This window comes from Ruditapes philippinarum, unplaced genomic scaffold (genome assembly GCF_026571515.1).
Source record: "Ruditapes philippinarum isolate M1 unplaced genomic scaffold, ASM2657151v2 ctg2635_1_1_1_1, whole genome shotgun sequence".
Lineage (NCBI taxonomy): Eukaryota > Metazoa > Mollusca > Bivalvia > Venerida > Veneridae > Ruditapes > Ruditapes philippinarum.
This window is the reverse complement of record NW_026864628.1, coordinates 31,568-175,746: the sequence shown is the minus strand read 5'-3', so window position 1 is coordinate 175,746 and position 144,179 is coordinate 31,568. Positions and strand designations below refer to the sequence as shown.

General features: G+C 33.6%; 6 protein-coding genes across 10 annotated transcripts; 1 reads left to right on the top strand and 5 right to left on the bottom strand.

Annotated features, from left to right (window-relative positions):
- Positions 1–22,727: 22,727 nt before the first annotated feature.
- LOC132726323 (uncharacterized) lies at positions 22,728–41,003 on the bottom strand. Of its 2 annotated transcripts, XM_060711634.1 has the most exons (7): positions 40,874–41,003; positions 38,232–38,278; positions 28,322–28,456; positions 25,445–25,542; positions 24,812–24,868; positions 23,048–23,180; positions 22,728–22,938 (listed from the first exon to the last, which is right to left on the bottom strand). In XM_060711634.1, the coding sequence occupies exons 4-7, from the start codon at positions 25,495–25,497 to the stop codon at positions 22,786–22,788; spliced, it is 396 nt and encodes a 131-aa protein (XP_060567617.1). In that variant the 5' UTR covers positions 25,498–25,542; positions 28,322–28,456; positions 38,232–38,278; positions 40,874–41,003; the 3' UTR covers positions 22,728–22,785. The 2 variants fall into 2 exon arrangements, with proteins under 2 accessions (XP_060567617.1, XP_060567615.1); XM_060711632.1 differs by lacking the exons at positions 22,728–22,938; positions 23,048–23,180; positions 24,812–24,868; positions 25,445–25,542; positions 28,322–28,456 and adding exons at positions 33,114–35,889; positions 36,830–37,317.
- Positions 41,004–45,285: 4,282 nt separating this feature from the next.
- On the bottom strand, positions 45,286–51,748 carry LOC132726325 (uncharacterized). Of its 2 annotated transcripts, XM_060711637.1 has the most exons (6): positions 51,042–51,748; positions 50,515–50,577; positions 49,786–50,219; positions 49,304–49,464; positions 46,576–46,794; positions 45,286–46,220 (listed from the first exon to the last, which is right to left on the bottom strand). In XM_060711637.1, the coding sequence occupies exons 3-6, from the start codon at positions 50,043–50,045 to the stop codon at positions 46,216–46,218; spliced, it is 645 nt and encodes a 214-aa protein (XP_060567620.1). In that variant the 5' UTR covers positions 50,046–50,219; positions 50,515–50,577; positions 51,042–51,748; the 3' UTR covers positions 45,286–46,215. The 2 variants fall into 2 exon arrangements, with proteins under 2 accessions (XP_060567620.1, XP_060567619.1); XM_060711636.1 differs by having other exon boundaries at positions 45,286–46,794.
- Positions 51,749–62,614: 10,866 nt separating this feature from the next.
- On the bottom strand, positions 62,615–63,401 carry LOC132726328 (zinc finger protein 22-like). The gene is made up of 2 exons (XM_060711640.1): positions 63,146–63,401; positions 62,615–62,898 (listed from the first exon to the last, which is right to left on the bottom strand). The coding sequence occupies exons 1-2, from the start codon at positions 63,399–63,401 to the stop codon at positions 62,615–62,617; spliced, it is 540 nt and encodes a 179-aa protein (XP_060567623.1).
- A 6,125-nt stretch (positions 63,402–69,526) lies between these two features.
- Positions 69,527–88,470, bottom strand: LOC132726322 (uncharacterized). 2 transcript variants are annotated; one of them, XM_060711631.1, is made up of 5 exons: positions 88,081–88,470; positions 84,466–84,835; positions 84,023–84,183; positions 82,009–82,227; positions 69,527–70,326 (listed from the first exon to the last, which is right to left on the bottom strand). In XM_060711631.1, the coding sequence occupies exons 2-5, from the start codon at positions 84,597–84,599 to the stop codon at positions 69,851–69,853; spliced, it is 990 nt and encodes a 329-aa protein (XP_060567614.1). In that variant the 5' UTR covers positions 84,600–84,835; positions 88,081–88,470; the 3' UTR covers positions 69,527–69,850. The 2 variants fall into 2 exon arrangements, with proteins under 2 accessions (XP_060567614.1, XP_060567613.1); XM_060711630.1 differs by having other exon boundaries at positions 69,528–70,326; positions 84,466–84,679; positions 88,081–88,469.
- Positions 88,471–96,816: 8,346 nt separating this feature from the next.
- Positions 96,817–118,087, bottom strand: LOC132726320 (uncharacterized). Of its 2 annotated transcripts, XM_060711629.1 has the most exons (6): positions 117,527–118,087; positions 117,136–117,291; positions 113,212–113,394; positions 110,767–110,949; positions 110,141–110,244; positions 96,817–104,102 (listed from the first exon to the last, which is right to left on the bottom strand). In XM_060711629.1, exons 1-6 carry the CDS (start codon positions 118,052–118,054, stop codon positions 104,099–104,101), a joined length of 1,158 nt encoding a protein of 385 aa, XP_060567612.1. In that variant the 5' UTR covers positions 118,055–118,087; the 3' UTR covers positions 96,817–104,098. The 2 variants fall into 2 exon arrangements, with proteins under 2 accessions (XP_060567612.1, XP_060567611.1); XM_060711628.1 differs by lacking the exon at positions 96,817–104,102 and having other exon boundaries at positions 110,083–110,244.
- Positions 118,088–133,918: 15,831 nt separating this feature from the next.
- LOC132726319 (uncharacterized) lies at positions 133,919–140,820 on the top strand. The gene is made up of 5 exons (XM_060711627.1): positions 133,919–134,166; positions 136,962–137,235; positions 138,385–138,545; positions 139,516–139,737; positions 140,079–140,820. The coding sequence occupies exons 1-5, from the start codon at positions 134,148–134,150 to the stop codon at positions 140,516–140,518; spliced, it is 1,116 nt and encodes a 371-aa protein (XP_060567610.1). The 5' UTR covers positions 133,919–134,147; the 3' UTR covers positions 140,519–140,820.
- The last annotated feature ends 3,359 nt before the right edge of the window (positions 140,821–144,179 follow it).

Here is a 144,179-nt window from a genome sequence, read left to right as displayed (position 1 = left end):
GCAATTAAAGATCTTAAGCGAAATAAGGCACCATGTCCTGCCGATAATTTATTAAATGAGTTTTTAATTGAGACGTCCGACATACTAATCGGTCATATTGTTACGCTCCTGCGCTTGGTAGTGTGAGCCTTAAACTGTTCTAGATGTCAGCTGCTCCCTGCTGGCAAGATCTATTTGTAGTCTATCTGTCTATTCCCTGTCTGTCTGACACCTCCTCTGTAGACTGCAACTCTATGCTGCCCTTTACTGCTTGTTAGTCTGCTCACCGTGAGGTCAGGCACCTAATTCTGCTGTAGTTATCCGCAGCTATCCCTTTTGACTGCTCTCCGTGACTAACTTTAGTCTTGATGTAGACAGCAACTATCTTTTCTGGCTGCTCTCCGTGATTTCACGTCGTCTGCTACTGATAGTTGACCGGCCACTGCATGAGCACGCACAAAGTTTGAACTTCAACGTTAAAATAATTAAGGAGGGAAAAATTACAAATACTTTTAAAGTTTCTAAAGTTTTATTAAACACAAAAGGTTTCTAAATTTAAACAAGCAGATGTAAGTTATTATTCACAAAAATCGTCTACATAAAAATATTGTTTTAAGTTACAATCTTAAGTTCCCTCACTAAAGTTTCTAATCAAAACAAAACTTGAACTTCACAAAAAATAAATGCCAGAGTCTTTAATAAAATTGTAAAACCTCAAAGAAAATTAATAAAAACGTTGTGCACCAGCATAATTTCGAATAGATGCCAAAGTATAAAGAATTTTGAAGAAATAGCCAAAACGGTGCACAAAGTGAATTTTGGATGTTGAAGCTCCCGACTGAAGGAAAGCTGGCTATTTATATGCCACATTCCCCACACATTCCACAACTTTGTGGAAAGGACGCTCCACAGCCATTTTTGTGGGCTCCACAGTTTTTCTCGTGGAAAGACGTCCCACAGATTTTCTTGTGGGAGGAACGCTCCACAGCTTTTTCTGTGGGCTCCACAATAATTTTGTGGGATATCTTCTGCACCAAAAATAGGCACCTTATCAACAAAATATATACATCAAAACTTACAATAAGAATAATCACATTAAAATATTACATTTTCTAAGTAACAATATAAGTTAACAAATTATGGGATAAAGAACTATCCCTTGCATTCACTAGTGCCTACGTAATAGCAGTAGACGTAATAGTCCAACATGGCCGAAAGGAAAAGTGCATTTCAAATTATCATAAATAAACAGTGTTAACAATTATATTTTAGATGGATTTATAACGCAGATTTACATATTAAATGAGGCTGCATCATAAACAATCAAACTTTAACATCTTGAGTGTGAAATAAAGGAATTAACTTTTATGACAGAAGTCACGAAAACAGATTATAAACACAGGATTCTACCATGGATAACATTTAGGGAAAATCTTCCAGAATCAGGAAGGATTAAATGCTGGCACAATACGTAGATTTACGTTGATGTCCTGTATGTTTCATTAGGACACCACAGAATTTTACTGTGTTGTCGCCAGTAAAAGCTTCTCAAAATGAAAGTGAAAGTAGAAATAAACAAGACTGAAATCCAGTGAAATCACAAAAGGTAAAATTTCCAGGGCATTACATTACCCCCCGGTTTTCCATGGCAAAACTCCTGTTGCCATATATACATTTTTCACATATGACAATAAATATTTTTAAATTTAATTAATTACATTAATGCAAACATTGATGAGTACCTTAAATGTAAATTCAACAGACGCCTAATGCATAGAAATTTTACAGACTTCTCAAACATTAACAAATTAGTTTTGACTTAAGGTCTTAACAATTAAACATGCATTTAATATTTTAATAATAAATTTTGTAACCACATATGTTCGTCAACTTTCATTCTGTTCATCGATAGTTTGCTCATCCTGCTCATAGTCTGCTCATTGATTGTCAATGATTGTCTGCTCACCCTGCTCGTCAATGATTGTCTGCTCATCCTGCTCGTCAATGATTGTCTGCTCATCCTGCTCGTCAATGATTGTCTGCTCATCCTGCTCGTAGATGTTAGAAACTGCTTGCCCCCTGGATCAAAGGTGATATTTTCTAATTTCACACTGCAAAGTTTTTTCTTACTAGCCATGCAATGTTGCTGATTTTGGTGGACCACTTTAAAGAAGCCAAATGCTTGCTTCCTATGTAGGCAGCTACGTAACCTCATGTAATAAATCCTGTGTATCAAAGAGGATTTCCTCCAAAACCATATCACTTTAGAAGTTGGTTTTATCTTAATGCATGCACTAGGTTTATTGACTTTGTCATCAGCAAGCATGCTATGCCTTGAAGTCCACTTGGTGGCATTCACCAAAGCTGATGCCTCCTTCTTACCCCAGTGCTCAAAGCCAGCCACATCTACAGTTTGCATTGCCCTTACAATGCTCACCTCTGAACTCTTTCTAAGTTCAAGTTCCCCAACTGATTGGACATCGCAAACCAACCTTACATTCAAGGTGGGTGCCTCAATGGGACTTGAACTTGAACACACAGCATTTCTCGTATCCACTTTTTGAATGGCTTCGGGTTGACTACCAGGTTCATCACATGAGTCTGCTAACCATATGTCACCAGGATGCATATCTATTTCATGTTTGCTAACATCTCCTAGAGTTGCTAAATTAGGATATATACTAACAGTACCAGAAACTGATAGTTTAAGTTTTCCACATGACCCTGTGGTTTCATAACATGGTATCTCAGTACCACCTAGTACTATTATACTTCTACTAAACAGCAGTTCAGCAGGACCCAACTCATCAGCAACTAGGATATCTAGGCCCAGGATACCGTCCTCTTCAATATCTGCAATAGCTATGTCCCTAACCATTTTCAGTTTTCCCAACTGAATACTAAGTCTCTGTATGTTTTTGTTTCCAACCTGAGAGTCCCTGACTCCACTTGGACAACAAATACTTTCCGATTGTAAACACTCATCATGACTTAATCTCCCATACACCCTTGATGAAAGTATAGTCTGTGATGCCCCAGTGCTCACCGTAAATACCAATGGTTCTTCGTTGACATAGCTATTCGTGCCGCCCTTAGATCCTAATGCTGATGATTTCCTGCCAATTGTTCTGCACCCCTTTACATCTTGTATATCCTTAGATAACTTTATATTGGCCTGTTTACATTGATTTATCTGGACCTCTCTTTGGCCCCAAGAGCTGGTCCCATTAAGTTTAAAGGCTCCTGTTTGTCATTGTCTGTAATATCGACATGCCTTATGTCATTAGGTCGCCTTTTCTGACAGCCCCTTGCAAAATGTCCCATTTCGTGACAGTTAAAGCATTCAACTTCTCTTTTACCTGACATTTTGCTTGATTTTGTCTTCTCAGATTCTTCGGCCTTCTCTAGCTTAGATAGCCTCTTGAGGATTTGGTGTAGAGCTTTCATCTCTTTGCTTTCCTCTTCACTTTTAACGCTTACGGCCCCTTCAGGTACCCTAAATATACCTTCACAATCTAATAGATCAGCATGTACCTCCTCTTGGTACTCTTGTCTCAAATGTCTGTTTTGTCTGTCATCTCTTGAGGCATTTCTTGTTTGCATATAGTTAACAGCTTGAAATACTGCCTCGTCTATATTTGACGGTTCTTTATGATATTCAATTAAGAACTTCATCTCCTCATCTTCAAGCCCGTCAAGGAATCTTCTTACCAGATCCTCGTCCCTTGTCCGCCTATCCCTGTAGCCATGCGACTTGTCATACAGCCTCTTAAGGTCCGCCGCATACTCCTCAACAGTCTCTCCTCTTCCTTGTACCCTGTTGCTGAATTTTACAGCAAATGACCGTGCTGTTTCTATCTTCCGATAGCGTCTGTTGAGTTCTGCAGTCAGGTCACCATAGCTCTGTACGACAGCTGGAGACAGTTGAGTAAATACAAACTCACTTGCTTGACCCTCTATTCTAGGCAGAAGCTGGTCTAGTTTCTCCTCACATCCCCATCCATATCTGAAGGCAATCGCTTCAAAGCGGGCTATCCATGTTGCCCAGTTTTCTTTGCCTGTAAAAGAAGGTATATTAACATTAATGGCATTACTAACAAAATAGGGCCTTCTGAAGTATGCCTGATCATAGTGATTACCATACCCACCATCTACCGGTACTCTCCTTGGGACATCATACCTGCTTTCTACCCCATAAGACACCCTTGCTTCTTGTTCCGCACGGGATCCTCGTGCATCTTGTCGCTGCGAACAGTTGTCAACACTTGCTTGCCTGCTAGAGGCCTGCTTCAACTCTTGCAGTTCCTTGACCACGTCTCGCAATACTCTTGTAACTCCACTCATCACAGCTGATATTTCTGTTGCCGCATTCACATTGGTGTTCTCTTGTTCACTTTTTTTCATCTGTATCGAAACATCACTCAACACTGAAGCCACATCAGACATTTCATCGGCCGTCTCGAAGTCAAGCATCCTGGCCTGCGCTCCTACTGTCTGCTGACCATCCTTGAAGCTTATAACTCCCTCGCTGTCGACAGGTCTAGGGCTTTCCATGTTGTCGCTGTCGGATAGTGATCAATGAAGCTCTCTGGTATCACCAAGTACAGGTTCGAATCTCTGGATCTACTCTTGGAAATTAGTAGATCCCACCGCTGCCACCATAAAATGTTACGCTCCTGCGCTTGGTAGTGTGAGCCTTAAACTGTTCTAGATGTCAGCTGCTCCCTGCTGGCAAGATCTATTTGTAGTCTATCTGTCTATTCCCTGTCTGTCTGACACCTCCTCTGTAGACTGCAACTCTATGCTGCCCTTTACTGCTTGTTAGTCTGCTCACCGTGAGGTCAGGCACCTAATTCTGCTGTAGTTATCCGCAGCTATCCCTTTTGACTGCTCTCCGTGACTAACTTTAGTCTTGATGTAGACAGCAACTATCTTTTCTGGCTGCTCTCCGTGATTTCACGTCGTCTGCTACTGATAGTTGACCGGCCACTGCATGAGTACGCACAAAGTTTGAACTTCAACGTTAAAATAATTAAGGAGGGAAAAATTACAAATACTTTTAAAGTTTCTAAAGTTTTATTAAACACAAAAGGTTTCTAAATTTAAACAAGCAGATGTAAGTTATTATTCACAAAAATCGTTTACATAAAAATATTGTTTTAAGTTACAATCTTAAGTTCCCTCACTAAAGTTTCTAATCAAAACAAAACTTGAACTTCACAAAAAATAAATGCCAGAGTCTTTAATAAAATTGTAAAACCTCAAAGAAAATTAATAAAAACGTTGTGCACCAGCATAATTTCGAATAGATGCCAAAGTATAAAGAATTTTGAAGAAATAGCCAAAACGGTGCACAAAGTGAATTTTGGATGTTGAAGCTCCCGACTGAAGGAAAGCTGGCTATTTATATGCCACATTCCCCACACATTCCACAACTTTGTGGAAAGGACGCTCCACAGCCATTTTTGTGGGCTCCACAGTTTTTCTCGTGGAAAGACGTCCCACAGATTTTCTTGTGGGAGGAACGCTCCACAGCTTTTTCTGTGGGCTCCACAATAATTTTGTGGGATATCTTATGCACCAAAAATAGGCACCTTATCAACAAAATATATACATCAAAACTTACAATAAGAATAATCACATTAAAATATTACATTTTCTAAGTAACAATATAAGTTAACAAATTATGGGATAAAGAACTATCCCTTGCATTCACTAGTGCCTACGTAATAGCAGTAGACGTAATAGTCCAACATGGCCGAAAGGAAAAGTGCATTTCAAATTATCATAAATAAACAGTGTTAACAATTATATTTTAGATGGATTTATAACGCAGATTTACATATTAAATGAGGCTGCATCATAAACAATCAAACTTTAACATCTTGAGTGTGAAATAAAGGAATTAACTTTTATGACAGAAGTCACGAAAACAGATTATAAACACAGGATTCTACCATGGATAACATTTAGGGAAAATCTTCCAGAATCAGGAAGGATTAAATGCTGGCACAATACGTAGATTTACGTTGATGTCCTGTATGTTTCATTAGGACACCACAGAATTTTACTGTGTTGTCGCCAGTAAAAGCTTCTCAAAATGAAAGTGAAAGTAGAAATAAACAAGACTGAAATCCAGTGAAATCACAAAAGGTAAAATTTCCAGGGCATTACAATATCACGAACTGTTTTAACACTATTTTTGATTCCGGTCATTTCCCAAAAGTATGGTCTTATGGTTATATCGTACCATTATATAAAAAGGGAAATAAGAGGGTACCGAATAATTATAGAGGTAACACATAAATTAGCAATTTTGGTAAATTATTTACAAAGATATTAACAAAGTGGGTTGAAAATTGGGGGCGTAATAACAATATAGAGTCTGACGCACAGTTCAGTTTTCGTTCAGGTGTAAGCACCGTTGATGCAAGTTTTGTCTTGCACTCTTTAGTGGAACGAATACTATCCCAAAATTCACGTCTTTATTGTTGTTTGATAGACATTAAAAAGCTTTCGATTCAATCTATCGTAATGCTCTTTGGTATAAACTTTTATATCTTTGATTAGATGGTAAATTGATCAGGATTTTTAGAGATATGTACTCTTCGGTGTCTTCCTGTATTAAGCACTGTAATACTTTGTCAGATTTTTTGATATATCGATTGGTCTAAGGCAGGGCCAAAATAATTCACCGATTTTGTTTGCTTTATTTCTGGAAGATCTAGAACAATACTTAAGAAATGATGATAATAATAACGAAAAGGGGATTCACTTTTTTTTGTTTAAAATGTAAAATTTTTTTATGTTTCCCCAAACCGATATTTCTTTTTTTGGGAAAATCAATTAAAGAATTCCCAACCCAAAATCAAAAAACAGTTTTAAACCTTTATTTTTGATGACGGGGGGCCCAAAAGGTCCCCCATAAAATAAAACTAAAAAGGGTTTTGGGAAGGGGGGGAAAGCTTTCAGGGGGAAAAAATAAAAAAGGGTCAAAACGAAAATACGTTAAATTAGAGATTTTTGAATAATTAAAACTATTTGGTTTAGTTTTTAGTTATAGGGGATTTTTTTTAACTTAAATAATCAGTTGCTATAGGAAAAAAGCTTTTGAACCCCCATAATTTTTTTTACTTCTTAATTTTAAGAATATTTGTGCCCCTTCCCTTTTTAAAATCAAAAGCCTTTGATGAAATTTGTTGCCTCAACTTTTAAATTTTTCCCTTTGTGCAATAGGGGGTTTTACAAAATCAAGGAAAATAGAAAGGATTCACTTAAAACCTTGAAAGGGTTCTTTCGTTGGGGTTGAAAAAACACAGTAATCTCCCCAGCATTTTAAATTGGGAAAGAAAGGGCCCAATTTATCCTTTATTTAAAAGGGTATTTTTAAAATAATAAGATCGGGTTTTTACATATTCTTCTTTCAAAATAAAAATATTTAAAAGTCGCTTTTTTTTCATCTTTTAAGGGTTTTTAAATGAAAATGGTTTCTAATTTCCTGGGCAGTAAGCCCTTCTTTTTAAAAAAATAGGGATTTACAGATGTAGGGCCCAAACCCCTTTGCAAAACCCCAAAAGAGTTTGTTAAAATTTTCAAACGTAGAAATTTTGGGATTTTTTTATAAAAAAGGGTAAATGCAGTATTCAGTCTAGTCCCCCTTATTTTAAATTTCTGAAATTACATTTAAATTGAAAAAATTTTGAACCTTCTTTTAAAAATCTTGATAATTTTTTTATTTTAACCCCTACGGGAAAAAAAATTTTTATCTCGTATAAGGTTATTTTCTCTTTAAATTTTAAAGTTTGGGGGCAGGGAGGTTTTGGCCCCAAAATTGAACCCACTTTTCCAAAAAAGGAAAAGGGTAAATTTAAATATAATTTTCCCAAAAAATTGAGGATGAATTTCTTTTTAATTTCTTTTTGCAATTTTTTACTGAAATTAAAGTAGGGATTTTCTTTAAGCCATTTTTCCCGGGGCCCAATTATTTTTAAAATTTTTGAAAGGTTTTGGGAAGAAAAAAAAAAAAATTTCCAAATTTAATTGGACTTGTAAATCCCACCCACCCTTGGGCTACTAACGTCGTTTGGGCCCTCATTAATATTACCATTAAAAATTATTTTTTTACCAATATTTGCATGATAATTTTGCTCATTAAAAGAGGCCGTATGGTATTTATCATGTATTTTGAATCGTTGATTCACTACATTAAATATATGAAAGTCATTTTTGCAACGTATTAATTAGAGCAATGCCAACTTTTTATTGTTTAAATATGGATTTAAGAACATTCTCCATATATACTTTTGTTTAACAATGTTTGTTTTCAATATGATCGTACCATGACTTATGATTTATGTATTACGTTTTTTTGCATTATGACTATGTACAAATATGTATACGTCAATAAGTTATATCGATCTAAATGTAACTGTTTCGTATAGACTGACTATATCCACAGATACAAAAAAGAACATAAATGTTTTTTTTTTTTTGGCTGTTTTTTCCTTTTTTCTTTTCTTTTTTTTAAATTTTCAACCATTAGTTTTATGTTTCCTTTAACTTTAAGATCGTGTGAATTTAAAAGTTTTATGTACCTAATCAATGCAAGATGATTTTCTTTATTTTCAAGACAACTACATACTCGATCTTACTTTTGCCTAAAGGTATTTTAAAAGGCTTTAACCATTCACCAGTTCCTATTTTAACTATGAGAGAACACCCAAACGTGTTCGAGACTGAACAAATTTATTTACATGAAACTATTCTAAATACAGCTCTGGACCAAATCTTTCCTGAAAAGGACAAAAATATTTAATAGCTAACATATGGCTGGAGATTCATCTTAAGATCTAATAATTCCTCTTCTATTCTTTGTAATACATACTACATAGATAAATCTATATACATATTTATTGCGCTTTGCAAATGCGATAAGTGAACAACTGCTGTAAATACAAAATCGTAATTATAACAAAAAATGATAATCTGGAAAAGGTTGTTTGTCTTATAAGAAATTAATGTTTCTTAATGTTTCTTAAAAAGGTTTCACAACTTTTGTTTAAACAAATACATGTAAATGTATAATAATCAATTTTATTTTATGCTTTTCAGTAGATTACTGATTTATCCGTGAAAATATATATTTGATAATTTCACATTGAAAATTATCAAAATATAATTTCACACTTTTCAATGACGAAACTACATTTTATGATTTCCCCCATGTGGTACCTTAATTTTATTTTTGCTGACATTTCAGGCTGTTTAGAGTAAAGCAAAGCTGAAATTGATAAATAACTTAAATGTCCAAAGTAATAAAAAGAAGAAAACTAAATTCTATTCATCCAAATTACCAATCACCAAATATCGTCTCTTATTTTGTTTTGTTTCATTTTTACAGTCTGAAAAATACATTCCTTCCACATGCATCCTTTGAACAAATCCAATTTTCCAAATTCTTAGCCGTTTTTTTTAATGTTTACACATCTGTCAACACTTATATATTGTTTGTTACAATCCTCAAATAAGTTTTCTTTCTTTTAAAAAGGTGTATGACTAACAAATCCAAATGATATCCCTCTGAATCAAACACAATTATTTTTCTACCGTGAAATACACAAGTTTTAAAAATAGCGGTCGTTTACATTTAACAGAGCCAGGTCTAATATAAATTTACAGGAAGTAACAGAAATATGGATTGATGGTTTGACTTTTTTTCCTACTAGAAATGTTTGTTTTCATTATTAAAACAAGCGATCATTCATAATTTTTTAATAAAATGAATAATATCACGCCATTTAGCGTTGATTATCGATGTTACTTTTCAGCCCAAGACTTCTTGTATTTTATGAGAAATTCGACTAATTATGTACATAATAGAGGCTACCAGTCGGGAAAACAGATTTTAATATAAAGTTAATATCAAGGAAATTTCGTTTTAACTTGTTTTTAAGCATACAATAAAAATAAAATTTGTTTGCTTGTTGTGTAAGATGTAATTGTAATTCATCTCGTGAACTTTTAAAACAATATTCTTACTCAATACTGTTTTTCAAAGCTAACTCGATGAAATAAAATTTCATATTACACACAAACAAACAAATATCCTATATGTAAGTAAATATTTTGATCTCTAATTAATTAGCTGAATTTGCTGTTTATAACAATAACAGTGCATATAATGAATAATTTTAAATTATTCACATCTAAGACTAAAACACATGTAGACTTGTATGTTTATGTATAAAACATCTTCAAGACGATATAAGAACACTAAAATAGGAAAGATGAGAAGATGCTATTTTGATTTAGATCTAATGACAAATATACATACATGTTATGATGTACATTTTTATCAAAATGGATCTCATCAAATTTTAGCCCCTTACACTCACATAAAGCTGCAACTAAATACAAATGAATTTGATTTTGTATTTAATTTATTTAAATCATGAGTGCCAAAAATTTCCTTAGTACAGTCAACTGTACAGACTGCTTATCATTCTCTTCAATTTGAATTTTTACCACATGGTTTGAAGAAATGATTCTTTTCCAACATAATTAAACTATTATGCTTATTCCTTAATAGGGAAAGAGAAAGTTATCATTATAAAAATAAACTAAATGATTAATTTATATTCGTTAAATTACTTACGTTGCTTAGAATTTCCATTGCACATTCACGTACATCATGTTGTTTACTACGATGCATTCGAAACATGGTGGTCTTAATCTTAAAACCGTTTGCCGAGATGATATTGTTGATTGATGTGTAAACAAGTAGCCAAATAATATTGATATCCATGATTCTTGTGATCGGATCGTTTGTCAGAACAAATACCCTGTTGCAGCAATCTTCTTTTACAGATTCTGAGAAACATAATATTGTTATGACGTCATAAACTACTTGTAAACACGTGGCATGCTTCTAGATAATGTAGAGTAGACACATTATAGAGTAGATAAACGTATATAAACGTATTTATATATAAATGTAATGGTTCGAAAATATACAAAACTTATAAAGTGACCGTTACAATTTTTATTGATAATGATGATGACTAGATGCTATAACTGATGTAACTGATATTACATATTACCGTTAGTGTTGTTTAAATTGCGTAGTGTTAGATTTGCATTCACGAGGATGATATTGTCAACATTATACTGATTTTTGTCGACAAGGCCATGTATAACAAAAGTTGCTGTCCAATAAAATTATACAGATAAATAAACTGATGGTAAGATATATTTTCCCTTATAGAGATAATATTAGAATAATATGTTGTTGGTGTTAGTGGTGGTGGTGGTGATGATGACGATAATGATTGTGATAAGCACACGTTTACAATGATCGTGCTGCTGCTGATGATGATAATAAAAATAATGATAACCATGCTGCTGTTTAACATGATGACATGTATACTCTTTAAACTTGGAATATGTAATTTTTTCATAGGTACAGTGAAACAGTATATCATGTACTTGTTACACTTTTTCAAAACCATTAGATCTAATTATTACAGATGGAAATAGTAGATCAATATAACAATCGATAATTATAATTGTGATTATATCTACAGACAGCTATTGCTATTATTTGGACCCAAAAATGCCAGTTGTATTTTCTGTACCTTTGAGATACAGCAGCTTTTAAAATTCTTCTTAAAAACGACCATTGTCAGTCTTTGTAAGATCTACCATTAAAGAAATTACTTAAAAATATGATATTGTAACAAAGGGTTTTGAGTGATAAATAATTGATATTCCAAGGCTTAGATCTTGTATAAAGTATCGCTGCTAGAAAGGAATGTTAAATTTGTTTGTCATGTACTGTATGCGAGCCAGAAATTGTAACTGCTACCTGTATATGTCTTCTAAATATTTGGAATGTTGTCTCACCTTGGCTTTGCTCATCATTGTTTATCATGTTCAGTCTTGTTTTCTTATTTTAGAACATTTGAAGCATATGATTTTAGAGGACTGAATTCTAAATTTGCTATTTGTGTATGGAAAATATCTTTCTTCTTCGACGTAGAAGCGATAATCCGATCGAAACAGAAAGTACCCCGTAATCTAGCTTTACATGTTAAAATATTTTGACTTTCAGAAAGTTCTGAGTCACTCAAGTCAATAACTCTTCGACCGAAAATTCCAGAAGTCGAATCAGGTTTTTTTTCATGTTTGATGTATTTCAAAAGTCTGTTTTGCTATATTTTAACATATAACGTATCGTTTTACTATTGACTATGATATCAAATTGTTAAGAATGATAGTTACCAAAATACGATCAATTGTGTTTTCACCGTTATTGACGTACTAAAAATTACTCCATTTAATTTGAGAGCATTCTGTAACGAAACTGTCTGTCTGCAAATGTCTGTTTGCACAATTAGTTAAGTTTAACAGACTGTAAATGATAATTCTAACACGACCCGCATTTTCCCTATTAAACATAGAAGGATGCAATTATGGACGTTTTCGGGAGTTTTCATATAGACATATCCCCGTACTGCGAATATCATCATTTTAGCTAATAAATGCACCAACTTGTTAAAATTTTACCAGAATTAGTATTATAAATCGAGGACAAATCATTACTGACCTCTTTTCCTGTTCTTCAAAATTTCATAACCACTTTTCAATCAGTTAACAAAATATAAACTGTACCACATAAAAAAATGTCATACAATGTTAAAATATAATCAGTTATGTATTATGGATAAATTTTGACAAACTCAACTTCAGATAAATGGTAATAAACAATTGTAACCTAATTATAATGCCATTTTTCAATCTTGATATCTATTTGCAGTGGTAAAGCTGTCACAATTGGGGTATGGATGTACATTTCAATTTGCATAAAAGAAAAAGCATGTTCTTGAGAAATGTTTAGGATCTTAGGGTCTATATGACCTCATTCTAGTGACTGCTTACTGAAAAGTTATCAGAGAGAATGTTTTTCCTTGGTTAAGTGACTGTTACGTTACTGATGTATTACCTTCCAATTAAGAATTGTATGGTAAAATATGTACATATTAAAATTATAGCTTTTGAAGTGCAGTATACATTATGACTTCTTAATATTGAAAGAGTTGTCCAACTTAATATCCATATCTGCAGACTTACAAAAAACTGAGTCTGTAAATCAATTATTTTTAGAAAATTATTGCGATTTTTAACTGGGTAAATAAAGGATTAGTGAAAAACACATGTTTTACATATTTTGAACTAAAATGCTAGCTTTTTCTTTTTTATCGCCAAAATTGACATTGCTGCTGATAAATGTAGGCAAGGTGAATACAAGATGTGCTTGCAGTTTGGTTACATGACAAATAAGGTCAAAAATAAAAAAAATATTGGGATGATTGAAAAGTGGTTGTGATTGAAAACTGGCAGTATGTGGATACAGGTATAGGCAAAATTAAAACTGTTCTAAAGAATTTCTTTAAACTTGGTTTGTTGCTAGAATATGATAACAGAAACATTTTAAGCGAAAATAAATTTTGGTCACCGTTTCATTTTTGAGTTATCTGTCTCTGAATCAGAATTTTCTACTTATTTGAGGTCATTTAAAGGGCAGATAACTCGTACATAAGTAAATGAATTCTTGTTTTTACTTCTGGATAATGTTTTTCTTTTTATTGTTGAATAAAATTTTCAATGAAACTAAGGTACTTTAAATTTATAAGAAATAGGCTAATTTTTAAGAACAAATGCACATGTTAAAAGAAGAAGTGGAAAAAAACATTTTCACTCTAAATTTGTTCTTGAAATTTTGCATATTGACTAAGACGAAGATAAGCTTCATGAAAATAAGAAGAAAAAGTATATTGTTTCGCTTCATTGTAAATTATCTGCCCTTGATTTTAACCAAAAAGTCCAATTCAAGAGCAGATACCTCGAAAACGAGAACGGTGACCCCAATTCTTTTAGCTTTAAAATGTGCTATTACCATATTCTAATAACATGCAAAGTTTAAAGAAATTCTATTGAACAGTTTTAATTTTGCCTATATGTCTATATCAAAACTCCGGAAAACGTCTTTAAATCGTTGTTGACGTTATATATTTAGACATTTGACGTAACCTTTAGACATGTGACGTAACCATTAAAAAATGCGACGCGCTACGAATAAGTACGGACACAAATCAGCCGCTATTAAACTTGATGTCAGGTGCCGCAGCATTTATTTTTGATGTCGTGTTAGAATTAAATAATATATCCACGTCAGTGATTTTATTCTTGATATTACCACTGTTTGTCGTTCTGATGCACATCAATATGATTGGGATTTTACATTTTATTGCCATTTTGTGCGGTGAAGAAGAAAGTGCAAGCGATATGCGCACCGAGATATGGAACTTCAGTAAAGAGGTGAAGAGATCCTGCCAGCAGTTTGACCATTGAAAGCCTGATAAGTTTTTTTTTCTATTTATAGCAACGGTGGCCATTTTGTGCAGCAAAGCGGAGCATGCCAGCGATATGCATCACTAAAGATGGAACTGATCACTCCAGTAAAGCTTTGTTGAAATCCAACCAGCCGTTTGACCTGGAAAAGCAAGACAAGAGTTTTCTTTCCATAGATTTGGCGGCCTTATTGTGCAGCAAAGCTGAACGTGCAAGCGATATGTACAATTAGAGATAGTACTGATCACTCATGTGCAGCTTCTTTTGAATCCCACTAGCAGTTAGATCTGGAAAAGCCGGATATTTACGGACAACCAGACGGATGTGTCCACATTTGGTGTTTATGTGCTTTTTAATTGATTTTTATGTGGTACTTTTCTACATTAACCAGTCGGTTAATTGGATTTTCTTCTTTTTAACTAAGATTGTGGACGGAATGAAGCTAAAAATCCAGTGGATGTTTGCCCTGAAAAACGAAAGCAACCAGTTTCTATAACAAAAACTAAAACATCACTTCTTAGTCAATAATCATTATGACAATTAATATTTTGAAAGGTATTTGTTATTTCAGCTCACCTTGACAATGAACAAAAGAAGCATAATGTTACTTTAATGGCAGCGTTAATGTCTTAGATGTCCAGGCTTTAAACGCTTATCTACTTGGTTTGATGTGTTTAAAATTCATTCATTGTATTACACAATTCATATCTCTAATATATTGCTCCACTTTTGCTCAGCACTACATTTTCTAGTGAAGATTTCCAGCAATTATTTGATTACTCTCCTACAAATGAATTAATGTCAATTTTATGTTTAATCAAATTGAAGAACAATTTTACTTTTTTACTAATTTTGCAGTAGTAATGTGTTCGACAAGAGATAAGACCCCTAATTCCAACATTTTAAAAAACGCAGCCGTTTCAATATCATTTATGTTCACAATTTTAATGCATGTGTGTTACCAATGGCTAAAGGAAACTGCTGTGTTATGCTTTCTCATGCTCCCTACGGTGGCTTATTCTTGCACCAATATGCTCAATTGTACTTAGGTCCGGTAATCGCGGTAGCCAGTCAATGTGCTCAAAACACGCACTCATGAACCCTTCCCCTCCCTGGGAACTATGAAGACGCTCATTATCGTCATTTAAAATGAAATTATCGCCAATACCTTAACCTGGGTGTCTTACATCTCATCGATGCTTTGATGATAGTCGATATGCCAATATTGATCACAGCGAGGTTGGTCCATCCACGCTGATGCCTCCCAACACCTATCACTGATCCACCTACTAGCATCTCTAACACGCTCTATTGCCCATTCAAAACGAACCTAGCGTTGACGACAGGTTAATGGAATTCTTATACAGGGCCTTCTTTGTCGCATATTATCCGCTTGTAACCTTCTACGCACCGTCTGAGTACACACAATGACACGAGAAGCATTAAAAAGTCATTGTAAAGTCATTGTAAAAATGCGTTGCGATTGAAACCCGTCCTCGAACGGCCAAGATAATCAAGATAAGGCCGGTTTGACCCGCCGTAATTTTTTTTATCTCCCTCCACAATGCTCAAGCATCACTTAAGCCCTCCACATCTCTGCGTCACTCAAACGTTGTCTTATAACAGCCTTTGCCATGTCAAAGTGACCAACGTAAAGAGCTTTTGTCCATTCAAAAACCATAGATATATAATACTTGTGTAATATTGAAAATAATATGGCTCTGCTCCCACGAAAAAAAGTAGCTGCATGTATTACGTAACCACATGGCGAGACAAACTCCCTAAACATCTTGCGTTTACGTTGGGGCAGTCTCAAGACATTACTCAATCTAACTATGCAATATAAATAAACAAGTCTTTAAATTATTTTCAGAATAATGCTATAAACATTTGTTTTGTACGTTTGGTTGTATGCTGAGGTTCATCATGCTGATAAGCCTCGTACAGATGGCTTGAAATAAAGTTTACTTTGAGGCAAGGGAGATAATCCCGACTTTCTTCAATGTCGATCGGATCGGAAAGCCCTGATAATCGTATGTCGTGTTTTGAATACTTTTGAACATTTATAAACAGTTACATTTATGTGCTAGACTGGATTTCTTTTTAATATTTAAAATGTCTCTGACACTAGACACTGCCAAATTAATGTATTCATTTCTATTCCAAAGCAATAATTATCATAGACCTGTTGTGGCTCTTATGTAAAAAAAAATACATGTAAGTCTATTTTGTCTTGGTAGTGATCCTATGGCCTCAACAGACGGTAGGATTTTGAAGTACAACACCAATAAAAACTAAGATGTACAAGCAATTCCTAATGTGTTAAGGCTACTTTTTCTTGAATTCGTAACCTTAAGTCTATATGTGAGGGATAGGACATGTTCTATTTTGAAAATTTTGTCGTACAGATTTCTACAGACCTCCTATAATGACAAGTAACATATTACCAAATTATCTCCTGATAATGGGTGTAATGAATAATTTTCCAAAACAATAAGGGCTAAATGGTAAACATAGTAGAAAGATGGGGTAAAAATGATGTTGAAAAACTTTTCAGGAGACCCAAAGTTGTGGTATGTTCGAATCCCAAATTGTTCCCGAAAATGATCATTTCACGGTATTGAACTGTTCTCTAATCGGGGGAAGTAGTTTGTAGGCCACCGGATAGCTCAGTCAGTAGAACCGCATAACGTTATTCCGAGGGTTCAAGGTTTGAGTTTCGGTCAGGCTGCACATTAAGAAAATAGAATTTAAAAAAAATAAAAATAAAATGGAGTTCTTTCAATCATTACTCATGGAGAAAAAAATTAGTGAGTAAAATATGTAAGGGATCAATTGGGAAGGAATTGTTTTAGGAAACCTGAGATGATTCCTACTATATAGAATTACGACCTTAATTAATGCAAGTGTTGTATTGCTTTGAAAAGTGTACACTTTATCTCTAATTAGTGTTGTACAACTAAATCCTACTGTCTGTTGAGGCCTTAATACATGACAAGTTATTTGATCCGCAATTTTAACAGAACCATTGAGATCAAACTTTTCATTTAATGATAAACCAAAGGAATTGTGTATTGCTAAGTTAATAAATTATCGGCATATCATTTCTACCACAAACACCATTTAAGTCATAGACAAACATTTACTGGAAGAAACATTTTCTATCTTAATGACATTGTTTTAGTTTACATTTCTCAATCAGCAGTCAAACAAGCAATTCGGACATTTTGTCAATAATTTCCTTTAACTTATTTTTTATATCATCTAGTGCTTCTTTTGTCATAGGTTTCAAAAATATTACAAAGGCTTTCATACTTTATATATTTGGAACGAATAAAGGTTAAAATTGCTTTATTATGGTCCTTAAATAATTATTGAGAGGTGCTATTAGTGATAATCATGTTTGATAGCATTAATGGTAATGTCGTGGTATTGATATAGTCTTAATCGGGTGTTAATGTTAATGAATATAATAGAGAGAAATAAAGAACTCCTAAAGAAAGCCCAACAAGACGACATTGAAAATGTTGCAGGCTCGGTTTGATTGAGCCTGTTCATGGACGGTAATACTTCTAATTTTGGTCATGAACGTCAACCTTTCTGTGTTGATCATTTATTAATCACTTACAGTAAACATACGGTATTTATTCGTAATGAAGATGACATTTACAATAACAAAGCTTGAGTCAATATAACAATATATTTATTGTACGATATTTCAAATGGCTAAAGAATTAAGAATACTAGTAATCAAAATTAGCAATACCACAATATTGAGATGAACATTTGTCTTTATTATAAGCAATCTGAGAATAGTTGAAAAATATCTGACATTTACATGTTTTATGTTGCTACATAAAATTGACCATTTGGAAGGTTTGTTCTTGACAAGATGACTAACAAAAGGCAATACTCAAATCAGTTAATTGTATATTGTTGCTTTTTTATATGTACTTTCAATATCACATATCTATAGACATAATAATTTTAAAATAACAGCTTTATGTAGTAAACTGATCTGCCAATATCAATGATAACATATTGAATATTATTGTTTCGGTCATATGTCACATAAAAAATAATGAATACAACTCCCGGCGTTTAATGGAAATGATAAATTAAGAAAAAAACTAAAAAACATAAATGCATAATAATTATAGTACAAGTTAATTAAAAATACACAAAATATAACAATACAACAATCGAGCGTCGAAATAAAAATAATTTCAAGTAAATGAATGACATGACAAGACTCTTACCACATCGTAACAGTTAAGAATGAAATTAACTTAATGATAAGATATAGCAAAAACTTTATTAAATAAACATAGAAGTTATATACTAATAGAATCCATGAGAATAAAGAAGAAGTGATCTGGCATGTCTGAAGAAGGATAGTTAGGTCGTGAGAATTTAGAAGAAAGGAAATGTTAAGAATCAATGTTAAACTTTCACTCAAATACCTTTTATTAACTACAACACGATTGGACATACATGAACTGTTTACAAAATTGCACGAAATACGAACATAGTTTAATTAATTGTCTCGGACGTTTCCGTGAATTTCCGCTAATAAACCTACGTTACGGAACAATCCGATACATTACAAGAGCAGACCATAACAGACGGCATGGAAACAAGGGACAATAACCGCATGCGCGACTGCACCTATTGTAATTTTCCAGCGTCTAATTGACCTACATTCGAGGTAAAATGTACACTAACGACCTGTGAGAATGTTCGAAAATTTGAAACTTCAAAATTTATAAATGTGTTGTTTTTTATACGTGTTATATTATCAATAAGGAAATCATACAATCATGTAAACACAAAATGACATTCATTTAAACCAATTATGTAAAATTAACTATAAATTCAACAACAGGAAAGATAAAATATCTTAATCCATAACAACAATCACTAGTATTCTCACAGCTATTATTCTGTGTCACTTGTTAAGTGCTAGGCAAGTCAAAGTTCCATATCAAGATTGATTAAACCTTTGAACATGTCAACACAAAGTAGTGTGATTTCATAATTCAGCAAGTTAAGGGCTAAGCATAGGACGTACTTCCACAATTTATTTCTTTGTAACAGTGGCATATTTTCATACTGATGTATAGTTAATGAGGGTGGAGAAACAAAGATGTTTATAATATCAGTTTAAAACAACATGTAACCCCTTTTACACAGTGACATTGTGGTCTTGACTTTTGACCTAATGACTCTAATGAGCTCAAAATAATAGCGGTCAACTATTTACCATTGGACAATTTTCTAACCAAATAACATAATCTTAGGCTATTTACTTCTAAAGTGAACAGGACCTACGTACGGACTGGCGGACGTTCATACTTTTGAACGCAAGACGGTCACCTTATCACGGTATTATCCCCTTTTTTAAGTAAGAGCATCAAAAAGTTGATAGATAAAACACATTATTCACATAAACACAACGCATGAAAATGAAAGAGTTACGTATAAAGTTTTAATAAAATCCATATTACACACGTTTAATAAACATCCGGCGCGACGTCAATTGCGTTATAAAAACAAAGCGTGGTAGGGCGCTTAAATTTTTTGACACATTAACAATATCAGATAAGACCGTATTTAAATAAACCATTACTTTTGAGACATGTGACAAATTGAATATTATTTTGTGTAGAATCAATATTAGTTTTATTGAATGAGTTGATATTACAAGCAATATTACAAGACTTGTATGTTTGCGAGATGACCGCGCTATATGACTTCATAAAATTTATTGAATCTGAACTGTTTCAATCCTCTATATACGGTAAAATATAAAAAAAATCGAAACTATTCATAACAATAATAGAACTACTTATAGGGGCACTCATTTATTATTTTTTCTTCTAAATGCATTATATTTTCTTTATTTCTAAGATTTCAGAACTAATATCAAACTTCGAGTATTTCTTATGAACTCACATTGAGGCAATGACTCATAATATAAAAGTTATCTTTTTCTTATCCATTCAAATCCAGTTTCCAACAAACATAATAACAACGACATTGTAGCATAAATTAAAGATAAACAAATATTGCTTTTTGATTCATTTAACAAACAGAAAATACCTATGTATCGACTTTTCTGTAAAACTGTCAAAATATATTGTTTAAAATATAACCAACTTTACATAATAACGTTGCTTTAAATAGTAATGAAACAGCGAAACTATCATCAAAGTTGTATATTGTTTTAAGGGAACTACAAAATAATTATTTAGTTAAGTCACTCTGGATAGAAAATGTTAAACAATATTTATGTGAGACAGGTTTTTCTGGAATATGGTATGCTCAATGTTTTAGCAGTAGTAAATGGCTTATTAAAGCAAACTTTCAAAAGTTAAAAGATATCTATATTCAAAGCTGGAGAGCTGGAATTAACAATACGTCAGACTCAAATTTGTATAAATATATAAAAGAAAACTTTTGTAGAAGCGCTTACATAGACACATTACCTCTGTATTTTGCTAGGAAATTTTTTATGTTTTTAACAAGGAACCATCGACTTCCAATTGAAACGGGACGTTGGCAAAACATACCCATAAACGATCGTAAATGCACTCTTTGTAGAGATATAGGAGATGAATTTCATTACATTTTTAAATGTCCAATATTTGAAAACGAAAGAAGAAAATATATAGATAATTTTTACCGACAAAGACCAAGTATGTTTAAATTCATAGAACTATTAAACTGTAGAAATATGAAGAAATTAGAAAATTTAAGTATCTGTTGTAATAAAATTATGCAATATTTTGCTTTTTCTTGATTATTCTCTATGATACATATATTGTCTATGTTATGTACACTGTAGATTAAGGTATTGGTAGATGAAATATGTCAACATACTAATATACCATGTTTATGTATTAGATATTAATGATTTCTGTTTAAAACAGTATATTCTGTAATTTTTATTCACATAGTTCACATAGGATGTTTATGAAAGGTTCACTAAAACTTATATGTCACATTGTGAAACATTAAAATACTACATTTTTTAGAAAATTTAGAATATTTACTATTCTTCTGAAATGACATTACTGAAAAAAATGCTCTTTATGCTGCAAATATATTGCATTATTTTCATTTTCTTGTGTATCATGAAAGAGTTAAGTTTATATTGTTAAATATACAAAATTAAGAATTATATATTGACTAAAGCATATAAATATATTTATTTATTTGGCATTTGAATTATTTAAAAGAAAATTTGTTTCTTTGTTATACGTACTTAATATAAGTCTCTCTCTATCTTTCATAAAAAGGTTGAAATTATGCAACATGTAATCAATCATCTTTGTTGAAATTTGAAAAGTATAATATCTTAAGATATTTGAAATACTATGTCATCTCGGCTATATGTATAATATATATAATTTCACACTTTTACATTAAGTATTAAATTACAATCTTTATGCTATAAGTACGTTTCGCACATTTTATTTTTCTCTCAAGCAAATCTAAGATTCAAATATGAAACTTTCTGTTTCATTACAAACAATTGATACTGAAATGAATGTTAAATTGTTAGAACCTATTTATAACCTGGATATCTTTCGTGTTTGTTTTTTTCGATAGGCTTTCGTTTCGTTTTGTTCAGGTTATTATGAAAGGTGTAAACATTCTATTTGATCCATTAGTCATACTAAATATTTTACTATAATATATATTTTTTCTCACCAAATTGTAAATATATATTACTATTATCCTAAAAAATTTTAATGTAATATAGCCGTTTTCCATTATGTATTTGTATATGTTTATGTATGTATACTGCTGATGTTTCCCGCTATTGTGGGACTTGTGCATTTTGTAAATAAATTGAAAATTGAAAAAAAAAGTTCCTGTATGTTGTAATTAAGGTTGTTACCACACTTAGGTGAAATTGTATAAAATTATACTTCTTAAACAATTTTCAAACATTGATGAATATGTAAAATATGTAATGAAAATATTTGTCCAGGTTATATTTAATCATAAAAATATATGCATTCATTTCTTATTGAAAAATAAATGACTTAGAGTACATAGAAAATAAATTTCTAATTAGCTCCCTTTATAAACATGAATTGACAATTCAGTAATGTGTTTACAATTACTGCTTTTTGGATCTTACAATATTGACAAATGTTCATTTAAGAGTTATATTTATGATATAAAACCATACCAAATTGTGTTACAGGGTCTTTAATACATAAAACGGCATTTCTATGTTTTCCATGTATATTCCAGCAAGAATTGTATACTAGTGAAAATAAAACTTGACGAATAACACAGGTTTTCATGTATTCATTATAAAATGATGCTTTAATAAATGTAAACCTAAGATGAAAAATAAAAAGTTTGAAACACTATTAACTTTCAATATTTTGTAAATCCAAAATTTTTGAATGTTGCACCAAAGGCCGGAAATGCCGTGACTTGAACACGTCCCAGTTGTCTTAAAAATGTTTCCGCCATTTCCCCCGCCATTTCCATATTGCTGCCTGGAACAATTTTGTCGTTTGCTAGGAGCTAAAGAAAGAAACATATTTGAATGATTAGGCACAATTTGGTTTAACCTCTAAAATTTTGATTACATTTAAAATATGACTACAATTTTGTGATATCATAAAAGGCTTACCTGTATATGTTTCTCTTGTATAACAAGTGAAATCTTGCATTCCTCAGATGGACACATATTACTCCAATAGAAATCAATTGTATGAGCTCTTTTCATATCGAATATATTCAATTCCGACCTGTCTTCAATTACACTGAAATTCAAATATAACAATAATTGAAAATCAACAACAAAACAATTCAAAAAGAGAAAACACTTTTCTGTTTAATCTTTAATTATAAGTATGGAAGTCGAATGTAATAAGTCTTCGTCAAATCAAATCCATAACGGAGACAAATATTTCTATAATTCGTAATTTCATATGAATATTTACGTGTAGTACTACGAGTATCTATGAAGCATAAATACACTTTATATCTTTCGTTTAAAAGGTCAACTTTCATTAGCTGTAAAAAAGGGGCTGTAAATAAAATTGGAGGGTTTATTTTTTATTTATTTAATTATTAATTTATTTATTTTTGGGGGGAGGGTTGCACTTTTTGTGTATAACCATATAGACTTTCTTAGCTTTCTCACATGAAAAATCCAAAGACGCTGGCGAAGCTCAAACCTAAAGCGAAAGGCAAGTAATTTGAAGTCTACGAATTTAACGACTCAATCATGCGGTAAAGTTGAAGATTGTGACGTTCTGTTGGAACATATACATATATACAATATGTTAAATTGTTGGTGAAATGTTTGAAGTGAATGTTTACCTTATAAGTTTTTTTTGCAAGAGCAGTTTGTTTTATTCTGTGTTTTTAATGATTTTATGTGTGCTATATAAAAGTAATGCTAACAGGAAGGTTCAAATGATATGAAAAAGATGCAGTTGAGAAATTGTCAAGCAAAGTTTTATATATCTATTGGTTGACGATGGAATACGAGGACGTCTAACACACTGGTATAAATTATCTCAAAGGTGTTCGATGGGATTCAGGTCTTTATTTTAGGGGTTTTAGATTTTAACGAAAACAAAACTATTCGTCCTGAAAAACCAACAGCATCTCTTTCTGTATGATTTGTGGCATTATCATGTTTAACCAGAGTGATATTGGCATCACTTTGACATAGTGTAATGGCACGTCTCGCAAGAATCTCGACTCCGTTGCGTTGGGCATTCATTCAAATTCCCATTGATCAAGACGAGAGGTTTGCCATACGTAATACCTGCCCGGATTAAGATGGAACTCCGCCACCAAAGCGAAATCTTGTTCAAGTACAGAACAGTCGGTATCACGTTCATTTCTTCTAAAGTATGCATGATTCCTGCTATCATGTCAATGAACATAACAACTCGCTACTTCGGAGAAAAGAACGCTATTCCATTGTTGACTTTACCAGCGATGACATTACTTGTCCAGTGCAGTGACGGAGCGTCAATACACAGCCAACTTAAGGACAACGGTCACTACCCTCCCGAGGACGATTGCGTACAGTTTGGGCACATAGTCGGTTGTTATGTGTATCAGGGGTCTTAACAGCTGTTGTGTGGCATTTTGACAACTATTGCGTATATGCATGTTCATGATATACCGACTTTGACCAGGCGTTGGAACCGTTGCCTTAGGTCTCCAATAGAATTGCCAGAACTGTAAAAACCTTGCAACCTCATAGCAGCATGAAATATTTTGAATCTTTGTTTTTATTTCTTTGAATTTTAAGCAAATAATAAAGGAAGAAAAAAACTGCATAGAAATCGGACATTTTGTATATAATTTTATGCAAATTTAAACAATTTTACATTGCATGTGTTTTGCGGTACAAAAACATGAAAAATGTTACCTTGCATAGTAAAGTTGTGAACTATTGCTGTGAGGGCCAATGTCTGCTGAGATCCCGCTTAAAACATAAATAAAATTTTGTAAACCTTCTTGTCTTACAACTTGTATTTGTAAAAATAATGAGCGATAAATTCAAATTAAATGTACTCGTGGTGAAACAGAAACTTATACTGATCTTGCATTGAACAAGTAAATTGCTAGCTTATTTTGACTTGAAATTATAATAAAATCTTTTCAGCAGAACAAAACCATGAAAACGTTGACGTCTCAAAAATAAACATGATGATATATATATACATGTATAAGCACATTATAAACTTATAACATCAAGTGAAGCGGTCATTTCAGTGTAAATCTTGTTTAATTAAGTAGCTGCATTGTGCGTGTATAAAGAAAAGTATACACCAGAAAGAAAGAAAAATGTTTTAACCTTTGGTGCAGAGAATGGATGGATAAATGAATGAATGAACGAGATAAGCCTAGTCATTCGCAAAGTTTTGTTTTGTTTTAAAACGTTATATCACATTGTTTAATAGTTTTATACATAACTATGCAACTATTTTGTTAAATAAAACCTCTTTCCAATTTGCTTGTGCTAGATGTAGCTTTGTTTCTTAATCAATAAAACTCTTACTAAGTAGCAGGCTGCTTTCGAACGAAAACGAAGTCCAGTAAAGACCTTATCATTGGAGGTCCAGGAAAGATGATGCCGATTTTTTCGTCACTTGAAACCTTAATAAACAAAATGACAAAATGCATGTTTGAAAACAGTAATAATGATTTCATCTTTCCCCTATTTAGCAAACAATTGTTTAAACTTTTAAAATAGAGAAAAACAGAATCCCTAAAGAAAGTCAAACACAACAAAATTGAAAATGTTGCAGGCTCGATTTGATTGAGCCTGTTCATTGACGGTACTTTAAGTAATGTATAATAGCCGTATCCGTATTCTACAAAAATGTTAATATCTTAAATATTTTTTTATAATTCTTGTCCATGAATGGCAAAAATATAGTTTTAGTTAAAAGTGACTTAAAAACTGAATCGTGCAGTTTTCGGTTAGTCGACTGGTCATCATGCACATAACTGCTCCTTCCTTCAGCCCCCAGCTCCCGAAAATGATACAGTTTGTGTTTTTCTTTGTTAGTTAAGACTGTTTTGTTGTTTGGAGTTATAATAATCAAGTAGACTTCACAAAATAGTGATATAAGACAAACACGTGTACACTCTACAAGATGTAAATTTATTCTCCTAAAATCCCTAACATCGAGGTACTTGCTAGACATGTTATTGAGCATGCGCAATGTACATATGTTATAAACTAGCTAATCAGCTGACATTACTACACAGACCATCTAGAGTAAGTCGGGGTAAATGATGTTAAGAGAAAGTATTAATTATAATGCTAATGGTCAAATCAATTTAAAAAGCGGTAATTTACACTATTTGTAAAGATTAAAAACAAAATAAAAGCGCACTTTTTCTCCCAGTGTAAATATTTAGTTTTTTAAAGCTAAACTATTTAAATTAATTATAGTTGACTCTGCTCCTTCCCGTGCCTTTCTTCAAATCGAAAATTACCGAGAATTTTTTTTTAATTTCGCTCCACTTATCTGTATAATTCAACAATGTGCACAATATCTAATAAGTAAAATCATTAAGTGAAACTATCCAGTGGTCAATATGGCAGGTTCTAAATATAGAGAATTAAGCTCCGGTTACTGGAATGGTATGGTTCGAAAATTTAAGATAATCATCAATTTTAAAAATTTCCCAGCTAACTTGAGTTGGGGCGGCATGCAGTATCTCTATATATTAAAAAAATCCTTTGCACACAATTAGATAACAAGGGCTAGCAACAGTTAAAGAACATTTTAAGTACATTTTTAATGCTTAAAATGTGTCCTGTTCATGTCTATAGCAATGCTTATTAAACAATCAGCTGAATGACGAATGTTGCTTTCCAGCGACATATCTCAAGTTCTACAAAGTGGCTTGTCTCAATAGTTTGACTTCAAGACCAACCAAGTTTTACAACACTGATATTACAAAGATGTCTGTCATTACGGCTGTCGAATATAGCAAAATTCCCTGAAACACAATATGTTTGGCTACAAAATGACCAGCACAGCTGAGTCAGAACAAAATGTCTGTACCTTTTTCATCAGAAGCTGAACATTGCATATTAATTTACTGCGTCAATGAATATTATTTTCTTTCTCTGAGAGTAAATCCCAAAAGAATTCATCATCATCACCCCCTCCTATATTATATTGAAATTTACTAGTAATTCGTTCGCCATGACCATTACTTGTTCTAACACCCGCAAATTTTTCATGTTAAGCTATTTTATATGTTCAGTAAAATGTAATGGCCTATTTGAGTATAAGCAGGTATTGGCCAATAGTCACACGTTTACGTCGTTGCTTTAAATTTGAACGGTTGCCAATATCTTATTATGGGCGTAGTGTAAGTTTTCATGAAATGGATCGACAAAAAATGGGCGGAGTGAACTATAAGCCGGTTATAGTTCGCATATTAGAATTATATATAAATTAGGTAAAGCGGCCACTAATGCTCCCTTGCACTTAATGTGTATATAAATCTAATTTTATGAAATATAACATATACTTAATGTGTTTATCTCATTTTTTTTTCCTTTTCATTTTTTTATTTATTGTTTTTTATTTTCTATAACTTCTACTCATCGAGTTTGAAACTATATTTCCATCATTATATACAAAACATTTTAACAGTTCTTACATCATATAGAATGGAATTAATAGTTTTTAAAATATATTTATTTAAGCTCGATTGCGAAACAAGTTCTTGCAACTTATATTAATCACTTTCGAGTCCGCTTCCTGGAAACAACCAGTACTGGTGTCATATGAAGAAACATGGTCGTGACCTGAGTAGGACTCGAACCCATGATCTCTGGGTTGAGAGGCAGACACCTTAACCACTAAGCCACCGCTCCCCTTAAATTATAAGGGGAGCGTCCCCGGTCAAATTAATGAATAAATCAATTAAATAGTTGAAGAAACGTCACGCCCATTTAAAGGTATAAAATGAGTGAACAGGTGAAAGACAAAACATTGTTTACATTTTGCCATACTTTCTTTCAATTTTATAATTTATTTTGAATGAACTATGCATGGCTATCATAGCCCAAGAAAACTTCTATAAATATCCATCAAAATTTATAGAACGTTTTATTTATTAAAAGAGTGAAATAGTCTTTTAAAACTTTATATATAGACAGATTATTAGTTTATCCTAAACATTTTCCGATATAAACTGTAAGTCAAATACTATTGTTATAGTCAACATTTTGATATATAACAATATTAGTGCAGCTAAAATTGACGATAAAAATATCATATTGTAACTGAGAATATTTGTAAAGATTATTAATATTGTTGTTTTCGTCTTAATAAGATCTGTTAATAATTACTTTTTAAACAAATATTTTTTCTCATCGTTTAAAATAAAACTTAATAAAACATACCGATGGCTGATATGCTTGCTTAAAGTTCACTTTTTCTACGTATTCTGATTCTGACGTTTCTAGGTCATTCAATGGTCCCCTCAGTTTTTCGCATGTGCCTGTCTGATCAGAGATTCTCCCACCAGAAATGGCGTCCTGAAATGAAATAAAGATAAGCATCTCAGGTATGTTTTGTCAGTCTTGATAGGTGTCATTTGATGCCATCCTTTAACAGCGTATAAAATGTAACATCATTCATGCATTACGATCAGTAAAAGAACGAGAACGCTTTTAAAGTCCGAGCAAGCTAGGCAGAGCGATTTGGTAAAGTCCGAGGAATACTGTAGATGCGTAAATGCAAGAAAACGGTGCATTATTAGACTTTCATGTCAAAGGAGGGAAAACGAGCAAACAAGAATGCAATAACGTCAAAGACGAAAACAATTGGATGGAACAAATTATAATGGAACCTTGAAGGGGTCAGAGGTTATGAAGCTTAATGTTATCTATGAAAAGCAAGTAACATAGTATTAGGGTGTCTTTATGTTTTTCAGTTACGAACAATGGAATCTAAAAGAAAGAAAGATCACTAACAAGGAAACAAAATTATCACACACAAAAAAACTTTCTAATGATCGGGAATATAACATTTCTGATTGAACGTGGCGACTTTTTACAGCCTCCACCCGGTGAAATTTCAATCCATATTCAAAAGACATACCATGCTTAAATGTTTCACTAGAAAATATTCATAATTGCTACACAGTCTCGTTTTAAATGTCAAATAAACAAACAAGTAAATATGTTATATTTTAAACTCTACACACTGTTGGTGGACACAGTATGAGTATGAGTTTATAGTGCAATAAAAACTAGTACATGTATACAAATGTGCATATAACAATCTAACAATATATCATGTTTTAATGCCGTTTTTCCTTTTTCTCTCCTCCTGTGCTGAAAACTAGTAATATGGCGAGTTTGTTAAGATCTTTTATTTAATTCTAACAAATGGCCCAAGCGACTGACAAAATATCTATTAGCCATTAACGATTTAAGTATATAAACGGGGATACGTTATGTGTCGGTTCGCACATATATGTAGGCACGATTACGTGAAGCTTTGGTGCGGGTCAGTGCCGGTCTTGCTCTGGTATGGGTTCTATGGTGACAGTGCGACACGGAAATTCTTTTGCGCATGTCAGCATAATACATGCCGTTTCAATGTTAAATTTAAAATAACCAAATATGAGTTTATATGTACTGATATTTTTTAAGATGTGGAATAAAGGAATGGCTTTGGTTTTGTAAAATGTTTAAAATGCAGATGTGTGTGAACATGTTACCAAGATGAGACTTTTATTAATAAAATCTGTGCCGAGAGCCAGTAGGCAAGTAAATGATTTATTATAGTACTCGTATATCTTTTTAAAAGCGTGTTAAATTGCTTGCATAATATATCACTTTCAAAGTAGTTTTAAATATAGTTATAAAACTAATACAAGTTGCATTTAAATAACATTATGAACACCGAGAATATGTTGCAAATTTTGAAATTTTAGCTGAAGCTAACAATCATGTAAACTTATTTGATTGTTTTCTCTGGCGTCGGTTTACAGACAACTTGTACAATAAAAAAAATGATATTCATCTTCAACAGATATTCATCTTTGTCTGGTGTGTAATTACACACCAGACAAAAACATTTATTTTCGCCGAACGGTATTTTAGTAGGTTCAATTCATTCAGCGGTCCCTATTTGTAACTATGTGAGGACAATGTTAGAAACCGGACAAATGCATTGCCATGACACTATCAAAATTGTGGCTGGGTTTAACAGGAAGCAATACTTCCATAAGATAAACTGAATGTTGATAATTCTAAGTTAAATCTTTGTAAAAAAATATAATAGTAACTAAACCAAAACAAAATCATGTTATCTTCATCTTAAAAAAAATCATGAAATAAAGAAGCCTTGCAAACAGAAAATTTTGGCTATCAACAAATGAACCAATAATATTTATAAATATTTATTGTGTTTAAGCACTCTGTTTTGAGTGTGACCATTAATTGTGGTTTCGACTCTATGCTTGCCTGTATACTCGTATATATATGTTTATTTAACAAAATTTAAATGTCAATATATAATCACAAATATAAAAATGTGCATACATGTTTGTTTCTTTGATTAATAACCACTTACAACATTTCAAATTTGTTTGTATTTTGAATGAATCAATCGCTAACTGGTGCAAAACATTCTATTAAGACGAACTTATCTTAGATGTTTAGATGTACACATGTACTTAGATTACCTAAACTTATGTGCCAAAGACAAACTCATTAATTAAGAACAACTGGCTGTTGATCATTTTATAAAAATTGAATTATAATGATTTTTTTCCAACAAATTTCCAAAAATGATTAAAAATATTTTAAGACTAGTATGCATACTCCTCTACGGGGAAATAAACTTTGTATAGAAATACATTCTATTAAAGATGTCTTATTAATACTTGATTAATTACTCACGTTGCTGAGAATTTCCATCGCACATTTACGAACACCCTTACGCACACCTTGCTGTTTACCATGTACTCGGAACATGACCGACTTAATTTTAAAACCATTTGATAAGAAAATGTTATAGAATGATGTATATAATAACAGCCAAAGAAGTTTAACATCCATGATTATTATGATTGTTACTCTGAATGAATGCCCTAGAGGAAATCTGCCGGGAACCTTTTTACAGAACATTCAAAGAAACATAATATTGCTCTGACTGCATAAGATATTAACTAGTGACACGTTTCTAGGAGTTGGCAGTGAATCAAATTTTGTTATTTTATTTGGAATATTTGTTTTAAAGTGTATTGGCTAATTATGGAAGGAATGCAATATTACAAATATTTATGTTTATGGTGTATATTAATGTACCGGTACCGACAACTATGATGTTGATGACGATGATGATATATAATTATCACGTTGATTTTTATTAATCTATTTTTTATTGTTGGGTTTACGTTGCACCAACACGGTATATGTCATATGACGACTTCACAGCTTACTAGAGAAAGAAGGGTTACGTGAAGAAGAAAAAACTGGCACGAACGGGCACCTGAGTTGAAGCACCGACGTTTAGTAAGCTAGCTGGATAGCTTTCTCACATGAAAGAATCCAAAGTACCTGTTGTGAATCGAATCTACAGCATTGATGTTTAATTTGATGATGACGATGATGATGATGACCGACTTAACGTGTGTGTAATACATGAAAACCATAATCATATGCCAATATATCTATTGCATTCTTTTACTAAGGGAGCTTTATTAGTCAATGTATAGCATCTCCGGGTGTATAGTTCCACTTTATTGGGATCCATGTTTGCTGAAACGGTAGTTATATATGTTCGGAGCTATATGCGGCTTAACAGCGACCATTGTAGACCAATAATACTTTTAATGTTTTGTATATATGTTTTTTGCTGCCCTTTCTATTTAATAAGGGTAGTATGCTATTCTTGTGAAGAAATGTATACAAATGTACATGTTTTTGACATCAGTTTTCAAAACCTAAGGTATGTTAAGTAGATTTGTAAATTCCATAATAAAACGCCCATTTCAAGTCTTTGTAAAATTTCACATAAAAGGAATATTTTGAAACATGATATTGTTGATGAAATATTAATATTCAAAAGCCGCAAGTCTCAAACGTTACAATCAAGCAAATGTATCATCAAGGGAAAATGGCAGTTCAATTATCTTTGTAATGTATTACCTATTTGTAAAGAACTCAAACTTCTACGAATGACAGACATGTCAGTTTTAAAATTTCTCTGATTGCTGCCAAGAAAACAGTATAAAAACTTTTTTTTTTCAAATTATGTAAAGCAACGTTATCTTTAAATGCCTTTCAATATTAAATGTTATGAATTACAACTTGGTGGAATCAGAGCTATTTCAACATTTGATGTGGAAATATCTCAACTTTATCTGATAATTCTAAGTAAAATTGTTCGTTGTAAATAGACTTCACAAATATCGCGCTCGCTTTTTTCAAATTTCAAAGACAAAAACAAAAAATAATGTTAAAATTTCACAATTTCAAGAAAATCACGCTACGTCTTCACAAGTCAAAGCGGACGTGACTCCGAAAAGACTTGACCTTCAAGCATACTTTTAACAAGTGTAATAAAAAAAGAAAAAAGGGTCGACCAATCCTCATTTACTGTACACAGAATGTTTTTCTTTGATAGTACCACAAGGTGAAGCAAATGATAAGGAAGCGGTTTCCTTTAAGGAATACAAGGGCGTTTTCTCACATGGAGATGCAGCATCCTTCTGTGATTCAGAAAAAAAAGATTTATGATTTAATGATACTTAAATAATGTTAAATGATTAAAAAGGAATAATTTCATTCTATTACAGGCAATTTTCCTGCAAATTTCAAATGATTACTCACCCCCCCCCCCCCCCCCAACCAATCACCACCCACAAATGTACGGACTTGTGAATGCGTAATAAGCTCTACACGACTTATAGATAGCATTGTCAATACATTTTAATTATACACGATTGTTTTTTGTTTAGCAAAAATAATTGTTTTTATCATATCATAAACACCATTGCAAGTCTGTCAGACATCTAGAATTTGTATATTTTTCATAATTTCTGATGTTTAGATAAGAAAAATGAACAGTTCTTAATGTATGATATTTTTATTTAGTTTTGACGTTTAGTGCCTGTTGATATCATTGTAAGATATCATTGTAAGATATTATTGTAAGCATGTGGTGTAGTTGGACACGTTCGGTAAGAATGTGGGAGGTTTGGGGTTCGAATTCCGGTCAAAATGGCTAAAAGGTTTTGGATATTTTAAGTGATATGAACATTTTGTCAAATACAAACTGTATGTATGTGTTTGAAAAGCAAAACAAAAGAACAGAACCAAATACATACTATTTTATAGCAAGTTAAAAACTCTGACAAAACCAAATTCCATGTTCAGATGCCAAAAATCTAAATTGTGCTTTTATTTGGCCCAGTTATTACTAAGATATAACCAATTGCAAAAGTTTATATTGTTACAACTTGTTAATGTTCGATTGTCTCTGATGATTGTTTTGATTAGAGTATTATCAGATTTCCTACATACTAGTTTTAGTTCCAGGTACAGACTAACCAATTTTTGATTCTGTCTATTTGTTTAATCATATTTTATTGCTTTTACATTTTATACAAAAACAGATACATTGTCACATGTAAACATACTACAAAACAGTAATGAATACATTTACAGTTAATACATGGATGATATAGTTATTATAAAAAAGCAAAAGGGTCGGGCCACAAGTTTTAACAACATTAGAGAATTGACCCTTCCCACACATCGTCTCACTTGTAGTAAAAGATGTGCATAAATTCTGTTGTAATTGGAATTCCATAAATGTATATATCAGCGATCAATATGATATCATTTTCGAAAATAGAATCTGATTATAAAAATTGTTCAAAGACTAACAAAACTTGAATTAAAAAAAAGTAATAAAGAAAATGAAAAAAAAGAAAGGAAGGAAGAAAGAAAGAAAGATTGATTGATTGAATGAACTAAAGAATAAGCACCATGTAGGAGATCCCTGCCCAGTTCCTGTCCTCAGCATTTATATATAAGTTATGGACAACAATTTAAAAGCGTTGTTTGAAAATTAGTCATTTTCAAAACTCCTTGAAAATTTGATGAAATTTTGAACGTGAAGGAATAACATATTATTGTATTCATCACTAAGGTTAGTGATACCGAAAATCAATTTCTGGGCACTAAGAGGGTGATAATCACGAGTATATTTGATTCTGTCAAACATGACTATACTTTTAAAAGTTGTATGTGTCATATTTTAACTATATAAAACATTACGACTTTGCGACAAACATTTGTTGTGTGTTTGTTCGGTACGTTTATAAAATTGCAATTACACCCAGAGTCTATAACGACCACACAGTGGTCATGGACGTATTATAACTCCGATAGCTATCAGGGGACTTTTAAATGAGCAATTTTAATTTGAAGTTCAGTTTGGCCTAAAACACAATTCCAAATATTTCAAAATCTTTTACACAAGAAGATAATCAGTTGCACAGCATTATTCAAGTACATATATTTTCTACATTGAAGAAAATCATAGTTTACATGCATTGCTCCTAAAATCTTTGATTTTCAAGTTTCTAATCTCCAGTCGGATTCCTTAACGCGAACATGAGGGTATTGCAATGGCAGAGAAATGTCAAGGTTTTTAGTACCTTCGAGCACCATGCACGTGTTATTATAAATTTCAAACAGGACACAGTTGAAAATACTACATGCCCCTTTACAGACATTTTACATAAAGGGCAATACGGAAACTTATAGCTGTTTAAACACACATACGGTGCTTTAGAATCGTATATAAATAACACGGACGCATGTACGAAACAAATGGATGAAATCAAAGATTTACGGCTTTAATTCTGTAAAAGTGTAATATGAAAATCAAAAAGTATTGTGAGAAAATCAAAAGTCCAAACAAATTTGAAAATTTGAAAGAAACTCCACTGAGGTTCTAAAGGCCAAAACCATTTTTTTAAATTTTCTATATAGACCAACTTGGGCATTTAAAACTGAAAGATGTGCAAAAGATAAGTAAGAAATATACTCAGAAATAACTTAAAATAGTATTTTGAAAAGTGTTGCAATGCTTTTTAACTTTGGGTCATTTTTTCATTCTTGAAAAACGGAGCGAAATTTTTTCACAAGTTATTTGTCTAGACATACATAACTTGGACCATTAATCTCGAAAAGAAACATGTTTTCAGCGTCGTCATATAAGATACCTCTGTGGAATCGCTTAATATAATATAAAATAAAATATATAACAGCTTTTAATATTGAAGAAATATTAAATAAAAGAAAAGTGTTTAAGAAATTATCATGCCAATAAAAAGACTAGTATTTCCTCCACAAAGTGGCGAATGGCATTTTATTTATCCGTTTCTGAAACTATTATACCTTGACAGATTTAGATAAAAAAACTATTATGCTGAGCAAAATTGTTTAAACATATACAAAACATAAATGTAAAAACAAGTAATTAAGAAAAATATTAGTGAAGATAGAGAAACGTTAAGGACATTATATACATATATTATTGATAAATTAGTTCTATTACAAATGCTTCTAAAATATGTTTGTGATAAAATCCACGAACTAATATTAGAATTATTTAAAGTTTAATATATTACTCTAAAGTGTCTTTTCTCATTGCCCAAGCTTGCCAACATAAATTAGTACTTATTTTATTAACAATGTCAAAACACAAGCGTTTCAAATTGATTTTCGCCCAGATACTTCGTTACTTTCTCCATCGTTCGTTGTAAGTTGCTTCAAGGTCTCCAATTCTTTTCTCAAAGCATCAAGTTCCGAATTAAATTTGCTCATTTGACTTGTCTGTGCATGCTCAAGTTTTTGCAATTCCGTAATTTTGCAGTGAGTATAACATACCCAATACAAAATGAAAGGGAATACAGCAAGGCATATAAGAGCTGCATGATCTGAAACGCAATGATTAAATATAGTGCAATATATGTATACTTCAAAACTTATTGGTCATTTATCATAATAACCGTTTGAATTTGTGTAAAATATTTGTCAAAACATCCATTCAAAGCTTAAGGGGTTTAAATCTTGAATAAGATTGTGTTAGCGATCTGATAGCTTAGTCGGTTGAGTCGCGAAAAGGTGATCCGAGAATTCCTGGTTTGAGTCCTGGTCAGGCTGCACATTTTTCTCACCATTTGCCATTTGGCACCCAACGTGGGACCGTGATTATATATGACTAAGGCTTATCACTTTTTGTTTTGACAGATTAATAGTAAAATGAAGAAAGTTATTCTATTCTAATATTCATTTCCAGTCGAAAGATGTTTTGAACGTTTAAGACATTTTCAGTAGGTATTTTTCAGCCCATCGTTGTGCGCTTCCAAGGAAGATAATCACGGATAGTAAAACTTCACAAAGAAGATAGTTGAATAATTGTTTTTAATGTTGTTTTTAAAGAAACAATGAGTAAACAATATAAAACAATTTTTTCTCTATATAAGAAGAATTGAGAGTTGTTAAGGCAACAAAAGACACGGGATCCCTTCAAGCATTAGTATGACAACATAAGGGCATCACCAAACCCACTAGTGGTAGAGGCAAAAGTGCCTCGCCACTTGATTGTTAAGGTAGACAAGCGAATTAAGAAGTTTTAAATAATGTGTTTTTTTTTAAGTTTTAAAGAAAAAAATCTGTAATAGAAATGTATCATTCTTCATTTGCTTCCGGCATACTTATTCATTATTGTCATGAAAATATCGAGTGAAGGAAAAAAATTGGTTGGGGGACATTTTCTTAAAATAATGCTGTTTTTTTTTACTTTGTGTGCAAATTTATGTGACAAGATAAATCTTTAAACGATGTAAAATATAAAAGTAAGTTGGTTTTACATACTTTTATCAATAGTGTTGGGGTAAGTTCTGTCCCCAAGCGTCAATAGTTCGTCTATTCGCACATTTATGTTTTCCAGGCGATTATAGACATCCTTTCGAAGTGCTTCAACCACGTCTTCAAGTTCATTTTGTTCAGATGTGTTACATATCTGTACATTTTGCTTCAACTGAAGTTGTTTTACTTGTGTCTTTAACATCTCTATCTCACTGAGAACATTTTCCTGAGTCTTAGATAGATCTTCCAAACGAACTTGTTTGCTCATTTCAAGTGAAGAAATAGCTTTGAAAACTTTGACCGGCCTGTCATTTTCAAAATAGCTGTTTTCATTGATATTGGTTCGCTCAGTATCACGACTTTCAACTCTGCCAGGCAGATTAACAGCTTCAATTTCGTCGTTTGAGTTGTATTTATCTATTTTGTATCGGTAGATGAAGTAGTTTACAAAAATGGAAATTATTAGCACCAATATTGTAAAAGACACACGGAATCTGGAAAACAGATAATTTTCCTAAACATACTGTATAATTATATTTAACACATAAGCCAAGATGCGGGACTCTTATAAAGCCATTTAATAAAAACCATATACAATGCAAACACATGTAGTTTATTCTATGCAAAGCTGAAATTGATAAATAACTTTCAATTTCAAATTTCAAACGTAATCAAAAGATAAAGCTGACTTCAATTCTTTAAATTAACTGATCACAAAGTACCGTCTCTAATTTTTTATTTCATTCAATAAATGTGTAAGTATCAAACCCAAATGAATCCCTCTATAACAAATACATTGTATTCTTTCCTTGCTTTTACAATTGGCGGTCGCTTACATAGATTAGGAGAGCCTAATATGGCGGATCTAAGTCGACATGGTGAAACCTTTTTCATCTTCTAAAATTGTTTGTTTTAATTAATAAAACAAGCGATCATTGAAATAAATTATTGAATTGCCATTTTACGTTCACTTCTTGATTGTTTTACCTTATTTTTTAGCTCTAGATTTCTAGATTTATTTAGAAATTTAACCCTAATAAAGGCTGCAAGTTAGAAAAACAAACAGACTTTGATATTTAAAAAAGTTAATATTGAGGATTTTTCATTTAAACTTGTATTCAAGCATAAGATAATAAGAAAATGTGTTTGTTTGTTTTGTAAGATGAAATTACATAATCATTTCATCGAGTGAAATTTAAAAACAGTTCTCAGCTAAGAAAATACTTCATCCGGTTGATTTTGCCTAGCATCGGGCCGCGTCATAAAATGGACCATATAACTTTACTGATATAATTTTGTCTTAATTGGGATAAAAAAACATGTTTGCATATTTGCCTGACAGTCCTAGTAGACATGTTAAAATGAAGTTGGTCTATTGTAAGGTATGACATAGTTGGAAGAAACTTACGTCATCTCATCCATGTTTGTATCTTGTAGGGAGTCTCTGTACGTATTCTGAAATACATATACAATCAATACAATATTATTTCCATTTCTTCATGATACTCCCGAATAATCACCGGGGGGGGGGGGAAGGGGGGTCTGGAAAAAATAAAGTCAAAACTTTATTTTATAACAAATTATTTCATATTTAAAGCTATAATGGTGACATTTCAAATTAAATTAAAATTAATTAAAATCTTAATTAAGACATAAAAATATGTTGGTTACATTTAAGGTGTCAGGAATCAATTTAATAAAGTTTAATTACCCTCTTCTCGAATAAGAGTACCGTAGAATTGTATTGCCAAGTGGTAAAACGTGTTTGCATTGAAAGATAATTTGGTAGTGTCACCGTCTTAAACGTCGCATGCAAAAATTATATGATATTTACCTTTCTCATTCTTATTCTCATCAATTTTCATAGAATACTTAGGCGTGCGGAATAACAATACACTGTAAAACTGCCATTCTCAATGCAAACAAGTTTAGAAAATTACAGTTTAAATCTAATCAATACTTATAAGGGGTTTTAAGTTTAGCAAAAATGCTAACGCGGCTGTTTTAACGTGTTATATGTTTAACTGACCAAACAAAATACTCTTGTGTTCTAAACAATTACTACAACATTGTAATTTTCGGACTTGGATGTTGCATACCTTGTCTATAACAATATAACAAAAATATAAAAAAAAAATGTCTTAATTTTATTTAGTGGAGTTTTTGTTTATGTCTGAAAGGTCGCAGCTGACAATTGCTGTTACTCGCTGTGATATTTTATGAGACTGTTGTTTTGGAACAAGAAGACGCGACCCTATACGGCCCTCTAGTCAAACCATGGACGCTACCGGACACTTGAGTTAAAATGATCCTTGCTGCTTCCAACAACAGTTTTACTGTTACAACATATCGAGATTTATACTATCCCCGCGACTTTTTGTATGCTTTCAGCAAAAAATCTCGCGTTTTTTAAAGGTCTCAACAGACGGTAGGTTTTAGTTGTACGGCATTAATTAAAGATATGATGTACTCGTACAATTGAGAAAGTAATACAACACTTGCATTTAGATTGATATGAATCATCATGTTTCTCGAAAATAAAACATGTCTCACTATACAGATCATTTCCAATAGTTAATCAGTATAATTAGTACTATGAATGCTATCATTGTTGGAACTGCTTTATATTAGACAGATAAAAGATTCAACTGTAGATAGCTAGCATAGGAGGGAGCAACTTCTTGAAAAATGGAATAACTGAGCACACTTAGCCTGTTTTGTGTGTAGGATTTAAAGTGAGCAATTATCTTCATTAGTTATTGAGAAATGATTCAAGCCAGGAAAATCCTCCATAGTTTTAAACTTCTTACTCTATTTATACTCTTTGTAATATATTTGGGATCAGATCATCCAACAAACATCCCACAAATCCGGCTGCCTAATGTTTTCAACAACCTATTTACTCCACCTTACTACTATACATTTTAACCCTTAATTCACAACACACATTATAAGGTGATAATTTGAAAATCTGACACTTGTCATCGTGTGAGGTCTGTACCAGAAGAATTAAACAGAACACTCATATTGTATCCTGTAAATCTAGTATTAAGTTGTACGAAATCAAGAAATAGTATGCATCACATATTATGATTTATTTGTACATCTCAGTTTTAATTGATGTTGTACTTCTAAATCCCGCCTTCTGTTTATGCCATAAGCTGCTGATAAAGTGATAAGATTTCTCGTGGGTTTGAAATGGCTGCAACCAGCCACCATAGTTCGGGATCCCAATCGGAACGTCTTCGGCTATTAGAGTAATTTTCGATAACGTAAAATGTATCTATGAATTCACTAATTTTAGACGGACTTTTACTTGATATACTGGTGGGGGGGGGGGGTCTTGCAAACAAATCCCAGCATTAAATTACTTTTTGTTTACATGTCTAGTTTCTTAGCGTAGATTAGACCGAAATACCGCATCCGTTCTGTGTATTCGTACTATTGTGTTCGAGGTCCTTATCCGAAGACTGACGGAATGAACTGAAAAGTTGCGATTGTCCTTATCTGAAGTTTGACGGGTTGTGTTTTGTGATAAGACGTAGATTCAAGTAGAAACATGTATATGTAGCATATTCAAAGTAGTGCATGTTGCACTCAACACCTGAAAAAAATAAATTTTTTTACTCGACGTAAGACATTGGAAAGTAGGAAAATTTTCAATGACCAAACTATTCCAATTGTTTAAAAACTTAAGCAAGTTCGATCATAAGTTAAAAATCACGGACACGAATAATTCTGTATCAACATAAAAGTCATCTTCAAACCCGAAAAAAGGAGAACGAAGTTTAAACGACCACGTGTCTGCCACACCAACCGATTGTGCAAAATTGATGTTGGTCTGTACGTCAAATAGTGCGTCAGAACATTTCTGTTACATAAACGATGGTAGCCCTTCGTGCACTTATGATTAAAAACAATGCGGAAAGTTTCCCTTCAATCATTATATGTGTTTGTCATTCTATGTGTAAATGCTAGTGATCATAATCTGGTCGCTAACTTTAACGGTTTTTATTTTAATTTAAAGCTTTTTGATATAAATATACATACCTGCAAAACTAATTCAAAATAGAATCTATAAAAGAAAGTTTTACACTGTTTAAGCATAACGCTACACACGATGTGTTTTTTTTTCTTGTTTTACACCGTTCAGTAGTTTATCGATAGATAACAATTTTTATCTTAAAAGCTTGTGTAATGAATTATGTACTGCAGATAATGCCTTGTTAACTCATAAAAAAGATAATGGTCGGGATTTTCAATATTTCACCTTATGCTAATGATTTATTTGACCGTTAAAGCTGCACGCCTCCAGATGAGCCAAAATATTTCAAGAAAACCAATATTGAGAACAGTGCACTAAACTTTTAAGAAAGGTTAAAACATTCAAGATCCAAGCTATATTTTACATGTTATGTAGGTTTAAGACTGATTTTGCAGTATTTTATCACCATATTTCTACTGCGTTATTAACGCAGTAAGGGCTGTTTTTGCATATGCTGATAACTTTTTGGTAATTTTCGTTGATTGTAAGTGCCGATTGCAATATGCACATTACTTTATTTGTTTACCTCACATTATTTTACTTTTAAATACATTTCCAAAATATTTTATGAAAATTAACATGAATCTGGAGGCGTGCTGTATTAATATATGCTTAGAATTAGGGAAAGTAAACACAAAACCCGCCATTTTCGTCTAAGGCATATAAATGGGAACCATAATTGAAATTACGGAAAAAAATGCAACTTTTCAACTTTGATTTTTGTAAGAATTTCCCAAAACCAACAACTATCACGCTTTATTTCATTATTTTTTTACATTTCTAATAAAGCTTTTTTCTGATGTTTGACGTGTTCCTCTTCAAATGAATATCTACCCGTAATAACGGTATACAAAAATGTTCTATCTCATGCATTTATAACTATTTGCAACAAAATCGGTCAAATAAAGAAAAAAGAACTGAAACATTTGAATGTAATAGTACCTTAATCATGATTTTAACATGTGGATTCATGAATACAACACTAATACTTATGGTCTTCTTTCTAATGCGCTATCAGGGAAATGAGACGTTTTCGTTGAGTATTATTTGTAAGGTTATAGTCCGCCATACCTATTTTTTGCCTTGCTAAATTACTGTGTAGTGTATTGTCCAACAATATTGGCCTGGTACTCTTGCATTTGACCCTATAGTCGTTACGATCTATTTGCAACTCGATATAAGTATACATTTAGTTGTACGTTTTATTAAATGATAGTGTAACTAAATAAAACATAAAATTGTATAAAAAGACTAGTTACCATGTATCCTAAAACCAGATGTAATAAACCGATTTCAAACTAATTCTTGAAAGTTAACTAAAAAAACAAAATGTGTATCTTCATAACGTGGTGTTGGGTAAGAATCGAACCAGAGAACTTCAGATCGGTAGAGCGGGATCTATACCATTACATACGTGTGAAGTTAACAAATCTATCGATATATTCGTTATACGAAAAGTAATGAAGTGCTAGGTCAGTATTGTTGGACAATATTCAAAGGCTAAAGTTATTGTTTGGATATTGACCTGAGACATTTAAATATTCATTCAAGGTAATAATCGAATTCTAAAGTAAACCATACGGATTTAAATTACGGTGTAAGTGTAACATTATCATTATGACTGTCACGTGCTTTACTAGCCTCGATGATAATGTGTAACTCTTTCAGTTACTTTTAAATTGTAGACTGTATGTACGAGTCAAGTGAAATTTTATGTTTGCTTGTATGAATTTTATAATTTTTTGCAAAACTTGACCATTCTGTGTATGCATACCAAGCAATATTTAAAGTGGTAAAAATTGAAATCAAGGAAATGAAAAATATGTATTTATCACAATTTTATGAAATTGACAAAAACGCTAGAAATGAAACATACTCATGTTTCAAATATAAGAATAATAAAATATCAGTTTATGAAAACATTAAAAAAGGTTTGTCAAATATTCGAACTTGCAACTACGTGATCACAAAGTGAATGTGCTATTTAATTCTAAATTTCCAGAAGAAGAAAGACTACCCTAAAACTAAAAGGTCTCAGGCAAAATGACACATTATCTTTTTTCATGAATAAAATTTGATAGAAAGATTGGAAACAATTAATAAATAACTATTTATTTCATCTTTTTCACAAAGTTTATTAACTCCAATGTTTTAAGGAGTTAAACCCCTCTTTATCAAAGAGTTTGCTGTTCATTTTCTAAATCACATATGTATCGTTTTTTTTTTCTTGTATCATAGTTTGTGGACCTTTGTCAGAATTAAATCTTATACATATACATGCGCAGTGTGTTAACTGGAGTGCATGTCCAATTACTGGCTCATCTTTGCTTGGGTTTACTTATTGTGATGACAGAGAAAGGGAAAACCATACAAATATCGCATTCAGATGCTCGTTCATTGGTTACTTTTTCTGGAGTTTGATACTTGACAACAGGGAACACGTTTTCATGTTTCATGACTATGATACAAAAGAGAAAGAACACCAAAACACTCGGCAATCTGATTAATACTCGGGAGCTACGTCAGCCCCCTTCCCCTCGTACAAATACAAAGATAGCCTCGTGTTTTGATGCTCTTTCTATTACAGTACTTCTATTACTTACATTATGTTATCTTCATATAAATACAGGAAATTAAAGATGAAGATAACAATACACATGTTAAAACTAAACTAGAAAATCACGTTTCATACTTTTATTTACAATCAGGTCACAAAAACGCAAACTTTTGATAAAAAAGATTGTTCTTAGTGTTGATGTTTCAATTATATTTTCAAACTATATCTACAATGTTTACTATAAATGTCCTTTGTGTACGGGAATCGCTATTTTTCTTAACTAGATAATATCTTAGGTAAGTGTCGCCAAAACAGAAGATCTCTCGGTGTGACCAAGCAACGGTGGGTACAAAACAAAAGTGCTACTAAACTAGGATATTTTAATAACTTGTGCATTTGTTTACATAACAAAGACCAATAACAATGCGAACAATAGTTTAGGCAGATCAAAGCCTCATTTACATAAAAAAATGAAAAGAATACACGTTACTGTATGTCTTGTTAGCGCAGTAGGTAGAGCATCCGTTCCAGTAATGTGTTATACAACACAAAGAGAAGTTTGACTCCTGTGGTAAGACTTTTTTTATCAGAGCAGTGTATTGTTCAGGAAACAAGTTTGACTGTTTTGGTTTTTTTATTATTATTTTTTTTGTTTTTATTATTTTGTTGTTTCTTTTTTGTTTTGTTTTTTGGGGGGTTTTTTGCATATACATACAAGAATATAAGATACAACATTTTATTACACGGGTTGATTTATTGATTAACACTTGTGTAAAGTTTTGGAAAATAAATGTGAGAAATTTCTAGAGAAAGCAAAACGAAAACTGACGATATTATTAGAAATGGGATAAAGTTTTAATGAAATAAGGAATATTGCATATTGAACCATAAATCTGTTTTGATCTTTTGTTTATTTTCTTTTTTTTCAATTTTTTGTCTTGCTTTTCTTTAAAAAAAGTTTGACTCATCTGGAGTCAAATAGCTTTAAACATGGTTGTAATATCATATCACAATTAAACTGTTTGAATTTCATTAGCTATACCTTGATAAAGTACATGAATTAATTTTCAGCCTGGTTTTTTATTAATTTTCTTTCAAATAAGAAACAGATATACCATGCAGACAGCTGGCTTAACAACCTTACAGAAATGTTATATTTAAAAATTCTTTATATATGTATTTAATGTCCTATCTAAAGAGCCACTAGTATATAAAATATCACTATAGCAACGGTTATGATAATAATTTGATATATAATACATGCTTAAATATACATAACTTGATTATTTTCAACAGAAATATACATAGATATAAACGTACGAAAGCATCCTTTATTAATATATTAAATATGTAAATATAAAGAATCAAATGAAATTACAAAAATATCTTAAATGTATTAAGTTCAATACATTATGTATTACAATAACAGCAGTATTGTTTACAATATGTTCAATTTTAATCAAGATTACAGGCTAACCTGTTGCCTATACGGACCAGTCTGGGACAATGAACAAAACCGCAAGAAATCTTCATTAACAGATAATTTATGAATAACACATGTTCCATATTACTAATGCTATTATTAATCAAAGAGGAAACAAATTAAAGGATGGTATTAAGTGAATCAGGTGCATCATGTCTGATCACTATATGAAGTCTTTGTTTTTACAAACTACAGCCAAAAGAAGGTTATGAGTAATTTACATAATACAATGTGACAATTTTGCCTTTGAAGTCATATACATGTACACTTTATAATTATGTAATACGAAACATGACAAACAATTGTAACTTTTTGTTACAAATGACCAACAATTTGGCCAAGAGCACATCATAATGCATAAATTACTTTTCACTTGTAAGATACAAAAAAAAATGACAAAGTCAGACGAAGTAAGCAGAAGGTATCTTGACTTATCCGCTTAAACACTGGCCATCAGTAGTCTGTATAGAACTGCACTTACCACCACGAACACAACAGCGGTGACAAACAAAGCTGGAGTTATATTTAACTGCATATTTTGTAAGAAAAACCGCTTGATATGTTCGTTAATCTAAACATGCACAGTTCAAAAATCTTCATGGGACCGACGATTCGTTTAAGAAACTCAAGGGCTTTATTCTCTATGTCTCTATCTTGAATCATATCCGTATAACTTGTCCAACGAATGCGGTTAGCTTCAGATGCTCCGATAATATTAAGCTCGCCAGCGAGTTCGATTTCCTTTTTTACAGTCTTCGTCACTTCCGATTAAGATATGTATAGAGGGTCACTTCCGGTTGAAATATTAACAGAGGGGTCACGAACCAAGTCAAACTTTGATATCAGTAGAAACACTTCTGCAGTGTCTGAAGTAAATCATACTTCATGTAATTAATTTAATGTGTCTATGAATTGATAATATAACATTGCTTGCAATTAAATTTCTTTTATAAGCTTCATAACATTGTTCGAGTAAAATTCTGAAAAACTATAGTTTTTATATAAAAATATGATTATAGCAAATGGTAAGGCTTGTGTTGTAAAGTAGAACATTTACAACAGATTGATTATGAACACAAAAGTTATTTACGTATCTTTAATCAACATATTGCCCGTACGAGCTGAAGTAAGCTTTCTAGTTCACGCTTTCTTCAATCAGTATTATTGAAATCGCACTGCTGTCATTACCAATGAAATCTTCTTAATGTTGTATCATGTCTTTCCCAAGTGTCTACACTGGTCAGATTTCCAGACCCATTCCCAATGCCAAACGTGTTTATTTTTACCAATCTTTGAAACAATCCCAATTAAACTGAAATGCTCGATATAAAAACTGGCACATTTGCTGGATTTATTTCGAATATGCTATCACAAAGATGTTTCCTAACATTTCATTGTCAAATTTTAATGTATGCTATGAATGGTATTTGCATTGGCTTGAATAAACTATTTTGCACAGTTTCAAAATACTATGCCAAAGGTGCAGAAAAGAGGTTTCAAAAGGTACAAACTATTTTTCCCATCACAGCAATGTTACGATGCAAAATTTCAAAAGCTGGACAAGGTACTTTCTCCCAATATGGTTCAGAAAAGTATAATATGGTATAATGTGAATTAATGTTTGATAGTCAGTGGGAGTAAAAATAGTATCAGTTAAGTTAACTCACATTTTCTTTTCAAGGTTGCAGGGTCTGTTATTGAGAGGACTTCGTTCAAACATTTTATCAAGTTTCTTGGTATTGCATCTCTACCGCTTTGTATAAATGCAACCTTTGTCACCCTGGCAGCAGGGTTCGACTTCTGAAATACCCTCTTCAGAAATCCCACACCGAATTGTTCCTGTTTAGACTGCAATGCCGCAATGTTTGTACCTTTTGGTATGAAACCTATTAAATAGTCGTGAAAAATACATCAGTAAAAACCTAATTGTAAATCATGTATCATTTGTAATGATGTACTTTGAGTACTGTGAATTTGTTTTGAGAACAATTGATACACCTATGGTATACTGAATAGATACACCCGGACTGCGTTACGAGAACATTGGAGTCTCACATGTATACTGTATAAATACGAGTTCAATAGCCAGGAAAGAAATACGGTACTTGTGCAAGAAATACATGACTTGTGCCGCTGATACGGAAAAGGCGCCTTCAGTACAGTAAAAATACATAAAATACATAAATAAACGCCTAGAATATAAAACAATTGCATACAGTAGAAGCGCCTAGTATAGTACAGAGGAAACTCGTTGAGTACAGTCGAAATGGCTGAAGTAAAAGGCCAATCAAAGGTCAAGGTCATATAGACATTATTCCACCTATATGTTTGTTCAAAAGTTGGGTTTTTTCCACACATAAATCAATTCCGTACATAAATGATATAATAACCTAAATTCAATATTTTAACTTATGGACAAGTTTATTTAAAGCTCAATGTCAAGGTGAGTTGACCCTATTATAATGCATTGTCCCTAAAAGGTTGTTTTGTCTAAATATGGGGGAAAAATCCATTGATTAATGGATTAGGTTACAGTCAATAATAGCGATAATCTGTGAAAGTAAAATAATTTAAATGCAATGTCAAAGTCATACATGAGTCAATGTCAATTTAAGTTTGTTTTACATGAAGGTAAAACATGTTGTGTCTTAATATATAGTAAATACAATAAAAAACAAGTTATATCAAGTCAAGAAAAAACAAGAGAAGTCCATTAATTTTACCTAGTCAGTCAGTCAATTTAAGGTCAAGGTCACATCAAATTTATTCAATATGTTGTTTTGTTAGCAAGTATTGTGTTTGTTTTTTCAAGTGTAATTCGAATCCGTACATAATTACAAAATCATGACATTTAAATAAAAAAAAATCAATAATTAGACCTTGACAGAAAAGGTTATTCTAAGCTCAAGATCAACGTCTGTTAAACCTTTTAAGAGCCTTGTTCAAAATGTTGTTTTGTAAAGATATGAATATGATAAATTTATTAATTACCCAGGTAAGTCCATGATATGCCTAGAGCATAGTGTTTTTCCTATAGTAAAGTAGAAACGCATTGAGTACAGTAGAAACGTCTAGAGCACAGTGTATGCTTTTATAGAAAAAAAAGAAGCGCCTTGAGTGCAGAAAAAACGCCTAGGGCACAGTGCATGCTCATATAGTAAAGTAGAAACGACTTGAGTACAGTAGAAACGTCTAGAGTACAGTGATGCTCATAAAGTAAAGAAGAACGACTTAACTACAGTAGAAACGTCTTAAGCACAGTGCACGGTCTTAATGTAAAGTTAAAACGTCCTGACTACAGTAGAAACGCCTAGAGCACAGTGCATGCTCATTTAGTAAAGTAGAACGACTTAAGTATAGTAGAAACGTCTAGAGCACAGTGCATGCTCATATAGTAAATTAAAAACGCCTTAAGTACAGTAGAAACGCCTAGAGCACAGTGCACGGTCTTAAAGTAAAGTAAAACGTATTGAGTACAGTAGAAACGCCTAGAGTACAGTAGAAACTTCTAGAGCACATTGCATGCTCATATAGTAAAGTAGAACGACTTGAGTACAGTCAAACGCCAAGAACACCGTGCATGCTCATATAGTAAAGTAGAAACGCCTTGAGTACAGAAAAAACACCTACAGCACAGTGCATGCATATAGGTAAGAAAAAACGCCTTGAGTACAGTAGAAACGCCTAGAGCACAGTGCATGTTCATATAGTAAAGTAGAAACGCCTTGAGTACAGTAGAAACGCCTAGAGCACAGTGCATGTTCATATAGTAAAGTAGAAAAGACTTGAGTATAGTAGAAACGCCTAGAGCACAGTGCATGTTCATATAGTAAAGTAGAAACGCCTTGAGTACAGTAGAAACGCCTAGAGCACAGTGCATGCTCATATAGTAAATTAGAAACGCCTTAAGTACAGCAGAAATGTCTAGAGTAAAGTTAAAACGGCTTAAGTACAGTAGAAGCGCCTTGGATACAGTAGAAGTGGTTTGCGTACAGTTAAAACGCAAAGAGTATAGTAGAGTACAGTACAAACGTCTAAAATTCAGTAAGTAAAAGCGTCTATAGTTCAGTAGAATTGCATTAAGTACAGAAGAAACACCTTGAGTAGAAACGGCTAAAGTAAGTCCAATCGCCAATAGTAAAATAAATAGAAAACCCTACAGTACAGTAAAAGCGCCCAGAGGACTGTTTTATGCGCCCTGGGTACATAGCATGCCTTTGATGCGTTAATTAGTACTAAAAAGACAATAAAACAAACATATTGTTACGTGTTTAATGGGAACAAAGAAAGTTAAAAAAAGCAGTAAAAAGGTGGTCTTTATTAGGCGTTTTGTTAGCCAAAATAGACCAAAAAACAAAAACAAAGCATTTTTCATATAAATAAATGTATATGTACTTCCTACAAGAAGTTCTAATATTTCACGTAATTCCGGTGAGTCATCATCTCCCAGGCCAGCACAATCAACTATATGTGGCAGTTTGTGTAAAATTGCATCAATCTTTCCTCTCCTTGAATCATCTCGGAAAGTCTTCAGGTAAACACCACAGTTGTAATATCTATATACATTGAATATTTTAAATTAAAACTCTTTAAGTGATTTTTAATAATTAGAAATTATGAAGTTTAATGTTCACCGCAAATGTTTTATCTCACACATGAGAGGATCGAAAGATCCTGACGGGTTTTGAACCCACAGCGGTAAGGGGCAAGTGGTTTGACGTCAACATCAATTACTATTCAATTACTACTCAGCCACGGCCGCCCCCTTTTTTGTCTATCCAAGTATTAAGTCTTTTAATGTAAATCAAATTAAATTAATCTTCTTTGAATATAAATATCTTAAAATCAATTATCTTCAATAGGTATTTTTCACAAACCTTTCAAAGTCAAGGGTAACAGACTGCAAATAACCGGTTCCTTGTCTTGCCAAGGTGAAATTTTCTCCAGTTAACACCCTGTGGACGGTATTGAGCATCACACTTTTATCTGCCCCGCTCTGTCCAATCAGCATAATCACCTCAGCATCTCGACCCATATCTAACAGCTCAACAATCTCGCCCAACAATGAAGCATTTTCAATGTCGAGTGAGTGTGATAATAATAAATACATGTTGTAAATATTACTTGCGTCAAGCATATGACTTTATATTTGGCTTCTGTAAGTCGTTCTCTATGGTAGCGTAAAGTTGTGTCTCGTCTTCAGGTACCGGTGTTCTTTTGCTTGCTTTTCTAAACACCCTAACCAGAATTTCATCTGCTAATTCCGTCAGCTGGGTATTATCTCCCCTGATAGACAGCCTAGCCTCGAGCACTTAAAAGAGGGTGTATATTTTTATTTGAATAGTCAATTAAGTATTGTCCGGTTTTTAAGAAAAATAAAATGAAACAAAAATAAGTAAAATATTATTTCAGAAACTATAATTCTGTTTTGTTTGATATGCAGTATTTCATGTGTTATATGCGTGATTATACTCGATCCATTGCATTTTCCCTCACAAAGGAACTGAATAAGATTTCTCTCAGTCTATAGATGTTTTTTTATAAATTTAGTATAATTTCGTTTGGAAACTTGTGTAAATAATTAACTTAAACTACTATATACTTACCTGTTATTGTTCGACATGTAGCATGCCTTTCACTTATGCATTGTTCCACCACTTGTCGAAGATCTAAAAAAACAGGTAAGTAGTGAGTATTGGTTGATTCTATTGACCTTTTAATTATACATTATAAATACATTATTGCATTCGAGAACTACTGTTTTCGCCGTATGTTTAACAGAATCGATCACGCCTATGCAAACACGAAAGTGCGGTTGTGGAGCAACTCAAAAACATTGTTTATAGCTGAAATTACACATTCATTTGAATTAGGTTAAAAGTTCGATGTTTATTCTAAAATGAACTCCTTTTAAAAATGGATAGATCTGACAATGTACATTTTAAAAAGCAATAACAATAGTATGCAAACAATCAAAACTCTCATATGTTAAAAACCTGAATAAGAAAGAAAACGGACCTACGTGGCCTGGATTTTCTTACACGTGGGCCAATGTGGTGTAGAAAAAACGGAGATTACCCTATAACGCTATTACGTTACGTAAAATAATACTTAGACTCGAAGATTAAAATACCTTTTATTTCTTTCATAATGATGATGCCCTTTTCTTTCTTGACTCCCTGCTCTGTTAACTGTTCAACTCTTCTTGTCAGAATTGCCAGCTGTTCTGAAATTTTGTTATGTATTGACTTATGCTTCCCAACATGTGCAGTGTTTCTTGTCCATTAATCAGACCAAATTTACAATTTTCAATAAGGTTTTGACACTCGTCGCGGATAGATCTGTTAAGGTTTTTACACAGTTCCGTCAAAATACTTCCAATACGTTTCCACTGTTTGACATATTCATCACTTATCGTTAAAGATCCAGAATGAGCCAGTTCATTTCTTAATGACTTTAGAATTCTTATGTTATCCAATTCGTCCGCGAGTGTTTTACCTCTACATAGCTGTAAAATGATTTTGCTTAAAATTCCTATGTCCCATGTGTTTATGTCTGTTCTGCCATTTTTAGAATTAAAAATTCGACCCATTTCCTTTTTCTTCATGTTTATACTATAAGAATATTACAGCGGTAATGGCAGTCAGTGGAAGATTCTTATATCAAACACTGGCGCCCGTTACTAACAAGAATCTGTAGCTCTCGGGTAACTGTTTAGTTATCCTCGAGCTAGAGATTCCGGTCTGTACCGGCAGCCAGTGTAAGATTCTCATATTCTAGCACCTTTGTAAACGGTAGATAATTCTGTCTGATATGCAATAATCTTTCTGTAATCCTTGCCGTATGGACTTGGAAGTTGCCTCCCTTTGACTGTCTCTTGTTAAACAGAATAGAATGTAAAATTATGTCAGTGAACTTTTTTTATGCTGTTAAGTATGGATGAGACTCATATAAAGATTACTACTATCATTTTTGTTGTAACTATAATTACTATAATTATCATATACTTTAACAAAACTGCTGACAAAATTTAACTGATACCTGATACTAGCTGGTTTAATGTATTTCATCTTTCCTTTAGTCATGTTGCACGCTATGTTGCACAAACAAATCTGAATGTTTTACAAAGGTCAAAGATATCAGTTTCATATAATCTTGACTAATATCGTGTACGTTTATTTTGTATGGATTTACCGAAATAACGAGTGAAAAGTAACAAGAGAATAAAGGACTTGTAGTTTAAAAATATTCTATTGTATATATAGATATACATCAATTTATTTACATCAACAAAATTACACGATATACAAAAGGGTTGGGCCAAAAGTTTTTACAACATTATTGTGGGCCCTTCCTTGTAAATGTTTAACATCAGTTTCATCAGAAGAAAGGACTGAGGTTTAAAAGCCTAAAACCATAACATTTTAATTTCTTCCATAAATGAGCTGGGCACTTTAAACAGAAATATATGCAAAGAAAGTTAAGAAATATACTTTGAAATAAATTAAAAATCGTATTTTTATACTTTTCATAGACCGATTTGGGTGTAAAGAGTTCAAACGCTTTCTATTTTGGGTCATATTTTACAATTTGAACATTATTCTGGAAACACGAAGTGCGCGAATGATCTGAAATTTTGCACAAAAATAAGTGGTCTAAACCTACATCAAATGGTGCATTTATCTGAAAAATAAATTAACAGTCCCATCATGTCAAAAAACCTCAGTGGACTCCAGCATTACATACCCGATGAAACTATGTGTTATCCTAGCACACTTTTAAAATGTGATAGGGCTTAATTTTGGAAAAAAAGAAAGCGAAAACAATGTACTGATCGCTCCATGATTTAATACACGTATCACTGTAACTTTGCCCTGAATACCTCAAAGTCAATAGGGGTACATGTCCCTACCAATTTAAGTTATACAAATCTAGGCATATTTTTTCTCAAGTTATTGTTTTGGAGGAATATACTGTGACCTTGAGCTTTGATTTAAAACTATATAGGGACTGGTACTGACGAATGTAAGACATAGTCTCCTTCGGACAAAATCCCCTTCGCCTACTCGGACAAAATCCCCAATGCCTACTCGGACAAAATCCTTTTCATGGGAGGACATAATCCCCTTCATTTCTTTGCAAGGCTGGACAAAATCCCCTTCACTATCCCGACAAAATCATCGCATTGTTTCATAGTTTTCTAATGTATAATTATGCTCCATAAAAATTGATGAATAATGTATTATTATACTCCCTAAAAGTTGATGAATTATGACCTTTTGTTTTTTTATTATTTATAATTATGGTTCAATAGTTAACCTTTATTTAGTTTAGAAGTTTTCATTAAAATAATGGTAAATTATCAACTGCATAACACATATTTGATTAGACAATTTCTTTAATTATTTTTAATTGATTAGTATGAAAAACATTTTTATTAGCCAATAATTGTTTCATTGATTGTATAAGTTAATAATTCTAATTGATATATACTGTCCAATGTTACAATTTCTATTGATGAAAGAATTTAATCAAACCAAGATCACTACACTACTTGATTGATTGATATGAATACTTAAACAAAGCAATTTTTATGTGATTATAATGTGTTAATTGAGTGTGCTTTTCCTGCTGAAATATTTCCTACTTATTTATTATACATTAAGATATTAACCACACAGCATAATGCAGTATGTCGCTCTTATACCCACTTGATCAACCGAAAAATCCTCCGAGGGTTTTTATCCTAGGTAGCAATATTATGAAGGGGATTTTGTCCACTTCAAATTTTCACACATTAAGGATTATGTACACCCATGGAGCGGATTATGTGCAGATATAGAAAAATACAGGAAGGGGATTTTGTCCGAAGGGGATTATGTCCGTACACCGGTACTGACCAATGACAGTGTCAATGTTTCACAAAATCAGGCTTATTCCTGCTGGAGTTAATGAGAGGTAAAGGTGCTGAGTGTCAATGTGTTCACACAAGCTACTTTTTTAATCATAGAATAACAATTTGTGCCATCTTTAGATGACCCCCAGGCGCGGCTCCTGGAATTTTTTTACCAAAGGATGTTACAAAGCTATGTTCAAATATGCCAAAAGGGGTAACATTTTACTAGTTTTACAGCGGGCGTGTTGGGGTGATGTCATGAGTCTTAAATTTCCTGATATTCTCATGCTTTTGCTTAATAACTTAAAGCTTCATGCCTCCAGAGAGTTCAAAATATTTCAATAAAATCAGACTTAAGAAAAATATACTAAAATTTTAGAAAATATAAAAAAAAGTAAGAATCAAATGAAATTGATCATGTTCTGTGTGATTAATGACAGTTTATTTTTCAGTATATACAACTATATTTCTAATGCGTTACTAAGGCAATAAAGGCTATTTATGAATATTTTGACCACTTTTTGTACTGTACGTAGGTTGATAGTGGCATTGAAATTGTCTTATTTGCTTCCTTTTGTTACTTCACAATATTAAACATTCAGATACATATTTCCAAATTTTCATTAGAATTAGTATTGATCTGGAGGCGTGCTGCTTTAGGTAACTATCCAAATATCAGAGGGGCTTATATATGAATACTAGCCAAATCCCAACGGGTGGGGGCGATGACCCAATACAACCCCTTCCTGGATACGCTCATGTATTATATGTATTAATTTGGTTAATTTATTATCATTAATAGTTATAAAAAAGCATAAAAGTGCAATTCATAGATGTTTACAAATGAATTTACGAAATATAACATGACTATTGTCAATCAAAAACAGGTTTTAAACATGCATAGTTACAAATATTACCATTCAACAGTTATAAATAGTCGTCCTTGAATTCTTGCTTGATCAATTTATATATACAATATTTGTAACTTAATTTCATGAATGCATTTGTTAGATACCTATATCACTTAACAATAACCACGGATTTATATTACACGGACCGGACACTCTCGATATATAAATCCGTGCAATATTTAATACGTACCGTTTTACACATTTAAGCATTAAGCAATTATAACAATATAATAACACGTACTTTGTGTCAATATGAAAAGCGAAAACGAAATAATGGAACTACTTTTTTTACGAAAGTTTATGTCAGAATTTGTGTCAGGGTCACTATACAAGCAAGACATGCATGAGTTATTTTACAAAATAATTGAAATAATTGTCAGTGATACTATACGTCTTGATAATGTGAGAGTGACGTTTAATTTAATGTGTACACGAAAATTCTAAACATAAAGAATCGTATGGTGGCTGATTTGTGCAAAACCGCCAAGCGAAAAGACGAGAATTAACATGATAAGATGGAGGGGGGCGCTAATTTGATAGACGCGGGGCAAACAATTCAGATTTGATAGTAATACGGCGGGGGTGCGAAGCGAAATATATATATATATTTTTTTTTGTCTTTCCTACAATATTGACCTTGCACTTCAGTCACTGATATCGTACAAATAAATCGAACAGACTTTGAGTGTATTGTTGTGGAATAAAATGCGTAGGAATTCTTTTGTAATTAATCACGAAGGCCGATAATTACAAAGCATTTGAATGAAAAACCGTGCATTTTTGTACTATAATGCACGAAGAATTTATATCTTTTTCCATTCTAACACATCAAGAAAAAAATTAAGTTGGCGGTTTAGATGTGTTTTTGCTTCAGAGTTTCCAATAGAAGCGTTCTTTAAGGACTGTTCCATTCATATACAAAAAAGAACTGTCGTTAAGTCTATCGTTTGCAGAAACATTTAAAGAATGGTGAATTTTGAAAACGTTGATGAAATTGTTGTGTGTTTATTTCACTTTTTATAGTGAAATAAATGTGAAATTTAACTGGTTTGCTATATTGATTGACTATTTTTTGCACGCGCTGTTTAAACGTCTGTAGTGCGTTAATGACTGAATTAAAGATATTGATATTCGGATTTATTTTCTTAGACCATTTTCTATCATTCTAGATAGTTTTCAGAACAAAATTCAACAAAAAAGTTTTTTTTTATTTATCAGATTTTTCAAACAATATGGCGCTTTGAAAATTCAGAGGGAGGAAATAAGAACGGCGAGTGAATACGCTTCTGGCCTTCTTTGTTTATATAAGAGAAATCTCTGATAGAATTGTTAACATTACACGCCAGTGAGGTGTAGATGACGGGATGCCGATCTTGAAGTCTCGATTCCTGACCAACGCCACATTATGAAGATAAACATTTTGTTTTTAAATTACTTGCAAGAACTAATTTGAAATCGTTTTACTTCGTCTACTTTTAAGATACCGTTTAATAGACTTTTTAAAGAATCATTTTTTTATTTCATATTATTTTGAATACCACGAGCAGTGACAGTCGTATGGCCCATACAGGCGGTTGAAGACAATGGCAATTTTAGAATGGATGAAAGTGGTTAAAAATGGAACCTACAAGTTTACGCCTATATTCCTGGATTGAAAGACATTTACAAACTGCGTTAATAGCGATTGTTAATTTAGACCATTTAACTACTGGATATATACATTTTTTGCGACGCCGGTGAGCGGCGTCGTCTCTTATGGAATGCTTTTTATTTTGGCCTATGAAAGAAGCTGTTGTTATAAGAGTTAATGTCATGTTGTGTTAATTAGTTTTATTTTGATTCGTAAAAATTAAGTAAACAACTATGTTGTTATATTTGTATTTAATAACTTCATGTAAAAAGCATGTGCATTGTGATATTATTTTCACGAAATTGAAGGCTCAGTTTAACAGCATGTCCCATAGCCTTATTGGCAATACATTTGCACTAAAAACCAGATTTTGAATATCGTTGTGGTCTACATTAATGCTGTATTCTTTTTCGTTCATTTATATATTTTCAAAATTTTCATACAGCGGCGTCGTCTCTTATGGTATGCTTTTTATTTTGGCCTATGGAAGAAGCTGTTGTTATAAGAGTTAATGTCATGTTGTGTTAATTAGTGTTAATTTTGATTCGTAAAAAGCAAGTAAACAAATATGTTGTTATATTTTTATTAAATAAGTTTATGAAAAAAGCATGTGAATTGTGATAGTATTTTGCACAAAATTGCAGGCTCAGGTTAACAGCTTGTTCCTTAGCTTTATTGGCAATACTAAGACCCGAATTTCGAATATGTTATTGGCAATACATTTGCACTAAAAACCAGATTTTGAATATCGTTGAGGTCTACATTGATGCCGTATTCTTTTTCATTCATTTATATATTTTCAAAATTTTCCTACAAGAAGACGTTTACCTGCAAATGAGTGCAATGATTGGAAATGGAACTGTTGTAAACGATTATCCTATTGATTTTATCCATATTAAATTTATCCATTGCATAGAATGATTGTTTATACAAAGTGTACCAGTATCCGGATGTTGAAATCTGCCATTACTGCTATCACATGGCAATCTAACTTTTTATAAATATTTTACCATTACGTTGCACGGCTTGATAAAACTGAGCCTGCAACATTTCAAAATTTTGCTGTTTAGGGTGTTCTTTTGGGTTTCAGGTTTTCTCTATTTTAAGGGGAATTAACTCATGTTTACTAAATTATTTGTTCTTTTCTGTCTATAGGTATTACTTACTATTTTTGTTGTATAAAAATTACGAGTTATAAGGTCATCAAAAGCATGGAGGCCCCGGCATGCCCGGGGAGTGGATGTTGGTAGATTTTTTTTGACTGGCTTTATATACCTTAGACTGGATTGTTCTAGTTTGTTCAGTTAGTACATACCTACAGGTATTCCGCTACAGGATTCTTCTAATCACTATATGAAATTATTTATTTTTTCTATGTGTTATTAATAAAATAACCTTTGGTAAAATTGAAAGGTAGAAAATTAAAGCTATTCATATAGGTGCTCATGTCCATATATTGAAACAGAGAAAGGATCACATTCTGAAGTTTTAAATTTTAAACATTTGATATATATTTGCAGATAGTTATACATGTATAGTAAAGTCTAATGGAAGGTTAAAAGAGGGACAGTATTTGTTACTGTAGAGATATGCATTTAATGTTTAGACACTCACACAACTCAATCTTTATTATATGATGTAGACTGTTTGAGATTTTGTTTCTCTTTTATACTATACATTATAGTTTTTGTACAAGATTATGGATTCCATCCAAGTACCAATGTTAATAGGATGCTATATTTATTTTTAATTGAAACTGGGAGTTATTTATGTTATGTGCATACATGTGTTTCTTAGAATATTGATATAATGTGACTTAAAATATTTCTGTATTTAAAGACTTACAATTATGATGGATGAGACCTTCATTTAAATTTATTAATTATTATACATGTTTTGATTAGTCGACAGGTTATATGTGTTTTTACCCAGTGTTAGCTGGCTAATAATAGCATCTATAATAGAGTTCATACATAATAGTTTTCTTTCTATTATATTTTGAATTCCATCCATTAGTACCAATGTTAATGTTAATGTTAGCATTTCATATTTACTTAATAGAAACTGGGAATTATTAATGTTATGTGCATAGTGCATACATGTATATCTTAGTATATTGATATGATGAAGTAGTAGTCAAGGGGTGAAGGATAGACCACATTTTTGAGTAAAAAAATAAAATCACTCAAGCGTAACAATAGCGAGTCGCTATCTTGGTATATCTAGCAGACGATAGTTTAACCTGTCCGCTAAACTTTGAATATTGATGGGTTTAGTATTATTTTTTCCAATAATTATTTTTTCCCAAAAGCTTAGTTTTGTACTTAAAGTATTGAACTCGGTCATGTTGGTGGGTTAAACTCTAAGAAGTGTAGTTAGTGTTTAATCCTATTAACAATTAATCAGAAATATAAATTAACATTGTCATCTAATGTATATATCTAACCGGTAAGAGTTTTACATTATTACTAAGATAGGTATAGGGATGTCTACTGGCGTTAGCCTGTAGTCTGTGTGTTGAATAAGACGGACATAAAAGAATAATAAGATTTTGTGGCTTTAGGCGTATTTTATTTACAATAATGACAACATAAATATGCAAGTCTCCGTTAATTGAAACAAATGTAAAATACATAAATACATTATCTATACGTGTATATAAGTAAATGCATTTAAATAAATTAAACATCGTGATTTTTAAAACATGACTAATAACCGTAAGGGAATGAGTTGTAATTTTCAGAGATCACTCTCGTGGCAAACACAATTTTGTAATCTTTGGTTTCAGTTCTCGTTATGATGTGGCAAGTTTCTCTATTTCTAGAGATTTTATTACTGTCTACAACTTTAATGCATTGATTTTGTATTTGTCCCGTAACCATATCTTTAAAAGTATCAAAATTAATACCGCCTGCGTGGTCGAGGGGTTAGAGTCGATGACTTCTAATCCAGTTACCTCTCTGGCGTGGGTTCGATCCCCGGGAGATGCTTTGGTAGTTAAGCGCGGAGGAAGGTAGTCTAGTACTGGTGTAACTCTCCAGGAACGATGGTCAGGAAACTACCCGCCTATATGACTGAAATACTGTTGGAAAAAGGCGTAAAATGAAACAAACTATCAAACAATCAAAATTAATATCCAATAAGTTCTTATAATTCAGCGTTACTCCCCTGACTTTACAAACTGAAGATTGACCTTTTTTGTTTGGTTTTGCTAAGCAATATGCATAGTTCTTTGGTCCCCCAGTGGCGAATTTAGCTATTTGATTGTTTGGAGCTTCGTCCGTTAAATCACCTAGGAAGTCACCTAATGGAGGATCCCACTCACCCTGTGCAGAGTTGAACACAACAGAATCGGTATCACAAAACAAAACCCTTTCACCTAATGGTTGTAAATAACTTATAATTTCAATCGGGCTTGAGCTGTTGTGTATGCAGCCACAACAACATTATTCTATGAAATCAGTATTATATGTCCAGTCTTACTGGACTGCTTCTGAAACGTACGTTCTTTATTTCTTGTCATCATGTCAATAAATTGAACTGGGTCGTCAATATAACTTGTCTGCGTCAAGTTTGAACGCTGTCCAAATTTCTTCCAGAAAGAGTTAAGAATGATTTTAGCTAAAAGTCTCAGGCCGGAATTTTCCTCAATATTATTATACTCTAGCAAAATGCTCTCCCTTTCAAAATAGTGTTTTATATATTTTTGTCGGTCTGTCAATTTTACAGCAGTTTGGCCAACCACTGGCTTCTTGTTTAACTTTCAGGAAAATAGTCACATATTCTGTAAAAAGACCACCTGTTTTGGTACGAGGGTCGTATTTGGCTATTTCATTAAAATGCCATACTTCGTAAATTTTAAGTAACTTGTAACCTTGGGATAAAGCCATCTTCACTCCATCGGTGACCCATGTGCCTGTAATGGCTCTTTCTTCATCTATATGACAACATTTTCCAATTTCATATGTTTCACTACAGGTGCGACAGAGAGTGAATATAAGCTTACCATTGCATTTGGTTGGCAGGACGGGAATATACAGTTTCTTTGGCGGAAGGATCTTAGATTTTATTAACCCTTCATAATTACTGAAATCCTCAAAATTGTCAGTGATTATAGTTTGATCTCCAAGGGGAATTTTCCCTGTTTTATTGATAAATGGATACAGAGATGTAACATCGAAGTACTTAATCTGAGTATCAGCCGAGGACTCTGCATATATTTTAAATGCTTTAGTACGTACACCATGGAATGCACCTCTTGGTTCTAAGGGTAAAACTATTTCCAAAGAATCGATGTATGCTTTCATGATGGGATTAGAATTTAATTTCTTTTTGAAATCGCATTCCAATATACATTCATAAATATGCCCTTCAGATTTAAGACACTTTTGCTTATCAAGGTTGTTTTTGTATAATTCAGACATGGATAATCCATTGACCCGATTAATTGTGCTTTTGGAAAAACATTTTGGACACCATGCCAGAAATTTCCATGGAACTCTAGAACAACTTTTTGACTGTCTTCTGTTTCATAGTACCCATCAACTTTATAAGGTCCTATCTGTTTCTCCCCCTTATTTCGACCATGTTGAATAAATATTTGCCTTTCAAATGCAAGGTAGGATAACCATTGATAAGCCATTACAGACTGTTTAGCCTCTGGGCGGTATCCATGAGACGGAATAATACCAATAGTTTCGTCATCTAGGAAATGACTCCTAAAAACAAGATTACAAGCTGATGCTATTGTAATGCATTTCGCAAATGGATCTATTCCATCATTGTTTGATGTTTGAGTAAGTTCTTTGAAAAGTGTTCTGTTGTTTTTAACATTTTCTAAGAATATCAACATCAGATTGGCGATAACGCAAAAGCTCTGCCTGCAGTGAGAAATGTGTGTGCTTATTTATATCGTACAATTTTAAAAATGTCTGACGTGATTCTGACTTCATACTGTCTGGGTTATAATACTTTATTTCAGGCAAATGATCAAGTTCTACCGAGTAAATTTCTGTTGTATTGAATAGATGTGGAAAGTACCATTTTGCCTGTTCTGTTTCTCCAAAAGCTTTAGGCATGTCTACGAGGGCCATTGGAATAAAATTCAAAGAGTCAATGAATCTTATTCGAAAGATAGGTACTACAATTGACATATATTGTGATCCTGTTGTGATCACCTCGGGCAGAATGGCGATGTCATACAAAAATTTCATGATCGGATAACTATCATACCCTTTGAAATTATGGCAAAGAACTGTGGCATCCTTATTTTCAACCGTAAATAACCATTTGCAAAAGGACTCGATTGTATTTGAACCTGAAAACACCCATTCATTGGGCCCACAATTTGAACATTCAGAGGACGAACTAACTCCAAGATGCATGAAAGTGCTACAAACCTTATGTGCTACACATAAATTTGGCCTATGTTCCATAGACCCACACCAGGACTTTTTACAATGAGCACATGTATTACCAACACCAGGAAGGTAACCAGCAAAACATTCAAGACGTTTGTCTTTTGGCATTCGTGATCAAAATGTATTTTGTTTGTTTTTCTCTCTTTGCCTCATTTTCTGCTAGAGCGTCATCATCTTCAACTTGATGCATATAGCATAAGTGTTTTTCATTAACAAAATCTCTGCATGTATCTCAAAACCTTTCACCACAAATATGGTCATGTTTCTGTTTGAACGATTAATAAGTTAGCTGCAATGTTTACATATGTAATACAAGTCACATGTTGATTTTCCCTTTTCTGTCTTCTTACAATGTAGTGCGTAACAGGTTTGATTAACAAATTTACAGTTGCAAATTTCACAATATTGCCAGTCTTCAGAATTGTCTATGTGAAGCTTACGACAATAATGGCAGGGGTTATTACAGGCATGGCGTTCTTTTGTTTGATATCCTTTTTGCATTTTTGACAAAAATAGTGTCTGTTTAAAAATCCCGTCATTGACGTTATGACGTCGAAATGATCATCATTACTGTAGATGTATATAGGCACACCTCCTTCTGGACCTTGATAAATGATAGCGTTGAAGTGAGCTTTCGATACGACATGTATTTGGCAGTTTAATAAGGAAGATTGGAATATTTTCACTTCTTCTATTCTGCATTTACCAAGTGGCACGTCCGCTTTTCGGTTAAGTTCTATGGCCAAGTCTCGTTGTATTGACGGTTTTTTCATATCCCGTCCCTTGGGGTTTTTTAAAACAAGAGCTATGCTTTTAGCTGGCCCTTTTTCCCACACCCAAATTTACCCTTTATTTTTTATTTGATTTTTTTTTCTTGTTCTGTAACATTTGAGTAATGTCTACTGTTGGTTTCATTCTGTATCCTGAGCCTTTAACAATTGCAACATGAACCAATTTGATACCAAATGTCTCGTCAACAACAAATTGTTCGTACGATTGAAGTACTCTTTCAATCTCTGATAAAAGTCTATCTACAGTAAGAGCTGATCTTGGCATGAATTTTAAGACAATTGGAAAGTCCAGTTCTGGATTATCCATTGACACCCTCACTAAATCATTAGCTGGAATATGTTCTGTAATTCATGCAGTATAGACTGAAATATTACATTCAGTGTTTTTAAAATATTTGGTAAATCTCTCACTTCCAAGTCCTTGATTTTAATGTTATAGTAAGACGCTGTGGTGTTGAACTTTTCAATTCGTCTTTCGTTTATTTTCTCAATGTTATAGTATTCCGTGGCATTATCCTTTTGTGTTAATTTTTGTCGTTTTCCTGAGCTATTATGATTATCATCACCATGAGTTCTTTCATTCCACAACCACTTTGATTTTCATGTTGTGAACAATGTTCATCAAGTGCATCTTTCCTTGTAAACACTTTAAGACATTCTGGACAGTGGTGAGAATTTTCGTCGGCATGTTTCGTCATATGACGATCTAAGTTCTGTTTTCTATTGTAAGTCTTCTTGCAGCTAGGGCATGTAAATTTTTGCCAATGATTTTCTAATCTTCTATGCTGGAGCAACTGACTTAGCTTAGTGAAACTAGCTTCGCACTGTTCGCAGGTATAAGCCATGTTGATTGTTGTACGACTAAAATGATAATGAAAAATGCAGTATAAGTCTCGAGTTAAATAATAAACTTTGATAAAGAGATATATACACATATATTATTTTTCTCTTAATTTTATTACAAAACGTAAAATAGGATTATTAAGGTATCCTTCAGATATTTCAAATTTAATTAAGAACACACAGAATAAAAATCAGACGAGACTAAGAAAAGCCAGACGAGACTAAGAAAAATCCAGGCGAGACTAAGAATAGAGCCGGGCGAGACCAAGAAAATACGATTATAATCCAATTTCTTTGGTGCTAAGACTATAAAAACTATAGAAAATGATTTAAGAACCTCTCCGTTAGCTCACACGATAAGAAATGAAGCACTAATGAATCTGATAATTATGATATAGGCGAACTTAAAGAATCAAACCATGTGATTTGTTGAGGTCTGTGCAAACGATGGTGTAGAACTGGTCAATAAAGAAATATGATTATAAAACCAAAACAAAATAGTTATTTGCCTCATTACGTGTTTGACTTTTGAACTGAGAGGATGGATAAAATACAGTGTCCAGAGTGTCATCAACATTTTTCGAAAAGAGACAATATGTTACGACACCAGAGACAAATGCATGAAAGAGCCAGTCAAGCGTATCCTCCTCCTTCTCCCCAGATGGTGCATTTGGTAGCGCCTCCTCCTCCTCCTCTAACTCATCGCATTTTGGGAGCAGAGGGAGCGCCTCCACCTCCTCAGGGAACTAAATTAGGAACGCATCATCCTCCTCTTCAGGAAGTGCATTTGGGAGTGCCTCCTACTCCTCAGGGAGCGCCTCCTCTACCAACACCACCGATGGTTGGAATGACACCACCACCATCGTCAGCACAAGAGGGTGATAGGAAAGACTTTATTTTTCAACACCCATTTACCATGATGATTTCAGGTCCTACAGGTAATTGTTGTTTTCAACTTACTATTTCTTAAAACTTAAAATCTTTAGCATTTCAGTAGTTCCATATACATTTGATAATTTAAAAATATTTTGAAATTTCACAAATAATTTCAACATTTTGTTTAATTCACAACATAGATTTTTGACAGTTCTCTTTCAAATTTATAAGATTTTTTTCCTCTTTTCTTTCGAGCATTCTATTGTACCTTGTTTTATTTCGTATCACTTTGCATTAATAATAGTTAAAATAATATGTATTTTCAGCCTGTGGGAAGACCACGACGGTAAAGGATTTGCTGCAGAATCATAAATCAAAAATTCAACCCAAAATTTAAAGGTTTGTGTGGCTTTATCGACGATGACAGCCTTTATACACCTTCATTAAGAGAATTGTTTTTCCAAGAGTGAATTCATTCAAGGTTTACCATCCGACCTAGATGACGACGACTACTTTGATCCTAAAGTCAACAATCTATTGATCATTGATGATTTGTTCTCAGAGACTTGTAAAGACAAAAGGATCACTGACTTGTTTACTGAGGGATCTCATAACAGGTCTCTCTCAATCATTTCAATTAATCAGAATTTGTTTGGAAACAAAGATCCTACACAGAGAAGGAATTGTCACTATTTAATTGTGTTTAATAACCCTGTAGATAAGCAATCAGTGATGACATTAGCTCGGCAGATGTACCCAGGGAATACTGAAATGTTCTTAAAAGCATTTGCAAAAAATACCAAGTATCCTTACGGGTATTTATTAGTGGATTTAAAACCGTTTACTCCAGACAATCAGAGGATAAAATGTATTGAACAAAATGCATTTTGTAAAAATGCTGAATACGAGGGTCACATGATCACATTAGGGTCTGTCAAAGAAAACGCTTTTCCAGAAGTTAATCATTCTACAGCTGGAGTTCAAACAGATCACATCAATGATTACTTAGAACCCAAGAAGTCGCAAGATAATTACGAAAATAATTTGCAAAAAAATAATGGAAAGTAAAGGACAAGCTTGCGATGATTGTGGGCAATTATTCGACACTAATCACGACGTGCAAAGACATGTCAAAAGCGGATGGTGTCCTGAACACAGGGAATCAAAGAAACAAAAACACGATGAGTTGAGCGATAGCGAGCATGAAGAAAATTCTGTAGAAGATAATTAGGCTTATGTTAATTTGTGGAAAAGAGCAACGAACAAAAATCCAATAAAATATACAATACATTTATAGACAATGAGGAGGAAAGTGATGCTGCTCAGGAAATGACGGAAGAGCGCATACAACCTTATAACGAAGAAGATTTTTTCAGCAGGTATACAACTTTAATAGAAAACTACATTCTACCACTCAGAAATAGTAGATAACATACACAAATTATGATCCAGATAGATAAACTAGTTTCTAAAGGTTTAAATACGACATCTGCTGTTATTTGATATGGAATTTTCCGATGAAGACGAAGAGTAGGAAACAGATGATGACGTCAGCGAGAAGGAAAATGACCAAGAAAATGTATAAATTGAGATAACTTATCTTATGTTGTTTATTTGTGTTGTGAACTTTAAACAGTAAACATGGCTCCTTGGGACAGTAAACATGGCTCCTTGGGAAGATTATTTAAAAACAATTTATTACGATCCTAAACATCCTGGCGCGTTTGCTGGACCTCAAAAAACTGTATTAAGTGATGAAATGTGATGAAAAATTCAATATTGGTATGCACAGAATACGTAAATTCTTACATGATCAGGAGTCATACAGCCTGCATAAACCAGTGAGGAGACGATTTCAAAGAAATCATATTGTAAGTGCTGAAAAAGACGATTCATGGATGGCTGACTTGATCGGTATGGTGAAATTTGCTGATCGGAACCAGGGTTTCAAATACATTTTATTGGTGATAGATACATTCTCCAAGTACGTTTGGTTACAGCCGTTAAAACACAAAACTGGGGAAGAAGTAGCTCAAGCCTGTCAGAAAATCCTTACATCTTCAGACAGATCACCGGCCAAACTAATTACTGACAAAGGTAAGCATTTACTTTTTACAATTATAATTAAATTTAAAATAGACCTTATTATTTACAACTATACAACTATTGTAAATCTGATTTTCTATATCACTTAATATTATTTAAGTATATAGGTATACATGTACACATGTATATATTTTATGAAGGACAAATACTACACAACAATTATTTATTTCAGGTCAAGAGTTTAACGCCAAGAAGGTCCAAGCGCTCATGAAGAAAGAAGAAATTCATTATTTTCCTACTCAAAATGAGACAAAGGCGTCTACCTCGGAAAGAGCCATTTTAACTATTAAGACTAGACTCATGCGCTATGTTTCGTACATGGAGACTAGTACGTTTCTACCTGTGTTACAAGACATTGCTGATAATTATAATCCAACCTATCATCGGACAATTGGAATGAGACCCGCAGATGTCAAGGATACAAATCAGGAGGAAGTGCGATTAGCCACCTACTTCGCGCAAACTTCAAAATCTAAACGATCAGACGTTACACTGAAACCGTTCAAATTTATAGTAAGTGACAATGTGCGTATCAGTTATAACAAGAGAAAAGTAATACATGTTCTGTTATATGCGAATTGTCATTCGTTACAGAAAGTTACATTTTTGGCGATTTTTCGTGTAATAATTACATTTATTTGACATCAAAGGAACAAAGTTGTCACACAGAATTATTTCAATCATTTGTTGTCTGATTAAATTATATATGCCAACATTTAGTTGTGCTTCCTAGTTGATGATCAACATCGAACGCAATACGAAACTAGACTTTTTGTCAATATAGATTTCTTGCGCTTGTCCAAGACTTGTCCGTATAGACAACAAGTTTGCCTGTAATCTAAATTAAAATTTAAATAATTGCATACAAAACAATACACTTAAATATATATGTGATTTCATTTCGTTCTTATGTTTACATATTTAATGTATTAATTATAAAGTCTTTTGTACGTTTATATCTATGTATATTTCTGTTAAATAATTATCAAGTTAATACGCTAACTTATGTATGCACGGGCATTTTGAATTCAAAATAAAAAGTTTAAACATATATTGACCAATAATGGTTGCTTTGGTGATGTTATTGTATATATGCGGCTTAATATCAGTGTAGATCTTTATATACATATATAATACTGCACATTTGTAACGTCGCTGTTCATTAGATAATCCTGACATTTTATATAGTTTTATATAATACTAGTTAATCATAAAGTGATCAACTATATAAAGTACCCTTTGTAGATCTAAAAGTATCGTGCATACAATTCTGCCTTTGTCCATTTCAATTTCAATGCAATCTGTTAAATGAACCAAACATTTGTCAGTTGCAAATCAACTTCTCAACCTGACTGAAACTGTCTGACCATGACTCGAACCCATGACTGTCAGAAGACCAACTTAGCTATCGGGCCGGCTACACAAGTTTCTCTTTAATAATGAACAGATCTAAACCACAGCATATTTCCCCCAATATTGATTTCAGCTTGACCAGAACTCGTACCTGTGACCAACAGAATAATGTACCGTGTCTGTAGCGATTGTGTTATCTGGCCGCTAACACATATAACACATTTTCTACCCTAAAAAGTGAACAGTTTTAAACCGTGACAGATATTTTTAGATTGTTTTAATTTACAGGTAGATTAATTCATAATTAAACAAATAAACAAATAAGAAAAAAAAAACTTACATACTTATAATCTTAATCAAAATGACAATTTATATATTGTATAATTACTTTTTTCTGAAAAAGGGCTTAAACAGTTATTGTTTTCTATGATAAGAAATTTTATGAAGGCTGATTTGTGTTTTGCATCAGGGGGGCACCGGGCGAAAACATGAAAATACAACAAAAGAAACACTTTGTGGTAGATTGTATTTTCATGTTTTCATCTGGCTCCCGGTGATTTTTTGTTCTTTGTTGGTTTTCGTGTGGAACAAAACATCCACTTTATAAAATTTAGTGCAAAAATTTATTCAAGTGGAAGTAACAATCTACTCTATCGGGTTGACTCTGTAGACCTTGTGGTTGAGACCGGTGTCCCTCCATTACAAATAGATAAGGCAGAAATTGTCCTTTTGAAATTTTGAACATGTTAGAAAGAAATAGAATAGCAATTCAGAATATAATCTTTTGACACTTTATAAATTATATAGCTTGATCCAAGTTTAAGGACATTTTCAATCAATACATGTATAAGCATTTATAACTTTAAATGAACGTCTCATCCCTTTAATAATTATGTCATAACTGTAACTCTTTAAACACAGAAATGTCATAAGTCTCATCAAGTAGGCAAGGGGTGAAGGATAGACCACATTTTTTGAGTAAAAAAATGAAATCACTCAAGCGTAACAATAGCGAGTCGCCATCTTGTCTTGTAGACCTAATCTGCCATTTTATAACTAAGCGTATTAGGCATTCTATCATTTGATTTTATTTTCAATTTTAAATAAACATAGCAGACGACGTCAGTTTTAAACTTTGGTCGTTTACAGCAGACGATTTTTTCTCCTTACGACAGTACTAAATCATATTTCCAATCGTAAAATACGCGAAAAAGTTTAATCCCGTTTGACTTTCTTTGAGATATTTAACTTTTTTTTCAATAATTTACCATCACTTGAGCGGTTTACATCGAAAGATACACATCGGTTTACAGCCAAAGGCATTCATACTGACACAGGTAAACATTTTATTATATGTTTTCATAATTTTACAGATATCAACTGCCCAATAGTCAATCAGATAAGAGGCCTATTTATTGGACTTTATTTTTCGCTCATTTAACTTTGGCCGTGGTAGAGACAACATCGTTAAATACACTGACATTACGACTACTGTGGTTGAACAGTCAATTTATTTACCCTAAATGAGCAGACGATGTAAACTGATATTTAAACAGTTAGCAGTTTAACTAGTTTACTTGGTTAACATTGTATCGGTCTTATTGTATAAAGCAGATGACACTGGTTTTACGCTTTGCTGCACATATAACAGTATTGTTTTAATTAAAAAAATAAAGGTTTAAATACACTATATACAATTTTATTTACATTAAATAAATACAGTTTAAACATAGAACACAGTTATTATGACAGAAACAGATTTACATTTATACTGAAAAGTAAGCAGTAAAATCAGTTTAAATCACTAGCATTTATCCAGCTGTTTTTACAAAATAGTGTTTGTTTCTCCCTTTGCCACGGGGTTTTAATCCTTTTTGTAATTTCCAAGTTTGATTAGGGTCAACGTTTATTTTTTGAAGTTCGCTTTCGTAGAAGGTTCCTTTAATATATTCCTTTTGTAAATCCTGAAGTCTATAGATAGGTATTGTGCCTCGGTGGTAGCGTGTGTCTACTTTAAACACCTCACCGGAGTATGTTTGGTCCTACGCACGGGTAAACACAGTTTTCAGATGACTAGTGATCCGGAGTTAGCCGTAGTTTTCTTGACTTATCCACTTTAAACACTGGACATCAGTAGTTTGTACAGTACTGCAATAACCAATACACACAAAACAGCTGTAACAAACCAAGCCGGTGTTATATTTAACTGCATATCTTGTAAGAAGAGCTGCTTGATCTGGTTCGTTAATCTAAACATGTACAGTTGAAAAGTCTTCCATGTATCGACGACAGGTTCCAGTCTGTCTGTCGGGTCTGTCTGTGGGGTTCCAGGTTGAACCATTCGTTTCAGGAATTTGAGAGCAATATTCTCTATGTGTTTATTTCTGCCTTGAATCTTGTCCGTATAATTTGCCCAACGAAAGCGGTTATCTTCCAATGCTCCAACAATATTAAACTCGGGAGCCAGTTCGCTTTCCTTCTTGGCGAAGTCTTCAAGTGTCATACTGTCTTCGTCACTTCCGGTTGAGTTATAAACACACGGGTCAAGAACTAAATCGAACTTTGATATCACAAGAAACACTTCTGCGGTATCTGAAGTAGATCATATTTCATGTGATTATTTAAATGCTTGTTTGAAGTAGAAATATAATATTGCTTACAGGTACATATGTGTATCTCAATTATCAGCATCTAAGCATGGTTGTGGTAAACTTTTGATCATCAACAAAAAATAACGAAAGAAAATTTTATTGCTACTGGGAATGTTCGCTACCCCTGTCCCATATGAACCTCTCTGATAAAAGCTACACTGATATATACAAGGTGCGAAAAGAAACTCAACTGCTATATATTAATTGAGTTTTTTTCCTATATGAATCAATGAAAAAAAACTGTACTGCTATATATTGTAGTGCTCCTGTGAGCGCCACGAAATATCACGTAATAAAATGATGAGACGATCGGACGTTCAAACGGACAATTGACTGATCACAATGCTAATGAACTAAGGCTGGACTTCGGAAATAAATACTTAAGAATATTACCAGAATGGGGAGATCACCTTAAGAATATTATCAAATGGGGAGACCACCTTAAATAAACCACAAATGTGAAATGATGACTAAAATTCAGTTAAATTTATAACAAATGAATTTATTTTAATAAATTCCTTTAACAATAAACTAATGTCAGGATAGTAAATTTCAAACATCAAATAATGCAATAAAATAATAGCACAAAGAATTGCAAAGAGTTTAAAGTCTGTCAGTGCATTTAAAATAATATTACAGAGTCTACAAGGCTTCCCACTTTAAGTTAAGTTATAAAATAATAAAATGCAATTCTCATCAAATGCAAAAAAATCTATCTTTAAAATCCCTCAAATAATTATAAGAATAATGTAATTACTTATCCAAAATTTAATGTCCGAAAATAAATACAGTAGAGTTTGAAAAGAAGATGCAAAAATCAATGTTTACCAAAAGCCAAAGAAAATCGAAGTCCTCGAAAATCTGAGTGGGAACCCTTATATAGTCGCCAAAAATCCGGCAGTCCGGCACAAAAGTTGCCGGAAAACCGTCAAATAAATCTACAGGATTCCCATACAAATGAGGGAAATCCGTCGTAAAATATTGCGGGTTCGAGAAAAACCGTCATAAAATTATGGCGGACAAAACTTTTAGTGACTATTTTTAGACAAAGGTTACATTAATAATTTCAATAGAATTCTGTTAAATTATCACATTAATACATGCACAAAAGATTTAAAGTCATTATACATACATTTTCTCCAATAAAATCTGCACTGAACCCTTGTAATAAGCGATGCCAGTTGAGAAAACAATTTACTGATAAAAATGTCAGACAGTGAACTTGACCTTGTGATGTCATCACCCACAATTCCAAGAGAGTAGTGGTTGACAGATCAAATGTAAACAAAGCTTATTAAAAATAAAAGCACCTTACATCAGTAACAGGTGATGTCATGCAAAAATACTGGTTTAAATCAATAACATATATCAAAGTAAAAATGAATAGGTGATGAAAACATATTATTCTTTGCACCTAATGACATAAATCAGTTCTATAAATAGACCTGTCAAATTACGTGAGTTACAGAAAGGTCAACATAAAAAATCAATACTCCAGTTAAGGTATACCTAATCATCCCATATGTGGGGCACTACATTACCCCCGGCTCAGCATGTCGAAGTTCCAACCGACATGCAAGCACACAAATGTAGACTTTAAATAAATTACTCTTAGTCATCTTAAATAATAATTATCAACATGGAGTAGCACCTTAAAATACAAACATGGAGTAGCACCTTAAATTACAAACATGGAATAGCACCTTAAAATACAAACATGGAGTAGCACCTTAAAAATACAAACATGGAGTAGCACCTTATAATATAAAATAAAATGTGAAGTAGTACCCTTAGATAAATATTTAAACATAGTTTAACAACGAAATCTGAATTTAACGGCATATTTAAATAAAATGTCATAGCATGTTTACAAAGAAACAGTATGAAAAAAAATCAAACAAAATAAAAATGATGAGTATTTATTTATCACATGTTAAACAATTTAGAGATCAAAATGTTATAAAATACTGTATTGTGACTGATAATAAAACTTATCTCGAAGATAAAAATGAATAGAATATTAATTGTCTGTCAAAATAAGTAATATATTTTAAACTAATAATCTGACTAGACTTAAATACAAATTTATATAATGAATGAAAGAACAAGTGTTAAGAATAACTTGACCAAAAGAATAATTCTCTTAAGAATAAAAAAAATCTATATTTGCAACAAAATTAACACTTCTGTATTACATTTCTGATTATACTTTTCAACAAACTAATAAAAAAAATACAGCATAGAACAAAATTCAGCAATATACAATACATTTTAAAACCTTCTATTACTAAGTCTGTTGGCTCCAAATCTTCTCCTTTCACGATCTTCTTCTCTCTCCGTTCCTGACCTGTTTCTTTCTCCTTCCTCTCTTTCCTTCTGCGTTTCTCTGTCGTTTCCTCTTACTCTTTCCAAATCTCTGTTCTCCTTATCCTTACTCTCTGTCTCTCTTCTCCTTCGCTCCTCTTCCTCCTTTTTTTCCTCGCCCTTGCCCCTCCTCCTTTAAAACTCCTGTACCCCCTTTTTCCACCTCCTCGCAATCACCCCCTATTTGGCCTTTTTTAATGCTCCTCCAATTTTTCTCCCAACCCCCTTATCCCCCAAAGTTTTCTGTTTTACAGTTTTTTCCTATTTGACAACCTTTTTCTTTTCCCGATCTCCCCCCCAACTTACCCGCCGGTATTGTTGATCTTCACTAGAAGGGCTTAAAGCTTGTACAAAGGTTTGTTTGGTGAGGGGGCCTTTTTCCCTGGGGCGCTTCCCCATGTTTCCACTCTGGGTCCCCCCGTCCTTTGGATTTTTGGTGCGGGCCCCTTCCCCTTCTTCGTTTTCCTCAATAACCCTCTTCTCCCGTGGTAACAACACTCCCAAAATGTCCTCCTCACCATCGTTGATCGTCACCTTAAGATTTAGCGGCTCCTGCTGATCACCCGATTCCTGCCCCTGCAACTCCGACATACTCAAGGTGTCAAGGATAGCTGACACTTCGGGTCCTAAATCTGGTGTAGAGCTGGAGGTACCTAAACAGCTCCGCACTGCAACTGATAGAGGAGATAGAGGCTCTAGAGGCTCATAATTCATATCACTCTTCTCAACGCCCTCCTTCCTCTTAAAATGCTCCACAGACCTCTCCTTAGACAGGATCACATAATCAGCCGCTCCAAGCACATAATGAGACTGGTTGGACACCAGATATTTAAAGTCATTTCCATCCACACTCTGCTCCCTGGCCACCCTTACATGTCTCTGGTATGACGTTATATGATTTTCCAGGGTCTTTCGGTCCCAGCACCGGAAAAAACACAGCCTACAGTAATGGGCACACTCATCAAGCCTCAAGTGGTACTTTGTTATGTGAGCCTCGATTCTCCTCTTAACGTCAATCACTGCCTTCCCCTCCTTATGTAAGCAACGCAAACACTGATAAGCCCTCCCATAATGCCTCGCTTTCCTATCCTGCTCTACTTCCTGCGCTGTTCTCAGATCCATTGTTTGCCTGCAAAATACAATAAAAGAATTTTTGCTCACAGTTTCAAAACTCCTCATTACATATCCACCCGCCAAATATATAGTTATGCACTGACAGACTATGTTAAAACATCAGGTAGGGAGAAGGGATTATCCAAAACAAATCCATAAAATTAGCCTTTCACTTTATTAACATCACCATCTTTTAAATACAAGTAATTCCAAAATCACAGTAATGAAACAGCAACAAGAAAATTTATTCTCCTTCAGCATGACTAATCAGCTCTGCTCCTGCTCCAAGGATATGTCTTTGTTTTAGTATTTTCCTCAACACCGTCCAAGAACAATATTCCATTTGACTCTGAAATAGCCAATTAATTCCAATTAAAACAACATGGTAACAAATGGATAAATCAAGGTGATCCTCCTACAGTATATTTTTCAGGACCGTTCATGCTGCAAGAACCTGTAATCATATAAAACAATCTATAAAACAATTTAAAACAAAGCATAGAAAACATTATTTCATTCATCATGAAAATAATATTTTACAACAATGAACATTTTAACTAATTTGGTAAAACCATGTATGCATTTACGCATTGTAATTCTTATGCATGCCTTTATTGGTCTTTAAGCCTTATGAAGTCTCATGCTAATTTTTGCGGCCCATTTTGGTGGCATGTTTCCTTCATACTTCTTTAGTTTGTTGTGATGTACAAGGCGCTCCTTACCACTTTCATCAATTTGAAGTGTGAAATTAATTTCTGATGTTTTTCTTATTATTACAAATGGCCCACTATAGAGTCTTTCAAGCTTTGGCGCAATACCTATCTTTCTTGACTCTGCAAGACACCATACAAGATCTCCTACTCTGTAGTTATTATGCACCATTTTTGTATCATAAATGTCCTTATTTCTTTTTGCAGCCAGTCCAATGTGTTTCCTAGCAACTTCATGGGCATGTTGCATCTTGTCTTTAAGATTTTCAATATAATGACAGTAGCTAGACACTTCTTCACCAGGTGTGTTTGTGAGGCTTCCATATACTAATTCTGTTGGCATTCTTATTTCTCTCCCTAATGTTAATAAATTGGGTGTAAGCTTTGTTGTTGTGTGAGGGGTAGATCTATAGGCTCCAGCGAGACAGCCTAAATTCAAATCCCAGTCGCGCTGTTCACCACATAGAAAAGCTCTGATCATTTTCAAGAGCGTAGCATTAAATCGTTCACAAATTCCGTTACAGCGCGGGTTTCTAGCACTGGTCCTTGTTTTCCGTATGTCGAGCATTTTACAGAGTTCTTGAAATATTTTACTTTCATAATTTCGACCTTGTCACTGTGTATAGTTAAAGGGCAACCCCAGCGTGAAATGAACTCATTTAATATTTTTGAGGCACATGTCTCAGCTGTCTGATCTGGAACTGCCAATACTTCCACATACTTTGTAAAGTGATCTGTTAATACAAGTATGTATTTATTTTTCCTGGGAGTTTCTGGGAAAGGTCCCATATAATCTGTTGCAAGGACGTCCCATGGGGCTCCTGAGTTTAAATTTCCCAGAGGCGCCTTTGGAGTTTTTAACGGCCTTTTATCTGCAGCACAAATTTCACACTGTCTGACATATAATGCGACATCATCTTTCATATTGTACCAATAACAAAGTTGTCTAAGTTTTCCTAAAGTTTTCTTACAACCCATGTGACCACCTAAAAGGCTACCCATGCCCCTTGCTTAAATTTGTGACTTTTATTTTGGGAGGAACCCCACCCTTGACTGAAAATTTTCCTGTTTTTGGGACCTTTTTGGGAAACCTCTTAAACAATACTCCATCTTTTACCTCCAGATTGTCCCAAAGAATCCAATAATGTCTAGCGGCAGGGCTTTTCATTAGCATTTCATGACTTGTGGGTTTACAACTTTCTTGCTTTGCCTTTAAAATTGAATATATGTCAGGGTCTTTGCACTGACTCTCCTTTAACTGTTCACCAGGGTGTTTTGGATCCCATAGCAACTTTGTATCAGGTTTTACATGGCTGTTATCCTTGGGAAAATCCTGGGGTTGGGCTGTTGGTGCTTTTCAATAAGGCTTCCCTTTCTGTATTTTTTAGCTGGTCTTAAAATTTTCCCTGATTTTCCCCTTGGGCCACAAATTTTCATCTGGGAATTAAAATTTGCAAAAAAAACTTTTCATTTAAGTAAAAATTTTCTTGTGCACGGCCTTTTTTGGGGATTTTTTTCAAAAGGGGAAACATTTTAAGTTGGGGTTTTAATGTGTTTTAAAATCTGGACAACCCAAAGACTGGGGTTTAACACACACCCTTTAAAGAGCCCTCACCCAAATTTAAATTTTCCCTTTTTCCAGGTCTGTATTCAACCCCGAAATCATTAATGCGATTTAAAATTTTAAAACCAAAAGGGGGTTCTTTCCTTTTTGGTTTTTTTAAGCTTTTAAAAAACCCCTACAAGGCCTTTGGGGGTCTGTTTTTAATTTAAAATGCCTACCAATTAGATACTGCCTGAAGTACTCTATAAAATACCTAACTGCCAACAATTCTATCTCAGTGATACAGTAATTGCGTTCGGCCTTGTTGAGTGTTCTACTAGCAAAACCGATAACTCGCTCTCTGTTGTCCTTGATCTGGGACAAGACTGCTCCTAAACCGACCCCCGATCCATCTGTATCTAAAAATAAATTCCCCCTCCTCCCTCTAAAAACCCATAATATTTTGGTCCCCAAATAATGCTGCCCTTTTAAGTCAGTGATGATTTCTCACCAAGGGAAACCCGTCCAATTTTAAAAAGGTTTAAACTTTTTTTGTAAGCTTCCCGCCATTTGGGCCTTTTAAATTTCAGGGAAAACTTTTTTACATATCTTCGATAATAAGAAGCCATTGCTGTAAACTGCTTAACTGACTTAGCACTTGTTGGCCTTGGCCAATCTAGAACTTTTGCTATGTTAACTGGGTTAGGTTTAACCCCCTCTCCTGATACTACATGTCCCAAAAATGTTACTTCTTCCTGTAGTAGTTCACATTTTCCCGGTTTCAACTTTAAACCTGCATCACTCAGTCTGGATAACACTTGTTCCACCCTGTATAAGTGTTCATTGAAAGTTGCGCCAAACACCACAATGTCATCAATGTATATGAGGCAAGTTTCCCACTGTAGACCCTGGAGAGCAAGCTCCATGGTTCTTTGAAAAGTGTTTGCGGCACAATTCAATCCAAATGGCATTCTTGTCATTTCGTATTGCCCATATTTGCTGACAAAAGCACTTTTAGGAATATCGGATTCCTTCAAAGGGATCTGAAAATAACCCGAGGTTAGATCAAAAGTGCTAAAATATTTTGCTCCTGCTACTGCATCCAAACAATCTTGTATACGTGGTAAAGGGAAACCATCCGGTTTAACTAATGCGTTTACCCGTCTGTAATCCACACAGGGTCTCACAGCTCCAGATTTCTTCCTAACTAAAACTAAAGGTGAGGCCCAAGGAGATGTACTCTTCCTTATGACTCCCATCTTAAGTAAATCATCTATAGCTTTCTTCTCATCATTAGCAAATGCCAATGGGACTCTCCTTGGTGGAAGTTTTACTGGTGCAGCATCACCTGTTGCTATAGGGTGTTCTGTTAAGTGTGTTAGACCAAGGTCCCATTCATTCTTTGAAAAATATTTCCTGATACTTTTGAAGCCAAAATTTGGGTAAAAGGGCATCTGTTCCTTGTTACTTCCCCCTTTTAAATTTAAATTTTTCCAAAAAAAAATCGACAAGTTTATCTTTTTAAATTTGGTTTAAAGTTTCAAAACCCTTTTAAAAAGCATTGTTATTTTCTATATTACCATTGGGGCAAATCCAATTTTTTTATAACCCTCATTGTTTTCATATTTTTCTTGATCATATTCACAAATTTTAATTCTTTTGGGAATTTAAAAGCTAGTTGGGGCCTAAAATGGCCCTTTTGACCCTTTTTTCCGCCCGGGGTTGGGGAAAAGGATTCAGCAACCTTAACTTGCAAGTTTGGGGAAAAAAAAAAACATCCCCCAAAAGTCAGCCCTTTTAAAGGGGATAGTTTCCCTTTAAAATTTCTCTGTTGGCCCCTTTTTTAGAAATTTTACTAGTTTATAAAATCATCACTCTCCCCCCGTTCAACAAAAAAATCTATCACTGCTTCTGATTGTGCAGGAATTATAAAGTCATCAGCCGAAGTTACTCTTCGGGCTCCACATTCTGTGCCTATCTGAATGCACGGGATTTCGTGCTTTCCTAAAATCACAATATTTCTACTCAGCATAATATCAGCTGGGCCATGTTCCCCTTTTTGAAGTATATCCACCCCCAATAATACATCATCTTGTATTTCAGCTACAAAAAGCACCTTTTCAAATTGCAGTTCCCCTAATTTTAATTTAAATTTAGCTTTTCCCCAAACACTAAGCTGTATTCCCCCTGGTCCTGTGAGATTTGACGACTTTTCAAGTACGGGCCTCTGTCCTTCCGGAATACTGTTATAAATTCTGCCTGAAATAACAGTACATGTTGCCCCAGTGTCAGTAGTGAACATTACTGGTATACCTTCTACAGATCCTTTAATGTATACCCCATCACTCAAAGTCCTTTGTCTCCTAATTTCACTTCCCCTTTCTTCACTCATCAATTTGTGACCTTTTTCTAAATATTGGGCCTTCCCTTGGTCTTTAGGGTCAGCCCTTTCTAGTTTAAATGATACTGACTTTGTCCCCTGTAAGTTTGTCCCTGTGCCCTTGTTTGTTGACTTCTGTTTCTATCCCAGCCTTTACCTTCCTTTGTCTCCTCAGCCTTAGTTTCTTTTTTTGGAAAAATTCCCTTTGATGTGTTTCCCTTTTTTCTGCAGTGAAACCCAAATGATTGAAAATTTTACGCTATTAAAATCATAAACCCTTTAAAATTTACCTTTAAATTGTAGATTTTCCCTTTGTTTATCGGGTTTTTTTTCAAAAACCTTTTTTAGTCTTTGAAAAAAATATTTTTTAGCAAATCCTCACTATTTAATTTTCAAAAAATTTGCAAAATTTTCTACTTTTTCCCCTTTATTACAATCATCAAATTTTCCCTTTTTGCCCTTTTCTTCCCCCCCCCCAAATAAACTTTTAAAATTTTCCTTTAAAAGGTTTGCCGATGGTTTTTTTAAATTTTTACTTGCCGCCCCCTTTTGTTTTTCATAAAAAATTTACCAAAATTTTAGAAACTGCTTCTTATAGTTCTCGGCTCATTATGGTATTCCACCTCAAATTTAGCTTCCTCATCCCAGAGTCCATCCAAAAACCTCCTTACAAGATCCTCCTGCCTAGTTCTAGCATCCCTATATCCATGTGCCTTATCATACAAACATTTCAAATCTGCAGCATACTCCTCAGCTGTTTCCCCTTGCTTCTGTGATCTTGCACTGAAATAAGCAGCAAAAGTTTTAGGAGTTTCAATAACTCTGTAACGATTACTTAATTCATTGATAAGCATATCATAATTATTTAATACTTGATGTGGCAACTGCGCAAACGCAAAATCCGCAGCTGCGCCTTCTAATAAAGGCAACAAATTATCCAGTTTCATCTCATTACTCCATCTTTGCCTCCGTGCAATTACCTCAAACCTATTTCGCCATACTTTCCAATCTTCTTTCCCATTGAATGGTGGAAGCTTCATGTTCCTCTGCCTAAGCTCTGCATATCTCCATGCTCTGTGTTCATTCACTCCACGTTCACTTACTCCGTGTTCCGTTGTATCTTCTTCCATAAACACAACATCACCTCTTTTCCCTACGGGGTGAAAATTGAAAATTTTTCCTTGTATCCAAAATTTTCTGCCTTTTCGTGGATGCCCCTTTCATTTCCGGCAAACTGAAATTTGATGTCCCCTTTCACTATTACTAATGCTTCTCTGTAAAAGAAAAATAATCATTTTCCCTTATTATTAAAATTTAAATTTTTTTGTCTACCATCATGGCAAACCTGTTCTTTTTTATGTAAAAGGGCAGCTACCATAATTTCCCGCAGTCTCCTGTAAACCCCCCCATATTTCCCAGTCAAAACCCTGACATTCCATCTTCTACCAAAAATTTCCACCCCCCCAGGCCAGTTCCCCCTTTGGGCTTTTCCCTCCTCTGAGTGTCCCAACATATCACCCCCTTTTCTCCCCATTACGAACACTGGTAATCAGACCTGCTATCAGAATCCTCAACTGCATTGACATCATCTCCCTCTGTTCCTGGGCCATAAGCTACCTCTGACTGCACCTCTTCATCTAATTGCCGATTCTGGTTACGTCTCCTTCCCATCATCTTAGAAAAGTTCGATCACTGGATCTGCCAAAATAACGCTGCAGATCCCACTTCTGACACCAAGAAAAATGTAGTGCTCCGGTGAGCGCCACGAAATATCACGTAATAAAATGATGAGACGATCGGACGTTCAAACGGACAATTGACTGATCACAATGCTAATGAACTAAGGCTGGACTTCGGAAATAAATACTTAAGAATATTACCAGAATGGGGAGATCACCTTAAGAATACTATCAAATGGGGAGACCACCTTAAATAAACCACAAATGTGAAATGATGACTTAAATTCAGTTAAATTTATAACAAATGAATTTATTTTAATAAATTTCTTTAACAATAAACTAATGTCAGGATAGTAACTTTCAAACATCAAATAATGCAATAAAATAATAGCACAAAGAATTGCAAAGAGTTTAAAGTCTGTCAGTGCATTTAAAATAATATTACAGAGTCTACAAGGCTTCCCACTTTAAGTTAAGTTATAAAATAATAAAATGCAATTTCTCATCAAATGCAAAAAAATCTATCTTTAAAATCCCTCAAATAATTATAAGAATAAAGTAATTACTTATCCAAAATTTAATGTCCGAAAATAAATACAGTAGAGTTTGAAAAGAAGATGCAAAAATCAATGTTTACCAAGAGCCAAAGAAAATCGAAGTCCTCGAAAATCTGAGTGGGAACCCTTATATAGTCGCCAAAAATCCGGCAGTCCGGCACAAAAGTTGCCGGAAAACCGTCAAATAAATCTACAGGATTCCCATACAAATGAGGGAAATCCGTCGTAAAATATTGCGGGTTCGAGAAAAACCGTCATAAAATTATGGCGGACAAAACTTTTAGTGACTATTTTTAGACAAAGGTTACATTAATAATTTCAAATAGAATTCTGTTAAATTATCACATTAATACATGCACAAAAGATTTAAAGTCATTATACATACATTTTCTCCAATAAAATCTGCACTGAACCCTTGTAATAAGCGATGCCAGTTGAGAAAACAATTTACTGATAAAAATGTCAGACAGTGAACTTGACCTTGTGATGTCATCACCCACAATTCCAAGCGAGTAGTGGTTGACAGATCAAATGTAAACAAAGCTTATTAAAAATAAAAGCACCTTACATCAGTAACAGGTGATGTCATGCAAGAATACTGGTTTAAATCAATAACATATATCAAAGTAAAAATGAATAGGTGATGAAAACGTATTATTCTTTGCACCTAATGACATAAATCAGTTCTATGAATAGACCTGTCAAATTACGTGAGTTACAGAAAGGTCAACATAAAAAAATCAATACTCCAGTTAAGGTATACCTAATCATCCCATATGTGGGGTACTACATAATCAATACAGTTTTCAAATGCACTGATTATAATGGGTTAGAAAGAACAAAGAAAACGTTCGAAACCATGCTATTGTTATATAAGATTGTAAGGTATATTTTAAAACTTTGACTGTCATATTAGTGGCTGACCAACATTTGATATTGAAAAATATTTAGGATTAAATATTAATCCGCCTTTAACATAAAAAGACTGCCCCATCTTTTTAAAAGGGTAAACTTTAATAGATATTTATGGAAATTTCATTGGGCTACGCGAGTTATTTATCGTTCATATGAGGTTAATTATAAAATTGACAGGAATCATGAAAAAATGTAAACTTATTATGGGACATAACGTCACTTTAAGTTAGCTTTTCAGTTCGTATTTTGGAAATAGCACTCTTGTCATTTAAATACCAAGGAACTGTTCTTAATATGGTTAAATGTGAAATGTATTTATAAATGATAGTCAGTGAGAGTAAAAATTGTATCAATTAACTCACATTTTCTTTTCAAGGTTGTAGGGTCTGTTATTTTGAGGACTTCGTTCAAACAATTTATCAAGTTTCTTGGTATGACGTTTCTACAGCTTTGTACAAATACAACCTTTGTAACCCTGTCAGCAGGATTCGACGTTCGATATTCTTTCTTCAGAAATCCCACACCGAATTGTTCCTGTTTGGACTGCAACGTCGGAATCTGTGTTTCTTTTGGTATAAAACCTACGAAATAGTCGTGAAAAATAAATCAGTAAAAACCTTATTACAGAACATGTATGTATCATGTGTAAGGACATACTTTTAGTACGAGAACAATTGATGCATCTATGGTATAATGTATAGATACATCCAGTATATTCGTTATGAGATCATCGTAGTGTCACAGGTACAGAATAGAGATGCGTTATAAATAAGGTGGTTATGCATGAATTACATGAAGTGTGTCGCCGATACAGGAACAACGCATAGAGTACAGAAAAACCGCATCCTATGGTGCAGATTAATCGCCTGTAGAAAACAGTAAAAATGCCTCGAGTACAGTAGAATCGCTCATAGTACAGTATTGGACCCTGAGTACATAACATGACTTGGATATTTGTTTTAGTACTAAAAGATAATAAAACCACAGGAAATTGACATTGTATAAGCAAATAATTAAAAAATAACGGCAATTATACCTCTATGATATAAATAAACACAAGCAATGCAACGCCTTTTGCACACTCGATACACATCTAATTACACAAGTGGAAAATCAATGTCAACAAACTATACAGCTCACTGACGTCAGCGCATGGAGTCCCAGACAAAATTATTTGTCGACACTTGAGTAAATATTCCCAATTTATTATTATACAATGCTTTGATTTAAAATATTGTTTGATTTTATTAACCTGTCAATTCCATACTGATTATACGGTCAATGCACAGCATATATTAATATTCGATAAATGTTCGGTAAATTCCGTGAGAGGTACGCAGTAAGGTGTGATTAAACTTATCTAGTTTCGATGAATAAGTTACACTGACCGTTATAACGCAATAGGGTGAACTACGGGTATATTTTATCTGAATGTCCAACGTATTGTCAGATCGAATCAGAGTAAGTCCATGTTTTTTTCTTATTCATAACTATTTTCAACATTTTTGAAGTTATGGTTGTTCCGTTTTTAATATGTTTTGCACTTTTTTGTAAATACTATACTTTTGTATATAACATTGTTATATTATAACTGTTTGTTACAATAGAATTAGTTCTAAAAATTCATTCGGATTAAAATCAATAAATGTAATTTTAATACCGTAAAAATACAATACAAAATGAGACAATTCAGTGTTTTTTAGGTGTTTCATATTTGCGTAGACAATTTTGCAGGCGCTTGACCATTTTATTAAAAAATTCTTAAAAATAAAGAAAGAATAAGTGTAAAAAGAATGCCGAAATAAGAGATCGAACCTCGGACCTCTCATGCATTAGGTAATCACTTAACCGACTGTGCTATTGCGGATGTGACGAGAACCTTTCTAAAGCTAGTGGGAGTTTTCCAAACGTTATTTATATACTCCATATTAATTTTCGTAAAATAAAAGGACACAACCGAAGGGGAATCGAATATTTAAATGAGTGCTATAATGTATTCATAATTGACAGGTCAATAAAATCATACAATACCAGCGGTTGTAAAAGTACTAATTTTGTATTGTGTATCGAAATTGCCAAACTAGTTTGTTGACATTGATTTTCCACGTGTGTAATTAGATACAATGTGTATCGAGTGTGCATAATGCGTTGCATTCCTTGTGTTTATTTATAGTATAGATGGGTATATTTGCCGTTATTTGTTAATTATTTGCTTATAGAATGACAATTTTCTGTGATAAAACAAATATTTTCTTTAGTCATTTCATGGCAAAAGAGAAATTGTGGGGAAAAAACACAATGATAAGAGATCTTTGTAAGGTGTTTTGACGAAACAGGAATACATAACATTATCAATATAAATAAATGTATATGTACCTCCTACAAGAAGTTCTAATAGTTCACGTAACTCTGGTGAGTCATCATCACCCATGCCAGGACAATCAACTATATGTGGCAGTTTGTGTACAACTGCAGCAATCTTCTCTCTCCTTGAATCATCTCGAACAGTTTTAAGGTCAACACCACAGTTGTTGTATCTATATAGATTGAAGATTTTCAATTTAAAACTTTTTTGGTAATTATTATTCATTAGTTTTAATTTTCACTGCAAATTTTTTTATCTCCTCACATGATGCCCTGACCCACATGGGTAATAGGTAAGTGGTTTGAACACAACCACTCAGTCACGGCCGCTCCTTTTTTGTCTACTCAAATAAACAAGTAATGTGATGTTAATTATACTTAAAATTGTGTATTTATAGTCTTTGCATATAAAAATCTTAAAATCAATTATCTTTCAATACCTTTATTTCACAAACCTTTCAATGTCAAGGGTAACAGACTGCGCATGACCGGCTCCTTGTCTTGCATAGGTGAAATTTTCTCCAGTTAACACCCTGTGGACGGTATTGAACATCGTACTTTTACCAGCCCCACTCTGCCCAATCAGCATTATCACCTCGGCATCTCGGCCATTATCCAACAGCCTAACAATCTCGTCCAACAATGACGCATTTTCAAGGTCGACTAAATCTGATAAAAAAATATGTAGATATTTCTTGCATCAAACGTGTGACTTTGTATTTGGCGTCTGTAAGTGGTTCTCTATGGTAACGGTTATTGTATACGTCTGCAGGTCGTCATCTATGGTAACGTACATTATACACGTTCAGTTCCGAATGAAGCGATCTGATTGATTAATTGAAATCACGTTATTTTCCTTTTATTCACATTCTTTTGATTAAATATGTAATTCATAATGATATATTTTGACTAAAAGCAGGAAAAATATCTAACATCTAACTAAACCGCTAACTAAATTGTTTCTATGACACTATATAATTTAATTTACATCCCAACGGACACACTGGTTTGTTTAATAACAGCGCCCCCATCCCCACCACCCGCCCCAAATGTATATAAAGAATACGTCTGTCGACATTGTACATAGACATTATTTTGAGAATATTTATATTATTACAGTAAAACAAGCCTTAGTAAATCAGTAATTAATACACATACAGCTTGAATTTGCTTTTCCTGTCATTACCTGTTTACATCAATATTGACAAATAGGGTTGTCGATAATTCTTTTGTAAAAGCTTAGTATTTATCACCTTAATTCTGTACCACCTAAGCAACCACTCATTTTTGTATTTTCTGATCGAAGATCAGGAAATACAAAACTGGCATTCTATCTCTGACACAGCGGTTTAACGACAAACAACAAGTAGTTCTCAAAACAGCTTAAAACTAGCGATTTAAAAGAAATAAATATTTTTAATTTGTTACAAGTATCCAACAAATTACAACGCATTCAAAGTTTAAAAGTAGCGTTGGTTTATAGAATTGTCAATAAATGCATTACGGGGATGAATATGATTTTAATCAATTGACCTTTTCAAAAAACCTACCTAAACACCGTTTTCCGGTAAGTTACGGATTTAGCTCTGGGGAATTACACCACATGAAGTACATACACAGCTACATTATATTTCTGTTTTTCTATCATTATCTAACCGTTTTAAGGTAAAAAAATGATGTATTTAAAAATTATAAATATTCCTTTAATATCTATTGCTATATCTATTGCAAAATTTTCAAAAAATATATTGTTTATAATGAAAATCAATAAAATTAAAACAGCCGTAGTGGAATCTTCCATAAGGTTATTTTCTGTGTAAACTTGTGTCTTTGCTTTATTTTTTGTACATTCATACAATGATATTTAATTATTTTCTTACAAAGAAATAACTGTTTAATTTCACTTTAATTAAAAGAAAAGGCCAGAAACATGGAGTTCGTGTAGAAAGTACCGGAAAACGGCGTTTAGCTAGGTTTTCGAATTCGTGAATGAAAATGCTATTTTAGCGATGTCGATTACCGAATACTACTCATATAAATCTGACTGTTGAGAAGTGGAATATAGAGATTCTACATGTCGGACTGTTTTGGCGAGAAAATGTTCGCTAAATTAATTACATCAATTTTGAAGAACAATGTTTAATACCTTGTATTCATAAGGATTACAAACCAGAAATGCAATGGAAATTCTAAATTTAGAATTACTCGATTTCATTCAGGACATAATCGCATAACTTCTCCGTGATGCAAGGAACGCGCTGGAATATTGTGTGAGAGGTCCCGGGTTCAAATCCAAGTCGAGGCAACATTTTTAAAAGTTTTTTTTAAGTGTCTTTGTTAAGGAAGTAGCCACGATATGCAAGGATAAAGTGTTGCTGTCATAAAAAATTAACATAAACCATTTGAGTTATGCAAAATTTCGTACTTATTAAACTCTGGTGCCCTGCAAGATAAATTATAGTACATAAAAATAAACTTATACAGGAAAATACATACAGATAAACAGTACGATTTAGATTGCAAATATCATAAAATACCACAGAGCTTGCAACCCTTTGATTTACGCTAAGCGTTGTTTCTATAGTAGTAGTGTTCACACAGGTGGCAGTATCAGTGTTTGAAAACACCCCACCCCTATCTGCCCCTGGACTACTACTATAACCCTGAAAAAAATCAACACTCTTAAGGCTAATCATAAGGTACCAAATACAAAACCACCGATAATTTTTTGAAAAAAAAAAAACAATGTTTCCACTATCAAAATTATAGTTATGGAAAGGTGAAAAGCCTACTATATGTTCATTTGCCAAACAATGTGGAACACGGGAAATTCGGCGACTGAGGCGCTTTCCTAAGGCATTTCGCTGCATCATTCATTAACATCAATAAAAAGAACTTGAATTCCGCAGCTAATCTAATTCTAGTCGAACGAATATCAATATCATTCCGATTTGTTCTGTTGCACGTGATCTGTTTGCTTGTCGTAGCCATTTTGCAGTCTGATACCTATGTGCACGTTGTGTGTTCGTATGTGTGAATTTCTTTTAAGTTCATGGACGGAATTTAAAAAAAAACATTGGATGTTGGCAAGGACCAACTTGTCCATTACAATTTGCCTACTTTTGGAGACAAAAAACAAGAGCTGTCACGCAAGTGGCGAATGCCCCCGAAAAGGTTTCTTAAGCATGCAGGTATTATGAAAAGAAAAGAGAATGACTACTTACTTCAAAATCCCTCATTGCAGGACAAAGTAACAGTCTGGACATGATATTTGTGTAAGTGAGGACGGACAGACAGACATGAGCCTTAGCCATGACATTTATGACAAGTTTTTTCTAAAATCCTTTGATGCATGACAAAGTAACAGTCCGGACACCAATGTGTGTACCTATAAACTCTTATTATGATAAAGTGAACCTTCAAAATGTTAGTGTGACCTTGACCTTTGAGGTAGCGACGTGATTCCTTGATACGACACATTGGCATTATGTGGTTGACACATATGCCAAGTTATAGCAAAATTCTTTGACGCATGACAAAAGTACAGCCCGGACACGATTGTGTGTACCTATTAACTCTTACTGTGATAAAGATATTTTAAATGGTAATGTGACCTTGACTTTAAAGGTAGGGACGTAATTCTTAAACGCAACACATCCTTTTGATGTGGTTGACATTTATGCCTAGTTATTTTGAAATCCTTTGATGCATGACAAAGTTACAGTCTAGACACGAATGTGTGTACCTATTAACTCTATTTGTGATAATGTGATATGTGACCTTTACCTTTAAGGTAGGGACGTGGTTCTTGGGTGCGACACATTGCCCTGATGCAGTAGACATTTGTGCCAAGCTATTTCAAAATCCCTCAATGTATGACAAAGTTACAGTCCGGACACAAATGAAGTGGGGACGCACAGACAGACAGACGGACAAAGAGACGGTGCGATTTTAATATGCTTCCCTTCGGGGCATAAAAAGCGAAACTTCTTTTTATCTAACAAGTCTTGTAGCACTTAAAAACATATTAACTTTTTGTTTTTGAGTTTAAGTGGTATAATTATACAAACCTTCTATCTTTTCTGGCAAGTTTAGGAATCCTTCATCTTTCTATAAATAGAAGCAGTTTTTCATATAGTAAAAACAGCATTTTCTTAATAATTTTCCCGTCTGCTGCTTATATATTTAAGAACACATAAAAAGAAAGAAAGTCGCATTATACAGTCAAATACTAGTAAGAGGTACAATGCATGATTGCAGTCATAATTTCATATCACACACCTGAATTTATAAATTTGCATCGATTATGATTCTTTTTCATTAATTGTTTGAAATATAAATGTTAATCTTACAATATGATGCATATTCATTTAATCTATAAAACTCTAAGTAACTCATTCATACCTGAAGCAAGACCAAGAACCATTAATAGTATTAATGGTTATTTATAAAAATAAACATGAACAAATATCATTCTATGAATAGATAATCGCAAATGGTTATAATAACACAACAAAACTTAACATAACATATCATAACATAACATGACATAACATATTCTTCATTTGGCATAAAATGGCAAAACACATTTATAGCAAATTCAATTAACAATCATGTAATGGAAGAACATGATACATAATATAAAGACCTTAAAGAATTAATGTTTACAAAGTAAGTTCTTGGTGCTACAAAATTTGAATAAATTTAAGGTACTGTTATCTATTCTTATCATGGAAAAACATAATACATGATTTAACGACCTTAACAAAGTTGAAATGTTTAACAGAAATAAGTCACCTCAAATAAGTACTTGGTGCTACAAAACTTGAATAAATTGAATTGATAACCAGCGACAATAATATTTTTTAAGTATTTGCGACGTAGACTATAGTATTTTGGACAAACTAACAAAAAATGAAATTCATTTTCTACCACGTTAACATTGCAATTTGTACATAGTCTGTTTTCTCGTGCTACGGTTTCGTATCGACCCGTTTCTTTTGCTAGATTATGGTATGACAATCTAAATTTTGTAAGTGATATTCAAAATTTGTTAATGTAACTTTATAAAGATATTCTTCAGTTTCGAGTGAGCGTTTATAGATGTTGTATGACGACAGCTAACTAGAATTTCTTATATTGCTATACCATTCTTGCTTGTAAATATTCAGTGTTCTGTTCTTAATTTGTTGAAAATTGATTGTTATATGTTCCTGATTAATCCACATATTCGACATTCCTATCGCATTTGAATATGTTTAATTTGGCATGCTCAGTTGTTACCACAATAACTAAGCCCATTTTCTACATTATACATACATTTTAGCAGGAAGTCATTTTGTGAACGAGTTATTTTGTCCAGAATTTTAACATGATAAATTTAGAATGTATTCGCATGAGTGCCTACCAGTTTCGCTATAAAGACGATCCTGGTGTGTTGCTTTCTTAACACATAAGATTTTTCTGAGGAATTTACAATATGTATCATTTCTCTATTTTTTCCTTCTTGATATCCAAAAACGTCAGCACCATAGTTTAAAACTGAGCCTACCATACTATCAAAAAGTTTAAATTTATCTCCAAAAGGTAGTTCCTATTGATTAAACACTGAAAATAGATTGTGCCTGAAAACGACGCATGGTGAGCTAATTTCTTTTGAGTTCTATTTCAAAGACCATTTTTAAATAAATTAATTCCAAGATATTTAAACAATTTACATTTTCCGTACTATGTATATTTTATACTAAATTGTAATTTGCATGTTTGCCTTTATAATATAGTTTTCGTTTTTAAGTCCCTAAGTTTGATTATATACTTGTAACTAACTTAGCATAAATTGGAGTGCCATAGGCGTTTGTGCGAATAAAACATGGTCGTCCGCGAAGAGCAGCAGAAATATTTCGGCGTCGTCAATTTTAAATTGGAGTTAATATTTTCTAATATATCATTCACGAAGTATAGAAATAATAATGAGGAACTGGGGTCCTCTTGTTTCACGCAAATGTTTGAATAAGAAAACGACGAGACTGTATTGTATATGTTACAGCAGCTTTAAGGGATGTGTACAGGCATCTTATAGCCGTTACAAATTTTGAACATATATTTTCTGACAGTTACATGAACCACGGATCTGCATGAACATTCACTTATTGACTTTTGCATATTTCATTTATCTCCAAAGATATTTTCTTTGAATCCTTACAAAATACGGCAAATAAACAATATTGTCATAACAAACAAATCATTAACAAAATAGAATAAATAAGAATCCCTCATAAAGTCCAAAACGGTTTGTTTGAACCTGTTCTTGCAGGCAATGGAAAGTGCAAGTTACCGTCCATGACCCCTAGCACCGGCATATGCAGAATTCAACATTTAATCATGGTAATGGTGAAATTTTGAATTTAAAAAATCTTCGTGTTCATTCGACGGTAATCATGGGATCATGAAATGCGGCGTATGGTCCCCAAATAATAGAAAACACGTATGCTCTAAACATAAATCTGGAATTTTAAAAGGGGATCAGAGTTTATGAAGCCTCTTACTTTGAATCAATAAACCTTAATTGCCTTTATCACGATCACGAGGTGTTAAATACATTTGACGCCGTCTGCCAGTAATTCAGAAAAAGTCGACCAACAACTTTTGTTGTATTTTTGTGTTCGACCGAAAAGGTGTGATTTTCGCTATTTCGTCGAAGGGAGCAGAGATAAGGTTCGAGAGTTCGAGCGGTCGATGTTCGAGCGATCCGAGGTAGAACAACATGTATTATATCGGAATTTTGCCCGGAATGGTCGATGAGTTCGAGCGAATGGAGTTATTCAAGCGATTCGAGTTCGAGCGAACGAAGATACATGTATATAGTTCTATGTTCCCAATCAGTAAAAATGATAATCATTGTTGATTTGGGTGACATGATAACTACTTTATATGTAAATGTTCAGCCTATTTCAATGTAGATTGTTAAGGTATATAAAGCTGTACTGAAACCATAATTTTTGTGATGGTGGATTTGCATTGGCTATGATTTCGTGACTGGTCTGCTAGGCACCGTGTCGAAATTGCTCGTTTGACCCACCAGTGTGTTTACATTCCTATCAATAAACCCATAACAACCCATATTAAAACTGCAGACGAAAGTTTCAGTTGTTGAAATATCACAATACTCGGCAAACGAACATTTCACTCAAACTACCATAAAACCGATTGCCTTCAAACGAAATTTAGAACAGCAAAAATTCGGGAAATCCGAGTCGAGTAGAGCTAAAGACTTAAATATTCACGGTAGAAATCGGTGCAATCATGTCCGTAAAAAAGAAAATCGGAAATAATCTACGAAAAGAAAATTTCAAAATTGTTAAACAATTCGTAAAAATGGTCTACTCAAATATATTCCATAACTTTTTAAGAGTGTAATTTGTTGTTTAAATATGTTTGCATTTCATTTCCTGCAAAATTATTATTCGTTATTTATTACCTAGCGCGCCGCGAATGACCATTTCGTTAAAGTAAACTACTTGTATCAATAGATTTTCGGACTTTCACAATGTTACGGTCATCATTCTATTGATAGCTTCGAATTAAATATCATAATAACCCACTGTGTACTACAAAATAATTAAAAAATTTCCTGTAGAAGATACAAAATGTAAGAAATAAATTACCAAATTTGAGTTTATTTTTTGTTTTGTCTTTTTTACTGCCTTCCCAGCGTGGAGGCGTTAATTTGTTCCTATTCACTTTCAATGATAAGACATGATGTGATTCGCCGAAGGGCAAACCATTTTATGACTATTCATAATAGAAATTGAAAGGAATTCTACGTTCCATAATTATTTTTAGCTGTAAATCGAAGGGATTAATTGATAACAATTGGGTCCATGGAAAACACAAATAGCATTGAGCCTGTTTCTATGTTAAAATTTTTGCCATTTCATGCTTAAATGTAGAATTCTGCTTCCCCGGTGCTAGATGGGGGCATGGACGGTAGTTTGTACTCGACAGTACCATTTTAAAAATCTTAAAAATGCATCTGTTCCCGTTTTATTGAAAATTCTTTATCAAACGGCGATTAACGCCTTACTAATGCGTCAAAACGTGTGTGTACATGTATTTAAATTATGAGCGAGTCTTGCCTAAGAGTATCAGTAATTTTTTGATGTTGGAGGTTAGTACAAGAAACAGATACAGACAAATTCTCAAATTCCAAAAGTCTTTTTAGTGTCAAGTGTTTAAGCACTCATATACGGGGCCTCGATTAAACGTTTCACCTTAAAAACTGATAAGTTATTTAAGTTGATCAGCCCGGGAATCGAATCCACAATGAAGAGAGTACAAGTATCGCGCTCTAACCGTTTGAGATATACGGGCTGGCTTGGTTTGTATGTGTCTGTGGTCATCCACCAATCAGGAACACATACCATATTACTGTCTGGCTTCCATACTTTCGAGTTCACAATAAGAACAAGGGGGCATTGGCCCCAATGCGCTCACCCGCATACTAAATGCAATTGATATACAAAAGTTACCAGGTCTTAAATTCAATATAATATATTATACCAAATATCTAAGCTCTAAAATAACAAGAATAAGGCAACGTTCACAGGACGCCTTGTACCTTTAAACATGAAGTCTTGTACCTTCAAACATGAAGTCTTTTATCAAGCAGCTGAAAAGCAATTGTTTCTGGTGAGTGACTCAGGGCAATCATGGGCCCTCTTGTTGTTAAACACCAAATATCTAAGCTCTAAGACGTGTAGGTTCAGACAAGAAGACTTTTTAAGTTTTTACTAAATACATATAAGGAAAACCTATGACCCCTGTGACGGGGCCACTTTTAACCCCATGGCTGCAACTTGAACAACTTTGGTAGAGGACCTTTAGGTGACATCATATACCAAATATCAAAGCTCTAGGCTTTTAACCTTCACACAACAAAAATGGTCTAAGTTTTAACGAAATACATATAAGGAAAACCTATGACCACCGGGGCGGGGCCAATTTTGCCCCAGGTCTGTAATTTGAAACACTTTGGTACAGGACCCATGGATGATACTATTTACCAAATATATAGGCTATATATATATAAATAAAGAAAACCTATGACCATTTAGGGCGGGGTTAATTTTGCCCCAAAACCAATTATTTGAACAACTTTGGTAGAAGACCTATAGATGATATTAAATACAAAATATCTAAGCTCTAAGACGTGTAGGTTCAGACAAGAAGACTTCCTAATTTTTTACGAAAAACCTATGACCCGCCTGGGACGGGGCCAATTTTGACCCCAGGGCTATAGTTTGAACAACTTTGGTAAAGTATCTATAGTTGATATCATATACCAAATATTAACGCTGCAGACCTTGGACTTTTAAGCAAGAATTTTTTTTAAATTTGCATTTTTAAACTTCTTCTCTGGCCCCGTGACCTACTTATGCAACAGACCGGAACCATTTGAACAATTCTGGCAGAGGACCACCCAAGGATCATTCCTGCAAAGTTTGGTTACTGTGCAGTTATTGGTTTTTGAGATGTTGTTTAAATAAATTGTTGACGACGCACGACGACGGGCGGTGGGGGATCACAATAGCTCACCATGTGCACGTTGCGCTCAGGTGAGCTAAAAAGTACAAAATAAATTAAAATATGTTGTTAATTGTGAGTTTTTCAATGTAATTTTGTGTTAATGTTCTGATTAAGAATACTTAACTCTGTATTGTTTTGTTTAATTTCAGACTTGAGTGTTTCCTTTTCTTCCCTTAACTTTTCAATTTCGTCAACCATTTCGTCTGTCTCACTCCGTTGCGTTATTACCTGCAATATTGAAAAAAAATCCATTAATAAAATGATTGCCGACTACTTGTTTGTGTGCATGTGTCATTGTGTGTTCTTTTCTATTCAAATACAAATTTACATCATTATTTTATCATAGGTTTAACTTAAAATGTAGACGTTTTATACATTTGAGACGACATTAATTTAAACTTAAGAACATTATATCTACCGATTAAGTAATTAAATGCATCAACCCGAAACAAATTTAATATAAAAATGTCTACAAAAAAGTATGATCTTATAAAGGGTACAGCAACATTTTGTATTACGCTTTTGAAAAAAAGGAAGTTAAAAAATAAATATGTATTCGATACACAATGATAATTAAGTAACTCCCAGAAATTTTTTACGCTTTACAGTCATTTTCAGTTAAATATATAGAGTATGACGTTTTCAGCCGATCAATCAACTTAAACTTTTGAAACAGTTTTCGTACCCTTCAATGGTATACTCATTAGATACTGGTAAATGGCAGAGCAAGGAGCATTTCCTGATTTGTATTGTTTTCCAGACATGTGACATTTTTGGGGAACAAGAAATAGTCACAAGGAGCTAAGTCTTGTGAAAAAGCGGGGTGGGAAAGGACAGTGAGCTTTTACGCCTTCAAAAACTCCGTTACAATTCGTGCCTTGTGGGCTGTTGCACTGTCCTGAAAGAGTCTGAGGTACTTCAAACCTGTTTGTGGAAGGCGGCGTTTATATATATCTTAAGTTTGCGAAGTACAACGTCTCTATAATATTTGCCAACAGGTGCCAGTTCTAACTTTCGGCACAGGAATTTACACGACTAGGCCCTTGCTATTAAAGAATATAACATACAAAACCTTTCCCGCGGTTTTTATTCTTTTAGCAATGCTAGGGTGCCTTGCGTTTTTGGTGGCCAAGATATAACTAGAGCATTTTCGTTTGGGTTCGAAAAAATACACCCATGTTTTGTCACCTGTGACTAAATTGCCGAAAGTCTTTTTGCTGTATTTCGGGTATTTTTTCAACAACAGTTTGACCTTTTCAACTTGTGTCCTTTTTTGGTTGTTAGTTAGTAAATGTGGTATCCACCTAGTATTAATCTTACTAAGCCAAAGATTTTTTTCAAAATGCAATGGACACGTGCTAAAGGCCAGTTTGTCATTCTACTTTGTTGCCTGACAGTGTATCTTGCGTCTTTCTTCAGGATTTGTCGAATTCTTTCAATGTTATGTTTTATCATTGTTGTTGCAGGACGGCCTGTGTGAGCAGCATCTTTCAGCTGCTAGTGTCTTAATTCGACCAACCCACCTACAAACAAACAGTCATATACGACATTTGACCGTCCCTATAATAACACTCACGTCGCAATGAATATCCTTCGGCTTTAAGCCAAGCAGAGACCTACCTTTGATATAGGCCCTAAATTCAATCAATTCTCTTTCAAATCTTATTTATAAGAGTGTAACTAGTACGCTGCAAAACAATGTACACAGTACCAAAATATGTTAACCAAGATCAACAAGGAAAGGCGGCGTTCAATGATCAAGGTTAGTGTAATTGTGAGCGAGATTTTGACCCATACTACTCTCCAAGTATCACTATCGACATGTATTGGCTTTGAGTGCATATAGCACGATTTCCACGAGATAGAACTCGAGTAACATTAATTTTGGAACACATCTCTTATATGCAATGTTAAGAATGAAATTGATAGATATGATAGTTCATATGTGCCGTGTTGTCGCCATAGAATACAATCAGATATGTCATAGTTTCGATACTTGCACATCGTTCAGAACGACATTATTGTTTTCTCTGTGTTGCCTTTTTATTAGTTGCCTGATTTCCAATGTTCTTTAAAACTATAAAATAACCCTAAGGTTATGCTGCTTACTTTTTTATACCCCCGCACAACAAAATTGTAAGGGGGGTATACTGGAATCAGCATGTCAGTCCGGCCGTCGGCCGTCCGGCTGTCCGGCCGTCCGGCGGTTTTTTCTTGTCCGACCAATAACTTAAGATTCCTTAGACCCACAGTCATCATATTTGGCATGGAGGTAAGTCATGATAAGTAGATGACCCCTATTGATTTTGAGGTCGCCAGGTCAAAGGTCAAGGTCACAGGGACCTTGACTTCAAAAAGCTTGTCCGCCCAATAACTTCAGATTCCCTTGACCCACAGTCTTCATATTTGGCATGGAGGTTGCTCATGATTAGTAGATGACCCCATTAGAGACTTTGAGGTCACCAGGTCAAAGGTCAAGGTCACAGGGGCCTTGACTTCAAAAAGCTTGTCCGCCCAATTTCTTAAGATTCTTTTGACCCACAGTCTTCATGTTTGGCATAGAGGTTAGTAATGAATAGTAGATGACCCCTATCGACTTTGAGGTCACTAGGTCAAAGGTCAAGGTCACAGGGGCCTTGACTTTAAAAAGCTTGTCCGCCCAATAACTTAAGATTCCTTTGACCCACAGTCTTCATGTTGGGCATGGAGGTTATTCATGATTAGTAGATGACCCATATTGACTTTGAAGTCACCAGGTCAAAGGTCAAGGTCACAGGGACTTTGACTTCAAAAAGTTTGTCTGCCCAATAACTTAAGATTCCTTTGACCCACAGTCTTTATATTTGGCATGGAGGTTAGTCATGATTAATATGTGACCCCTATTGATTTTTGGGTCACTGGGATAAAGGTCAAGGTCACGGGGCCTTGACTAAAACAGATTGTCCACCCATTATCTTAAGATTCCTTTGACCCACAGTCTTCGTATTTGGCATGGATGTTGATCATTACCATAAGGTGACCCCTATTGATTTTGAGGTCACTGGGTAAAAGGTGAAGGTCACCGGGACCTGGACAAAATAATCTTTTCCCCTCAATTGCTTAAGAATGCCTGTCCGCAGTGTATTGTTTTTGACATTTTCACATTTGAAGCACGTAGAATACATAACTTAGCAATGCACTGGCTTAGTAACTTCAGATTTGGCAGGGAGGTTGTCCTTGAGCTTTGAAGACATTTTCTACAGTTTTATGAAAATTTAATCCTTTCATAGAATTTTCTTAATTTTTTGTATGATAAGTAAAATTTTATGGCGAATTCAAAATTAAAAAGAAAAATATATGTTGACGTGTTGGATTTCTTGTAAAATGGCAGTTTCCATGGTAACCATATATCTAAAAACTGTTAATATAGCCAAAGTGTGTTATAACAAATAGAAAATGTATAAGATAGCTTAATACACACAACAAGCAATGTTTTATGCAAAGATAACCTTATCCAATGATTCTGTATGAAACAAATGATAATCTAAACATATTTCTTAAAAAAATGAGTTTTCCGTGCTCCTTAACTGAACAAAAAATGAGAAAAATAAACATGAATTCTGTGAATAATTAAAGATATTGAAAAATTTGTTTCATAGGATTTTCTAATTTTTTTGTATTTTGTGTAAAATTTAATGACAAATTCAAAAATTAAAAGAAAAATATATGTTGGCGTGTTAGATTTTTTGAAAAATGGTAGTTTCCATGGTAACCGTATATCTCAAAACTGTCAAAATAGCCAAACTGTGTTAAAAAATGTACAAAACAGCTTATTACACACACAATTAAACATATTTTCAAACAAAACTTGCTTTATTTAAGGGTTCTGTATAAAACAAACGATAATCTGAACATATTTCTTTAAAAAATGAGTTTTTCATGCTTTTTAACTGAACAAAAAATGAGAAAAATAAACATGAATTCTGTAAATAATTCAAGCTATCAAGAAATTTCTTTCATAGAATTTTCTACATTTTTGATAAATCAAGTAAAATTGTATGGTGGATTCAAAAATAGAAATAAAAATATATGTTGACGTGTTAGTTTTTTTGTAAACGGGCAGTTTCCATGGTTACCGCATATGCCAACTGTCAAAATTACCACGCTTTCGTAAGAAATATCAGTGTTATACTAAATGCATTGTCATATATACAACAAAAACAAGTTGTATTATAAATTTCTATTTCTTTTGATGTTATAATAAGATATGATACTAAATATTTTTTAGAACAGGTTATAAATTAAGGCCATATTATTTCTTCGACCGACTAACATACCCGAACAGTAAGCAAATAATCAGAAATTTACAAAGAAAATAATAAAAATCGGAACATTTCTTCGATATTATTTTTGTTTTTTATTCAACGTTTTTCTAATATATCATTTTAAACTTCTTTGCCCACTTGTCTGCAATAATCAAAAGGCAACGCACTTTCGTCATTATACCACGAGTGGGTGGGGTAACGCGCGCAGAATCATCATCAATGCTGTCGTACTAATGTTAGGAGAAATCCTTTATCTGATGTTGTCTAAACGTTCTCTTATTCTTTTGAATCGATCTCCTCCTGAACATTTAGAAATATCTATTTTGTATTATTTACTCATTATTTGCTTGTGGCCGAAATTTAAACAGTTATCCGAGTACTATTAAACTTGACCTTCTTTTTGAAGAGTAATTATCCGTGATTATCTTTCTTGGATGCGCATAACGATGCGCACAAAAAACTACCGAAAACGTCTTTAAATGGCGGTTTTTCTTGTCCGACCAATAACTTAAGATTCCTTAGACCCACAGTCATCATATTTGGCATGGAGGTAAGTCATGATAAGTAGATGACCCCTATTGATTTTGAGGTCGCCAGGTCAAAGGTCAAGGTCACAGGGACCTTGACTTCAAAAAGCTTGTCCGCCCAATAACTTCAGATTCCCTTGACCCACAGTCTTCATATTTGGCATGGAGGTTGCTCATGATTAGTAGATGACCCCTTGACTTTGAGGTCACCAGGTCAAAGGTCAAGGTCACAGGGGCCTTGACTTCAAAAAGCTTGTCCGCCCAATTTCTTAAGATTCTTTTGACCCACAGTCTTCATGTTTGGCATAGAGGTTAGTAATGAATAGTAGATGACCCCTATCGACTTTGAGGTCACTAGGTCAAAGGTCAAGGTCACAGGGGCCTTGACTTTAAAAAGCTTGTCCGCCCAATAACTTAAGATTCCTTTGACCCACAGTCTTCATGTTGGGCATGGAGGTTATTCATGATTAGTAGATGACCCATATTGACTTTGAAGTCACCAGGTCAAAGGTCAAGGTCACAGGGACTTTGACTTCAAAAAGTTTGTCTGCCCAATAACTTAAGATTCCTTTGACCCACAGTCTTTATATTTGGCATGGAGGTTAGTCATGATTAATATGTGACCCCTATTGATTTTTGGGTCACTGGGATAAAGGTCAAGGTCACGGGGCCTTGACTAAAAAATATTGTCCACCCATTATCTTAAGATTCCTTTGACCCACAGTCTTCGTATTTGGCATGGATGTTGATCATGACCATAAGGTGACCCCTATTGATTTTGAGGTCACTGGGTAAAAGGTGAAGGTCACCGGGACCTGGACAAAAAAATATTTTCCCCTCAATTGCTTAAGAATGCCTGTCCGCAGTGTATTGTTTTTGACATTTTCACATTTGAAGCACGTAGAATACATAACTTAGCAATGCACTGGCTTAGTAACTTCAGATTTGGCAGGGAGGTTGTCCTTGAGCTTTAAATGGCCACTGTTGATTCTGACAAAGTGGTATGCGGGGGTATTCACGCCATGATATTGGCAGTTCTTGTTGTTTTTGACCCATTTTTATTGAAGTATTATCCAAATTTGTACCTCGCCTTGTTAAATTTGTCTTTTGACAGTTTCCATGATATGCAGGCTTTACAACCCTTGTTCCCCTTTCAAAATTCCGTTTTATTTAGTTTTCCTAATTTCTTACTGGTAAACCATAGGTTTCCGTTCAGGGAATTGCACTTAAGCGACATTTTGAAAGTTCAAGGATATCTGTCGAATGAATATATCTGCAGATATAAATAAATTTTCAACAGTCTTATGTTTACCAATGAATTACTGTGGTGTCACTTGGAGTGAACGGCAGCTTGCACTTACTAGTATCGCCAATAAGTATATATATATGGTCTGTTTGATTATATTGAATGGATGCAACATTTTCAAAATAACAATTATAGACAATAAACCCGCAAAAAGGTTTTGTTATTTTAAATAGATTTTGAATTTCTTTGGAGATAAACTAAAAAGTACTTTTTGTTTCAGACAGTGATACAGATTTTATAGTCACTATAAAAGCATCTACCAATTTCAGTTAAGAAATCGTAATTTACTTTACATCTGCGGATGTTTCTAAGTTCAAATCTTTGCAATTTCACGCTTAAATGTTGAATTCTGTTTCACCCGGTGCTAGGATGGGCATGGACGGTAGTTTTCACTAGACTGTACAGTCCAATTCAAACTCAATCAAACCCAGCCTGCAACATTTTCAATTTTGCCGTTTTGAACTTTCTTTAATGTTCTGTTTTTCTGTTTTCTAATATATCATTCACGAAGTATAGAAATAATAATGAGGAACTGGGGTCCTCTTGTTTCACGCAAATGTTTGAATAAGAAAACGACGAGACTGTATTGTATATGTTACAGCAGCTTTAAGGGATGTGTACAGGCATCTTATAGCCGTTACAAATTTTGAACATATATTTTCTGACAGTTACATGAACCACGGATCTGCATGAACATTCACTTATTGACTTTTGCACATTTCATTTATCTCCAAAGATATTTTCTTTGAATCCTTACAAAATACGGCAAATAAACAATATTATCATAACAAACAAATCATTAACAAAATAGAATAAATAAGAATCCCTCATAAAGTCCAAAACGGTTTGTTTGAACCTGTTCTTGCAGGCAATGGAAAGTGCAAGTTACCGTCCATGCCCCCTAGCACCGGCATATGCAGAATTCAACATTTTATCATGGTAATGGTGAAATTTTGAATTTAAAAAAATCTTCGTGTTCATTCGACGGTAATCATGGGATCATGAAATGCGGCGTATGGTCCCCAAATAATAGAAAACACGTATGCTCTAAACATAAATCTGGAATTTTAAAAGGGGATCAGAGTTTATGAAGCCTCTTACTTTGAATCAATAAACCTTAATTGCCTTTATCACGATCACGAGGTGTTAAATACATTTGACGCCGTCTGCCAGTAATTCAGAAAAAGTCGACCAACAACTTTTGTTGTATTTTTGTGTTCGACCGAAAAGGTGTGATTTTCGCTATTTCGTCGAAGGGAGCAGAGATAAGGTTCGAGAGTTCGAGCGGTCGATGTTCGAGCGATCCGAGGTAGAACAACATGTATCATATCGGAATTTTGCCCGGAATGGTCGATGAGTTCGAGCGAATGGAGTTATTCAAGCGATTCGAGTTCGAGCGAACGAAGATACATGTATATAGTTCTATGTTCCCAATCAGTAAAAATGATAATCATTGTTGATTTGGGTGACATGATAACTACTTTATATGTAAATGTTCAGCCTATTTCAATGTAGATTGTTAAGGTATATAAAGCTGTACTGAAACCATAATTTTTGTGATGGTGGATTTGCATTGGCTATGATTTCGTGACTGGTCTGCTAGGCACCGTGTGGAAATTGCTCGTTTGACCCACCAGTGTGTTTACATTCCTATCAATAAACCCATAACAACCCATATTAAAACTGCAGACGAAAGTTTCAGATGTTGAAATATCACAATGCTCGGCAAACGAACATTTCACTCAAACTACCATAAAACCGATTGCCTTCAAACGAAATATAGAACAGCAAAAATTCGGGAAATCCGAGTCGAGTAGAGCTAAAGACTTAAATATTCACAGTAGAAATCGGTGCAATCATGTCCGTAAAAAAGAAAATCGGAAATAATCTACGAAAAGAAAATTTCAAAATTGTTAAACAATTCGTAAAAATGGTCTACTCAAATATATTCCATAACTTTTTAAGAGTGTAATTTGTTGTTTAAATATGTTTGCATTTCATTTCCTACAAAATTATTATTCGTTATTTATTACCTAGCGCGCCGCGAATGACCATTTCGTTAAAGTAAACTACTTGTATCAATAGATTTTCGGACTTTCACAATGTTACGGTCATCATTCTATTGATAGCTTCGAATTAAATATCATAATAACCCACTGTGTACTACAAAATAGTAAAACAAATTCCTGTAGAAGATACAAAATGTAAGAAATAAATTACCAAATTTGAGTTTATTTTTTGTTTTGTCTTTTTTACTGCCTTCCCAGCGTGGAGGCGTTAATTTGTTCCTATTCACTTTCAATGATAAGACATGATGTGATTCGCCGAAGGGCAAACCATTTTATGACTATTCATAATAGAAATTGAAAGGAATTCTACGTTCCATAATTATTTTTAGCTGTAAATCGAAGGGATTAATTGATAAAAATTGGGTCCATGGAAAACACAAATAGCATTGAGCCAGTTTCTATGTTCAAATTTTTTGACATTTCATGCTTAAATGTAGAATTCTGCTTCCCCGGTGCTAGATGGGGGCATGGACGGTAGTTTGTACTCGACAGTACCATTTTAAAAATCTTAAAAATGCATCTGTTCCCGTTTTATTGAAAATTCTTTATCAAACGGCGATTAACGCCTTACTAATGCGTCAAAACGTGTGTGTACATGTATTTAAATTATGAGCGAGTCTTGCCTAAGAGTATCAGTAATTTTTTGATGTTGGAGGTTAGTACAAGAAACAGATACAGACAAATTCTCAAATTCCAAAAGTCTTTTTAGTGTCAAGTGTTTAAGCACTCATATACGGGGCCTCGATTAAACGTTTCACCTTAAAAACTGATAAGTTATTTAAGTTGATCAGCCCGGGAATCGAATCCACAATGTCGAGAGTACAAGTATCGCGCTCTAACCGTTTGAGATATACGGGCTGGCTTGGTTTGTATGTGTCTGTGGTCATCCACCAATCAGGAACACATACCATATTACTGTCTGGCTTCCATGCTTTCGAGTTCACAATAAGAACAAGGGGGCATTGGCCCCTATGCGCTCACCCGCATACTAAATGCAATTGATATACAAAAGTTACCAGGTCTTAAATTCAATATAATATATTATACCAAATATCTAAGCTCTAAAATAACAAGAATAAGGCAACGTTCACAGGACGCCTTGTACCTTTAAACATGAAGTCTTGTACCTTCAAACATGAAGTCTTTTATCAAGCAGCTGAAAAGCAGTTGTTTCTGGTGAGTAACTCAGGGCAATCATGGGCCCTCTTGTTGTTAAACATCAAATATCTAAGCTCTAAGACGTGTAGGTTCAGACAAGAAGACTTTTTAAGTTTTTACTAAATACATATAAGGAAAACCTATGACCCCTGGGACGGGGCCACTTTTAACCCCATGGCTGTAATTTGAACAACTTTGGTAGAGGACCTTTAGGTGACATCATATACCAAATATAAAAGCTCTAGGCTTTTAACCTTCACACAACAAAAATGGTCTAAGTTTTAACGAAATACATATAAGGAAAACCTATGACCACCGGGGCGGGGCCAATTTTGCCCCAGGTCTGTAATTTGAAACACTTTGGTACAGGACCCATGGATGATACTATTTACCAAATATATAGGCTATATATATATAAATAAAGAAAACCTATGACCATTTAGGGCGGGGTTAATTTTGCCCCAAAACCAATTATTTGAACAACTTTGGTAGAAGACCTATAGATGATATTACATACAAAATATCTAAGCTCTAAGACGTGTAGGTTCAGACAAGAAGACTTCCTAAGTTTTTACGAAAAACCTATGACCCTCCTGGGACGGGGCCAATTTTGACCCCAGGGCTATAGTTTGAACAACTTTGGTAAAGTATCTATAGTTGATATCATATACCAAATATCAACGCTCCAGACCTTGGACTCTTAAGCAAGATTTTTTTTTAAATTTGCATTTTTAAACTTCTTCTCTGGCCCCGTGACCTACTTATGCAACAGACCGGAACCATTTGAACAACTCTGGCAGAGGACCACCCAAGGATCATTCCTGCAAAGTTTGGTTACTGTGCAGTTATTGGTTTTTGAGATGTTGTTTAAATAAATTGTTGACGACGCACGACGACGGGCGGTGGGGGATCACAATAGCTCACCATGTGCACGTTGCGCTCAGGTGAGCTAAAAAGTACAAAATAAATTAAAATATGTTGTTAATTGTGAGTTTTTCAATGTAATTTTTTGTTAATGTTCTGATTAAGAATACTTAACTCTGTATTGTTTTGTTTAATTTCAGACTTGAGTGTTTCCTTTTCTTCCCTTAACTTTTCAATTTCGTCAACCATTTCGTCTGTCTCACTCCGTTGCGTTATTACCTGCAATATTGAAAAAAATCCATTAATAAAATGATTGCCGACTACTTGTTTGTGTGCATGTGTCATTGTGTGTTCTTTTCTATTCAAATACAAATTTACATCATTATTTTATCATAGGTTTAACTTAAAATGTAGACGTTTTATACATTTGAGACGACATTAATTTAAACTTAAGAACATTATTTCTACCGATTAAGTAATTAAATGCATCAACCCGAAACAAATTTAATATAAAAATGTCTACAAAAAAGTATGATCTTATAAAGGGTACAGCAACATTTTTGTATTACGCTTTTGAAAAAAAGGAAGTTAAAAAATAAATATGTATTCGATACACAATGATAATTAAGTAACTCCCAGAAATTTTTTACGCTTTACAGTCATTTTCAGTTAAATATATATAAGTATGACGTTTTCAGCCGATCAATCAACTTAAACTTTTGAAACAGTTTTCGTACCCTTCAATGGTATACTCATTAGATACTGGTAAATGGCAGAGCAAGGAGCATTTCCTGATTTGTATTGTTTTCCAGACATGTGACATTTTTGGGGAACAAGAAATAGTCACAAGGAGCTAAGTCTTGTGAAAAAGCGGGGTGGGAGAGGACAGTGAGCTTTTACGCCTTCAAAAACTCCGTTACAATTCGTGCCTTGTGGGCTGTTGCACTGTCCTGAAAGAGCCTGAGGTACTTCAAACCTGTTTGTGGAAGGCGGCGTTTATATATTTCTTAAGTTTGCGAAGTACAACGTCTCTATAATATTTGCCAACAGGTGCCAGTTCTACCTTTCGGCACAGGTTTTTACACGACTAGGCCCTTGCTATTAAAGAATATAACATACAAAACCTTTCCCGCGGTTCTTATTCTTTTAGCAATGCTAGGGTGCCTTGCGTTTTTGGTGGCCAAGATATAACTAGAGCATTTTCGTTTGGGTTCGAAAAAATACACCCATGTTTTGCCACCTGTGACTAAATTGCCGAAAGTCTTTTTGCTGTATTTCGGGTATTTTTCAACAACAGTTTGACCTTATCAACTTGTGTCCTTTTTTGGTTGTTAGTTAGTAAATGTGGTATCCACCTAGTATTAATCTTACTAAGCCAAAGATTTTTTTTCAAAATGCAATGGACACGTGCTAAAGGCCAGTTTGTCATTCTACTTTGTTGCCTGACAGTGTATATTGCGTCTTTCTTCAGGATTTGTCGAATTCTTTCAATGTTATGTTTTATCATTGTTGTTGCAGGACGGCCTGTGTGAGCAGCATCTTTCAGCTGCTAGTGTCTTAATTCGACCAACCCACATACAAACAGTCATATACGACATTTGACCGTCCCCATAATAACACACACGTCGCAATGAATATCCTTCGGCTTTAAGCTAAGCAGAGACCTACCTTTGATATAGGCCCTAGATTCAATCAATACTCTTTCCAATCTTATTTATAAGAGTGTAACTAGTACGCTGCAAAACAATGTACACAGTACCAAAAATATGTTAACCAAGATCAACAAGGAAAGGCGGCGTTCAATGATCAAGGTTAGTGTAATTGTGAGCGAGATTTTTTACTTTTTGTTACTTTTTTATACCCCCGCACAACAAATTTGTAAAGGGGGTATACTGGAATCAGCATGTCAGTCCGGCCGTCGGCCGTCCGGCTGTCCGGCTGTCCGGCCGTCCGTCGGTTTTTTCTTGTCCGACCATTAACTTAAGATTCCTTAGACCCACAGTCATCATATTTGGCATGGAGGTTAGTCATGATTAGTGGATGACCCCTATTTATTTTGAGGTCACCAGGTCAAAGGTCAAGGTCACAGGGGCCTTGACTTCAAAAAGCTTGTCCGCCCAATAACTTCAGATTCCTTTGACCCAGAGTCTTCATATTTGGCATGGAGGTTAGTCATGATTAGTAGATAGCCCCTATTGACTCAGAGGTCACCAGGTCAAAGGTCAAGGTCACAGGGGTCTTGACTTCTAAAAGCTTGTCCGCCCAATTTCTTAAGATTCTTTTGACCCACAGTCTTCATGTTTGGCATGGAGGTTATTCATGATTAGTAGATGACCCATATTGACTTTGAGGTCACAAGGTCAAAGGTCAAGGTAACAGGGACTTTGACTTCAAAAAGTTTGTCTGCCCAATAACTTAAGATTCCTTTGACACACAGTCTTCATATTTGGCATGGAGGTTAATCATGATTAATAGGTGACCCCTATTGATTTTTAGGTCACTGGGTCAAAGGTCAAGGTCACAGGGGCCTTGACTAAAAAAGATTGTCCACCCATTATCTTAAGATTCCTTTGACTCACAGTCTTCATATTTGGCATGGATGTTGATCATGACCATAAGGTGACCCCTATTGATTTTGAGGTCACTGGATAAAAGGTCAAGGTCACCGGGACCTTGACAAAAAAATCTTTTCCCCTCAATTGCTTAAGAATGCCTGTCCGCAGTGTATTGTTTTTGCCATTTTCACATTTGAAGCACGTAGAATACATAACTTAGTAATACACTGGCTTAGTAACCTCAGATTTGGCAGGGAGGTTGTCCTTGAGCTTTAAATGGCCACTGTTGATTCTGACAAAGTGGTATGCGGGGGTATTCACGCCATGATAGTGGCAGTTCTTGTTGATTTTGACCCATTTTTATTGAAGTTTTATCCAAATTTGTACCTCGCCATGTTAAATTTGTCTTTTGACAGTTTCCATGATATGCAGGCTTTACAACCCTTGTTCCCCTTTCAAAATTTCGTTTTATTTAGTTTTCCTAATTTCTTACTGGTGAACCATAGGTTTCCGTTCAAGGAATTGCACTTTAGCGACATTTTGAAAGTTCAAGGATATCTGTCGAATGAATATATCTGCAGATATAAAAAAAAAATTCAACAGTCTTATGTTTACCAATGAATTTCTGTGGTGTCACTTGGAGTGAACGGCAGCTTGCACTTACTAGTATCGCCAATAAGTATATATATATGGTCTGTTTGATTATATTGAATAGATGCAACATTTTCAAAATAACAATTATTGACAATAAACCCGCAAAAAGGTTTTGTTATTTTAAATAGATTTTGAATTTCTTTGGAGATAAACTAAAAAGTACTTTTTTGTTTCAGACAGTGATACAGATTTTATAGTCACTGTAAAAGCATCTACCAATTTCAGTTAAGAAATCGTAATTTACTTTACATCTGCGGATGTTTCTAAGTTCAAATCTTTGCAATTTCACGCTTATATGTTGAATTCTGCTTCACCCGGTGCTAGGATGGGCATGGACGGTAGTTTGCACTAGACTGTACAGTCCAATTCAAACTCGATCAAACCCAGCCTGCAACATTTTCAATTTTGCCGTTTTGAACTTTCTTTAATGTTCTGTTTTTCTGTATTTTAATATTGACTTTCTTATGAAGTTATGCATTTTATAGGTTCTTTGCTGTTTTCATTACAATACTCTTAATGCTATATTATTGCATCGATATTCTTTTTGAGATAATTGATTGATTGATTGATTTTCTTTAGACCGGGCGGTCAAGGATAACCTACGAAAGTGCAAGCACTTATTTCCAGTAGGGTCCTTACCTCAGCAGACACAAGAGACAGCTATGAGATACAAGGAAATCCGGGAACCAGTCCCTAGCTCTTATTGAATAGATTCCTTGGTTCTTTTACATGCCCAGTGTATAGCACTGATACATGCGACGATTACCTGGGTTTCGTACCAGTAAACCTCTAGTTAGGTGGGAAACACTGAAAGTGTTTCTGAAAAATCCCAAGGGTGTTACCCAGGATCGAACCCGGAACCTCAGGAGTGACAGTCAGTGGTCTAACCAACTGAGCTATCGCGCCACCTAATATTTGCAATGTTGTTTGCATTCAACCGGCGTTGCTTTTTATCATATTTGTCGATTATCGCATCGTGCGGCGATTTTTCTCTGATGAAAAAAGAATAAACAAGTCACTGGACAAACCTAGACAGGACAATAACGAATACATTTCTATATATTCAGATTTTGGATATTAATGAGACACTTATAGTTAAGACAAAGTGTTATCTGAAGTATGAACGTACGTGTTTTTAAACGTTTGAACGGAGACATAAGCATGAATATACAGTCATAAATCTTAAAATGCATTTTTTCCCATGTTATTGAACATTCTTTATCAAACGGCGGTTAACGCCTTAATAATGCGCCACAACGTGTGTGTGTGTGTGTGTGTGTGTGTGTGTGTGTGTGTGTATTTATATTATGAGCGAGCCCTGCATGACTGTTACAGTCGTTTTTTTAATGTTGGAGGTTAGTGCAAGAAACAGATACAGAAAAATTCTCAAATTCCAAAAGTCTTTCACTTTTTAGTGTCAAGTGTTTAAGCACTCATATACGGGGCCTCGATTGAAAGTTTCACTTGAAGATTGATAAGTAATTTTAGTTGGTCAGCCCGGGAATCGAACCCACAATACGGTTGGCTTATGTGTCTGTGGTCATCCACCCAAACAGGAACACACACCATATTACTGTCTGGCTTCCATGCTTTCGAGTTCACAAAAGAACAAGGGGCCATTGGCCCCAATGCGCTCACCTGAGTACTAAATGCAATTGATATACGAAAGTGAAGTTACCAGGTTTTAAATTCATTTTTTTAAGTTTTTACTATATACGTAAAAAAAAAAAGGAAAATCTATGACTCCCCGGGCGGGACCAATTTTGATCCCAGGGCTATAATTTAAACAGTTTTGGTAGAGGACCTATAGATAATATATTATACAAAATATATAAGCTCTAAGCCCTGTACCTTCAAACATGAAGACTTTTTAAGTTTTTTTCTTAATACAAATTAGGAAAACCTATGACCCCCAGCGGGGCAAATTTTGACCCCAGGGCTATAATTTTGAACAACTTTGATGAAGGATCTATAGGTAACATCATATACCAATTGTCAAAGCTCTAGGCTTTTAACCTTCAGACAAGATAGTGGTCTAAGTTTTTACTAAATACATATAAGGAAAACCTATGACGCCGGTGCGGGGTCAATTTTGTCCACAGGGCTATAATTTAAACAACTTTGGTACAGGACCCATAGATGATATTATTTACCAAATATCTAAGCTCTAAGCCTTGTAACTTCAAACAAGAAGATTTTTAAATTTTTACTTTATACATATAAAGAAAACCTATGACCCTTTGGGGCGGGGTTAATTTTAACCCAAAGCCTATTATTTTAACAACTTTGGAAGAGAACCTATAGGTGATATTACATACCAAATATCTAAGCTGTTAGTCTTGTACGTTCAGACTTTCAAAGGTTTTACTATATAGATATAAGGAAAACCTATAACCCATGGGAAGGGGCCAGTTTTGACCCCAGGGCTATAATTTGTTTAAACAACTCTGGTAAAGTATCTATAGTTGATATCATATACCAAATATCAAAGCTCTAGGTCTTGTACTTTCAGGCCAGTAGATTTTTAAAATTTGCATTTTTAGCTCCGTCTGTCGTCAACAATTGCCTTCTCCTCTGAAACTACTAAGCAGATTTACTTCAAATTTGGTCTGTAGTATCCTTGTGCCAGTCACACTGGAATTTGCTCATGTAATTTAAATTGGCCCCTTTTAGGGGTCAGAAGAGCTTAACATAGAAAAACCTTTAAACAACTTCTTCTACAGAACTTATAGATGGATAATCACCAAACTTTGTCTGTAGCATACTTGGATAGTCTTTTATCAGGTTTGCTCATATTAATTTGATTGGATTCTTTTAGGGGTCTCTAGGGCTAAAATAGAACAACTTTTAAACATCTTCTTCTACAGAACTTATGGATGGATGTAAACCAAACTTTGTCTGTAGCATTCTTGGGTAGTCTTTTATCACAGTTGCTCATATTATTTTGATTGGCTACTTTTAAAGGTCGATAGGGCTAGAAATAGAAACCTTTAAATATCTTCTCCTACAGAACTCTCAGGTGAGCTAAAAAGTAAAAAATATTTTTAAAAAACTGTTGTTTATTGTACGTTTTTCAATATAATTTTGTTCTGATTAAGAATACTTAACTCTGCGTTGTTTTGTTTAATTTCAGACTTGAGTGTTTCCTTTTCTTTCCTCAACTTTTCAATTTCGTCAACCATTTCGTCTGACTCCATCCGTTGCGTTATTACCTGCAATATTGAAAAAAATGCCATTAATAAAATGCTTGCCGACTTCCTGTTTGTGTGCATGTGTTATAGTGTGTTCTTATCTATTCAAATACAAATTTACATCATTACTTTATCAAAGGTTTAACTAAAAATGTAGACGTTTTATACATTTGAAACGACATTAATTTAAATTTAAGAAAACTATATCTCCCGACTAAGTACCTATATGCACCAACTCGAAACAAATTTAATATAAAAATGTCTACAAAAAATGATGATCTTATAAAGGCTACAGCAACATTTTTGTATTACGCTTTTGAAAAAAGGAAGTTACTAAGTAAACAATGAATATGTATTCGATACACAATGATAATCAAGAAACTCCCAGAATTTTTGTACGATTTACAGCTATTTTCAGTTAAATATATGTATATAAATTGTGCACATGCTATTTGTCTGTTGTGTATATATGTCAATAAGTATTTGTATTGTATTGTATTTTATACGCATTCACACTTTCGGTAAATGTAAATCGTAACATACTATTACTTCCTCGATGGCCCTTTCTGTCCCATCTTTTAGGTCTTCTAACTTTGTATATTCGGCGCTGTTTTCATCGCATTCCATTTGATCCAATTTTATCGCATCAAATTTCTTTTCTAAGCTTTCTTTTGATTTTCTTTTGTATTCAGCGAGCTTCATTTCCAGATTTGTGTTTGTTGTAGACTATAGTGCATTCAAAATGCATATACAAATTTTGTAAAGTAATGTCAACATTTACATTTCACATTTATTGAAGCAGATTAGCAGATCATAATTCCGTAACATGTTATACAATAGACTTAAACTGAAATAGTAATAAAAACAATGCATATATATATTATAAAGATTTACAGACGTTTAAATCTTTAAAAATATTTGATAATTCATTAAAACAATCATGGAAAGTAAAATAATATTACACACATCTAGGTAGAGTGAAAAGGAATGGTTATTTACACAAGATAACCAATTTTGAACAGTTTGCCAAAGTTAAGAACATTTTGCAATACGTCAATGGTAAATATCATATTGCCATTTATATTTCAGTTTTAACTCAAGCTTAGCCTGTATATGAGGGGTGTTCCAAAATTAATGTTACTGTTGTGTTTTCTCTTTGATATAAGTCGTTAAGATCATTTTAACTTGTTCTGCCTCTCAAAGTATTCACCCTCTACCCTCATGCACGTTTTCAACCGATCAATCCACCTTTTTAAAACAGTTTTCGTACCCTTCAATGGTATACTCATAAGATACAGGTAAATTACAGAGCCCAGAGCATTTCCTGATTTGTATTTTTTTCAAGACATGTGGGGAACAAGAAATAGTCACAGGGGACTAGCTTGTGAAAAAGCGGGGTTGGGGAGGACAGTGAGCTTAAACGCCTTCAAAAACTCCGTTTCAATTCGTGCCTTGTGAGCTGGCGCTATGTCCTGAAAGAGTCTGAGGTACTTCAAACCTGTTTGTGGAAGGCCTGCAGGTGCCAGTTCTACCTTTCGGCACAGGAATTTGCACGACCAGACCCTTGTTATTAAAGTATATTACATACAAAATCCTTCCCGCGGTTCTTATTCTTTTAACAATGCTAGGGCGCATTTCGTTTTTGATGGCCCAGATTCGACTAGAGCATTTTCGTTTGGGTTCGAAAAAATACACCCATGTTTCGTCACCTGTGACTAAATTGCCGAAAGCCTTTTGCTGTATTTCGGGTATTTTTTCAACAAAAGTTTAACCTTTTCAACTCGGGACCTTTAATGGTTGTCAATTAGTAAATGTTGTATCCGTTTAGCATGAATCTTACTAAGACAAAAAAAAAATTCAAAATGCAATGTAAACATGCTATAGGCCAGTTTGTCATTCGAGCTTACTGCCTGTCAGTGTATCTTGCGTCTTTCTTCGGGATTTGTCGAATTCTTTCAATGTTGTGTTTTCTCACTGTTGTCTGTGTGAACAGCATCTTTCAGCTGCTGATGTCCCGACTTAATTCGACCAACCCACCTACAAACAGTCATATACGACATTTGACCCTCCCCATAATAACGCACACGTCGCCATGAATATCCTTCGTCTTTAAGCCAAGCAGAGACCTACTTTTGATATAGGCCAAAATTTCAATCATGTTTTTCTGCTCTCTTTCCAACCAAATTTGTGTGAGTGTAACGAGTACGCTGCAAAACGATGTACACAGTACCAAGGTTAATGTAATTTTGAGCACGATTTTGACCAATACTACTCTCTAAGTATACGCTATCGACATGTATTGGATTTAGTTCATATAGCACGATTTTCACGAGATAGAACCCGAGTAACATTAATTTTGGAACACATCTCTTATATGCAATGTTAAGAATGAAATTGATAGATATGATAGTTCATATGTGCCGTGTTGTCGCCGTAAAATTCACTGTTATACAATCAGAGATGTCATATTTTCGATACTTGCACATCGTTCAGAACGACATTATTGTTTTCTCTGTGTTGCATTTTAATTAGTTGCCTGATTTCCAATGTTCTTTAAAGAAAACTATAAAATAACCCTAATGCTATGCTGCTTGATTTTAAACTTGTCTTTTGACAGTTCCATGATATGCAGGCTTTACAACCCTTGTTCCCCTTACAAAATTCCACTTTATTTAGTTTTGCAAATTTCTTACTGGTAAACCATCAGTCTCCTTTCAAAGAATTGCACTTAAGCGACATTTTGGAAGTTCAAAGATAACTGTCGAATGAATATATCTGCAGATATAAATTTTTTATATTACCAGTCTATGTTTACCAATGAATTACTGCGGTGTCATTTGGAGTGAACGGCAGCTTGCACTTAATAGTATCGCTAAAAAATAGAACACTCTAACTGAGTTTTCAATATATTCAATTGTGCCATATTTAAAAATTACTTTTAGTCTCTTATTGTGACATAAAAATAGGTTATGTAACTGTAAAGCGTACCCTTAATCCAGTTATACTTTCAAGCATATCTTGTAAGCGTTTACTCTGACTCTTGGCCGGTAGATTGTCCTCCTTGATATTACTATTTAATTCAACGGCAAGGTGTTTTGCATTTAGCACATCTGCTAGAATTCGTTTACAGTCCTCTGACTGATATCGTAAAACAAAGTCGTTCTCTGAAAGCTTAAGAATAATAAATATCTCTTAAATTAAATTGTTTTGCAAACAATGTAAAACATAGAAAACATGAACTTTGAAATAAAGACCCCCATCAACTGAAATAACTTTAAATACCATTAAAATATTTTGTAACTGTATTCACTTAAGACAGACATTATATCAGTCATAGTGGCGTTTTTCGGCTATCAAATACCGGTTTGACCCCTAAGGCCGTATATTTTTTCGTATCAAAACCACAGACTGATATTATTCCGACCAAATAAGCTATTTTTCAAACGGTTTTCATATTTCTCTGTCCTATTTCATACCCTATGCTACTGTCACTTATGTTATAACAAAAGAAGTAATGAGACGTTTAAGTATCGTACATTTGCACATTTTTAAGTATTATTCTATCAATCTTTCAATAATTTAAACTTACGTATCACACTGGACATTAAGATTTATGGTAGATAGTTATAAAGCCATCATGTAAGTTTAAAATAGCATAATTCTAGTGCCTTTAATGATTGAGTTGCGTGTTTAGTTGATGTCATTACGCGCTTAAAGTATTCCAACAATAATCACATCGACGGAAATAGGTAGAGATAAAATTCAATACTTGCAGCCTTAGCGCATGTGAGATGTTATTTTATGATTATGATTATGAGATGAAGAACATGGAAGAAACGGATAGCACCAAAAATACTGCTTTATTTATGCTGCCTTTGTTTATATATTCTTGAAATTAGTTAGACAGCCGGAACACATTTTGTCTTGTCCGGCTGTTCAGGCTACTGCGGCTAGCTGGAATCTGGTTCCGGTTGAACCGGCTAGCTAGATCTGATACAGTTAAACATCTGCAAAAGTTCATTGTTTTATTTCATATTGTTATAATATATCACCCTGACCTCCTGCTACAATAACCGGAATTACGGCTACTACTGATTGAGACTGTGTGTCGTGTATGGACTGTATGTAAATGGCCATATCAGCTCGTATCGCCAACTTTCCGGCTGGTCAGTGTGTGAGAGACGGTCTCAATACATCAGAACCCAATATAGTGTCGTGGTTAGGGGATTTGACCGTTGGTTAGCTGGCATGGGTGTGTCCGTGTGTAAATGGTAATTTCAGTTCATATTTTACAATTTCTGGCTGGCCCATGTGTGCCCAAGGCTCTAAACCGTGGAACTCCATATGTTTGGATTTGTAAGGGGGTCTGGTGGTATAGGTGTGTCCATCGGTTTTTGCCGAAGTTTGGTCAAAAACCGAACTTGAATGGTCTCGCCATTTCCGACTGGCCCCTATGAGACCATTTGGAAAATATAAGGTTTTCCGTAGACGATTAGCTGAATAAAAATTGTCATATCTGCTTAATCTCACCATTTTCAGCTGGTTCCTGTGATCCTCCAGATCCACAGAAAGCCATAAAGTTGCAGGCTTAGGGTTCCGACAGGGTATTTGTTGTTATACTCGCCATTTGTGAGTTAAAAGCTCAATTCTACAGAGCCTCATATGGTGACATACTTGCGGTTCAGACTATTTATTGGTTTGTATGTGTCCGCTGGAATAATCCCGTGTTTTGTTGAAATTGAGCCGAAATGATGACTTTGATCTCGTGTTTGGAAATCAAATGTTTAGTTGAGATACCTTTTCATTTTAACGACTTAAGCTGAAAATGAACTGCAATGGTCATTTAATCTCAAATCTTAGAATTTCCATGAGCCTAAGGCTTAAAACTGCAGAACGACTAGAGATAAACTTATAAGGTAAATGCCCCTTTTCTGCTGGAACACGACCGTTTGAAATAGTCTGGTACTTTGCCGACATTTAAGCATAACTTAACGAATGTAAATTATCGAAATCTCACTCTTTTAATCACATCTTTTTATATATTTTAAAAGACATCTGAATGAAGTATGTGAGCACAACCAATGCCCCTACTGAAGATATTATCATTTATACAATTAAATAGCATGTTCAACTTATCTATTGTGCTAAATCAAGCTGTCCGTTTTTCAATATGAAATGCATTCAACTGAAATTCCATATGATAAGTGTCTGAAAACATATTTTGTACAACAACATGAAGGACCATAAGCACCTGACAACCAATTTCATTATGTAGAATTCACTTCGAGTAGTGACCAAAGGGATATCATTGATCAGATGCGGTTTGGGACATCCCGCAGTCAGTATATTTTTAAATTATATCGATAATAATGTGTCCTGCTGTGATTTTCTCATAAACTATTTAAATAAAATGCATGTTATACACGATATTGAATTTATTTTCGTCACGTAAACCTTCTCTGTTTGGCTTTTTCCCCGTTAATAAATTGCGACGATTATTATTATATTCGAATTATCTTTTCTTTCAAATATGATCAATAAATATAATAACAATCATACATCAAACATGTCCTTGGTTCGTTATGCAATTTCACAACAACCATTTATAAGATATTTTAAAAGTATGTGGTTAAATAAAATGTCGTCAAAGTGAAGGGCAAATCCGAAAAAGAAATTTCAATAGAAGACAGAAAGGGGGTAAAAAACGTAAACTAACAGAAATGATACTAAGGAAGAATTGACTTCGAATATTAAAATGTTCCAGAGAATAACTTATTTTCTTAAAACAGTCTCCTTTTTTGATTCGTCGTTATTTAGTTTGGGTCAATTGAAATCAATAGGATATTTTTTCGTTTGAGTGAAATATGGAATACATTTTCAAGAAACATGATAAAATTCCATATATTTTCACGAGCCGGAACGGCGAGTGAAATATCTAGAATGCTATCATGATATACCATATTTCACGAGAAATGTAAAAATAACCTTTTATTCAATTTCACATTCAAGAAAAAGAAAACAATGAAAAATGTTAACGAAAACTTCAATTTGTTACACAGTTGCAATTGTACGACACGCAGTACTATATTGACTACTTAAAGGTGAAGGATTCAATTGACAATTTATAACAGCAATCTGGAACTGTTTTGAAAAAGCATAACCTGATAATTTCTGATAATGAATTTAGTCATTTATATTGCAAGGACACAGTTAACATCCGGTCAACAGCCATGTCATCTATAAATAGTTAAACACCATCTTTTCAAAATGGTAGAACCATATATTAAAATAGCATCACCATTTATAGAGACAACATCATCATATATCAAGACTACCATAACACAGAAATGTGATATAATTTCTTCCCAGCATCGTACAACTATTGTGAGTAAAGTACGTACAGGGCATTCTTAAATGAATAATAGACATCATGTAATGATGACTTACCCCTGAATAACTTGAAAATAGCCCGAGGGTTATATAATGTTACACAAGCTTTGTATACAAATAAACTGACATCATGTTATAAAAATCATCATGATATAATTATAAATTTGTATAACTAGCATCATGAAATAACAAATAGACATCATATTAACAAGAGCAGACATAAGATGGCGCACTATAAATGGCAAAATAGCAGTATATATAGTAATAGTATAACGAAATTGAACACCATAATTATATTGATTGTTCTGCACCCATTTACAATATATTTAAATCTTTTAAAAGCTGTGCTCATGCTCATGTTCAGTCAGTCATGGCGTTCCATAAGTTCATGACTATAAAATTACAGCCACATATACATGTTATACATACAGTGGCAGTTTAGCACCTATCTTTTTTTCTTCATGTGACAAAATCACGAGTCATGTTAGATTGTCATATTGACATACTTCAGATATTACTTACGTCTAGCAGTTCTTGCACAGCATTCTTATAATACATTTTCTCAGCTATATCGAGACAATCCAGAAGCTTCCTTGTACATTGTAATGTACTGCAGGTTTCGATATCCGTCATCTTATTGTCCGGTGAGTGCATGAACTTATTTCTTGATGCTAACACCTGTAATATTTTGTCTAGTAAGTATGCTTGTTAAGTATTTTAAAAAACAAACAATGACTTTATTTATATAGATGAAATGGCTGAGAATGGATTACTTGACACTAGTCATTTTTATTGCTTTATTCATTTTATTGGACAAAAAATGGAGGCAATCTGTCTGGTTACTTTTCGTTCTCGTAATAAGTGAATATTTCATATAATTTTAATCGAACATTATAATATAAAAGCAATTTACCTCCTCTAATGGTTCGTCCAAGTCATTTGTAGATATAAGTTTACAATTTCTCATTATTTTGATAACATGCGTTATATCGAGACAGTCTAAACTGGAAAATTGTTTCATAACTTCATCGTTTTCAATGTGCATATATAGCTTGATAACATTCCACTTTAACTCTTTGCAATGAAAGCCACCACCTACTACTGTTCCATTACTTTCTGACTTTCCTAGTGGCACCCATGTGTATTTTAATTTATGTCCTTGTTTATGGTTGTCAATGAAATAACGCATTATGTCCCTACAACTTTTATGTTCACATTCCCATCTTTTATCTGTTGAACCTCTTGATTTCATATTTAACAGTGATATATTGTTTGTTTTTAAACACAAAAAATATTGGTGTAATTTCTCATAGGAATTATTGATTAAAACGTTATCTAGTTTATCTGAAATACATTCACACAATGCAGTTCTTGTTGTGTTTAGTCCAAATACACCTTTTAACCAATTTTGAAACTCTTCATTGTAAATGTCAAACGGCATCTTTTCCTCTCAGTCTTTTATGTTACTTGTACCTTTTCTGAAAGGAAAATACGATTAAATATGACAAAAGTAACGAGACAACAACTAGAATATATTAAACAATTTTTTTCAGGTACAGTTCATTTCAAGTAACATGCATTATACAAAATTTAGCCTGTTATAATGAAAGCTATGTTTGCTTAACAATATACGTACGCATGTTGTGCAGTTGTTATTGTTATATGCAAATATTTATGTTTTTGAATAAAAGATAAAAAGATACATTTTAATAAAAAATACTTACTTTATATAAATGGCAAATGAACATAAATCACTAAAATGTGTAGCTGTATGATGCAATTAATCTATGTCAAAGCAAAATTTACTGATATTTCGGTCACAGTGATGAGTTAAAACTTGTACATGAACTTGTGATATATGTCTGTTATTAAAACAGTCTTATAAAAATATAAATTATAGGAAGTACTAGTAATCTATCTTCAGTTCAATATTTAGGCAGCTACTTCAAAGCTATCATGACTCTCTATTTTCCTCCAATAAAGCTGCAAATAGATTTTGATTTTAAATTTAACAAACATCATTTTTTGCGACTTGAAACTACACAGATAAAAAAAAAAACAAAAAAAAAAAAAATTCAACTACCATCATAGATAAAACACGAGTATACCTTTATAATGTATGTGTAAGAAGTATCAGTTTCGTTCGGCAATAAAATACCTGAAATAGGATGAATGTTCATACATAATGTTTAGGCAGACAATATACAGCATTTTAGTCCATGGGATAATACAGTGTATAATATATACTACAATTAAATCAATGTCAGGCTATGTCTAAAGTTCGTTTTAAAATAGGATTACGCATGTTAACTCTTACTATAAATAAGAAAACCCACCAACGACTTTTTACTTTTTTCTAAAAGTAAGCTGAGCACACTTTTTATGTCAATACATACGTTAATCTCATATTCTGATAAAAGCATTGTAGGTAATTGAGTTTGCACGCGACAGGCAGGTGTCATATGTCGCTTCTAATTAAAGGAATCCCGTTTTTCCATTAACTTTTAGGCCAAATAAATTGCATTGATAGCTTTAAATCCTGAGTATGGTGTTGATATGCTTTTATATGTAATTAACGATAGAATTATTGATGATTAATTACCTTAAAATTTCTTACCTTAATCTCATAATTATTTAGGAGTTTGAAAGTAATGACTCTTTTAAACTCTACATAGTAGTTATTGCAAAGATTACTAAACCTAAATTAGTTTTATTCTGCTTATTAGGAGAACTTTACAGTTTCCTAATTAGGCCTGACATCGTAAATTGCCATGTAATGTCAATACCTCCCAATTATCCTGTTGAGTTATAATGAGCATGTGTACTGTCGTAGGATGATAACTTGAGCCTTTGTTTACATAACAAAGACCAATATCAATGCGAAAAATAGGTTAGGCAGATCAATGCCACATCCTATAAAAATGAAAATAAAACTACATGTTATCATATGTCTTGTTAGCGCAGTAGGTAAAGCAACCGTGTTAGTAATGTGTTTTACCCGTACAGGCAGAAGTTCGACTACTGGTAAGACACTGTTTTTTTTTTACCTTAGAACAGTCACTTGTTCAGAAAATAAGTTTGACCGGGTTTTTCATATACATACATGAATATGAGATCGAATATTTTATTACACTACGATCAAAAACTACAAAAAGAAAATAGAATGAAAATAAAAAAATAAATATAAACTATAAAATATATATTATAAGAAGAAAACAAAAAAGGAAAACGAAAAATGATTAATAATAATGATAACAAATAGTGTAAGGAGAAAAAACTGTGATTATAAAATGGCACTAAGTTGGGTTCGAACCTGAGTACAAAACACTAAAAGTTACAATTACTCCGATCTATCGGCAGAGTCACAACGGTAATACACCAACGAGTCTGTAAGAAAAATGCTATATAGTATATGTAAGTGTTTACTTTTACGATATCGGATAATAATCCAGATAACCCCGTTTTTGGACTTTCCCATGTACCGTTTAGACCAAATTATCATCCTAGGACAGTAAATGTAGATTTAAGTGTATCATAGCGTTGACAATTTACAATACCGGCCTAAATATTAGTTGGAGCGTAAGCGTTATTTAAAGTATCGTCTTTGAAAACTAAAACTTTTCTATTGTTATATGATATCATAGAATCCTTACACGCTGACATTTATGGTTTTTTTTACAATTTACATTTTACTGCGTAGCAAACTGACTTGTAGGTCACGTATTTTTTCTGTTACAACATTTATTGATCGAATGCGATAATTCAATGGAGTTCTTTCTGATACACCAATATTACAATAACTAATTACAATGTACACAGATTGTCAAATAAATGTTAAAAATTTAAAAATAAAATATGAAAACAAATAATTGTTAGCGTAGTTAGGTGTATAGTTATTTTGGTCGATTGTGTCGGAAATTTAATGAAACACTCTTGGATCCGTTCCGGACATGGAAATCCAATAAATATGAGATTTTATTTTATTTTTAATATCTGGGTATCCTCTTAAATGCAAAGCTATTTTTGTTAAACTCCCCATAATATATGTTTGTTTATTTAGATATTGCAATAACGTAAAACAATCTGATGTATAGTAATATTTATACATATTCCGTCTTGACTTTCACATAAGAAAGTATTATTGTTTTTGCAAATTTAAATCTTGGATTTTCATTTATCAGATATCACATCATTCACCCAGTCATCTCCAATGTGGCACACACTTGTGAATCAGCGGTATAACAATAGTAATATGTATATACAACGCATGTTTAAATTGTCATGAACATTGCATGTTTTTTACTTTGCAATAAAGGCTAAAAAGAACATTGCATCTAAGCGAAATATTGTCCTTTCTCAGCTAAAATTCGTTTTGATGTGTAATTTAACAAAGTATATTGCTAGTAAATAACTAAAAGTGTACGAAAACAGTACAAAATAGAAGAGAACTCAAGAAATAATAATTCAGATTTTGTTTACACATTTAAGTAAAAATATATTCATGTAAAACTGTATGAAACTGAATAGCACTCGATATGGTAATTACTCATAAGTAACATTAGCTTACCTTGAAAAGATGTCATTTTACTCAATTTTCTAGCGTCTAGTATAAAATGCTAACAAAAATGTGGTACTTTAACTGCGAACTATAGTTGAATTATATGTTCATATTTAAATCTGTTGAACTGTTGAATTTTTTGATAGTATATTCATGAGCGCGTAAAATCTATTTATAAAGCAAGATTTTACGTCAATCTGAATTTCTCTATTTAAATCCCAGGGAAATGTCAATTCCGTTTTTAGAATATTCACAAAATCCAACCTATCTTTACATTAATCAGGCAGGATATTAACAATACAAGAAAATTTATTAGATTCTACAAATTTCCAGCTTTAAACTTTTCCCGCTATAGAGATCTCTACACACACACATACCTATTCAAAAAATGTAGGACACCACTAGATATAGATTTTCAAATAGTTGAAAACAAAAATACAACGTAAACTTACTAAATAAAAAATAAATCCCACATTCTTTAGAAATATCACTTGAACAAATGCCTTTCAAACCTAAAGTGGCACAAACCCTTAATTACGAAAAGTAAAAATTCTGATTAATTTAATATGGTGTTGGGGTCATATTATAAATATTAATTATGTACGTTCTTTTTATCTATGTTTAATGAGGATTCGTCCGTCCGTTAAAGCACAAAAGGCGTAATTGGCAGGATGAGATATACGATACTTATTAGTGATCAAAACAAAACAAAATTATAAAGAGAAACTCGCCAAAACTCACTAGATAAATGTCAGTTAACTGTTTGAGCCGGATTCTCAAGATTACTCTTCATATTATAGACATAATTTTCTGTGATATCATCTTCAGAAAAAGATTGCAGGAACCAGTACAAAAAAGAGAAAATCCTGCTTCCACTCGCTACCGTTTAACGCAAGTATTTACGACTGCAGTCAATTCATTAAATAAGGTTCAAAAATATTAAGGACAATTACTAAATATAGATTTTTAATGCTTTAAATAGATATTTATGGAAACATTGAATATGTTCGTGAAGTTAGCCAGACAGCCGGCTACTCCGGCTAGACTGAATCCGGTTCCGGCTATACAGGCTGGCCAGAGATGATACGGTAAAACCTGTGCAAAAGACCATCGGGTACTTCCATAATGTTATGTCAAATTACTTATCACAACGATCTCCGGCTATTACGGCTAGACAGAAGAACAGAAATCAAATCTACATAAGATGGAAAAAAATCCGACAGCAGATTGAAGAATATATGTGTCATGATTGTGTGTCCGGGTGTCCGCGGGTATAGGTGTGCACGTCGGGAATACTCTGGTATTCTGCCGACGTTGGGCCGAAAATCGTACTATACAGCTCATATCTGGCCAATTCCGGCTGGCCCCTGTTGGGACCAGACTCAATTACGCAGAACCGCATATGATGTGATGGTTAGGGGTCTGACTGCGTGTCCGCGGGTATAGGTGTGTCCGTCGGGAATACTCTGGTATTTTGCCGACGTAAAGCCGAAAATCGTACTATACCGCTCATATCTGGCCAATTCCGACTGGCCCCTGTATACCAGAGTTTTCCCGACGCACACACCTATTCCCGCGGACACTCTATCAGACCCCTTAACCATCCAACCATATGCAGTTCTGCGTAATTGAGTCTGGTCCGGGTGTCCGCGGGTATAGGTGTGTCCGTCGGGAATACTCTGGTATTTTGCCGACGTTGAGCCGAAAATTGTACTATACAGCTTATAACTGACCAATTCCGGCTGGCCCCTGTGGGGACCAGACTCAATTATGCAGAACCGCATATGGTGAGATGGTTAAGGTGTCTGACCGGATGTCCGCAGGTATAGGTGTGTCCGTCGGGAATACTCTGGTATTTTGCCGACGTTGAGCCGAAAATTGTACTAAACAGCTTATAACTGACCAATTCCGGCTGGCCCCTGTGGGGTCCACACTCAATTACGCAGAACCCCATATAGTCGGATGGTTAGGGGGTCTGACCGGGTGTCCGCAGGTATAGGTGTGTCCGTCGGGAATACTCTGGTATTTTGCCGACGATGAGCCGAAAATCCTACTATACAGCTCATATCTGGCCAATTCCGGCTGACCCCTGTGGGGACCAGACTCAATTACTCAGAACCGCATATGGTTTGATGGTTCGAGGGTCTGACCGGGTGTCCGCGGGAATAGGTGTGTCCGTCGGGAATACTCTGTTTTTTTGGGTCCTTATTGACTAATATTTTTATTGCTGTAATGTTTCTTCCTTTTACCAAACACGGACATGAATAATTCTGTATCAACATTAATGTTATCTTCAAAATCGAAAAAAGGAAAACGAAGTTTATACGACCACGTGTCTGCCACTCAACATTGCAAGACCAACCGATTGTACAAAATTGATGTTGGTCTGTACGTTATATAGAGCGTTGAAATCAAATACATTTCTGATAGAGTACATACTCGCACAATTATGTTTCTCTTTGACAAATAGTATTATCATCTGATTATATATATTGACCTGTCCAGAGACCTTCTTTATAGGAAGTAGCTATCCGTATAGGCCGGTACTGCTAGCCAAAAGCTCTAGCCGTGACTTTCCTCTAGTGGCACGGTATTTTTTCTATAATGAATTTTATGAATGCAATGATGAAGTCAGTAACTTCACAGATATATACATTTTGTAAATCTTATATTTAGAGCCTAGCTCCATGGTAACTTGCATGTCTTATTACATTTTCACAAAGAATGGACATATATATTTTTCTAAATAATTTACTTTTGATGTTCGGCCATATATTATGACAATATATTTGATAGATCTATCAGAAATGAATTCGCATGTAATTTAAAAAAGTTGATTTTCGTGGCCGATGTAAATTCTGACTTATTTACATGTACATGTTGCAGATATTAAAAAATATTTTGTTCTAGTCAAACTACCGCTGGAAATTGACCCGATAGCGTTATCGTGTCATTTTGAAAATCAGGTGCACTGCATCAGACAAACAAGAAATCCTTATACATTTTTGAATGGTGAGCAAATCTACAACCAACTAAAATTTTCAATTCCCGCTATAGAATATCAATATAAATGTACATCTATCTAGCCTGGGACATAAGATAAGCTTATGTCCCAGATCTAGCACATATCGATCTATATTGTCCATAGAAATTTTCAAATGATTTAATAATAATGTATACCTATATTTCTCTTTGTATTTTAAGAAGAAAAAAAATCCGAACATCAAACGCTAAAAATTAATAGATCTACTGTAATTGATAAAGTTTTCCGCGGATTTACATCCGATATATATCCGCGAGTTTTCATGATATTCAATAAAATATATAATTACTGGTGCATCAACACATTGTTATTGTCATTGTCAAAATTTTATTATAATAGTTTATGTCCTTTTTTCCTCAATTTAATTTAACTAATACCAGTCAGCCTTAGGCAATTATAGCTTTAAAGAAACTGTTGTGAAAAGATACTTCACTGTGGCGAATCGTTATTGTTACGAATCGTTATTGCGACGAATCGTTACTAGCCAACCGCATCTTCTCGGTCATTTCCGTCAAATTTCGGATATAATTATCAATAATAGCCGAGTTGTTCCAAATGAATTCTCGCAAATATGGCAGAGACGGATCAAAAACGAATTTTTGTTTACTTCTTGGAGAATGAATTTTTGTGTACGCGATTGAAACAGCATGTAGAGTGTTAAGTGGAAGGTATTGGTCGGCGACCGTTGACGGCGTGTCCGGTGAAGATTGAAGTAGCCGATGCAGATATTAGCACATCATTCTGCAACGCTCATTGTTCAGTACAGTTTCATTATGATAAAGAAGAAGAAAATGTACGCTTTGCCATAGGATTAGGTCAACTGTTTTTAAAAGGCTGCACTACTGTACTTGCATATGTAAAGGAAAGACTTTTACCAGAAGAAAACCAGGATCAAATGGCGTTGAAGCGTTTGATAACTTATTTGTCACGGCCAAGTATGTTCTTATATTTATGGAAGTGGCTAGCCGTACGTGAGTCACGTACGACTAGCCAGGACGCACTATATTGTCTAGCCGTACGGCACTTTTTAAAATTATATGCATATATGTTATTTTGTGTCTTTAAACGAGGATTTTAATCAAGTCTCTGCATTTATCGTGTGTTCACTTGCTTTAATAAAGATGCTCCGTCATTTTGTAAAAAAAAATGAATACGAACAAGCGTTGTATAATTTATCTTGATAAAAGTGTCAAAGTTGCATGTTATAATTAAAGATACCGTCGTTGATTTTCATGCTTATCATTTGTTGTTTTATTTGTATGAAAGATGAATTATTAAATCATTTTTGTTAATTAAGCACATGGATCGAATAAGATAAATAAAAAGTGGAGAGAATTACAATAAGCTTTGAGCTTCCAGTTCAATCCACTTTATCATGATTTTGTATAAATTTTGTGTTTGATGTGAATATTGTAACTTGATGAAAAAATAAATATGTTTTAAACCAAAAAGAACATTGAAAAAAGAAAAAGGTGATAAGCAAAAACATTTCTATAATTTTCAAATACAGAAGATAAACGGAACGAAATATGTACACTATCCTAAGTTCTATACCGTCAGTAATTGACGCAATTATCAGAGCCCTACAACAATTAATTTCCATGTTTTTTCCATTTTAGATGTGTCGAAAATTAAACTAAATGAAACAAAAAAGGATTATTATCAAAACTTTGTAAACTTTTTCAATTGTCTAAATGCAACCAGATGACAAAGATCGATAGCCAACAATGCGTTTAATTTCTCAAGAGTAAACATACGCTGTTTCTTGGTTAAAATCCTCTCTTAAAGTCATAAAATAACATATGCATTTTCGACTTCTATATAATTTTGAACAGTGCTGTACGGCTAGCCAATACAGTGCGTCCTGGCTAGTCGTACGTGACTCACATACGGCTAGAACTTTTGGCTAGCCGTACGGGCCCGTACGGCTAGCCACTTCCTATATTTATCAGGTCCCTGGTCCCTTTACTTTAATCTCTTAATCTTATCAAGAATTGTTTATGCTAATTTTGTGGTCTAAACCAATACTGTCAATACTACCAATCATAGCCTCTATTCATTCGGCCACCTACAGTCAAAATTACCTTTTAACATAATGACAAGGAAGTGGCTAGCAATATGGGCCCATAGCTAAGGGCTAGCTAGTCTCTAAGGGCTAGCCAAATGTTCTAGCCATACGCTAGTCATGTATAGCTAGCCAGAACACGCTGAATTGACAAGCCGTACGGCACTTTTCAAAGAAATCAAGAAAAAAGAACAGTTAGTTGCTGTCAGTGATTTTGCTTTACTTTTTTTCGCAACAACCCATACCCCTGAAATTAAGACTTTTTAGTTCGATAATCTGTCAAATTGTGAAAAAAATAAATAAGAAATAAATCATCACCTGTAGTCACTTTTGCATTTAATAATTATGTTCATAGTTTAAGCTTTCTTCTTTTTAATCCCTCAAATATATCATCAAATTCTCAAGATTGTCATTTGTCAGTTCATTATTTTGTTTGGTACTGAAAGCAATCCTGCCAATTATGAATTTTTTACACATTTTTTACACATTTTTGTGAATGTTTCATGTAGGGTTGGATACCGATTACCGGTACTTAGACCGTACCGAAAACCGTTTCATAATTTACCGGTACATACCGTTTCAAAAAGTACCGTATTTTTAACGGTATTTTCAAAATTAAAAGCAAAGAATATTTACAAAAAAAACAAAGGAAAATGAATAAAATTAACGATTATTTACGTCAATAATATCACAAAAAGAATGCAAAATGGCCATGGTCCGAAATGTCCGTAGTGCAAGTCAAGGGAGATCACTACCGAGTGCACGTGGTAGCAGCGATATTCGTATTTACAAAAACCATTATAGTAACATGCTGCATAAATTCAAATACTTGATACAGCATTTGTTAATCACTTTTTGATGTATTATTCGGTTTTTATTCCCAAAAATTATTGTTACTTGCTATTAAACATTTCTGCAATATTTATTTAAATATTTGAATTTTATACATGTCGTACGTTGCTGATGTCAATAATATTATTGTGGGGTCTCAATCAAAGCGGTCTCCGGTCTGGGCACATTTCACTCCTAAAGAAGGAGGTGGTGATTGCATTTATTGCCAAACGTTTTCCCTTGGGAAAGGTGGAAATACCAGTAATTTAATAAAACACCTGAGACTGAAACACAATTTACAAATGAAACAATGTACTCTATTTGACTCCTTGAAGCCGAAGACTGCTCAAAGAATATAGAATATAGTAAACAATTTCACAAAGAAGCTTTAATATAATTTTTATTTCATTATAAAACAAATCAAAATAAAATACCTATAGCAATAATGAATACATAATGAATAGGGCTGCTCAAACATACACTTTCAAGTATCGAGTATCGGTATCGATAAAATACCGTATCGTTCCACGAGTACCGGTATCGTATCGTATCGTTTCGTTCTTAACGATATCCATCCCTAGTTTTATGTGTTTTTGGCATTGTGAAGAGGCCTTATTTTGGGGTCAAAATAAACAAAAAAAACATTGGCCTTTTGAAATTGACATTTGAAATTGTTTACATAATTATTATAAATGATAATCCTCAACACCTTTAAAATTAAAAACAGCACCGAAAATTGTTGGACTCTAATATTTGCGTCAATTACTGACAGTAAGTTTGTCCACCTGTAAGGAAAGTTTGCATGTTCCGTGATGTGAATTTTTAATTAGGCTAATTGATTTTGATTTTTTGTTGAATGTTTATCTGTTTTATCCTAAAAATTATACATTTAAACCTGTTTCTCAATATTAAATATGAGATCGAATCTTCTATACAGTTAGTTTTAAGTGTAGGCTGTTACTTTTAATTACACATGTATATTTACTTAGTTTTAATAACACATTTCTTTTAGTATTTTTAATTTTTGCTATTTTTAAGCCAATAACCCAATAATATCTGATAATACCAATATACCCCGAAACATTCATGTTATTCATTAACCATATACTATACATTCATTTTCTTACCTAGTCACATTCCTTACAGTTATTTTTGTGGTCATGTCATGTAGATCTATTTTCCCTCTTTGTATATACTTTACATTCTTATTCTTTTACATGGTCATATCCCATACAAACATGTATTTGGTCACGTCCTATACTTCTATGTTCTTGTAATATTCTATGTTCTTACATTGCCATGTCTTTTACAAACATATTCTAACATGTCCTAAACATCTATGTTCTTACTTGTTATACATGACCAGGTTACTTACAAACATGTACTTGATACCGGCTTCTTACTTGTAACATTCTTTATACTCATATTCTTACATGATTATGTCCCTTACAAATATGTACTTGATCAGATCATATACATTTATGTCCCTACTTGAAATATCCTATACTTCCTTGTTTAAATTTGGTCACCTTCCCTATAAACATGTACGTATACCTAGTCATGTCCTGTATATACAAATTCTCACATCATACAATAAATTACATCCTATATATCCATGTTTTTACTTAAACATATCCAGAGCATGACTAAGGCATACTATATTCAATCATGAATGTCCCATATATAGATGAAAATATTATATTTGTACTATAATATGTGAATTTTAATTCTCCATTTCAATGGTGTAATTATAACGATTTTACTTGTAATTATGATATTAACATAAACAAAGTCTCTTATAACTCTGTAGAGAGTGACAATGTGTCTTCTTTTTAATTATGTATTTTATATATGATATGTTGTATATACTGTATCACATTGATGAGACTATAATAAAGAATAAAATAATTTAAACACACACCACCACTGTTCTAGTGAGAATGCTTTTATTTTTGAAATTGACGAAACCAGCTTTTTTGGCTGTTATATGATAACTTCTTCCATGTGCTTAACTAACAAATAATTAAATGATTAAATAATTCATCTTTCATACAAATAAAACAAAGAATCAATAAGCATAAAAAACAACAACATTATAACTTACAGGGCTCTCGATTGACACGGGGATCCTGGTTTTGACTCGGGAAATGCACAAATTTGACATGTGATAAAATCTGCTCAAGAGTCAATTTGCCACATGTGCAATAAATAATTACCTTAAATCCACCCCTAATTAGTATTACCTATCAAAGCCTACATATGTTCAAATCACACTCATTAAAAATGTCAACAGGCAGTATTAGCCGTGTATAAAATGCTTTACACATCACTGTTGTACAGCGTCCACCGGATATAGCCCCTTAAAACACCGAAAACGAAAGTAGAAAGCTGCACAACGAGTACACCCAATGTAATGTTTTAACTTATTTCTTCATCATTACTTCATCAATTTGTCCAAACCAAACAATTTTGTGAAGATAAATGATTCTGGTTTTAGAGCAATATTTGCTTTTGCCTGTACATTGAATCCTTTTTGTTAACTTGGCGAAAAAATGTAGGGTATCTGTTGACATGTGCGAACGATGTTGATATTTACCACTAAATCAAACCCAAAACGCATTTGCTGTATTAAAATTCGCCGTTTTACACAAATAATAGTCATCCCTCTTCTTTTATTTGAGTTTACACCCTTCAACTCGAGCTGCTTTTAAAAAAAAATCGCAAAAAACTGCCTTGCCTTGTGTACAGAGTCTAGCAAAGAAAACAAATTTAAGTGAACGGGGTGTAGTAGTTTAATGTACAGGATTTAATAGATGTGAACTGTGTCTAGCAGTCACATATTTTTAAAGTGTAGTGTTTTATTATTTTTAATTGGAAATAATCTCATATCAGAATAAACGGGACGATACAGAGGTATTTGGTAAATAATTTAAGTTTTTAGTGTCTTGAGCCTAACGGTATATAGCTGCGTTTAATTTTTATTGTCATACCATCACAACCATCAGCTGAATAGTGTCTATCGGTATTTATAAGACATGTTGAGGAGTCTTCTAATCAACTCGCTGAATGGAGATGGGCCGAATGGGGATATATTTATATATACAGTAGAATCCCTCCTTAAGACCACCCCGGAATCAAGACCACCCGCCTATTAAGACCTTTTTTCATAAGAACGGAATTTTCTGTTCTTTATGTCAATGGTTACATGATCCAGAATTAAGACCATCTCGCATATCACTTTAAGACCACTAGATTCAGTCCCAATTTTTAGCTCACCTGTCACGAAGTGACAGGGTGAGCTTTTGTGATCACTTTTCGTCCGGCGTCCGTCCGGCGTCCGTCCGGCGTCCGTAAACTTTTACTTTAAATGACATCTCCTCATAAACCACTAGGCCAATTTCATCCAAACTTCACAGGAATGTTCCTTTGGTGGTCAGCTTTAAAAATTGAATTCCATGCAGAACTCTGGTTGCCATGGCAACCGAAAGAAAAAACTTTAAATATCTTCTTTTAAAAAACCCTAAGAGCTAGAGCTCAGATGTTTGGCATGAAACATCTTCTAGTGAGTGTCTACCAAGTTTGTTCAAATAAAAGCCCTGGGGTCAAAATTGGCCCCGCCCCAGGGGGTCATTGATTTTCCCTATATGCATATAGTAAAAACTTAAAAAATCTTCTTTTAAAGAACTCAAAGAGCTAGGGCTAAGATATTTAGCATCAAACATGTTGTAATAGGTGTCTACCAAGTTTGTTCAAATAAAAGCCCTGGGGTCAAAACTGGCCCCGCCCCAGGGGTGTCATTGTTTTTAACTATTGATTTTGCTATGAATTTATTTCTTATTTGATGGGTGTATTATGTACATCATAATTATAATAATTAATATTAAAATCATATCAAATAGAATTCAATATAAATGTCTTCGGAAATATATTTTCTTTCCATCAGATGTAACATACATAAAAATTTGCAGGTTAAGAGACATATTGTTTATTCGCACAAAATGACTAAAATAGACCATGGTTATAAAGTGTGTAAGCAATAAGAATACTCACAATTAAGACCACCCAGCAATTAAGACCACTTTGGTCCAGTCCCAGTGGTGGTCTTAATTGAGGGTTTTTACTGTATACGAGTACATGTATGACTAACCTACACATAAGGTAGGAGGTCGAAAATTGATTAAAAGATTATGCAGGAGTGTCAAACGGCATTAGCACTGTCTTCTATAAAACAGTTTTAGCCGCCTTATTTAAGCTAGAAGTCGAATTGGTATGGCAATGTTGAAATGAAAACATAAAACACCAACATTATCATCATCGTCATCATCATCATTGAAGAGTCATCATAATCATTTTTAGAGAAAACAGCAGATATATGCTTATAAGCGGCAGCATTGTATTTATTAAACAATATCGAAATCACAACTGAGGTCACCCGAGTTTGACTGCAAAAAGTATGAAGGACTTTATAGCCAGTAATATAGTATTTCCACAAAGATAAATCTAATGATTAACATAACTAATCAAAGCAGATATTTTACCAAAGCTCATTAACAAATGTTTGTTTTTCAATGAAGTCTTAAGACAGGTGACATAATAAACAAATAAAACATGTTTACATCAAGTTTAGTTCACAATGCATAACACGAACATGGTTTGAAATTGTTTAAGACAAATTATATAATTTTCTGTTCATAGTGTTCTACTAAATATGGAATGAAATTGTGGTCTTTTAAGTTTTACATTTTTCCTATTAACTTATAGTCACGCATAAAAAGTGGTATAGCAGGGCGGAAACTGTTTACTGCAATTAATATACATGTTGCGTAACATGTTGACAATTTAATTAAACATTTTTATCCTTTATAAAATTAAAATCATTCACTGATCCCGACATAAATCGTTTTCTTCATCAGCGCACATGTATATGATCTGGTACTTAATTTATTTTTCAGAAAATGACATTCGTTTACCTACTACACCCCGTACAATCGCTATCAGTTTTCCATCTACACCCCGTACACATTCGTGCTAGACTCTGTACACAAGGCAAGGCAGTTTTTCGCAAATTTTGTTAAGATCAGCTCGAGTTGAAGGGTGAAAAATCAAATATAAGTAGAGGGGTGACTATAGTTTGTATTAACGGCGGAATTTGATACAGCAAATGTGTTTTGAGCTTGATTTAGTGGTAAATATGTAAATATCAACATCGTTCGCAAATGTCAACAAATACGCCACAATTTATTACCAATTTAACAAAAAGTACTTAATTTGTAGGCAAAAGCAAACACTGCTATAAAACTAGACATATTTAGCTTCATAATATTGTTTATTTTGGAAAAATCGATGAAGTTATGATGAAGAAATAAGTTAAAACATTACCTTGGGTGTACTCGTTGTGCAGCTTTCTACTTTCATTTTCGTTGTTTTTAGGGGCTATATCCGGTGGACGCTGTACAACAGTGAGTGTACTACGTTTTCTTCTAAATCCATTTTGTTCGTCATGTAATTTATCGTTATCTTCAGCCCATGAACTAAGACGACTGTTAAGAATAGAACAGTAAAGTTTGTACATGGCTGATGATAAGGCAATACCTCTATATGAAAGCGGGTCAGCTGTGGACGATTTTGGGATAGGATTTATAATAGTTTTACCCCATGAGGTAGGAATAACCCCTGTATTAAAACACGCATTAAACAAAACATGAAGAAAATACACTGATCAATGTGTCATTTTTTAAAACTTCTACAAGAATATTATCGCGGATCCACACAAATATGTAAAAAAATAAATATTAAAATAAATATTATAATTATTGTATAATAAAACAATTATGCTCAACATGGTAATAAAACCAGTGTCATATTGTTACTAAGTGTGAACAGATACCTTAAGAGGGGTCTTCGCTAACATAATAAGTAATAAAGGGACAACACACAAGTGTGGTGTTGATCATGCCTTACCCAAATGGATTAAAAATGAGTGTATATATCCGTTGCTATTAATAATCACGATATTACATTTATGACCATAAAAAACAACAATTATAATATAATATATTATTTCAAAAATGTAAAAGAACTATTGATTTTGACTACTATTTTGTATTTTCCAAAGAAAATACCACATGAACTTGAAATTCTATCAAATCACCAATATTAATGATAATATCCAAAATACCCCCTATATAGTATAAATAAACTTATACCACATGAAAAGTATAATTTGAATATCATTGACCTTTATATTTTGGATATTATCGTTAATATTGATAAAATTTCAAGTTCCTGTGTAATATTATAATCAGTCTAGCATGCCTACCAAAGTTCATAATGAACAATGTGATATACAATTCTGGTAAAAACCAATTAACCATTGAAAAGTTTATAAGAATATCTTGTCATCATAATTATGTCTACAAGTTCATCTTCACTTGCTGCATTTCTTGCTTGGACGCCTTTTGATGCTTTGCATTAATGCTTTTCTTGCATATGTCTTTATTAAAATACATTTAATTTATACTGTTCATATTTGCATGTAAAATTAAGTTTGTCTTTTGTACATGATCTGATCTCTGAATATATGATATCAGTTGGATTGATACGATATGATATGATATGATATAGTAGGAAAAGCTTACAAAATCATGCATTTATCCATGAGCATATTTTGTAAGGGGTCTGTCTATACGTATTCTGAGTAACGTATATACGAGCATAGAGAATCACGTCTTTTATAAATATACATGTAGCATATTCAAGGTAGTGCAGGTTGTAAGTAAAATCGAAACAAGAAATCGAGAGATCACATATATTTATAAACTAAACAAGTGACAATGTATGGAAAGTGAGAAATTTTCTATGGAAGACATCTTCAAACCAAACTATTATTTAGAAACTAAAAGCAATTGAACTTAAGTCGGGAAAAGTAACATTTTCTGAAAATGAAAATCTTCGTATCAAGGTAAAGGTCACCATCAAAACCGAAAATAGAAAAACCAACAAAAAATATCAAACGACTACGTGTCTGTCAACAGAAAATGAGCTCCTCTATAGAAGGTAGGTTTAATTATTATATATTTTAGAAATTCTTAAACATATATGAACATTACAATTAATGTAGAACAGTTATGATGTAGGCATTTTGTGCAAATAAGTATAATAATATTCTATGTACTGTAACAATTTTCGGATATGATTTTTTAGATTGTGTTTTGAAATTATTTTGTGGATGTTTTATACTATTTTTTAGGAGGCAAATATGGTATCTTTTATTTGCATTATAAAGTTTTTATTTATATATTTATCGATCTGAATTTTCAAGAAGTTTTCCTAAACAGTGGACATACGGCTTTTATCTGCACAACTGACCCAATTTTAAACTACAAACAGTAAATAGGCCTATAGATCATTACTACACTATTATTGTAAATTGACACAAGTTTTTGAATTTGAAGATTATTTAATTTTCATAAGCAATTAGGCTACTCTCCAGGGACGGCAAAATCAGGTTGTCCAGTAATTTACTATAATAATAGGCCTACTTAGTTACTAACTGTACAAGTTAAGAAACATGAAGAAATGCTTTAAGATAAAAACGGACACGTAGGCCTATTTCAAAATCAGATTTTGCCAGCCCTCGTTTTAGACTTGATTCACATAATTTGGAAATTGAACAAGGGTTTATAATGGGATTGACGGAGAGAATAAGTTCTGTAAATTATGTTATCAAAGTGTTATTCAATTTGAATACAAATTTTGCTATGGTGAATATGATAAATTTTGAAAACACATTTTTTATAAATGAGTCGATGTAATATAGAAACAATTATTTGGAATTTCTTTCAGCTTCCTAAAGGATAATTAAATGTTTATCTTTAAATTTAAAATTGATGTTTATTAATTTGTTTATTTATGTATATTTGCCTGAATGTCGTAAGCATAGTTATATTGATTAAAATGTCTTTACAATATATTGTATGTGTGTAAATGGCGAATCCAAAGACAATGTTCATTGTCGATTTGCTAGTAAACTTTAATAGAAAAGAATTGTAATAAAAGTGTGGTGTTTATTTTTATAAAAGATGTAGGTCTAATGAAAATGTCCATTTCGTCATTCGTCAGTTTTTTAGGTAACTTAAAATTACTGACGAGTTTGTGAGATTGTCAAAACAATTTTGTGTTTGATATTCGATAATTAATTTGATTAGTTACATTTTTTGCCCGCTAACATTTTTGCCCGCTCTCATCAATATCATTGACGTTTAAACTGCTTACTTATTTACTTGGCTTTTTTTAAACTGGTAAAATATTTATATTGTTATAAACTGAGCATTCGTAAAGACATTTTTGTACAAGCAAACATACTGGTTGAAGAGATAACCTCGACACTAAATCACATACTGTATGTGCGCGGCACATCTATTATCTTTGTGTATATTTACAATTTTGACGCAGTCCCCCAAAGAAAATATTTTGGCACTGCACTACACTGAATAGAGATGGAAACGATTACCTTTCAAGGCACTGAATAAGATATCCGCTACATGGTCTTTTTAAACCACGAAAGTGTCAGTACATAAAGTCAACACTTTAGTTTATTAATTCGAAATTAGCTCAGTCGTTTATTTTTATTTTTACATTTAATATGTTTCATCTCCTTTTTTGTTTTTGTTGATATATAATTAGTATTTTGTTGATTTCAAAAGATTGACCTGTGTTCAAGATAAAACTTAAGATTCACCTGTGTTCAACATAGTTCTAAGTACATGTATCTTCTGAAGTTCTCTGGTAGTTTGGTAAAGAGTGTATATAGAGAACATTTTTGGGGGTTTTGTAAACAAAATATGAAGTAAGCATAAGCACAAAACCACCAGTCTGTACATACTGGTTTAATATTAGATGGTTACCATGTGCATGTCTATTGGAACAATAGGGTTGAACAAGTGTTGGTGCTATCTATAAATGTGTCAGTTATCTTTGTGTGGGAGTTATCTTTGTGTCGGAGTGATCTCTCAGTATAAAATTTAGTAATGAGTATCAAAGAATTGACAGCTTAGTATGCAGGCATATCCTGCAAGAATTAAAATATACATGCACCTTTTTCTTACAAACATGTATATTATACTGTATCTACATTATTCCTTACTATAATATGATGCTGTCAAAGTGTAGATTGATGTTGTGTAATGATAAGACATGATTAATTATAAATGACTGGTAAACGAATGCTATAGCTACATCATTACACAGTTTTTCCTATGTAAAAAGGTTGTCCTTATGCTTAAAATGTATATTTGTGCTCGATGGCTTTTCCTTTTCAAATTGGTTGCATTCGGTTTCCGTTGTCGTTAGTTTATATGAATTTTTTTTTTAAGTTCAGTTTTGAAGCTTTTAGACACACTTGAATCTGTTACTGGAACTAACCAGTACTATGTAGTGAGTGTAAAGTTTCTGGCTCAAGGAAACAACGGCTTGCCCCTGAAGGGGTTTGAACCCGCATGGCTGGCGATCCTCAGATTACTTCATGTACTAGTCTGATATAACTCTTTAATTCAATGCAGAAGAAAACAAAACAAATTTATGTCTCTAATTATTAGTTTCCTGCTCAGAAATGTTTGCTCAAATGAAATGCACCAGGTCTTTTCATTTTGAATATAGCTTCTTTCATTGTTACAAAATCCCAACTGAGCTAAATATTTTTTAATTGGTAGTCCCAAAATGATAAAAAAAATAAGGCCGGACATAAAATTTAGATAAGATCCGGCATATCTTGTTATTTCAAGCCAAATAAATATTTGCAAAATGACGTGACAAAATGTAATATAATGATCTTACCAATGTTTTTTTTCTAGATGTTGAATTTGAAGTTATTAAAGAAGATGTTGAAAAGGAAGAAAATGGTGATGAACAAATTCGCCAGGAAAACATCGAACTCATGATTGAAATTGCCCATCTTTGTAACAGAAGAGATCGGTCTAAGGTGGAGAACATATTCTTGCTTGGAAAAAGTGGTGCTGGAAAAAGTGCGCTTGTCAACACGGTGATCAAGGTCATATCCGGGAAGTATACGCCAAAGGCGAAGGTTGGGGCCGGTGGGACACAATCAAAAACGTTAAATCTAGAGAGGTATTTGAACTACTGATATAATTTCTGTAAATATCAGACGGTTCATTAAATTGATTCATGTTAAATATAGTTTTCTCGGATGACGACATGGCAATCAGTTTTCTTTGATTTTGTCCTTTGATATATATCAGCCTAATAGTGTCTGGAAAAGCTACAACCAACCCTGCAAATGTCTTCTCATTAGTTGTATGCAAAAATGAATCCTGAATGAAATAAATGTAAAAGTAATGACGGTTATCATTAAAAATCAATTATAAAATAGAGAAAAACAGAATCCCTAAAGACAGTCCAACACAACAAAATTGAAAATGTTGCAGGCTCGGTTTGATTGAGCCTGTTCATGGACGGTACTGAAAAGTGCAAGTTACCGTCCACGCCCCCTAGCACCGGCTTAAGCAGAATTCAACATTTAACACGAAAATGGTAAAATTTTGAATTTAGAAACATCCGCAGATGTGTTCATACGGCGGTTATCATGGAACCTTCAATGTGACACAGTAGTGCCATTCCATGAAAAGCGGCGTATGGTCCCCAAGTAAAAGAAAGCTTTTGCCCTAAACGAGAAAACAATGGGCGGAACTAAATAAAATGGAATTTTGACAGGGGATCTGAGGTTATGAAGCCTGCATATCACAGATAAGACGTCAAAAGACAAATTTAAAAAGCAGGCAACATATCCTAAGGGTGATTATACAGTATTCAAGTAGGAATACTGGAACCACCTAAATTGAAAATTGCCGAATAGAAGAAACTTAAAGTACCGCATAACATGTATACACAACAAAAATGTCGTATGACATCGAATTCTTTAATGTGAGGGGAACTACGTTGGTGGTTCTACTCAGGTACCAGCCACTATATAAATTAATTTAGGAATGGGCTCCAATAGTCACCATATGTTAGACCTATAAAATGTTTGTATTTCAAACCCCATCAAGAAATTAACAAAAACAAAACTTTAACATAGATCTATTATCTCTGCGTGTATTAAATCTAAATACCTGTACCGTATACCATATAAATACGAGGGGTGTTCAAAAAGTTCGTGGACAAACCGTATATTTTTGAACACACCTCGTATATTTAATATAAATTTTATAGTTTCCATGATTTTAAGTTATTGTTTTTTATAACGTTTCTGGTTTTAAGGTATAAAAGTTGTGGTGTTACACGTGAGGATATCACCGATGGTACACAGCGTGATCTCGTGCAAGGAATATTACCACGACTGCCCACCATACTTGACGCTGCTGGGAAGGGTGACGTTAACTCGGAGTCTCTGCAAGAAATAATAGAGCTCCTCATCGGAGGTAATTATGTTCTTGACCATGAACTGTTATAAACATGATGTTTATTAATCAAAGGTTTGTCCTTAACGTTGTAAGATGTTGTTTAGTTTTTATATCCTTATTGAAGGAATGATGTCTGTCCTATAGTATGTATTTACCAGTACTATCATTATAATCCCAGCCATGTTGATTTCTTGTGTCAGTGTCTATAAGTGATAGTATTGTTAGTTAACGTTCTCTTATTGCTTAAAATACTGTGTAACTTGATGATAAATGTTTATAAAGTATTGACATTGGCCACTTGACTATACATTTTATGCTTATTTGTTATACATACTGTGCATACATGGGCATATTGCCCGAATGTATTCCGAAATAAAATCTTTATTATGAAGTGGTTTGCTAGAATTCAGATTAAGATTAAGTTTTATCAATCTAATCTGTCTCATTTTCTTGGTGGTTGATATACTGCATAAGCAATTTGATATAACGATGACTTCTTGAAATTATTAAATATCTTACTTTACTTAACATTTCATTAGATATGAATATTTCATATACTGCTTTTTAGAATTTAAATTTATAGAATAAGGTCATTTAGAAATTGTGCCTCTGATTCTTGAACTGTAGTACTTTGTCCATCGTTTGTATAAAGTGAGGCAAGTTGTGTTTATATAACACGAAAAATGTTTATCTTATGCAAAGTGCCAACCGTATACTAGCATATGCCATTATGTATTATACATTATATTATAAATAAATATGAGCCATGCCATGACAAAACAAACATAATGGATTTGCGACCAGCATGGATCCAGCCTCGCAGTCTGATCAGGATCCATGCTGTTCGCTATCAGTTTCTCTACTGGTAATAGAGTTGGTAAGCGAACAGCATGGATCCTGATCAGACTGCGAGGCTGGATCCATGCTGGCCGCAAACCCATTATGTTGGTTTTGTCATGACGCGGCTCATATTCTAATTTATTTGCAGGGTATGTACCACCTGGCACAAGCATCGAGGCTCTAGAGAAACTACAGAAAGATTACGGTGTCGGTTCGTTGAAGGACGTTGTATATACAGAATGTAATCCAAGCTGGAAGGTGACTAAGGTTGTGTTTGTCCAAAGTTGTCGTGACGTAGTGCCAGAAAACCTGGTCGAGTGTCTTCATACTGTACTGAAAAAGACCGACCCTGAAACAGCGAAACCTTTATGTAAGGATTCTAATCTCATATTCTATACTTGAAATTAAAATACTACATTTCTCCAATAAGCAATTGTAAGTAATTGTAAAAGTTAATCTTATCTGTTCATTATTCTGTATAAGCAATAATTTTGTATAATAGGAAGATAATTTTGAGACATACTATGCTCATCCTTGAGTATTGAAATGTATGGAATTCCTACTGAATATGTCTAATTTGAATAAAAGAATGAATAGGCTATGTATGGGAAGATGCGTTTCCTAAATTGGTCAAGTAAATGAATAAACAGTGGGTTAACATTTTATTTTTTGAGCTTTTTATTTGTTGATCATATTAATGTATATTTACAGACACTGGAGACGTTTATGTGGTCATTACAAAGTACGACTTGGTGAAAAGTCAGAGCATGTACGACTGCGGGTCTGATGATAAGACGGTTTCCATGAGTGATTTTAAAGCTGTGGAAACTAAAATTGCTGAGGTGTTCAACATTCAAGGAGCGTTGGAGGATAACCGGATACGTTGGGTTAGTTACACAGATAGAGTGAGCAAAGATAACCCCCACATTGACAATATTGCCCTCAAATTTATCAGGAGCATGGTGAGGCCGGTAAATCAACAGGAAACAGAGCACGTGAAACCTGTGATAACAAATGCAACGAAAATGAAGCTTGAAGCTAGAAAGATGTGGCTGAGTTCTAATTTCAATCCTTCTCAGTTTGTTCTCATCGTTATCAGTATTATAGTGGCGTTCTTTTTGTTTAAACTTTTTACAGCACCTCTCAAATGAAAAAAAAGTATAACGTTTACAGTGCTGCACAAGAGATTACAACACTGTGACGTGGCTATCTAGTATCTTGTGTAAACATTCACGTACATGCATATATAAAGGAACTAATAAAAAATCTTGTATGTTGTAATTAATGTTGTTACCACACAGTGAAATTTTATATATGTATATAGAATCTAATTACGCTTCTTAAACAATTTTCAAACAGCAAAGAATATGTGAAAAATGTACTGCAAATTTTTGTCCACATATGGAATCATTAAAATATATCATTTAGTTCTTATCTAAAAATTTGGCTCAGACTTTACAGAAAATAAATTTCAAATTACCTCCCTTTATTAGCATGAAAATGTAAATTTTGTAATATCTTTACAAATAATGCTTTTTGGAACTTACAATATTGATAAATATTCATTTTAGCATGTTACCTTTTATACTGGCATTGCTTTTAATATTTACATGTTAATATATATATGACTTTATGATACAAAATTAAGTAAAGTGACCCAATCTGATCAGTGATCAATGAAATTAATATTGACCTTGTTAAAAAAGTACATCAGATTTACAAGTAGATTTCATATAAATTATATTTGAGGTCACATTTTTCTAGAGTTGAGAAATTTAATGAATTTCGTTATTTGATGATTTAGTTATTTACTGTTTTTTGTATGTTTTTTTCCTTCAAACATTGTGATTCCCAAAATTATGAATCTATTTACTAGTAATTGTAGTTGTGATAATTCATGTGTTATTGTTTCTTCTTTTAACTTCCTTTTAATGATTAAAAATGTTTTGCTTTATCCTTGTGAAAATAAAAATAAAGATAACTCGATCATCTTGGTGTTTCCTGACCCCACTTTAAAATAAACCTAACGAAACCGATTTTTGAAGTGAAGTAGTTTGGAGCAAAAAAATATAAAAATTTCTATGGGGTTTTAAATATGTAAATGGATTCAAATAGAGTAATTGGGCCCGCTTGCTATAGGTTTCCAAAGTAGTTAATTTTGCAGTATTTTACAGCTTTCCAAAGTCAGTAAGTAGGCACGGGCCTGTCTGCATGTTCAAAGAAGTCATTGAACCAGGCCTTGTGATATGAGTTTTTAATGAGTAAGTGGGACATACCTTGCGTTAGCGATGTCAAAAGTCAGAAAGTGGTCAAATGCCTTGCTATATGGATTTCCAAATTGAGAAAAAATGTGTCAGAAGCAATGCTATCTGTATTTCCAAATTTAGTTAGCAAGCACATGTATTGCCATACCGGTTTTGGGCTGGGGCTTGCTGTATGGATTTCCAAAGTAAGTCAGTAGGACAGTCCTTGCTATGCTGATTTCAAAAGTGAGAATGTGGAATCAGACCTTGCCATATGGATTTCCAAATTGAGTAAATTAAGTGGATTTCCAAATTGAGTAAATGGTCACAAGCAATACTATATAGATTTCCAAACTGAGTGGCCCAAAGGGCCTTGTTAATAAAATTTAAAAACAAAGTGGGGAACAGGGGCCCAAAAGGGCCCTTGTCATAGGGATTTCCACACAAAATTTGGTCAGACCTTCCCTATGGTACCCAAAAGAAAAAAAACCCCTTTCCCCTTACCAAAAGGATTTTTTTTAAAATTGTTTTTTACAAGTAAACAGGTTTTTTTGATTTTACTTTTTTCCAAATTTAAAAAGTGGGGCCCCGGGCCCTTTTGTCGTGATTTTTTTCCAAATCAAAGTTCTTTGGGGGCCAAAGGCCCTTGCAAAATTTTTTTTCTTTTTTTTATTTAAATTTGAGACAGGCGTTGTTTTAGGGTTTTTCCTAAAATGGGGAAAGGGGGAAAGGCCCTTGTTTATAAAAAAATTTAAAAAAGTCATCCCCTGTAATTTGGGGACACGGGGCCTTTGTTTGTACGGCTTTTTCCGAAGCATGCCTGCAAGTTGACACGGGCCTTGCTTGTAGGGAAATTGTTTTTCCAAAAGCCCATGTCTGAAATTTGTCAATTAGGCCTTTTGCTTACGAAATGTCCAAACCTGAGAAGTGGGGAAAAGGCCTTGCTATACGGGGTTCCAAGCCTAAGTTAGTGAGCCAAAGGCATTGCCTTTGCGGATTTCAAAAGTCAGTGAGCACGTGCCCTTTCCTTTTTGGATTTCAAAATCAGTAAGTAGGTGACATGCCTTGCTTTTAGGATTTTTCAAAATCAGTGGTACACATACCTTGTTATAGCGGAAATTTCAACGTCAAGTAGTTGGGCACAGGGACCTTGTTTAGGGATGTTTCCAAAGTCAGTAGTGGGCACGACCTTGTTTTAGGGATTTCAAAATCATGTAGTATTTGGGCCACAGACCTTGGGTTTTAGGGATTTTCCAAAGTCAGGTAGTGAGGCACAGACCTTGTTTTAGGGATTTTTTCAAAGTCTGTTAGTGGGCACAGACCTTGTTTTAGGGATTTCCAAAGTCTGTTAGTGGACACAGACCTTGTTTTAGGGATTTCCAAAGTCAGGTAATGGGCACAGATCTTGTTTTAGGGATTTCCAAAGTCAAGTAGTGGGCACAGATCTTGTTTTAGGGATTTCCAAAGTCAGGTAGTGGGCACAGATCTTGTTTTAGAGATTTCCAAAGTCAGTTAGTGGGCACAGACCTTATTTTAGGGATTTCCAAAGTCAGGTTAGTGGACACAAGGCCTTGCCTGGCTTACTACTGTTTTTCGAAAGTCAGTAAGTTCAACATATCATTCAAGCATCTTTTTTTAAAAAAGATGTCAAACTTTGAGACCTTTTTTGTGATGTTAAATGTATTGTGAATTCATCTACAAGATAATTTTTGAGCAAATTATATTATGTTATCGTACGCCCAAAATTCGTCTACTTCAGATTTTACACCTTACTTTTAATTAACGATATTAAAGTACATGTTCCCCCTTAAATTTTTACAGTTTTATTATACTTTTTTTGGAAAAAGACCACGTAATTTAAATTTTTTTGTTGTTTTTGAGGGGGTTGTATTTTTTTTTTTTTTTTTTTTTTTCATTTTTCTTTTGCACAGCAATTTTCCAAATAATTGTATTTCTGAAAATCAAAGCTATATAAAAAGACTCACACTCGATTTTTTAAACAATCTGTGCGGGGGTTCAACATCTCGTATCTGTTTGCGTTAATAAAATATTGATAGAAGTTTAAAGTTTTGGCATGTGACTGGTATGAAGGACAGGTGTGAAGATCGCTGAATAGAAATAGTATAGTTTAGTGTAACATCAATGTTTGCAACGGCTTTAAAATCATCACAGATTAAAAAAGTTCAAACACTTTTAAAAAAGCTAGGGATTTTCTGGGATTTTATCATCTTGTTCCAGGCTAAATTTTAATGAATCTGTGAGGAAATTTTATCTTTAGATGAGAGCTCAAAGAAAAAAAAAACACTCATTCGATCCATGCATGTGAGAGTAGATAGATAACGACAGTAACGAGATATTTACAAACGCGTATCCTCTTATATAATTATAGCCTATTAAAAACTTTAGGAAAGTGATCAAAGCCCTCCTCGAATGTAGAAAAAGTGACAACGATATTATAAATCACATTTCCATAACAACCCGCAGTGCTGCTTTCAGTTACAGTGGCATTTAATTGATGTAATTACACATTTTTGAATGTGCATAATGTGTTCTGTCTAGACAAACTAAG

What these genes read in the sequence shown, in the direction of transcription:
- LOC132726323 (XM_060711632.1), bottom strand. Translation starts at nt 40,930, where the DNA reads ATGCTTAAACAGTGTAAAACTTTCTTTTATAGATTCTATTTTGAATTA. An exon ending in ATTTTGAATTAGTTTTGCAG is followed by an intron (nt 38,279 to 40,873) that starts GTATGTATATTT and finishes TATGTATTTCAG; the next exon opens with AATACGTACAGAGACTCCCT. An exon ending in CCCCAACACTATTGATAAAA is followed by an intron (nt 35,890 to 36,829) that starts GTATGTAAAACC and finishes ATTGCGTTTCAG; the next exon opens with ATCATGCAGCTCTTATATGC.
- LOC132726325 (XM_060711636.1), bottom strand. Translation starts at nt 50,045, where the DNA reads ATGCTTGACGCAAGTAATATTTACAACATGTATTTATTATTATCACAC. An exon ending in GTTACCCTTGACTTTGAAAG is followed by an intron (nt 49,465 to 49,785) that starts GTTTGTGAAAAA and finishes CAATGTATATAG; the next exon opens with ATATTACAACTGTGGTGTTT. An exon ending in ATTAGAACTTCTTGTAGGAA is followed by an intron (nt 46,795 to 49,303) that starts GTACATATACAT and finishes ACTATTTAATAG; the next exon opens with GTTTCATACCAAAAGGTACA.
- LOC132726328 (XM_060711640.1), bottom strand. Translation starts at nt 63,401, where the DNA reads ATGGCTTATACCTGCGAACAGTGCGAAGCTAGTTTCACTAAGCTAAGT. An exon ending in ACAACATGAAAATCAAAGTG is followed by an intron (nt 62,899 to 63,145) that starts GTTGTGGAATGA and finishes CATGAATTACAG; the next exon opens with AACATATTCCAGCTAATGAT.
- LOC132726322 (XM_060711631.1), bottom strand. Translation starts at nt 84,599, where the DNA reads ATGCTGATTGGGCAGAGTGGGGCTGGTAAAAGTACGATGTTCAATACC. An exon ending in GTTACCCTTGACATTGAAAG is followed by an intron (nt 84,184 to 84,465) that starts GTTTGTGAAATA and finishes CAATCTATATAG; the next exon opens with ATACAACAACTGTGGTGTTG. An exon ending in ATTAGAACTTCTTGTAGGAG is followed by an intron (nt 82,228 to 84,022) that starts GTACATATACAT and finishes ACTATTTCGTAG; the next exon opens with GTTTTATACCAAAAGAAACA.
- LOC132726320 (XM_060711628.1), bottom strand. Translation starts at nt 118,054, where the DNA reads ATGCCGTTTGACATTTACAATGAAGAGTTTCAAAATTGGTTAAAAGGT. An exon ending in TGGACGAACCATTAGAGGAG is followed by an intron (nt 117,292 to 117,526) that starts GTAAATTGCTTT and finishes AAAATATTACAG; the next exon opens with GTGTTAGCATCAAGAAATAA. An exon ending in AAAGTATAACTGGATTAAGG is followed by an intron (nt 110,950 to 113,211) that starts GTACGCTTTACA and finishes AATGCACTATAG; the next exon opens with TCTACAACAAACACAAATCT.
- LOC132726319 (XM_060711627.1), top strand. An exon ending in AATAGAGCTCCTCATCGGAG is followed by an intron (nt 138,546 to 139,515) that starts GTAATTATGTTC and finishes ATTTATTTGCAG; the next exon opens with GGTATGTACCACCTGGCACA. An exon ending in TGAAACAGCGAAACCTTTAT is followed by an intron (nt 139,738 to 140,078) that starts GTAAGGATTCTA and finishes GTATATTTACAG; the next exon opens with ACACTGGAGACGTTTATGTG.